Source organism: Anomaloglossus baeobatrachus, chromosome 3 (genome assembly GCF_048569485.1).
Source record: "Anomaloglossus baeobatrachus isolate aAnoBae1 chromosome 3, aAnoBae1.hap1, whole genome shotgun sequence".
In the NCBI taxonomy this organism is placed as follows: domain Eukaryota; kingdom Metazoa; phylum Chordata; class Amphibia; order Anura; family Aromobatidae; genus Anomaloglossus; species Anomaloglossus baeobatrachus.
The window spans coordinates 570,913,234-571,041,668 of record NC_134355.1 but is presented as its reverse complement, the minus strand read 5'-3'; the positions used below and the strand labels follow the sequence as shown (position 1 = coordinate 571,041,668).

Genomic DNA, 128,435 nt, shown 5'->3' with positions numbered 1-128,435 from the left:
TGGTGGTACAAATAACGATAAATGCAATAAAATCCTCAGTTTCCCATGTAATAGATTACAGCAGGTGGTTACAGAGGTTTGGCCGAGCTTTTCCTATTCCCAATTCTCGTCATATGACATTATATCACATTTCAATAGTGAAAAGTATATTGGTGCTGGAATCACCTCGCTTATTTTGTGGCTCCAATGGTAATGTAGATGGTGCCGCTTCTCTGCTGGACGGCAACGAACATCAGACAAAAGGGTAAAATAAAGCTGGCACATCCATGAGTACATTGAAAATTAAGTCTCCTTTATTGATTCCTCCGTTATAAAGTCACTTGTGTTCCTTCATAATGAAGCTTCTTACACGTTTCCAGTGCTAGCCCGGCCCTTGTTCATACAGATGGTCACATATAATATTATCCTGATCCAATCACATGTGACCCCACAAAAACATGGAGGACATCAAAATTGTTGTATTTCAGAAGGTTTCTATTATCTTTTTAGATTACACATTTAATATATATATAAATAGTATTGTTCCTAAAATTCTTTCCATTTGGTTAAGTATTTTTCACTGAGATCCAATACATTTCTCTGAATATAAGTTTATTGCCAGTTTCTCCTCTCTCAGGACGGCTTAGCTTCTCAATTGAGCAGCAAATGTAATTCTCAGTATTATTTTATATATAGATACAAAATGTTTTGTTGCCCTGAATATATTATTACCCTTATTTATATTACACAGATGTTCTGAGATGCCTTTTATTAATTTTCTTGTTGTACAACCTACCGTATATAACATAAATCACAGCTGGTGCTTTCTATACAGTAAAGGACTCGATTCATGTCCCAATTGATAAATGTATTGATGTTACGTTCTTTCTTTCATGATATTGTGATTTGTTTTTTTTCTTTTCAATAAAATGACATATACTGTATTACATTTGTATTTTTCCACATTTATAAAAGCCTTTTTGAGGCAACCAAATCTTGTTATCGGTTTTGTGTCCCTGTATAGCAGGGGTGGGAACCTTTTTTCTGCCGGGGGCCACTTGGAAATTTCTACCATTATTTGGGGGCCGCACAAAATGATCAACTTGAAAATTACCTGCTATGTTTGGTCAAACAATTAACTCACTGTGGGGGCTGGAGCTTCTTCTCATGGCTGGGATATTAGGCGATATTGATCTTGTTGCTTCTCACAACTTTTTTTCCAGGTTTGTGTCGGCTGGGACTATTGTATACACATCACATAAGAGATGCTGAGGGCAAATACATACACTGGGTTCATATACATCACAGGAGGGGCTGGGGGCATATACATCAGGAGATGCAGGGGGCATATACATCATAGGAGATGCTGGGGGCATATACATTATAGGAGACACTGGGGCATATACATCACGGGAGCGCTGGGAGGAATATACATCACAGGAGAGGCTGTGGGCATATATACATCACAAGGGAAGGCTGGGAGCAATATACATTACAGAGGAGGGCTGGGAAGAATATACATCACAGGGGAGGGCTGGGAGGAACATATATCACAGGGGAGGGTTGGGAGGAATATATATCACAGGAGAGGCTGTGGGCATATACACATCGCACGGGAGGGTTGGGAGGCATATACATTACAGAGGAGGGCTGGGAAGAATATACATCACAGGGGAGGGCTGGGAGGAACATACATCACAGGGGAGGGCTGGGAGGAATATACAACACTGGGGATGGGTGGGAAGAATATACATACTAGTTGAGGGCTGGAGGAATATACATCACTAGGGAGTCTGGGGGGCATAGGCAACACAGGAGACACTGAGGGCATATACATCACTAGGAAAGGCTGGGAGGAATATACACCATAGGAGAGGGCTGGGAGAAATGTATATCACTGGGGAGGGCTGGAAGGAATATACATCACTAGGGAAATTGTGGGGCATAGACATCACTGGGGGTTACATACATAACTGAAGGCATAAACATAACTGGGGGCACAGACATTGCCAGGGGTATATACACATCACTGAGGGGGTATATACATACCTGGGGGGCAAAGACGGCCAGGGGGCACAGATAACCAGGGGGGCACAGACAGCCAGAGGCGCACTGGGGGGTGCACAGAGTTGCAGAAACAACTTTTTTTCCAGGTTTGTGTCAGCTGGGACTGTTGTATACACATCACATAGGAGAAGCTGAGAGCATTAACATACACTGGGTGCATATACTGTACATCACAGGGGGGGCTGGGGGCATATACATCACAGGAGGGGCTGGGAAAAAATCCCAAAAATTCCAAGGAACCGAGAAGCTCCTCTCTGTTTATAAACCTTTATTTGTTCCAGCATACAGAAGGAAAAAGTGCAAAAAAACGTTTCGGCCGACAGAGGGCCTTTTTCAAGCCATAAAAATGTATGGCTTGAAAATGGCCCTTTGTCAGTTGAAACTTTGTGTTTTTGCACTTTGTCCTTCTGTATGCTGGAACAAATAAAGATTTATAAATAAAGAGGAGCTTCTTGGTGCTTTGGAATTTTTTAGATTCTTTAAAAGTTGCAGCTGGTGGAAAGTTGCACCAAGCAGCATGAGTGGTAGAGTGGTGCATGGGATACTGTTGATTCAAAATAGGAGATGCTGGGGGCATACACATCATAGGAGACACTGGGGGCATATACATCATGGGAGGGCTGGGAGGAATATACATTACAGGAGAGGCTGTGAGCATATATACATCACAAGAGAGGGTTGGGAAAAATATACATCACAGGGGAGGGTTGGGAGAAATATATATCACAGTGGAGGGCTGAGAGGAACTTACATCACAGGAGAGAGCTGGGAAGAATATACACAGATATGATTCTACTGTTCCTATTAAATTAGATACCTACCCTACACCGTCCTCATCCTCCTTTGTCCTGACCTCCTATGGTAAGACATAATCCCATTGCATTACTTCATGCACTCTTGGTCCGGTTTTCTGGACTATAGCTCCACTGTCCCCCATACAGTATACTTTAATCCCATGCAGTACTACTAAGCACAACACTCCCTCTGCAGCACATCACTACACATACATGTGCGCAGACACACACCGCCACCTATAACTATCCAGCACACAGTCATCCTTGCCATAGCGCTGCAAACGTGAGTGTGCATGCTCACATCGCCTTCCACCTACTATGCTTCCCTACACAACTGACACGGCTGGTAGGCATCTTGCGCATGTGTGTCTGACGTCACTTCCGGGCACCATTCACAGCACAGTGTTTAAAGCACCACTCTCTTCCCCAGCATACTACACAAAGGAAGCCAAGGCATGGGAATGTCGGTGTTTGGTCTCCTCAAGATAAAGTCCCTCACCTCACTATACCACCTACAGGCCTCGTCAAGACATCCCGCTAACATTCTACTTGTCCCACAGGGTTTTGCAAGGGTGAAGTCTACCTACCTTTCATACAACATCGAACCACCAATGACAGGTACTACCTTCTATGCCTCATTTCAGTCACCACCCCTACCCCTCATACCTTACCTCCTCCTTCCCATTGATCTGCATAAGTACAGTGGGGAAAAAAAGTATTTCATCAACCACCAATTGTGCAAGTTCTCCCACTTAGAAAGATGATAGAGACATCATAGGTAGACCACAACTTTGAGAGACAAAATGAGAAAACAAATGCAGAAAATCGCCGCTTCTGATTTGGCAAGATTTTTTTAAAAATTTATGGTAGAAAAACAGTATTTGGTCAATAACAAAAGTTCATATTTTGTTACATATCCTTTGTTGGCAATGACAGAGGTCAAATATTTAATGCAAGGTTGGCACACACTGTTGGTGGTATGTTGGCGCATTCCTCCATGCAGATCTCCTCTAAAGCAGTGATGTTTTGGGCCTGTCGCTGGGCAGCACGGACTTTCAACTCCCTCCAACGGTTTTCTATGGGGTTGAGATCTGGAGACTGGCTAAGCCACTCCAGGACCTTCATGTGCTTTTTACAAAGCCACTCCTTCATTGTCCTGGCAGTGTGCTTGTGATCATTATCATGCTGAAAAACCCAGCCACATTTCATCTTCAATGCCCTTGCTGATGAAATGAGGTTTGCACTCAAAATCTCATGATACATGGCCCCATTCATTCTTTCATGTACACGGATCAGGTCATTCACTAGGTCCCCCCGTGTGGTTCTGGGATTTTTGCTCACCGTTCTTGTGATCATTTTGACCCCATGGGGTGAGATCTTGTGTGGAGCCGCAGATCGAGGGAGGTTATGAGTAATTTTGTATGTGTTCCATTGTCTTATGATTGCTCTCACAGTTGATCACACCAACCTGTTTGGCTATTGCAGATTCAATCTTCTCAGCCTGGTGCAGGGCTACAAATTTGTTTCTGGTGTCCTTCGACACCTCTTTGGTCTTCACCATAGTGGATTGTGACTGTCTGAGGTTGTGGACAGGTGTCTTTTATACTGATAACAAGTTCAAACAGGTGCCATTACTACAGGTAATGAGTGGAGGACAGAGGAGCCTCTTAAAGAAGAAGTTACAGGTCTGTGAGAGCCAGAAATCTTGCATGTTTTTAGGTGACTAAAGACTAAAGGCTGCTTTACACGGTACGACCGATTGTGCAATTTCACAATCGATCGTACCCGCCCCCGTCCTTTTTGCGTCACGGGCAAATCGCTGCCCGTGGCGCACAAAGTCAGTAACCCCCGTCACACGTACTTACCTCTCGTGCGACCTCACTGTGGGCAGCGAACGTCCATTTCCTGGAGTGGGAGGGACGTTCGGCATCACAGCGACGTCACACGGCCACCAGCCAATGGAAGCGGAGGGGCGGAGATGAACGGGACGTAAACATCCCGCCCACCTCCTTCCTTCACATAGCCGGCGGCGGCCGCGTGACGCAGGTGAGCTGCTGTTCATCGTTCCCGGGGTGTCACACGGAGCGGCATGTGCTACCCCGGAAATGATGAACAACTAAATTAAACGATATTATGGAACCTAGCGAGCAGTACACGACTCACGATTTGTGAGCGATACTGCGTCGCTAGGAGGTGTCACACAGGCCGGCATAGTCAGTGATGCCGGATGTGCGTCACAAAAACCGTGACCCCGACGATCTATCGCACGATCGATTGTCTGGTGTAAAGCAGCCTTTATTTTCCACCATAATATTAAAAAAAAATCTTGCCAAATCATGCAAGGTGATTTTCTGGATTTGTTTTCTCATTTTGTCTCTCATACTTGTGGTCTACCTATGATGTCAATTACAGGCCTCTCTCATCTTTTTAAGTGGGAGAACTCGCACAATTGGTGGCTGACTAAATAAATACTTTTTTCCCCACTGTATGTTGTATTGTCTACAAGACAGATAAATATTGGCTCTGTTTAACCTGTGTGTCAGTGTATACTGAACTACTCATCTCATATACCATTAATGTTTTTTATAGATCAATATTATTTCACACTGGCTTGTATTGTGCTGCAGATATTGTTCTGTGAATTAGTTATTACTCCGTATTTTATCTTTAGAGCCGATTCCCCTATGGGATTTTCTGCTTGTATTGGATTATCAACAAGAAAAAGGAAACAGAACCAGACGTCCTGATTGCAAGTGAAAGAACATATACTTTATTGATCAACACGGTGAACATACCATGTGAATTAAAATCAATATACACAAAAAGGAGTCCCAAGACATACTGCAATAATAGTATAATATGGCCATATAGGGTGCTATCAATAGGTAAACAGGTGGTAGGTACAAATTACAATAGATGCTTATAAAAATGACAGTACAAAGATCAATGAGATGTCACATTAGTCAGTAGCTGGCTAGTTTCCTGCCAGCGTTGAGAAACATGTGATTGTGTCTCCGTGGCTTTCTTGTTTTGAATATTTCCCAGGGGGCATTGCTCTAGAATCACTGCGTTGAGAAACACGTGATGGTGTCTCCACGGTGTTGCATGTTGATCTCCCTAAGGTCAACCATCCTTGCTTATGTAGTCTTCTACTAGACATTGCTCCCACTAGCCAGTTTCCTACTCCACACTGAAGAGGGGCAAATACCCCGAAACAGCTGTCTGTGGATGGATACCATGTTTAGCATAGGTGGTCTCCTTGACTGGAGACTACCCTTCCCGTGGTTGTTCCTTCCCGGTGAAAGACCTGGCTAGTTTCCTGCCAGCGTTGAGAAACATGTGATGGTGTCTCCGTAGGCTTTCTTGTTTTGAATACTACTCTACTGAACCACATTATTTATTATATGTATACACAGTGTATAGTGTAAATTTATTTGGTTTGCATCATGTAAATATATTTTCTTTTTTTCAGCGACACACCTAAATAAATGGGAGATCTGCATCCTTTGTGGGGAAGTGGTGTCTGTAACATCTCTCACATGCATTAGAAAATTTCCATTTAGGCCCTGAGCGCACTAGAAAATGGAATTTTCTTAAGAAAATTCCGCAGGGTCTGAAATAAAACTGCACCGAAATCCGCATGCGTTTTGTTGCGGTTTTGATGTGGTTTTTCCGCAGGTTGGTACATGTGTTTTAATGCATTCAATGCAATAAAGCACATTGAAGAAAAAAAAAAACAGTTAATTTCCTTCTGATATAGATAGATAGATAAATAGATAGATAGAGGGATAGATAATGGATAGATAGATAGATAGATAGAGAGGGAGAGAGGGAGAGAGGGATAGATAGAGGGATAGATAGATAGAGGGATAGATAGATAGAGGGATAGATAGATAGAGGGATAGATAGATAGATAGAGGGATAGATAATCAATAGATAGAGTCCCTGTGAGGACACACTGCAGTTCTCCCGAGTGGTAATGTGTTCACATTACTGACCGTGAGAAATGACCTGTGGTTACCTCTGCTGTCTTGTTGCGAGGCTGCATTAAGTACAGTGTGTCGGACGCGGCTGCAGCAGTCTGCAAGCGTCGTGGGACCTGTGTGGATTACGCCGGAGCTGTGTGTTGGAAGGGGTTAATAAAGGGGTGAAAGAGGGGCTTTTTTGTGTTTTATTTAAAATAAAGGATTTTTTCGGTGTGTGTGTTTATTCACTTTACTTACGGGTTTATCATGAAAGCTGTCTCATAGACGCTGCCATGATTAAGCCTGGACTTAGTGGCGGCGATCTGCTGTCATTAACTCGTTATTACCCCGAATTGCCACCGCATCACGGCAATTGGGAAGAGCCGGGGACACTCCGGGACTGTCACATAATGGATGCGACAGTCCCGGGGCAGCTGCGGGCTGATATTCTCGGCTGCGGGAGGAGGGGGGGCATTAACCCTGGCCCTCGCCCTCCCCAGACTGAGAATACCGGGCCGCCGCTGTGTGTTTACCTCGGCTGGATGGTAAAAATACGGCGGAGCACACGTTTTTGGTTTTTGTAATATGTACGTTTGATTTCTATGTGTATTCTATATGTCTGTGTCTGAGTGTGAGTGTGATATGTGTGTTTTCTGTGTCTGTGATGTGTGAGTGTTTACTCTCTGCTCCGCTTCCTCTTCCTGTCATAATGACATCACTTACCTGCAAAACGCAGGCAGTGATGGACATTATGTCCCGAAAAACGCGAAATACCGCAGGGAATAACGCAGGAAAACGCAATGAACCGCACAGATTTTGCTACCTGCGTTATTCCCTGCGGCATTTCATGATTACATTATAGTCAATGGAGTGAAATCCCACAGCGACATGTGGATAGAAGTCACAGGCTATTGTTTTTGCTGCGGGATTACCGCAGCAAAACATGCAGCTGTCAAAATCCACCTAGTGCGCACAGCATTTTTTTTTTCCCATAGGATTTGCTGGTGAATCACTGCAGAGATGTTATGAACATTTTCTGTAGCGAAACATGCAGCAAATCCGCGGCAAAAAAACGGCAAGTGCGCACAGGGCCTTATATTTCGAGTCTGCTACACTCCCATGGCCATCTGAAATGATGAACATTTTCAAAAAGAAGTAGACAGAATTTATTTGATCTCCATTTGTGTCATTTCAGCATTTTGTCATCATCTGGTGTCCATTTTAGAGGGGTTCAGACAGAACCCCAAAACACATTGCAGAAACCCTTTAGCCCTAATTCATCAAAGTGTTTACGTAAAAACCTTTGAAAAGTTTTGCCCAAAAATTATAACTTTTTACCCCAGCCGCCAATGTGTGATGACTCATAAGGCTGCGTACACACATCAGTTTTTTGCCATCAGGCACAATCCGTCAGAAACATGAAAAAAACGCATCCGCTGTCTGACGCCGGATGCGTTTTTCCCCATAGACTTCTATTAGCGCCAGATGGCCTTGCGTTCCATCCGGCTTTCGCCGGATCCGGCAAAATTTGCTTGTCCGGCGGTCGGATGGAACGTTGAGGTGAACGTTTTTGTGTCCAGCAAAAAAAAAGAAAGATCGTGCCGGATCTGGCGCAGTACGGCGTGTTTTATAATTGAAGCCTATGGAAGCCGGATACGGCGTCATCCGTCATATGCCGGAAGCCGGCGACGGTTTCCGTTTTTTGTTTCTGGGCATGCCCAGACGGTGTGTAAATAGTCTCTCTCTCTCTCTGTCTCTCTCTCTGTCGGTCTATCTGTCTCTCTCTCCCTGTCGGTCAGTCTCTTCCTCCCTCCTTTATACTCACCGATCACGGGCGCGGCGCTGCACAGCTGTCACACTGCTCTGGCAGCTTCTCTTTTGAAAATGCCAGCCGCTCATTATTCCATCATGTATTCCCTGCTTACCCCGCCCACCTGCGCCTGATTGGTTGCAGTCAGACACGCCCCCACGCTGAGTGACAGCTGTCTCCCTGCAACCAATCAAAGGCGCCAGTGGGCGGGTCTATATAGTTCGGTAAAATAAATAAATAAATAATAAAAAAACGACGTGCGGTCCCCAATTTTGATATAGCCAAGGTAAAGCCACACAGCTGATGGCTGGCATTCTCAGGATGGGGAGCTCCACGTTATGGGGAACCCCCAGCCTAAAAATAGCCAGCAGCCGCCCGGAACTGTCGCATACATTAGATGCGACAGTCCCGGGACTCTACCCGGCTCATCCCGAATTGCCCTGGTGCGGTGACAATTGAGGTAATAAGGAGTTAATGGCAGCAGCCCATAGCTGCCACTAAGTCCTAGGTTAATCATGGCAGGCGTCTATGAGACACCCCCCCATGATTAATCTATAGTGAAAGTAAATAAACACAAACACCGAAAAATCCTTTATTTGAAATAAAAGACAAAAAACACCCTCATTCACCACTTTATTAACACCCAAATACCCCTCCAGGTCCGATGTAATCCACTCGAGGTCCCACGACGCTTTCAGCTCTGCTACATCGGAGGCTGACAGGAGCGGCAGTAATACACCGCCGCTCCAGTGAGCTCCACGCAGCAACTGAAGTGAGTCGCGCTATCAGCGGGGACGTCACTCAGGTAATGCCGGTGTTTGTGCGGTGATGATAGGGGTTGTAGTGCTTGCGTGTGTGCGGTGATAGGGGCAGTAGTGCCTGGATGTGTGCGGTGATGATTGGAGCAGTAGTGCCGGGGTGTGTGCGGTTATGATGGGGGCGGTAGTGCCGGTGTATGTGCGGTGATGATTAGAGAGGTAGTGCCGATGTATGTGCGGTAATGATATTGGGAGAGGTAGTGCCCGTGTGTGTGCCATGATGATGGGGGCGGTAGTGCCGGGATCTGTGCGGGGATGATGACGGCAGTAGGGCCGGTGTGTGTGCAGTGATGATGGGTGCTGTACTGCCTGGGTGTGTGTGGTAATGATGGGTGCAGTAGTGCCGGTGTGCTTGTTGCCAGTCCTTGCAGTGGTATCCTAGCAGCTATTTTATCTTGAAGGCCTGCTGCACAAAGTCTCCTCTTAACAGTTGTTCTAGAGAGGTGTCTGCTGCTAGAACTGTGTATGGCCTTGACCTGGTCTCTAATCTGAGTTGCTGTTAACCTGCGATTTCTGAGGCTGGTCACTCAGATAAACTTATCCTCCACAGCAGAGGTGACTCTTGGTCTTCCTTTCCTGGGGCAGTCCTCATGTGAGCCAGTTTCTTTGTAGCATTTGATGGTTTTTGCCACTGCACTTGGGTACACTTTCAAAGTTTTCCCAATTTTTCGGACTGACTGATCTTCATTTCTTAAAGTAATGATGGCCACTCGCTTTTCTTTACTTAGAATTTGTATTATGGCAAGAAAAAAGCAGCTAACAGTCTATTCAGTAGGACTATCAGCTGTGTATCCACCAGACGTCTGCACAACACAACTGATGGTCCCAACCCCATTTAAAAAGCAAGAAATCCCATTTATTAAACCTGACAGGGCACACCTGTGAAGTGAAAACCATTTTCGGTGACTACCTCTTGAAGCTCATCAAGAGAATGGCAAGAGTGTGCAAAGCAGTAATCAAAGCATAAGGTGGCTACTTTGAAGAACCTAGAATATAAGTCATATTTTCAGTTGTTTCACACTTTTTTGTTAAGTATTTCATTCCACATGTGTTAATTCATAGTTTTGATGCCTTCAATGTGAATCTACAATTTTCAAAGTCATGAAAATAAAGAAAACTCTTTGAATGAGAAGGTGTGTCCAAACGTTTGGTCTGTACTGTATGTTAGGGGCATTAAAAAGTTGGCGTTAAAAAGTTTTTGATGAAGGTTTGCTACTATCACACTAGGTGACTGCAAACTAGTGAATTCTTATATTACGTTCACTGCACACTGTCAGGATTCTCTGGTTGCGGTGAAGAAAGGGGGAAGTCACAAAACCACACCTATGTGACTTACACACAAGTGCATGTCAATAAATTAGAATATCATCAAAAAGTTAATTTATTTCAGTAATTCAATACAGAAAGGGAAACATATATATTATATAGAGTCATTACACACAGAGGGATCTATTTCAAGTGTGTATTTCTGTTACTGTTGATGAGTATGGCTTACAGCCAATGAAAACCCATCAATACGGCGTGACATGGAGGCGATCAGCCTGTGGCACTGCTGAGGTGTTAAGGAAGCCCAGGTTGCTTTTATAGCAGCCTTCAGCTCATCTGCATTGTTGGGTCTGGTGTCTCATCTTCCTCTTGACAATACCCCATAGATTCTCAGGCGAGTTTGCTGGCCAATGAAGCACAGCGATACTCTAGTTATTAAGCCAGGTATTGATACTTTTGGCAGTGTGGACAGGTAACAAGTCTTACTGGAAAATGAAATTTCCATCTCCAAAAAGCTTGTTGGCAGAGGGAAGCATAAAGTGCTCTAAAATTTCCTGGTAGACGGCTGCGCTGACTTTGGTCTTGATAAAACACAGTGGACCTACACCAGCAGATGACATGGTCACCCAAACCATCACTGATTGTGGAAACTTCACACTAGACCTCAAAAAGCTTGGATTGTGGCCTCTCCACTCTTCCTCCAGACTCTGGGACCGCGATTTCCAAATGAAATTCAAAATTTACTTTCATCTGAAAACAACACCTTGGACACTGAGCAACAGTCCAGTTCTTTTTCTCCTTGGCCCAGGTAAGACATTTCTGGTGTTGTCTATTGGTTATGAGTGGTTTTACACAAGGGATGCGACACTTGTAGCCCATGTCCTGGATACATGTGTGTGCGGTGGCTCTTGAAGCACTGACTCCAGCAGCAGTCCACTCCTTGTGAATCTCCCCCCAAATTGTTTAATGACCTTTTCTTAACAATCCTATCAAGGCTGCGGTTATCCCGGTTGCTTGTGCGCCATTTTCTAGAACACTTTTTTCTTCCACTCAACTTTCCATTAATATGCTTGGATACAGCACTCTGTGAACAGCCAGTTTGTTTGTTTTTTAGCAATGACCTTTTGTGGCTTACCCTTCTTGTGGAGTGTGTCAATGACTGTCTTCTGGACATCTGGCAAGTCAGCAATTTTCCTCATGATTGTGTAGCCTACTGAACCAGACTAAGGGACCATTTTAAACTCTTAGGAAGCCTTTGCAGGTATTTTGTGGTAAGTATTCTAATTTTCTGAGATAATGAATTTTGGGTTTTCATTAGCTGTAAGTCATAGTCATCACCATTAAGAGAAATACTTGAAATAGATCCCACGGTTTGTAATGACTATATAATATGTGTTTCACTTTTTGTATTGAATTACTGAAATAAATTAACTTTTGATGATATTCTAATTTATTGAGATACTCTTGTACATGCAGTTATGTGTTAACTACACATGCCTGGTCTCGTGCAATACAAATTAATTGAGTCAGGCTGGACATGTCTAGTCAGCAAGGGGCTGGAACTATGCAAATCGCATTCTTGTACTCACATGACTGTCCACTGTTGCTGGCATGGGAGAATTCAAAAAGTGTGCAGTGCGCGTGCTGTGAGAATTCAGAAGTTTTCAGTAATCTGAAGTGACTTCAGACTTTCATCACAAACCTGGACAGACTCTTTAATTATAAAATTAAGCAGTATAGCCTGCCGAATCTTAACTGCGTATACTCCATCAGGATTCAGCCCTGCTTGCTCACATGGCGCCTGCACTAATATGCGATTTTCGTACTTCCGATCACATGACGTAACATCCTCCGGTTTCAATAAAGCAGGAGCTGTAGTTTTCCCACTTAGAACAGACAGAATTATGAGAAACATCTCTTCGGCACGTAACTGTAAGGCTATGTGCGCACTAGAAAAAGGATTTTTCTCAAGAAATTTATAAAGAAATTTCTTGAGTGAAGGATTAGTGCACCTGCATTAAAAAAAACGCACCGAACAACACATGCATTTTGGGTGCGTTTTTTTGCAGGTTGGTCCCTGCGTTTTTTAATGCTTTAACAGCAATAAATATAGATAATAGATAGATAGATGGACAGATAGACTGATAAATAGATAATGGATAAATAGATGGATAGACACATAATGGATAGATGGCTAGATAGATAGAGAGATAAGAACTAGATAGAGGACAGATCAATCGAGTCCCTGTGAGGAAACACTGCAGTTCTCGCGAGCGGTAATGTGTTCACATCACCGACCGTGAGAAATGACCTGTAGTTACTTCTGCAGTCTCGTTACGAGGCTGCATGGAGTATGTGTCAGACACGGCTGGATGCAAGCATTGTGGGACCTCCGTGGATTACACCGAAGCTGTGTGTTGGGAGGGGTTAATAAAAGGAGTGAAAGAGGTTTTCTTTTTTGTTATTTTATTTAAAATAAAGGATTTTTCGGTGTGTGTGTTTATTCACTTTACTTAAGGGTTAATCATGTAAGCTGTCTCAGACGCTGCCATGTTTAAACTCGGACTTAGTGGCGGCGATCCGCCGCCATTAACTCGTTATTACCCTGATTGCCATCGCATCACGGCAATCGGGAAGAGCCGGGGACACTCTGGGACTGTCGCATAATGGATGCAACAGTCCCGGAGCAGCTGCGGGCTGATATTCTCGGCTGCGGGAGGGGGGGGGGGCATTAACTCTGGCCCCCGCCTTCCCCAGCCTGAGAATACCGGGCCGCCGCTGTTTACCTCGGCTGGATGGTAAAAATACGGTAGAGCCCACGTTTTGTTTTTGGTTTTTAATATGTACATTTGATTTCTATGTGTATTCTATGTCTGTGTGTGTCTGTGATGTGTCTGTGATGTGTCTGTGATGTGTCTGTGATGTGTCTGTGATGTGTCTGTGATGTTTACTCTCTGCTCTGCTTCCTCTTCCTGTCATAATGACATCACTTCCCTGCAAAACGCAGGGCAGAGATTAACATTATGTCCCGAAAAATGCAAAATAATGCGGGAATAATGCAGGAAAACTCAATGAAACACACATAATTTGCTACCTGCGTTATTCCCTGCGGGATTTCATGATTACATTACAGTCAATGGAGTGAATAACGCAGTTAGCTTCAGAAAAGAAGTGACATGCTCATTCTTTTTCTCAAGAAAATCTACTGAAAGAATTTTCTTAAGAAAAAAAAACGCAGTGTGTGCACAGCTAATTTTTTTTTTCCATAGATTTTGCTGGGGAATGTCTGCAGAAAGGTTACAAGAATTTCTCAAGAAATTTCTGCAGCAATAATGTACCAAAAACGCGGGTACAAAAACGCAGTGTGTGAACATGGCCTAAGTGTTCAAATTGCATATGAATGAGTGGTCCGTTAACGACTACTCAAACCACATGTGGGGGGTGAAGCGCCAAACAGAATCCTTGCTTCTGATGCAGGAAAACCTAGATTCGCCTCTGCATAGATATGGTCTTCCGTAGATCAGTTGAGCTGCCTGTCAGACTACGCACACACCTCAGGATACCATGTATCAATTACAGAACAATATGCATGAAAGTCTCCACTGCTTGGCTGCTAGTCAAGACCTTAAAAATCAAAGAATAATGACACAGCCCCTGCCTTACCTGACCTAAACCCTACTGAACTTGTAGGCCCTTGTTTATTTTTACGTCAATATTGCCATATAAGGGCTTATTTTTTGCAGGACGAGTTGTATTTTGAATGAAACTAGTTAGTTTTACCATATAGTGTACTGGAAAACTGGTATATAAAAAAAATTCCAAAATGTGGAGAAATAATGAAAAAAAGTGAAATTTCACAATGGTTTTGTTTTTCTGTTCTTTACCATGTTCACTATATGGTCAACCTGATGTGTTGGTGTGATGCGTCAGGTCAGTAAGAGATCGTAGACACCAAACATTTATACTGTTAGATAAGTAGTAAAAAAAAATAAATCAGAAATTTGTCCCCAAAAAATAGCGCTTTTGTCGCCATTTTCTGAGACCTGTAGTCATTTGTTTGGGATCTGCGACTCAGTGACTGCTTATTTTTTGCGTCTTGAGCTGACATTTTAAAATTATACCATTTTTGTGCAGATGCACAGTTTTCATCGCCTGCTTTTAAGGCTAGGGCCCCACTTTGCGTTTCCACCTGCATTTCATGTGCTTTTTTGGTCCGTTTTGAGAAGCACCTTTTTCCTACCAAAATGCTTGTGTTTCCATTTACCATCAAAATCAATCGCAAATGTGATTTTTCCGATCCCACTTTGCGTTTGAAAACGCATCTGCGAATTTGCATATTTTGATGCAAAAACCATGCGTTCAAAGAAGCAACATGTCAATTGTTTTTGCCATTTTGGGTGCGTTTTGCTAACATTGAATTCTATGAGAAATGGCAAAAACCAACAATCCTTCAAATTCCAGCGTTTTACCTGCTTTTTTGGTGCAGAAATCATGCGTTTTGAACTTTCAAAAACGCATGCTTTTTGGACATCAAAATAATGATTTCATATGTCCCTTTACACACACACATAGTCCGACCAATAAAATATAAAAAAAAATTTGCTATTTTTTCGTTAAATATCGAATTACCGCAATAATTTAATGAAAGAAATCTATTTCCATTATTTTACTTTGAAATATAGATTTGTTTCACTTTTTTCCTTTTTTTCCCCATTCTGTTTGACTGCTTAAACTTTATTTAGCTGTGTGTTGATGTTCAAAACGCATCTGTCAGAACGCAAGTGGAAAAGAATGTAAAAAGCGCTGAAAACACAGCTAAAAAGCGATAAATACGCATGCGTTTTCAGCGCTAAAATTCTGAAAAAGTCAACTTTGGCTAAATCAATTAAGGCAAAAACGTGCGTTCTGAACTGCAAGTAGGAGAACACAAAGTGGGGCCCTAGCCTTAAAGAAATGTTGCGGCGACCAAAAAATGTAATTTTGGCATTTGTATTTTTTTCTCGCCACGCCGTGTACAAATTAGATGAATTGATTTCATATTTTGATAGATCGGGCATTTCTGAATGTAGCAATATTAAATGTTTTTTTTTTTACTTTATTTTTTAAAACTTTTTTTTACATTTTTTTTTTAATTGATTTTACTAGGGGACTTTAGCACTGCACAGTCCAATTGCTTCTCCTGATCAGAGCGATGCTGCAGCAGAAATGCTCCACTCCTATAATTGCTTGCGCTGTCGGCTCACAGGAAGTGAGTCAAAGCAGCGTCAGGAGTCATCAGCTGACCCCGCATTACCATGGCAACACATTGGCGCCCCATGATCACGTCACAGGGCTGCTGATGGCGGTGGGAAACGGCACAATACCTGCCGCGGCCCTTTAATTTGCGCCTGTTTAATTTAACAGGCACGGGTGGATCTCCAATCCACCTGCACCTGTTACCCACATATGTCTGCTGATCAGATCAGCAGACACATGCGGGGAATACCGCAGGAGTGTTAAGGAGTTAAAAGGGACTGTCAGCCCAGAATCACTGTTCAAAGCCAGTACAGGTGCTCAGTGCATCATGGTGCGGCCAAACATTTAAATACACATTCCCACCTGCTTGGTTCCCTCTATGACCTCCCCTCTTCTTTGATTGACAGCTATGGCCTCATAGAGCCAGAGAAGGGTAGAGATAGATGAAAACAAGCAGGTGGGAAGGTGTAATTAAAACATTACCGGAATTTTAATTTAATAAATTGTACACATGAAAATAAGAAACTTTGTAATGTATCTTATCAGACAAATCGGCTTCTTTCTCTGCCAGAACTGATCAGTCATTATCAAAATTCTCAATTCTGAGGTAAATTCTGTATTCAGTGAAGATAGGAGATGGCAACTGTTACTGATGAGATTCTATTATGATGGGAGGAGCTATAGGCGCTAGTAGAGGAGGAGCTAGAGGAAGGAGGAGCTAGAGACAGATCCGCCCCTCTTCTATTTACATTGCATCTCATCAGTAACAACCGCCATCTCCTATCTCAGTAATGGGAAAGTCTTCACTGAATACAGATTTTAGAGATGTATTAGGTAGAATAATGATAATATTGTCAAATACCTACAATTAGAAATGTAGTATAGTTCTCCTCATATAGCCTTGTCTCTTACCTCATGTGCAGGTTATTGCAGCTTAGGTATCCATGGTTACGTCCAGTCTTATAATGATGATTAGTTGCTAGTGGTCGTAACCATGGATACCTAAGCTGCAATGCCCTGCACATGAAGTAAGACATTTCTATATTAGGCGAACTATACTACATTTCTAATTTTTAGTAGAATATGCAGCATACACACTGTGACGCTTTGCACATTGCCCTCTTCTAATTGGATAATGTATAGCTCTGTAATATGGCGATTATATCCTGCTATGTGCTGATACTCTACTTTGCATACATTCTGTATAATTGAGCAAATCCAGAAAAAAAAAAGGGGGGGGGGAGGGGTGGTTCTTTCAGCTCACCTATTCAGCGTCCATATTACTGGCTGTGAGTCCACTTGATACTGGGCGGTGCAGAGGAACAAGACGTCGGGCAGTCCAGGATACTTGTGAGTGGAAGGAGATCCAGCACTCGTCCAGATAAAATCAATTTCCTTTATTTCAAAAATTCATTAAAAACATGGCCCATAATAAAACAAGGTACTGGCACCAATGCACACCGCTTATGCGTTTCAGACCATGAGGTCCTTACTCATAGCCAATGAGTAAGGACCTCACTGTCTGAAACGCGTGTAAGAAAATCGATTTTATCTGGATGAGTGCTAGATCTCCTTCCATTCTGTATAATTGAGGTATTTTCTGTTCTGTAGTAGCAATGCATTGGGAGATAAAGGCTTTGAAATAAAAAAATTGAGACAATCACCACCATTTTAGCTAGGACGGACACAAGAAAGACGCATGCTACTTTGCTCGTAAATAGGTCTGTATTTTAATTTTGTAAATAATACATTTTTTATATGAAAAAAGCGACACATTGACAAATAAAATAGCTTGTTTCGTGGGTAAATTTCTCGGACAAATATGCAAAATGTATCTGAAGTTTCAGCAAACTGGATATGCCACATTCACAGTGCATCCAAAAAGTACCAATTAAACTATTAACATACGTCCTATTAAAGGGCTATCACTTCAGAAAATGCCTATGTACAGAATCTTTACACAAACTGATATTATCAGACCTTCATGTGGAGCCTCTTTACAAAAAACAAACTAAAAACGGTGATCCAACATTGACATTGCAAAACACGATGTTCTTCTGACTTGTTGGACTTTGTATCTAGTGGCGAACGCTAGATACAGACATGCTGTCTACCGCCTGAAGTTCTGCCATACTGTGCCACACATGCATTGCGCTCTATGGTCACTTCATGTATTTGTCACGGTCATGTAAGCTTATTTAACTGAATATGAATAGAAGTGTACCACTGTATAACCTCCTTATGGAACAGGACCCAGGATGGCAATGTCAAGGGCTTCTAGACCAAGTGATGGGATTCCCCAGGTCGTGTTGTGTGTAAAGAAGGTGGACTTGTGGGGTCAAAAAGTTGGCACAATATAATGAAATTAGAAAAAAAACAAAACGGTACAGTCAATCAGAAGCAAAAGATGTACGAAAAGTTGAGAAAAATTAAGGACTTGAAGGTTTTGCAGCAAGATGTAAAGCATGTTATTCTGTCCCCGCCTACTTATCTATGTAAGACACCATAAGGTACCATAGAGGGGCAGCATGGGATCTGTAAAGTGCTTGGTCCTCTACTTGGTCATGTCATGAAGATGTCTGGATAATAAGAAGCTAATGGACTGAAATGTAAACTACAACATATATTTGGCCACTGCACGAACCCCCTGAACCCCAGGATCCTGGGATACACTAACAGGCGGCACAGGGTTAACGCTATTTTGATAAGGTAGATAAGTGGTTGCACATATGGTTTTAAAAATACGATAACATGGTAAAATACAAGAAAAAAAAAAAAAGTACTGTATACAATTTATATGCTGTGTAAATAAAAATATATTTCTGAAATGCTTATAAAGCAACATTTTATTTTCCAACACCTAAAAACGGGACTTGGCTGACTGACATATTCAACATTTTAGTTCACCCAAAATAGTGATCCATATGATCCAGAATGGAAAGTGATCATTTCATTTCCAAGGCAACTGGTACAGTTGTAGGATAGTTCAAATCTTTAAATCCATTAGGCTCCAAAAGGAGAGGGTTAAGGAACGAGTGTTGTCACATTTTTTGGGAAAGCAGCATTGTAACACACACTTCATGAATGCAGCAACAAAGATGCTGCAGAAATCTGCAGGAAGCGGCCCAGCTAATGGTCCATGGTCCCATTCCCAATCCAGACCTCTCACCAGCTGCTGCTGCTCCAGACTGTAGATGCCTTATCCGGGAACAGGACCAAGTGCGTTCAGCCGTCGTCAGATTCAAACCCTTGAGACGTCTCTTCGGAGGAGCCATCTTTGTGGATTCGCCCATCACTTTTCATACTTTGGAAGGTTTTTTTGAAAGCCACCATCATAGCATGTGCCAGCTTTTTGGCCTCTATCTTGCTCTCACACTCTACTGCATGGCAATCCATCTGGAAGGTCAGGTCGTCATTGATTTCCCTGTAGACCCAGGCAAAGATGTTGGGGCTTACGTTATGATCTGCTGTGCAATAGGCAATCCTTGCCACCTGGAAGGTGTCCATACGCACAGTAGCTTCGCCCTTAAGATCTTGGTGGTGTAGCCGTACCTGGAAGGGACGGATTTCGAGGATGGCATTGGAAGGAAACACATCTGCACGAGCCAAAGTGTGTTTTTTCCACAATTCAATCACAGGCTGCTCTGTACATCCTGATGAAAACTGAGCTCCTGTTGCAGATATTTTTCCCAGATACATCACCTGAAACACACAAAGGCAGATATTCTTAATATACAAAAGACCGCTTCAACAGACCAGCAAATACACGAAAGAAAAAGTCCAACTTTATCTCAATGTCACCAGGCATAAAAAGTATCCCCTCATCCTGATGCATGTAATATGCATGACATCGCTATATTCTAGGGAGGATACTGATCAGAAGGCTGGGGTCACACGGGAGTATGTTCTCTCATGCGAGTGAATGGGGCCAATTACGCAAATGACACTTGGCTAAAACCTGAATCAGAGTTTGAGCAGAGTCATTCATTGTTATACGAGTCTCTTGCATGTGAGCATCGGAAAACAGGTGAGGAAAAGAGGATGATATCTGAGTGCAGAAGACTGAAACTCTGAACGCACTCAGACTTCTACGAGTGTGTGCCATATGATATATGCTGCCAATTGTTTCTCATGCTGAATTAGTAGAAGGAAAACAAAAAAGTGCTGGTCAGAATGCCCCATAGCCCAACATTGGATTGAGCGCTATCCGATAAAACATCAGATAGCGCTCGTCTAATGTATACGCTTGTGTGACCATCCTCTTCCAATAATAAAAATAAATTTGAGAATATTTTAGTATTTGATTAATTTATTAGCAACAATGTATCGTAGGTGAACCTGAGCCCCTGTTCACATTATGTTTTCTAATCCATGTTTAGCATATATGCTAAAAAAAGCTCTCAAAGTTAACATTACAGTCTGTGATGAATGCTGAACAGCGACATCTATTACCCAAAGATTAAATTGGCATCTGTTTAGTAGATAAGTCAATAACTTTACATGATAGCCCATGCGCGATGGATGCCCATACAGTGTAGTTCTCCCTGTTGCGGTTTAGGATTCTCCTTCACCAACACCCAACATATACTACTTTCTTTCAGCAAATCTTGTCCAAACTGCCAGCAAATTAAAGCAGCAAAATTTCAGCCGCAAAGAGCTGCCTTTATTAAGCCAAAATAGAAAAAGCCAAATAATTATCTTCGGAGTTAAGTAAACATCATCTGCTTTTGGAACCCCGCCTCTGGTAACTGGGGCCTAGAAGCAGCTCCAATCATTATACCATCAAAGGTACTGATGGAAATAATCTTTAAAATGGAATCGGTCACCAGATTTTCCCACCTAATAGGAGAGCAGCATAATGTAGGGACAGAAATCCTGATTCCAGTGATGTGTCACTTACTGTGCTGCAGTTTTTATAAAATCGCTTGAGAAGATTATCATCATTAGAGGACTACTTAGCCTGCTGCCAGGTAGTCAAGCAATGTTCCCACCACCGATTGGCAGCTTTCTATGTACACTGTACATAGGCAGAAAGATGCCAATCTGTGTGGGCGGGGTTATACAGAGTTCAGCATTAGGAGATCTGCTAGATCTCCAGCAGATAAAACAGTTTTTAATTAAAATTGCAGCAAGGAGTCAATAAGTGACATATCACTGGAATCAGAGTCCCGGCTACCAGATTATGCTCTTCTCAGATGGGGTAACAAAAAACTGGTGACAAAATTCCCTTTGAATAGAGGAAATTTTAACTTCTGGGGGATGGAATAATACACTACTTTATACTTCTATACCTTTTTTTTTTGTTATCATTAACATATGCAATACCAATCAAACATGCTCCCCCCACCCCCACCCAAAAAATCTTTATACTCTTGTCAATGGAGACCTATGACAGCATTATAGGAGTCTGTCGTAGAGCAGAAGTGGTGTTGTGAACAAGACTAAGCAGTACAGTAGACTGAAATCAAAGATTGAGAGATCTTGACCAAGTTTACAATAAATGATCTAAGGAGAATAAGTACTTAAATATAAAATGATTAAAATATTCTGCCAAAGCTCTTGGAAAATCAGAGTAGGGATTTACAGCAAATTTCCAAATCGCATATTCCCTTGTTACAACCAATACACTATTTATGTGGTATTTAATTCACGCTGTGGTCTCTATGGGAGCCAAGGACACAAACTGCAAGGGCCGGCTCTTCAATGTCCTGGGCATGGAGACTGGTGTGACAAAGCCTCGTCTGTTCAGGAGGATCTTTCAGCAGTACCGACAGCGACAGTGACAAAACAGGGATATGTTTACTTCTGCCAGTCCAGACAACACGTTCAGCTGTGAGAGAATTGCACAAACCGGCCTCCATTCAGTGAGCAGCACACAGATTTGGCAGGCCGCATTGTGATGACAATTTACATTCCTTGGATTTCCTCCGGCTAGTAGAATAGCGATGATGCTGAGAAAACCTCCCCTCAGACAACATGGAAGACTGCAGAGGACCAGTCTTCATCAGCTGAAATGCGTGGCCATTTTCATATAGGAGATCATGAAATTTTGTTTTAAGAAATCATCCAAGTTTTATTGAACCCATCGTCTGTTACTACTGTGACCTTCTGAAGGGACCACAGATTCGGGCCTTAGACTAGGTTCACATTTTTGTTGTTTTGCATCAGTCGCAATCCGCCGCTCTGATAAACAACGCAATCCGTTTGGCGGATTCCATTGTTTCCCATAGACTTATATGAGCGGCGGATTGTGACTGATGCCCTTGCATTGCATCCTCCTGTGATACCAATGTGATATGACTGAAGAATGAGTGTGATTAGATAGGAATCCTAATGAAAAGCTAGTGATCACAGGAATTATTGATCCATCCAAAATTCAGTATCAGAGAGATGTCCTCTGGTTGACCCGATTTCACCATGATGAAGAGTATACATGTTAGTAAGTCTTGAACAAACCGCTATGAGGAAGGAACGCTTACAGTTTAACATAATCAGGAAACTCGTGGTTAGCTAAAAACATGTGTAGGAAACTGGTGAAGTAAAATTCATGGCTCATTGCAATAAATGCAGGAAACTAGTGGTCAGCCAGTGGTCAGCTAGCAAAATGTGCAGGAAGCTACTGGTGCCCACAGCAGTGTGTGGTCAGGTTACATGACCATGACTCAGCAATCACATGCTGGTCACAATTGCAATACTCTGTGTATATGACGAACACAATGTATAAAAATACAGGGCTCGCTTAGTGATAGGGACATTTCCAGGACGCTCAAAGTGGATGCACTGCGCCTGTGATGCAGAGGCCGGGTTGTTTTCCTTCTCACTAATTGAGTCCCTCCGATGAGGAAGGAATGCTACAACATAGGGTAATGTTGATGCATATTTCTGTCATTGTATTCTATGACTATAAAGTAGTGTTAATGGCTATGTACCATTGATTGTTCATATGCTATTAAAATAAATAATATCTTGCTATAAAGAATCTTAGTATTCGTGCCTGATTAGGATATCAGTGAGTGCTTCGTAAGTACGGGCTTTCAGCCCCTTTTTAGGAGAATTTAGCAAGACACCTCCGCCCGACTGATCAGTCGTGGAACGACTGATAGTCGGGCGGCAGGAATGCAGAGTGTAACGTTTTTTGAGCAGCGGAATCTTTTAGGATTTCACTGCACATGCTCTCTCTTGGCGGCCGAACAATCAGTTGATCACCCGGCGGCCGGCTTCTGTGAGCGATCAGCTGATCACCCGGCGGCCGGCTTCTGTGAGCGATCAGCTGATCACCCGGCGGCCGGCTTCTGTGAGTGATCAGCTGATCACCCGGCTGCTGTGAGTGATCAGCTGATCACCCGGCTGCTGTGAGTGATCAGCTGATCACCCGGCTGCTGTGAGTGATCAGCTGATCTCCTGGCGGTCGGCTAATGAGAGCGATCAGCTGATCGTTCACATTAGCCGGCCGCCGGGAGATCATCTGATCGTTCTCAAAAGCCGGCGGCCAGGAGATCAGTTGATCACTCAAAAGCCAGCGGCCGGCTATTGTGAACGATCAGCTGATCACTCTCTGGCTCTCGTTTTACAACGGAATCCGCTTTCCAATTACAATTATTGTCATCCGTTGTACAACGCATCAGTCACAAGCGTCAAGCAACGCATGTGACTGATGCAAAACAACGTAAATGTGAACCTAGCCTTATTCACACATTTGACTCAGTTTTGCTGATAACTTTTTATCCATGTGGCGTCCATTTTATTTGGAAGGTTTCCCCTAGTGTCTGTTAAATACAGACGGCAAACAGATTTTTTCACAGGCCCATTCACAAGAATGGAGGAGTTTGGTCCTCAAAATGGGTTAGAGTTGGACGTGTCTGCATTTTTCTCTATTTATGTGGACTAGTGATGTGTATGTGACTAGGCCCATAGAATAGGTGTTCAGTTATTTCCCAACATGGCCATCTTTTACTCTACACCAAGAAACGTATAACACTGATATGTGAATAAGATCTTATGGATTCTTTACCATAATAACTGTGTCACCCCTATGATTAATTCCGCACATGCGACTAAAGCTACATCCACTTTGTCACACGCCGGTCCTTGATCTAGGCTCCTTTCATCCTGGTCTGTTGAACATTCTTGTATTTCACATCGGGCTTTGCAAGTTGCCCGGCGTGCTGCCATGTGCTGGACTGCCTAGGCCCTGTTAAGGTCTTTTAAGACACACACCTGTGCCTTGGAATTGAGACTGACACTAAGGGGTACTTTGCACGCTGCGACATAGCTACTGCGATATCGTCGGGGTCAAATAGAAAGTGACGCACATCCGGCGCCGGTAACGATGTCGCAACGTGTAAAGCCTAGATGCGCCGATAAACGATCACAAAAGCGTTGAAAATCGGTTATATGTGTAGCGTCGGTCATTTTCATAATGTCGCACACAAATAGGAGATACGATGTTTGTCATTCCTGCGGTAGCACACATCGCTGTGTGTGACACCGCAGGAGCGAGGAACATCTCCTTACCTGCCTCCACCGGCTATGCGGAAGGAAGGAGGTGGGCGGGATGTTTACATCCCGCTCATCTCCGCACCTCTGCTTCTATTGGCCGCCTGCCGTGTGACGTCGCTGTGACGCCGCACGACCCACCCCCTTAGGAAGGGGGCGGGTCGCCGGCCAGATCGACGTCACAGGGCAGGTAAGTGCGTTTGAAGCTGCCGTAGCGATAATGTTCGCTACGGCAGCTATCACAAGATATAGCATGTGCGACGGGGGCGGGTACTATCGCGCTCGGCATCGCTAGCCGATGCTAGCGATGTCGCAACGTGCAGAGTACCCCTAAGGCCTCACTCCCACTTGTATATAAAATGGATGAGTGCAACGTGAGAAATACCTGCAGTGTACTCAAATCCATGTTATTCAATGAGTCAGTGCTGCTCTGCGAATTTTTACACAGCTGTTTTCCGCCTGAGGAAAAAAAACCAAAACGTAGCATGCGGTGTATGGCAGTGTATATCGGACGAGACTCGCCAATGAAAGTCTATGGGTGTGGGGGAAAAAAAAACAAAAACAAGTGGCACACGGACCATCCGCATGAAGTCCGTTTTTAACAGAAAAATTACTATTCTGTAGCATAAAACACTTTGCACACTCACATGACATATGGAATACCAAAGGGATTTCACTTGCCCAACTTCTCTGGATGAGAATGAATCTGATTTTTTTATACATAAGTGGGAGCAATCACTAAAGACTTTGAGTTTGTGCCCAGCAATCTAGCTGGGGGCTGCAGGGAGTCTCCGGTGGACCAGCGGTTTCTGATGGCTTTACCTACTTGTCTGCAGCTGGTAGTTACGGTACTCTGGAGTTCTGTCTGCTAGGACCTTTTCTCTATGTCCGCCAGCGGTTTTGAGGATGTCGTCCTAGCACTGTGCAGCCTGCCTTGGGTTTCAGACCTTCCTGTTACGCCAGAGTTTTACCTGCTACTTGCCTCTGGTTTCCATCACTGCACTACCTGCCTGTGGTCTCCTGAACGTATTCCACCTACCTGCGGTCTCCTGAATGTCTGCCACCTGCCTGCGGTCTTCTGAACATCTCCTGAACGTATTCCACCAGCCTGAGGTTTCCTGAACATCTCCTGCCTGCGGTTTCCTGAATGACTCCTGCCTGACTGCGGTCTCCTGAACGTCTCTCCTGCCTGCGGTCTCCTGAACGGACCCCGCCTACCTAAGTTCCTCTGCCCTTCCTACCTATTCTGGTTGCCTGAGTGTAGTTTTCTGGACATCTAACTACCTGCAGTTTCTAGTCCCTCTGCTATTCATATCCCACATGCCTCACTAATCTGCTGCACTAATGCTGGTGGCCCGTGTGCCCATTCAGACTTTGGGCTTAGAGGATCCACCTCACATAATGAGCGCCCTTGTAACACACTTGTGGGGAGCCAAAGGCCACACTATCGTAGAATAAAATCATGTGGCAGTTAGCCATTGTAGAGCTTTCGGTTCCATGCATCCAGGAGTTTCCTGAGGGCTCACCCTAATGCTAAATTTACACAATCATATTTTCAGTCTGAGTGCTGCCCATGCAAAAAAAAAAACCTGACATCTCACAGACAGCACTATGGCCAATGTTATTTAATAGGGCTGTTCAGATGAGGTTTTTTTATTTTTTTTCCACTGACCAAATCTGCTTGAGAGGCGTAGTTCGCATGACCGGAAGTGTGGACAATTTCCGATCATGCGCAGTGAGCCTCTATAAAGACAGGTTGCATACACCCAGCGTCAGAAAAGCTCAATACTGAGGGGTGCACAGCCATGCACACGGCTTTGTATTGCGCTGCCGATGATGCTGGCTGTTATAAAGCAAGTTATCACATCCACAGGGGCGTGGTAACATGCTAAGTGGGCCGACTAGTTGGGCAACCAATGCCCCTGCGACTAGTCACAGGCCTAACTAGCATCTCATAAAAGGTCTTTAGAAATACTGTTTATGTATGGGGAAGGGACCGTTAGGCAGGAATATACATATGCGCATAGAACTACTTGTGGTTCTGGGTGCACAGGGGACCTGACCGGTTCCTTTTAAGGCATTAATATCAGCTGTACAATAAAAGACCTAAAAAAAAAAAATTCCATGACAGCATAAACTGAATAAAATATCACATCCATTAAAGGAAATAAAAGGAAGAGCAGAGAAAAAGGACATAGGACATGCAAGGGAAAGATGGGGAAAGGAGGGAAAACTGTTCATACAAGGGGTTCTATGATTAGAGATTCAGTTTTCCCTATTAAGAGCACGGTATTCAGCAGAAGATCTAAATTCTAACTGGTAGAAACAGGTTTGTAAAACCGGTCATAGGAATTATTCACGGTGTAGGGGAGTTCCTCCATTAAATTTACTTCATTTTGGAATACCAGAGGGAGATTGTCAGAATGGAATCTTTTTACCAAAGCTGAGAGATCTACGCTCAAGCATTTGAGATTAAGTATCTCTATAGAATGCCTGTATATTTTTAGAGGAATTTCACAGTGACACAGAAGGACAAATCCAGGGTTCAGTTCAAATGCAAGAGCTGTGATCTTATGTATCACTTGTTGCACTTTTTCCCAAAAAGTGTCGAGAAGTCTGTAGGACCCAAAAATATGTAAACAGGTCCCCTTCCTCATCTGCGCATTTCCAACACATGGGATTGACATCAGGTAAAATCAAATGTAGGCGAATAGCAATTTATAACTGGAAAATCAATGCTTTTGAAAATACGTCTCTACTGATTTTTCAATAGGGAGAGACCGAAATCACCCTACCACTGGGTTTCAAAATAGGTGGCCGGTTGACTGGAGGATCAATCAATAAGGAGTATGATAAGCATAGAGTATGTCTTAGAGGTACTGTGCCTGAACATGCAACTTTGAAAGTCATCTTAGAGCCGTTTCACACATCCAGCATTTTGCCGGATCTGGCACACTCCAGTACACTGCAATACAGTACAATGGCATCGCGGCAAGCTCCGGTCACATGCTGTCATGTGACCAGAGCATGTGACCGGAGCTTGCCGCGCTGCCACTGTACAGTATTTACACTGTACTGGAGTGTGTCGGATCTGGCGAAATGCCAGATGTGTGAAACGGCCCTTATCCTTGTAAAAAGATCTGGATAGAAGGGATTTAAAAAAATTAGACAGCTTACCCACCCTCCAACTCCAGAAGGGATGGAGACGATAAACCAAGGAGATATGCCTTTGAAAGCCAAGTTTGTCCAGCTTCAAAAGTGGCATATTCCGAAGCATAAACTATTTAGCCAGAAGCGAAAGCACTGTCATTTAGTCCCGAGTGGATTACCCAAAATGGAAAAAGTGGATTACCCAAAATGGGATACATAGGGGCAGACTATATGAACGTACTACAGGAATGGCTCGGCAAGCAAGGGTAGCTCCAATTGTGGGATGTACTTCTAGAGATTTAATCATAAATGAATCCAACCAGAGAGTCAAAATGCGAGAGATATTTGTAAAACTTTGCTCAATCCCGAGCCAAAATTTTCTAAATACCATTCCTACATTATTCCAAGACTATAGATAGGTGGGAAGCTATATAAGATGACCTGAAATCAGCCAAAGCTATACCCCCTGAGGACTTGGAACAATACGATATGGCTCTTCTGATTCGAGGACTTGTTTTGCCAGACCAAATAAACTTGGATTGCACCAATGCAAGACTCCTGAAGAAGGACAGGATCACACCAATCGGGAGAGCTTGTAAAACATATAGGATCCAAGGGAGAATGATACCTGAAGTCTGAGTCAAAAAGCTGCATTTGTCATGCATTAGGTAGGACAAGTTCTCTTACATGTTGATTGGGATGAGCTGAGAAGATGCAAAGGGCCTCATTTTTGTAAACTGTCTACTACTAAAACTGTATATTACCCAAAGCAGCCAATCTCAGGGCAGCTTTCATTTTTCCAAATCAGTTTTAAACAATAAAGCTGAGTTTTCATTGACTATTAACATATGTTCAAGTGATATATTCTTGATAAATAAGGCCAATTATTTTATGGGAAAACATTTTGTATAAGTTGTATCGTATTGATCTAAATCTTTAGTTATGTAAAGATAGAAAATGGGTCAGATTTACCAAGATTGTCAAAAAAAAAAAAAAGTCCCCCTTCAAAAATGAGGATGGAAATGGCATTGCTGACTATAGCAACCAATCACAGCCCACCTCTTATTTTAGCAAAGTAGTTTACAAATTAAAGCTGAGCTCTGATTGCTTGTTGTTATGAATAATAAAAATAGATTTTATTTAAGGGAAACCTGTGAGGTCTGATGACACCATTAACTTGCAGACGTTGTGTTAATCTGCAGTACTGAAAGAGCGGCACCCAAGAGAAAATGAGCTTTACTCCTCCTCCCGGGAGATGCATCAGCAGTGAATCAGTACAAAGCCAGCTGTCAGTCCGTGCTAACAACCGCTGCTTTCAGTTCCATGAGCAGTGATTGTCACTGATCTGAGCACGCCTGTATGACTCAAAGCTGGCAGCTCCTGGGAAAAAATAAAGTTCATTTTCTCCTGCGTGCCGCACTTTCAGTTCAGTGGCCAGGTATCTTCCTAACGCTATTAACCTGCAGATTAACCCTACATCTGCTGTTTAATAACGTTGTGCAACCGATAGGTTTCCTTTAAAGCCGCGTTCACACATTCTTGTGCCACAGTGCAGTTCAAGAACTAGACGTGGGTCTCCTAACCTGAACTGCCTCATATGGACGTGGGATTGTGGCCTAAGGCATTTTTTTATAAATAAGACCCATGAATATAGTAGGTAGAGGTGCTTACCAATTACTTTTGCATGCACACTCAGACAATGATGGCCATTGCCTACTTTAGTTAGATCACCCACTAGACTCATTAGCTCAGAAGACGCAGAGATTTACACAAAGTACATGTTGTCAATTATTGATAGGATGGGGGATTTATTGATCACTTGAAATGTGACCCAACTACTCCCAAAAATAGGGCTCAGCAAAGCTTTGTCTGAATGGAATGGAGATCGAGCATGAGCACCTCTGCTACATTCATGCTCTACGTGATTACTAGAAATTGTGAAATGTACCTAGCTATCTCTGGTAGTCTCATAAATACAGAATGGAGCAGAGGTGCACATCCTCGAATTGCATTCCATCCAGACAGAGCTACATTCTTGGGATCGCTTGGGTCAGTCTTCCAGTGATCAATAAATTATCCCATATCATATCAATAAGGTTTAACTGATTCAATTTGTACTAAGGATAATTTGGTTATTAGTCTAGGTCTGACCCAACCGATCTCGAGAATAGCGCTCTGTAAAGCTCCGTCTGAATGGCATATGGATTGAACATGCGCACCTGTAGTGCATTTTCTGTGGAACTTCTGGAAATTGCGAAGCTCAGTATTATCTCCGGTAGTCACAAAGAAAGAATGGATCAGACGTGCCCCTGCTAGACCTCCACTACATTCAGACTGGGCTCGGCAGACCGCTATTCTAGGAATCGGTGGGGATTCCAGGAGTCCGAACACCAGCAATCAATAAATGACTCTTTAGACTTTACCTATATACTGTAGTAGGTATAACCCTTTCAACTGTAGGTCTACCATATTGTGGAATTGGGAAAATAGTTTTTAATAAAAACTGTAATATAATTATTATTCATAATACTGAGTTGTCCCCTTAAATGAGGCCAAGTGGTGGACGCTGTGGAGTAAAGGGGGCTTTACATGCTACGATATCGTTAATGTTTTATCATCGGGGTCACGTTGTTAGTGACGCACATCCAGCGTCATTAACAATATCGCAGCGTGTAACACTTACCAGCGACCTTAAGCGACCTCAAAAATGGTGAAAATCGTTCACCATGGAGAGGTCGTCCCAAAACCAAAAATCGGTAATGGTTGATTATCGATGTGGTTCGTCGCTCCTGCGGCAGCACATATCGCTGTGTGTGACACCGCAGGAGCGAGGAACGTCTCCTTACCTGCCGCAATGCGAAAGGAAGGAGGTGGGCGGGATGTTACGTCCCGCTCATCTCCGCCCCTCCGCTTTGATTGGCCGGCCGCTTAGTGACGTCGCGGTGACGTCGCTTTGATGCCGAACGTCCCTCCCCCTTGAGGGAGGGATTGTTCGGCAGTCACAGCGACGACGACGACCAGGTAAGTGCGTGTGACGCTGCCGTAGTGATAATGTTCGCTACGGCAGCGAACACACGATATCGCACACATGACGGGGGTAGGTGTTTACACGCTCGATATCGCTAGCAATGTCGTAGTGTGTAAAGCCCGCCTAACACTAGAGCAGAGTATTAGGCATTGATTCACATCAATATATGCAGATGTAATATGTCCAATGCATTTGGAAATGACTATTCTAAATATATTAACTCTTAGTGATCCAGTGCTCATAGAGGAATACATACCTCCCGCATGCTGTAACAGCATGATGATGTGAAGTATTTTTGTAGTAACACTCAGACATTAGGTCAGTTTCCGACACTCATCTCTTTCCCCGTTAATAAATACAAAACTGGCGACAAAAATCTTAACCCTGCAGCCCACCTAACTGGAGAGACCCCAAGGAGTATTTTGAGATTGGAAGAGAAACGGTTAAAAGCTGCTTTGCTGAGCTACAACCACAGTTCACTACATGTCAAAAACCCCAAACATCTGGTTGAAGCTCCTGTGGAGCCTAAATATTGGATCCAGCCCCACATTCCAAAATCAGACGTACTCAATTGCCCCTTAATATTAACCCACGCTGTACCGCAGAATCACAGTATTAACTCATACTAACAGCACATTTATTCTAGCAGTAAATAAATGGTTACTCCACAAAGAAGTAAAGCAAATTAAGTTATCAAATGGATTCCTATTCCATCCAGCAGATGAAATCGGAATATATGCAAGAAGTGTATAGCTTTGAACTGCTGCCAGTTCCAGCTAAATCGCCAAGAAAATAAATAGGACCCAGCTAAACTCCAGTGCGGCTGAAACTCTGCTAACCACCATGGTGGATTGTATAAAATCGTGCAGCCATTACCCCGTCACAGAAAGGCAGAGCTTTGGTCGCACGGTCACCGGACAGTCTGACAACTACCGGTATTAGGGCTCATTCACACGAGCATACAACATGGCTGAGTGTTATCTGACGTTTTATCAGATACTACTCGGACCAGTGTTTTACTACGGGGCGGTGCAGATCTGCGATTTTGTGTTCTCTTGCAGATTCAGCTTGAATCAACAATAACTGGATGTGGCGAATGCAGAAAAAATATGAAGCTTAAAAAATTGCAAATCATAGAATATAAAAGTTTTATTAATAATACTTTAAAATAATTTAAAAATTCAGCAACGATGCCAACCAGAGAGGGGCATGAGACCAAACCAGCACCATAGAACATAAATGGCACTATGTATGTGATAGATATTTGGAAAAGTTTAAATCAATATATTGAAAATAAATACACAAAATTCACTGAAAATAAAGGTCTATATCTGGCTACAGCACGGCGAATGGAATCTTATATTTAGGTTTTTTTTCAAAATATTTATTGAATGTTTATATTTCCTGTAAATATTCATCATGTCCATAGTGCCATTTATGTTCTATGGTGCTGGTTTGGTCTGTTGTGGTAAGGAGAAAGCCATTTTTTAAAGTAAGTCATAAGACTTAAGAGCTCCGTTTGCAGTTAGCAAAAATTCATGTAGAGGACATAGCTAGCATGTGGAAGAAAGTGATCCTGTCAGATGTGACCAAAGTATAGAACTATTTGGACTAAATAGAAAACGCTATGTGTGGTAGAAAACTAAGACTGAACATCACCCTGAAAACACCATTCCTACCGTCAAACATGGTGGTGGCAGCATCATGCTGTGGGGAGGCTTTTCTTTAGTAGGGACAGGGAAGCTGGTCAGAATTGATAGTATAATGGACTGAGCTAAATACAGGACAATCTTGGAGAAAAACATGTTAGGGGATGTAAAAGGCTTGAGACTGGGGTGTAGGTTCACTTTCCAGCTGGACAACAACCCTAAAGATACTGCCAGAGCTACAATGGATTGTTTAGACCAAAGCAGATTCATGTGTGTGAATAGCCCAGTCACAGTCTAGACCTAAATAGAATTGAGAATCTGAGACAAGACTTGAAAACTCCTGTTCACAGACGCCTCCATCCAATCTCACTGAGCTAGAGATATTTGCAAAGAAGAATTGGCAAACATTTCAGCCACTAGTTGTGGAAAAAAAAAAAAAAAAAACCTGTTAAAAGGCATCCTCCAAAATATTCAGCACTAATTACAGTGAAAGGTGGTCCTACGAATTATTGAGTCAGGGGGTATAACACATAAAATGTCAATAAAATATATCTAAGTTTGTGGGTGTAACATAAAAACAATGTGGAAAAGTTCATGGGGTATGATGAATACTTTTTCAAGGCACCTTTAAACTTCCCAAAAGACCCCTATCAGCTAAAATCTTGCCCCAATTGTCATGCGTAGCTCATTACTTTTTATTTTTTACAGCCGTCTGAAGAGAACAGATTTATTGATTCTGCCACAGAAGGTTTTCCAAATGAGGAAAACATAACAGTACCTTTTGTCTATTCAAAGGATATAAAATGTGTAAAACAGAGCAGCAGGTTATGGCCGGGTCCCTACTATAATTCAAGTGTCCGTAATGACATCAGCATATGCCGTCTAATAGGGATGTTTGTGGTTGGAGGCGTCAATAAGTCACGGTGCAAACGACCAGCAAGATTATCTCCATCTGCAGAGTCCATGCGTTTTCCATTATCAGCGTCCCCTCACTGATTTTTTTTTTTTTTTAATGATTTGGACAGGAACAATGCCAGGAACGCAGATGAATTCCTTGCTGGAAGGCGGACACAGTAAGCAGGAGGGTCTACTCTCAGCCACTCACATATACGGCAGCGAAAACAACGGACGTACCCAAAACCTCCCTTCCTTATGGCATTTGCCCAGAAAGCAGAAAAGGCTGAGCTTTATCTACTGTATAAATCAACTATTTCATATAAACAACTCACATAAGTAACAACGGATTTATGGGTCATTAGTATGTCCTCCGCATATAGCCGAGAGCTGCTCCCCATCTGGACTCAGATTTGTCCCCTTATCGGCCAGATTACATGGTTCCGAATTATCATGACTAATAAACAGAGAGGGAAATGGATCATTTGCGTTTTCTTTAAACCGCCATCAGAGTGCATTTCTGTTTCCATTGGTGATCTGCGCCAAACCTACAATATGTTGCAGGTGATGTATTTTTGCAGTTAGAAGACACTCGTGACAAATAACTATGGCTAGGTTCACATTTCCCCGTTGTTTTGAATCAGTCACATGCGTTGCTTGACGCATATGACTGATGTGTTGTACAACGGATGACAAAGAACAAAATTCATTGTCAGACTTCGTTGTGTGCGGGGGCGGAGTGCGAGGGGGGTGGAGCCGAGCGGGGCCGTGGCGCTGAGGACGTCAGTGCCGCAGTCTGCATGGCTGGGGGCAGGTGTGCGCGTGTGTGTGTGTGTGTTTATACATGCGGAGTGCGGGAGGGGGCGGAGCTGAGCGGGGAAGTGTCGGGCTCCTTGCACACGTAACCAGGGTAAATATCGGGCAACTAGGCAAAGCGCAGTGCTTGGTAACCCGATGTGTATCCTGGTCACGTGTGAAGGGAGCCAGAGAGAGCATGCGCAGCGAAATCCTACGGATTGCGCTGCTCAAAAAAACGTTACAAGCTGCCTTCCTTCCGCCCCGCGGTCAGTTGTTCCACGACTGATCAGTCGGGCGGAGGATGCAACGCAGCATCACCAGTCACAATCCACCGCTCATACATGTCTATGGGAACAACGGAATCCGCCAAACGGATTGCGTGGTTTACCAGAGCAGCGGATTGTGACTGATACAATTTAACGGAAATGTGAACCTAGCCTAAATTCAGAAGTCCTGATGCTGTATCAGATTTCACTCCACTCATTTGGTTAAGTGGTTTTGTGTAAATGTTTTAAAAGTCACATTTAATAAATTAGCGCAACCCACTTAATCCATCTGAACCAAAGATGAAATGTTAAAATGGCATACATGGCGCAGAAGCATTAAAATGTGGAACAAAAGCACTATATCTATGCTGCACATTAAAGAGAACCTGTCAGGTCCCAAATGCGTTCTAACCTTCCACCAGGAGCATGTGTGGCCTAATAACCCCTTCTTACCCATCCCTGTATTGTAATATTGTGCAATATGAAAATAATAAAAAACGTTTCATTACTTACATATTCCCTATGTATACAACATAGGGTCTAGTCCCCTGGGCGTCGCATCGCTCCATGGGCATTTGCATGCTTTCCATGGTATTACGGCCCTGTAGGCGTGATGCCATGGATTTACATGAGCAACGTCCCGTCTGCTCCTTCAGAATCCCATGCATGGTTACCATACCCGCAGCCTTCTTATCCAGATGTTTGCTTGTCGGCTTCAGACGCGCACTGCGCGTGACCAGAGTCTTCTGAATCCGACAAGCAAACATCCGGTTAACAAGGCTGCGGGAATGGTAAGCGCGCGCGCACACATACGTGGGATTCTGAAGCAGCAGACGGGACATCACTCACGTAAATCCATGGTATCACGCCCACAGGGGCGTGATATAATGGAAAGCAGGCGAACGCCCATGGGGCGATGCGACGCCCTGGGGACTAGTCCCTATGCCATTTATATAGGAAATGTGTATGTAATAAAACACTGGTGGAAGGTTAGAACGCATTTGGGACCTGACCGGTTCCCTTTAAAAAGAGTGCCAGGAAAAAAAAAAAAAAAAAAAAAGTCACAAAATACTGACATAAGAGGAATGATCAATTCCTTCCACAGTTAGATTCCCTTTACTTCAGTTGTTCCTATAGAACCCTTGTTGTCCAGCAAAAACCATTATGACGCCATCCGCCTATTCCCTTCTCATAATGATACAGCAGCATGTAAAAGTTTTGGCACCCCTGGTCAAAATTACTGTTAGGCGGGCTTTGCACACTACGACATCGCAGGTGCGATGTCGGTGGGGTCAAATTGAAAGTGACGCACATCCGGCGTCGTTGTCGACATCGTAGTGTGTAAATCCTTTATGATACGATTAACGAGCGCAAAAGCGTCATAATCGTATCATCGTTGTAGTGTCGGTCATTTCCATGAATTGGGAAAGACCGATGTTACGATGTTGTTCCTCGTTCCTGCGGTAGCACACATCGCTGTGTGAGAAGCCGCAGAAGCGAGGAACATCTCCTACCTGCGTCACCGCGGCTCACGCTGGCTTTGCGGAAGGAAGGAGGTGGGCGGGATGTTTACGTCCCGCTCATCTCCGCCCCTCCGCTTCTATTGGCCCCCTGCCATGTGACGTCGCTATGACGCCACACGACCCGCCCCCTTAATAAGGAGGCGGTGCGCCGGCCAGAGCGACGTCGCAGGGCAGGTGAGTGCATGTGAAGCTGCCGTAGCAATAATGTTCGGTACGGCAGCTATCACCATGATATCGCAGCTGCGACGGGGACGATCACGCACGGCATCGCAGCATCGGCTTGCGATGTCGTAGTGTGCAAAGGGCCCCTTAGTGTGAGCAGTTAAGCAAGTTGAAGATTAAATGATTTCTAAAAAGGCATACAGTTAAAGATGACACAGTTCACTTGTACTTTAGGCAAAAAAAAATACAAAATTACTACATTACAATATATATCTATATACATATTATTATTAATTATTATAGCGCCATCAATTCCATGGCGCTTTATATGTGAAAGGGGTATACATATTAGGGACAAGTACAATAATCAAACAATACAAGATACAGACAGGTACAGGAGGAGAGAGGTCCCTACCCGCGAAGGCTCAGTCTACATACACACACACACACACACACACACACACACAATAAATACACATGCATACTGTATATATATTATTTTGTCACCTTTTACATTTTTAAACTAACAAAAAAGGACAATGGTCCAATGCAAATGTTTGGGCACCCTGCATGGTTAGTGCCTAGTAGCATCCCCTTTGGCAAGCATCACCACTTGTAAACGCTTTTTGCAGCCAGGAAGAGTCTTTCAGTTCTTGTTTGAGGGATTTTCATCCATTCTTCCTTGGAAAAGTCTTCCAGTTCTGTGAGATTCCTGAGTCGTCTTGCATGCACTTCTCTTTTGAGGTCTAGCCACAGATTTTCAATGATGTTCAGATCAGGGGACTGTGAGGGCCATTGTATAACTCCTTCAGCTTGCACTTTTTGAGATCATCTATTGTGGACTTTGACGTGTGTTTAGGATCATTTCATTATCCATTTCTAAAAGCCATCCTATTTTCAAATTTAGCTTTTTTACAGATGGTGTAATGTTTGCATCACCTTTAATAATTGTGTCGAGAGTTCTATTTTAAACTCATCAGTCCACAGGACTAGTTTAGAAAATGCATCAGCTTGTTTCGAAATTGTTTTCAACACTTCTGATTCTGAATTGTTTTGGTGAGTACAGAGGAGTTTTTTTTATTTACGACTCTTCCATGAAGGTAATATTTGCAACTGTTATTTCTTAATGACATTTCCAACTGACAAAAGAGCAACTTGAAAACTCTTTGCTATCTTCTATCTGCTACAGTATCTTCTTATAGCTCTCTCCTGCTTTGTGGGGCTGCACTAATTTCAGAGTGCTAGGCAGCTGCTTAGAATAATCCATGGCTGCTGTTTTTTTGCACAAGGTTAGAGGAGGCTGGGTTTTCATAAAGCTGTGAAATTTGCATAACCAGGCCCTTCCTAACATTGATATGTGAACAAGCCATAACCCTAACAAGCTAATTAAGGTCTGAAACTATCTGAGCTCACAAATCTCCAAGGGTGGCCAAACGTTTGCATTGACCATTTTACTTTTTGTAATTTTTAAAATTTAAAAGATGAAATATATATGTATTTTATGAGGAAACAAAAATATAAAAGGAAAATGTATCATTTTTAACTTTGTGACTTTTAGCCATTTAATCTTAAACCTAACTGTTCACAATAACAGTCATTTTCACCTGGGTGCCAAATGTTTGCATGCCACTGTATATTATTTAGGCCTCATGCACGGACAGGTTACTGCTCTGTACAACTATAAAGAACTCAGATGCTCTACTGGCATCAGAGTTGAAAGCAGCTGCAGTGCGCATGCTTGACTGCTGCTCCAGTCACTCCCTAAGGAGCTGCTGTGCACTGCACCCCATAGAGAATGAATGAAGCAGCGCCCGGGCATGTGTATTGCTGCTCCTTTTTAGCCCTCTTTCACATGTCCGTGAAAATCACGCACGTTTTTCACGGATGTGTCAAAGGTGCGTATTGCCCTCAGTGTGCCATGTTTATGGCACACGTGTGTTCTCAGTGTGCTATCCGTGATAACACATGGAGAACGGGAACCTTCTGCTCACCTGTCCCTGGCGTTGCGGTCTGTGGTTCTGATCTACGGTCTCCAGTCCTGCACACTCCCCGCTGCTGCTGTTTCTGGCCTGCAGTGGAGTGAATATGCAATGAGCATAATGAGCGGGGGTCAGAAGAAAGTGACAGCAGCGGCAGAGACAACAGTGTTGGAGAAGGGGAGTATAGAAATTATTTTTATTTCACAGGCACATGTGCGTGTCACACGGATCACACCTGTGCGGTCCGTGTGACACCAGTGATGTTGGAGAAAAACGGACATGTCTACATGTGGAGCACACGGGCACACGTATGCTCCACATGGACACACGGTCCATGGCAAAACACGCAGTTGAGCGCAGACCCATTGATTTTAATGGGTCTACGTGTGCCCATGTTTCCGGCACGTGAGGACACGGATCAAACATGTACCGGAGACACGGACGTGTGAAGGGGGCCTTAAGGAGCATAAAATGTTCCCCGTAAGGGAAAGAAATTTCCCATTCAGACAATAACTTTAAAGGGAACCTGTCAGGGGTAATATACACCCAGAACCATGAGCAGTTCTTGGTGCATACTGCTAATCCCTGCCTAACTGTCCCTGTATACACTAGCATAGATCTTTAGGCCTAAGACACACGGCGAGAAAAACGCTGCAAGTGGAGTGCGATAAAACATCGCATTCCACTCGGACCAATATAGGCCTGTGTCAGCACACATGAGCGATTATTTTATCAGCCCTAATCGAACCGAGAAAACAATTGCAGCATGCTGCGATTATAATGCGCTCATTGTTTCTCTCGCACCCATTCAAGTCAATGGGGCAAGAGAAAAATCGCACTGCACTTTAGTTCACCGGTGTACCGCGAGTGCAGTGCGAGAATGGCAATAGCCAGCAACGGAGGAGAGAGGGAGATAAATCCCTCCCCTCCGCAGCGCCGGCCCTCCCCTCCTCGGTGCCGGCTCGTCCCCCGCAGCTGAGGTCCGCTCGCACAGTCGGACCTCAGTCGCAGGGACGCTCGCATGACATTCGGCTCTGCTGTACTGCCAGCGTGAGCAGAGTGTCATGCAAGGGGATTGCAGTAATCCCAGTGTGGTCCCAGCCTTAGAAAAAGTATTTCTAAAGATCTTTTATCTTCAGCTAATGAGCACGGGAACTAGCCTCAAGGGCGTTATTTCCCCAGCCTAGTCCACCCTCTTAGCATGTTAACATGCGCACAGGTGCAGAATAACATGATATTCAATGCAGCGTCATGCACAGGTCAAGACAAACCTTGACCTGTGCATGACTAAAGAGAATATTTAATCAACATTGTATCCTGGTGACAGCGAGGCACAAAAACCCGATTCCTTCTTTTTTTTAGCTCTACAGGGAACTTAGATTGTGAGCCCCAATGGGGACAGTGATAATAATCTCTGTAAAACGCTGTGGAATAGGATGGTGCTATATAAGCAATGCTGAATAAATAAATTGGCACAGTCGTGTGAATTAAGTCTCAGTAAAAATAGTGATGACGGTCAAGCACGCTGAAGAGGTGTAATACAGTAGGCAACTTTTAGTTCTATAACCACAACTTCAAAATGAAGCAGCAAGCAATACATGACCTTATGAAGATATCCTTACATTTTTCCATCAGCATTAATATTCCACCTCTGAGTCTTTTACTTTGATGTATTTATTGTCTTATGTTATTTGATAACTGCTCAAAATAACATGCCAGAGTCATTGTCAGCAAACCGCAGAAGTGCGATTACGCAGCAGGGGGAAATGAAGGAAGGAAATAAGGAAGTTGTAGTGGTCATGTAAAAGCAATTCATAGTTATTCACAGATGGTCATGGAGACCACCCAAGGAAAAAGGAGAACAAGGGACATGGCCCTCCGAAGACATTTACCCCACTTACAAAATGCATTACAAAAGCCTTCAGTTCTACTTCTCACATCACTTTTCACTTCTATTTTTGGGCAAAAACCTGTAAGAAAACAGTGCACGAAGATTGAGCCTGGTCATACACTGCAAAACTAGATACTCCATCATCGAGTACTTCGCTCTCTTGACATGTCTGTTTTACTAAATAACACGTTCCCAAAAAAGGGTTGTCCACCCTCTGAAAATCCACAGCATATGAAGCCCCGTGCACACATTGAGTTTTTTACCTCAGTATTTGTAGCCAAAACCAGGAGTGGGTAAAAACTTCAGAAGTTGGTGACGTGTTTCTATTATACTTTTCCTTTGATTGTCGCACTCCTGGTGCACGTGGCCTTACAAATATTGAGGTAAAACTCACAAAATACTCACAGATACTGAGGAGAAAATCTCACCAAATACTCAACGTGTGCAATTGGCCTTAAGGGTACTTTACATGCTGCGACATCGCTACCGATATATCGTCGGGGTCACGTCGTTAGTGTGAGACCAAGGAGCGACGATCAACGATCGCAAAATCGTTCAAAAACGGTGATCGTTGACACGTCGCTCCTTTCCTTAATATCGCTGCTGCCACAGGTACGATGTTGTTCAGCCTTCCTGCGGCATGACACATCGCTATGTGTGAGACACTGCAGGAACGACGAACATCTCCTTACCTGCGTCCACCGGCAATGCGGAAGGAAGGAGGTGGGCGGGAGGTTACGTCCGGCTCATCTCCGCTCCTATTGGACGGCCGCTTAGTGACGCCGCTATGACGCCGAACGCACCTTCACCTTCAGGGAGGGATTGTTCGGCGGTCACAGCGATGTTGCTGACAAGGTATGTTCGTGTGACCCTGCCGTAGCGATAATGTTCGCTACGGCAGCGAGCACCAAATGTCGCACAAACGACGGGGGCGGGTGCTATCGCATTCGACATCGCTAGCAATCGCTAGCGATGTCGCAGCGTGTAAAGCACCCTTTACTCTTTGCTCATCAGTACTGGGAATCAATGGTGGAGTAACAAGGCAGCCATAAGGGCCTACAGCAGCCAAGCTGCCATCATAACCCATTGTCACCCACAAGCATATCATGGTGGATGGGTGCCAGTGGACAAACAGAACAGTGGCCAAGACATTTAAATGGTGCTCTCCGCGACTCAGGAGATCTCGGGGGTGGCGGTGCCCAGACGACCCGAGGCCGTTCTATATATGTTCTCGCTGCCAAAACAAATATATAAACAATCGCTACTCAGGCACCTCCTTCAGGCCGCCAAGACTGTTATACCTCGCCACTGGAAGACCACCGAGTCGCCTTCTGTGGAGGAATGGATAAGTGAGGTGGACTTAATCTACCGGATGGAACGAATTCTGGCCCAATCTCGTAATGATGTAGAAACCACCGTTACAAAGTGGTCCCATTGGGAATCTTTCCTGACTAGTCCTGGTTTCTGTAACGCGAGGTAAATTATGACATGCACTCGTGTGAACGAAGTGAGACCTTCCTGAGTGCTATTTAATTATGGGTCTTGGTCCGGACGGGCGGGGGTGTTCGTGGCATACCTCTCTTTTCTATTTCTCTCCCCTCCTTCTTCACTCTTTCCTTCTCTCCTCTGTTTCTTTTTTAAGTGATTCCTGCCTCTGATGCAAAGGAATATAGAGTGTTGTTATTGAGTGCACCTTGATGCTACTCTCTCTACTTTGTATGTCAATGATCAATGATTGGGATTGCTTATGTTATGAAAATCAATACAAATGTTAAATTTAAATGGTGCTCTCCGTGGTTAAGGCTATGTACGCACACTGAATATTTGGTTGCAGATGTTTCTGCACCAAATCTGCATCTCCTGGCAGAAAAAAAAAAAAGAAATAGCATTTTGGCTGTGTTTAAGGCTATGTGCGCATGTCTGCGTTCTGCCGTGACAATTTTTCCGCAGCATTTTGACACCGTATGTGCGTTCCAAAACGCAGCCGAAAAGCTGCATTTTGGATTGCAGAATTCATGCGTTCTGGATGCTTGTTCTGCCACAGACAGAGTGGGAAAAGCAATCAAAACGCACAAAAAAAGTGACATGTTGCTTTTAAGAATGCAGCGTTTTGGCAAAACAATTCAGCATGCATATCGCTGCATTTTAAAACGCAACGTGCGCTTGGGTTTTGCAAAATTCTCAGTCTTTGCTGGGGATGCAGAACGCATGAGTTTCCGCAGCAGTTTAAGGCTGTGTGCACAAGCGTTTTTTCATGCGTTTCCGCAGCGTTTTGAACTGCAGTGTTTTAATGCAAAAATGCATGCATTTTGATTTTCAAGCAAAGTCTATGGGAAATAAGGATTTCTTGTGCGCACAATGCTTGTGACAACGCAGTGTTTTAGGTGCAGAAAATGTGTCAATCTCTGCGTTTAAAGAAGCAACATGTCAATTGTTTTTGCCATTTTGGCAGAGTTTTGCTAACAGAGTCAATAAGATCTTTCCAAACGCACACACAATCAAAATCCTAGCGTTTTACATGCTTTTTTGGTGCAGAATGCATGCTTTTTTTACCAAATAAACGCATGCGTTTTTGTCATTAAATTGAGATAATGATATGTCCCTTTACACACACATATAGTCCGACAATTAAATTAATGAAAAACAATATTTTTACGTTATTTTAGACATACAGTTGTATGAAAAAGTTTGGGCACCCCTATTAATGTTAACCTTTTTTCTTTATAACAATTTGGGTTTTTGCAACAGCTATTTCAGTTTCATATATCTAATAACTGATGGACTGAGTAATATTTCTGGACTGAAATGAGTTTTTTTGTACTAACAGAAAATGTACAATCCGCATTTAAACAAAATTTGACCGGTGCAAAAGTATGGGCACCCTTATCAATTTCTTCATTTGAACACTCCTAACTGCTTTTTACTGACTAACTAAAGCACTAAATTGGTTTTGTAACCTCATTGAGCTTTGAATTTCATAGGCAGGTGTATCCAATCATGAGAAAAGGTATTTAAGGTGGCCACTTGCAAGTTGTTCTCCTATTTGAATCTCCTATGAAGAGTGGCATCAAGGGCTCCTCAAAACAACTCTCAAATGATTTGAAAACAAAGATTATTCAACATAGTTGTTCAGGGGAAGGATACAAAAAGTTCTCTCAGAGATTTAAACTGTCAGTTTCCACTGTGAGGAACATAGTAAGGAAATGGAAGAACACAGGTACAGTTCTTGTTAAGCCCAGAAGTGGCAGGCCAAGAAAAATATCAGAAACGCAGAGAAGAAGAATGGTGAGAACAGTCAAGGACAATCCACAGACCACCTCCAAAGACCTGCAGCATCATCTTGCTGCAGATTGTGTCAATGTGCATCGGTCAACAATACAGCGCACGTTGCACAAGGAGAAGCTGTATGGGAGAGTGATGCGAAAGAAGCAGTTTCTGCAAGCACGCCACAAACAGTCGCCTGGGGTATGCAAAAGCACATTTGGACAAGCCAGTTACATTTTGGAAGAAGGTCCTGTGGACTGATGAAACAAAGATTGAGTTGTTTGGTCATACAAAAAGGTGTTATGCATGGAGGCAAAAAAAAAAAACGGCATTCCAAGAAAAGCACTTGCTACCCACAGTAAAATTTGGTGGAGGTTCCATCTTGCTTTGGGGCTGTGTGGCCATTGCCGGCACCGGGAATCTTGTTAAAGTGGAGGGTCGCATGGATTCAACTCAGTATCAGCAGATTCTTGACAATAATGTGCAACAATCAGTGACGAAGTTGAAGTTACGCAGGGGATGGATATTTCAGCAAGACAATGATCCAAAACACTGCTCCAAATCTACTCAGGCATTCATGCAGAGGAACAATTACAATGTTCTGGAATGGCCATCCCAGTCCCCAGACCTGAATATCATTGAACATCTGTGGGATGATTTGAAGTGTGCTGTCCATGCTCGGCGACCATCAAACTTAACTGAACTGGAATTGTTTTGTAAACAGGAATGGTCAAATATACCTTCATCCAGGATCCAGGAACTCATTAAAAGCTGCAGGAAGCGACTAGAGGCTGTTATTTTTGCAAAAGGAGGATCTACAAAATATTAATATCACTTTTATGTTGAGGTGCCCATACTTGTGCAATCCGCATTTAAACAAAATTTGACCGGTGCAAATTTTCTGTTAGTACAATAAACCTCATTTCAATCCAGAAATATTACTCAGTCCATCAGTTATTAGATATATGAAACTGAAATAGCTGTTGCAAAAACCCAAATTGTTATAAAGAAAAAAGGTTAACATTAATAGGGGTGCCCAAACTTTTTCATATGACTGTAAATATTAGATCACAGTTCTTATTCTAATAAAATTAGCTATTTTGGTTAAGATTTTAATCATGATATTTTTTCCCATTATTTTACATTTTTTTCATAGTGTTTGAATGTTAAAAATTTATTTAGTTGTGTATTTGTAATGAAAATGCATCTGACTTTAAGCAATGAAAAAGCATGTAAAACGCGGTAAAAACGCATGCGTATTTTTAGAGTTTGTGGTCCAAACCAATTTGACAAAGGCAATTTCTGCCAGAGGATGCGTTTACAACTGCAAGTAACTCGACGCAAAGTGCTCACACAGCCTACAACGCTGCGGAAATGCATGAAAAATGCACACGTGTGCACACAGCCTAAGGCCCCCTTCACACGTCCGTGATACACGTGCGTGTTTGGTCCGTTTCCGTATATACCGGAGACACGGCCAAACGTGCACCAATGTTAATCTATGATTGTGGTCACACGTGCGTTATTTCATTATGTCCGTGTGTGCGTGTCCGTGATCCGTATGTGTTTGCGTTTTGCACGGATGCATGTCCGTAATCTGCACGGAGCACGCACACGTGGACACAATGAAAGTCTATGGGTATGTGCACACACGTTAGTAAACACGTATGCATCTACCTATAGTCCGTGTCCGTTTGGTGTTTTTCTTTCTAGTGATGTCGGCTATTCTTTCTATTTCTATGTATGTCGGTCAATCTCCCTGATTCCGGTCGGTCTCTCTGTCGGTCTCTCTGTCTGTCTGTCCCTCTCTCACAGTCTGTCGGTCAGTTTCCCCCCCTCTCTCATACTTACCGTTCCCCGATCACCGGCGCGGCGCTGCACGGCATTCACACTGCTGCGGCGGCTTTTACGATTTTGAAAAAGCCGGCCGCTCATTAAACAATCTCCTATTCCCTGCTTTCCCCGCCCACCGGTGCCTATGATTGGTTACAGTGAGACACGCCCCCACACCGAGTGACAGGTGCCTCACTGCACCCAATCACAGCAGCCGGTGGGCGTGTCTATACTGTGCAGTAAAATAAATAAATAAATAAATAACTAAAAAAAAACGGCGTGCGGTCCCCCCCAATTTTAATGCGAGCCAGATAAAGCCATACGGCTGAAGGCTGGTATTCTCAGGATGGGGAGCTCCACGTTATGGGGAGCCCCCCACCCTAACAATATCAGTCAGCAGCCGCCCAGAATTGCCGCATACATTATATGCGACAGTTCTGGGGCTGTACCCGGCTCTTCCCGATTTGCCCTGGTGCTTTGGCAAATCGGGGTAATAAGGAGTTAATGGCAGCCCATAACTGCCACTAAATCCTAGATTAATCATGTCAGGCGTCTCACCAAGATACCCTCCATGATTAATCTGTAAATTACAGTAAATAAACACACACACCAGAAAAAATCCTTTATTAGAAATAAAAAACATACACAAATACCCTGGTTCACCACTTTAATCAGCCCGAAAAAGCCCTCCATGTCTGGCGTCATCCAGGATGGTCCAGCGTCGCATCCAGCTCTGCTGCATGGAGGTGACCGGAGGTGCAGCAGACACAGCCGCTCCTGTCACCTCCACGCAGCTAATGAAGACAGCCACGCGATCAGCTGAGCTGTCACTGAGGTTACCCGCTGTTACTGGATCCAGTGACAGCGGGTAACCTCAGTGACAGCTCAGCTGATCGCGCTACTCACCTCATTTGCTGCGTGGAAGTGACCGGAGCGGCGGTGTCTTCTGCAGCTCCGGTCACCTCCATGCAGCAGCGCTGGAAGAGACGCTGGAGCATCCTGGATTCCGGCGGACATGGAGGGCTTTTTGGGGCTGATTAAAGTGGTGAACCAGGGTATATGTGTGTGTTTTTTATTTCTAATAAAGGATTTTTTTCGTGTGTGTGTGTGTTTATTTACTGTAATTTACAGATTAATCATGGAGGGTGTCTCATAGACGCCTGACATGATTAATCTAGGATTTAGTGGCAGCTATGGGCTGCCATTAACTCCTTATTACCCCGATTTGCCAAAGCACCAGGGCCAATTGGGAAGAGCCGGGTACAGCCCCAGAACTGTCGCATATAATGTATGCGGCAATTCTGGGCGGCTGCTGACTGATATCGTTAGGGTGGGGGGCTCCCCATAACGTGGAGCTCCCCATCCTGAGAATACCAGCCTTCAGCCGTATGGCTTTATCTGGCTGGCATTAAAATTGGGGGGGACCGCACGCAGTTTTTTTTTAATTATTTATTTATTTATTTTACTGCACAGTATAGACACGCCCACCGGCTGCTGTGATTGGGTGCAGTGAGGCACCTGTCACTCAGTGTGGGGGCGTGTCTCACTGCAACCAATCATAGGCGCCGGTGGGCGGGGAAAGCAGGGAATAGGAGATTGTTTAATGAGCGGCCGGCTTTTTCAAAATAGTAAAAGCCGCCGCAGCAGTGTGAATGCCGTGCAGCGCCGCGCCGGGGATCGAGGAACGGTGAGTATGAGAGAGGGGGGGAAACTTCAGTCACTCGGGGGATTAGCGGTCACCGGTGAATCCTTCACAGGTGACTGCTAATCAGTACTCGACACAGACAGAGCCGCGGTATGAGGATAAAGTCGGGTGAAGTTCACCCGAGTTCATTCTCATCACGCAACTCTGTCTGCTGTCAGCCGACATTTATAAACGACATTGTGCATCACACACACGGACATTCCACACGGACATTCCACGTACACATACACGTTAATTCCACACGCACACACGGACGTTCTACACACAAACACGGCTAGCATACGCAATTCACACAGGTGCCACACAGACCATAAAAACGGACACAAAAACGGGACACGGACCCGAAAAACGGTCCGTAACACACGTGCGTGTTTTTCACGGACGTCTGAAGGGGGCCTTAATGAGTTTTTTCCCAGACATTTGAGTTGGGAAAACGATGAAAATTGACATGCTGCAGATTATTTTCTGCTGCAAAGTGAACAAAAGCAAAGTGCACAAAACTTCAGGATTCTCATTGGACTTTGCTGGGATAAGGATTTTCATGCGGTTTTGTGACAAAACTGCACTCAAAAAGACATAAAAAATAAAACTAGATAAAAATGCACTGTGTGCACATACCCTAATAGTGACATTTAAATGGCTAAAACAGCAGTGATCAGAACTCCAGTCGCTGATGATACAGACAGATCCCGGGTCTGTGGGCGAAAAAACCCTGACATGTTTGTGCGTTTTGCATGGACATACAATCCATGTAAAAATATGGACATATGAAGAACACCATAGGTTATAATGCGTATGTTAACACCATGAACAAAAAAAAAATAAATGATACCACATGTATTGGAAACACGGACGTGTGAAGAAGGCCTTCGAAAAGATGCTTCAAATTATATTTTCTTGGTTTTATTTCATGGGAACGGACACGGAAATAAACCCAACTACAAGAAAGTAAACGTTCTAAAATGATACCTACTGCAATAGAAAAAGTTGCACTTCCGATAAAACAACTCTTCTATAGACCTCTGAAAAATGATGGTTTTGTCCATTTCCCCGTCTGGCACTGTATAACCTCAGAAATGTCATGTGCACATGAGTCAGTAAGTCGGCACACAAAGCCTGTATGGTTCCATAAACATTGAGTGTGCCGCTATGTGGTCCTTCCGTGAGAAGGAATAATCCTTCAGTAATGGTTAACCTGTAGTTAAGATTTTCATCATTTCTCCTATTCGGAGCGAAACCATAAAAGCAACAGAGAAAGATAAAATAACTAAAATATACCAATACAAACAAGCCCCGAGCTATAAATCTTCAATGTTTAGAATAGTGACGTGACGTAACACTCATTACAGATAGCTAAATATGTAAACTCCTCCATTGTCACACGTGAAATATTCCATGTTTACCAATTCAGAAGGTCAGACAATTACATGCTGTCAACCATTGGCGTAAAACGTCAGATAGTTAAAGCGCACCGATCACCAGGATTTTCCTATATAGCCTAAAGCCAGTGCTATACTGGCACTATCAGGCTGATTCTATACATACCTTTAGTTGTCAGCTAGGATGTATAGGTTTTGAAACACAAGCAAGTAAAGTTTGTAAAATGAGCAGCTTTTTGAATGACAGCAGCTGCCGATCAGCTGACAGCTGGGCTGGGTATTCATAGTGATTCCCGCCCCCTGCATGTACATCCTCCGCCTGTTTTCTATGCTAATTCTATTATGGTATTGTTTTACTTAGTCACTAGAAGGACCTGTGCTGATGTTATACCCACGTGACCAGTAGTGGTGCTGGGTGTCACCCAGTACAACTGTTTTTGGTCCCAGCGGCGGCAGCAGGCAGCCAGGAATGCTCAGTTCCGGAGCTGCTCTGTCTTCTTATGGTGGTAGTGACCAGGTACTGCACATCTGACTCCTATTCAGATCAATAGAAGACAGAGCAGCTCCGGAACGGAGCATTTCCGGCTGCTTGCTGCCGGGACATAGAACAGCTGATCACTGGGGGTGCGGCGTGTCGGACCCCAGTGATCAGACATTGATGACCAATCCTACGGATAGGCCATCAATTTAAAAGTACAGGACAACCCCTTTAATCTTCTTTATGTACTAGAAATCAAAGAACCCTTAAAAGGAAACCAATCACCAGGATTTCCGAATATAACCTAAAGTCAGTGCTATACTGGCACTATCAGGCTGATTCTATACATACCTGTAGTGGTCAGCTCGGATGTTTAGGTTTTGAAATCCAAGAAAGTAAAGTTTATAAAGTCATCAGCTTCTTGAGTGACAGCAGCTGAGGGTCAGATAATAGCTGGAAGGGTATTCATAGTTATCCCCTCCCCCTGTTAGAATTTGCTTAAGTATTATATAATAGATTTCCTTTTTGACTTGCAGGACCTGTGCGGAGGGCATAACCATGGGACCAGAAGGGGCGGGGCCTCAACCAACAAAGCTGATACCAGAAAGAAATATTTTTCTGTTGGCTGAGGCCCCGCCTCTTCTGGTCACATGGGTATGCCCTCCGCACAGGTCCTGCAAGTCAAATATTAAATATATTGTATAATACTTATGCTAATTCTAACAGGGGGAGGGGATAACTATGAATATCCCCCAGATATTATCTGATCCTCAGCTGCTGTCACTCAAGATGCTGATTATTTTATCAAATCTTTACTTTCTTGGATTTCAAAACCTACACATCTGAGCTGACCACTACATGTATGTATAGAATCAGCCTGATAGTGCCAGTATAGCACTGGCTTTAGGTTATATACGAAAATCCTGGTGATTGGTTCTCTTTAAAGGAAATGTGTCAGTAGGATCGACCTCCTAAGCCATCTTTGTGGGCATTTAGGTCATAGGAAGCTGAATAAAATAATACCTTGATATCTGAGATCCAATGTCTTGTTCCAGAGAAATCCATGTTTTTCTTAAATGTAAATGAGCTGTTCCAGGCTATCAGCCGGTCACTGATCTGCATGAGAATTTGCATCCAGGGATTATTTTAAACAGAAGGGGGTGTTACTCGTGTGATGGCCACTCTCTGCTCTCTTGATCTCACTGCAGAGCTTTGTGTGATTATAAATGACACATCTGCAGGTTCCTCTCAGCTTCAGCCTCCATCTCACAGGCAGCCAGTATTGTATTATTGTAATACAGCGGAGCTGTGAGAGCTGCAGCTGCTAACATGTTTGTAAGGAGAAAAAGTTCAGTTCTACTTTTGTTAGTTAGGCTGCTTTCACACATCCGGTTTTTGCTGAGCGGCACAATACGGCGCTTTTCAGAAAAAACGCAACCGTTTTTTTTTTTTTTTTTGGTCCAGTTGCGTTTTTTTCCCATAGACTTGCATTAGCGCCGTATTGTGCTGCATGGCCTTGCGTTGCATCCGTTTTTTGCCGGATGCGGCATATTTAGCCCATGCGGCGGTCGGATGGAACGTTGCCTGGCACGTTTTTTGTGCGGCGAAAAAAAACCGCATTGCACCAGATCTGGTGCGATGCGGCGCGATTTACAATGCAAGCCTATGGCGTCCTGCGTCAAAAACCGCATCCGGCCGCCGGATGCATTTTTTTGCACTGCGTATGCTCAGTATCAAACCGCATCCGTCAAAAAACGGACGGGCCGCATGGAAAAAACGATGCAACGGATCAGTTTTTTTCGCTGCATCCGTTGCATAGGTTTTTGAGCCGGATTGAGCCGCACTGCAAAAACCGGATGTGTGAAAGCAGCCTTACATGTCTCACACTGGTAATGTCCCTTTTATTAAAAATAAGTTCTGGAGGCGGAATCTTATGCAGATCTATGTCCGGCCCATAGCCTGGAACAGATAATTTACATATAAGAAAAACGTGGATTTCTCTAGAATAAGACATCGGATTGAGGATATCAAGGTATCATTTTAGTCAGCTTCCTATGACCTACATCCCATATAGACAGCTTGGGAGGTTGATCTTACTGACAGATTAATTAAAAGGGATAAAGGCTGTATTGTGCAAAAGAGCATGAGCAGGGTGGAGGAAGTGGTAAGACATTTCTCTCGCTTCCTCTTCAGGTTTCTGCTAAGGTCAATAAAATATAAGTTTTGCACAATAAGCACAAATGTGCTGATTCTGCTGGAGCTGCGGCATGACTTTCCAAGTGTTGTGTAATAAGCAGACATGCTGAATTCTTATGTATGTCGAAAACAACATTTCTGCAGACCACACTGCAAGAATAAAAATCCCAAAACAACGGTTTTCTAGGAAATCCAGACTGCAGAGTGTGAAATCCTCAGTCTACGTTACAGTAGCTGGTTTACCTCTGGAACATAGGTCAGGCTTTCTGCCATGACCACAACGGCGTGTCAGCAGATGAAGCATCTATCAGAAACATCTAGCAGTTTAAAAAGCAAATTAAAATATACTATGGCCCCTATTCATTAAAGGGATTGTCCAGGCTTTGAGTACAAGTCTGCAGTCACTCTCCTTACACCGTGCTGACTTCGTGCGGTGACTATTCTGACGCCAGGAGCAGTGGGCACGTGACCACAAGTATTTGCGGTTTGAATACATGCAGTCATATGCCGCCTAGACGTAAGCGGTCTTCCTCAATGCATATGGATTGAGCGAGGCTGGATACATCATGAAGGTGCCAGAAGTATACAAATCACACAGGTGTGGTCAAATGACTGCTGACTCAGTGCCGGAGAATCCTGACAGTGCGGAGTGCGCACGTTGTGAGGATTCACAAGTCTTTAAAGACTGATGTTTCTTACATCAGGCTTAGGCCCGTTTCACACGTCAGTGAAAAACACTGACGTTTTTCACTGGCGTGTAAAACACGCACATGTCCCTCCGTGTGCCGTGAATCACGGCACACGTGGGTTGTCTAAGTGCAATCCGGGCTCCGTTCTCCGTGGCCCGTGATTGCACTTAGAGATTAACTCACCTGTGCGCGCTCCCGCTCTCCATGGTGCTGATCGCTCCCGCGATGCAGCATCCGGCCGGCGCTGACCCCCGCAGAAGCTTCTTCCAGGTCGGCTGTGTCGTGCATCATGAATATGCGCGACAGTAATGAGCCAGCTCAGAAGCAGCAGGGAGAACGGGCTGCAGAGGACATCACTGGACCCGGGTGAGTAAAAATGATTTTTATTTTAAAAGCACGTTTTTTTCTGGCACGTGGTCCGTGGGACATCCGTGATGCCAGAAAAAAATGGACATGTCTCCGTGCGGCAATCACGGACACGCGTGAACGCTGCACGGAGACACGTGCAGTGAAAAATCACTGACGTGTGAGCAGACACATTCATTATAATGGGTCTGCGTATGTCAGTGATTCTGGTACATATAAAAAAAAAAGCACAAACGTACCAGAATCACTAACGTGTGAAAGGGGCCTCAATGAGGGGAGCGCTGGAATAAGACAGGACAAATTCATTAAGAGATGCAACTACAGTCCAATAATGGTCTGGCTCACTATTGTGGTGGTGCTCAGGAGAAAATTGTAGTAATAATAATAAGAAAAACTCCGGCACACAATTGTGGTGAAAAAATTTTTTTTAAGTTGTTTATTGTTGTAATTTCAGTATTATTAACGTTTCGGCTAATGCCTTTTTCGAAACTAAATGCTGAAACAAGATTTATTCTCTAGGAAGAAGCATCAAAAACATTGATGTACTCAATATCTTATGTGATAATGTGAAAAAAACAACAGGTATATCCAAGAGTGGAACGATAACCGCTATAATGGTAGCTGTGCAGCCAGTGGTCACCGCTGACCACTGGCTGCACAGCTACCATTATAGCGGTTATCGTTCCACTCTTGGATATACCTGTTTTTTTCACATTATCACATAAGATATTGAGTACATCAATGTTTTTGATGCTTCTTCCTAGAGAATAAATCTTGTTTCAGCATTTAGTTTCGAAAAAGGCATTAGCCGAAACGTTAATAATACTGAAATTACAACAATAAACAACTTAAAAAAAAAAATTTTTCACCACAATTGTGTGCCGGAGTTTTTCTTCTTATTAAGAGATTCAACTAGACTTGTTCTTCAGTTTAATTCAGGACAGGATGTTTATGGATCATGCTCGGCCCGATGTGTCAACCGCGATCCATTGTTTAACCCATTTGTAGTATGCATGTTCTTTGGCTCAAATTTCCAGGATGGCCAACATCACAGGTCTCTAACTGGAACATACTGTAGGCTAATAATAAGACGAGTACATTGCATATTAAATACCCTGTTTTCTTCAAACCCCCTTCCCTAAATGGGAGGTGTCTAGCATTGCCACAAAGGAACATCAACTCAAGGTTTGAAGCTCTGGCTCCCCAGGTAGAGTTGTCAAGAATAAGGCTAGGTTAACATTTCCGTCAATTTGTATCAGTCACAATCCGCGGCTCTGGTAAACAACAGAATCGGTTTGGCGGATTCCGTTGTTCCCATAGACTTGTATGAACGGCGGATTGTGACTGTTGACGCTGCGTTGCATCCTCCACCTGACTGATCAGTTGTGGAACAACTGACCGTAGAGCGGCAGGAACGCAGAGTGTAACGTTTTTTGAGCAGCACAATCCGAAGGCTTTTGCTGTGCATGCTCTCTCTGGCTCCCTGCACACGTAACCAGGGTACACATCGGGTTACTAAGCAAGGCACTTTGCTTAGTAACCCGATATTTACCCTGGCTACGAGTGCAAGGAGCCAGCGCTAAGTGGTGTACGCTGGTAACCAAGGTAACTATCAGGTAACCAAGCAAAGTGCTTAGTTTAGTTACCCAATATTTACCCTGGCTACGTGTGCAGGGAGCCCAACACTTCCCCGCTCGGCTCCGCAACCTCTTCCACTCCGCATGTACAAACGCATGCGCGCGCACACACACACACACACACACACACACGTCCCCAGCCATCGCTGGCACTGACGTCCTCAGCGCCATGGCCCCGCTCGGCTCCACCCACCCCGTACTCCGACTCCCGCACACATTCTCGGCGGCCAAACGATCAGCTGATCACCCGGCAGCTGTGAGCAATCAGCTGATCGCTCTCATAAGCCGGTCGACGGGAGATCTGTTCGCTCTCAAAAGCCGGCTATTGTGAACGATCAGCTGATCGTTCTCTCTTTTACAACGGAGTCCGACAATTAATTCTATTCTTGTCATCAGTCACAAGCGTCAAGCAATGCAGGTGACTGATGCAAAACAACGGGAATGTGAACCTAGCCTTACTCTCTGTAGTCCCAGTGATAACCTCCTTGGATCGGAGTTCCTGTTGGCCTCGTGACCTGTAATAACAGCTCATCAATTTTATGGCCTTTTGTGTAGTCTTAATGGCAGACTTAATCTAAGGTTATAGTACTGATGTTATAATTTCTCTTACAATGATCATCATTTTCATATGTACAAGTGCATCTCAATAAATTAGAATATCATCAAAAAGTTAATCTCAGTAATTCAATACAAAAATAATACATATTATAGAGTCATTACACCCAGAGTGATCTATTTCAAGTGTTTACTTCTGTTAATGTTGATGATTATGGTTTACAGCCAATGAAAACCCAAAAAGTCATTATCTCAGAAAATTAGAATATTATATAAGACCAACTGAAAAAATGATTTTAAACTCAGAAATATTGGCGCTTACTGAAAAGTCTGTACAGTAAATGCCTCAATACTTGGCCAGGGTTCCTTCTGCATGAATTACTGCATCAATGTGGCGTGGCATAGAGGCGATCAGCCTGTGGCACTGCTGAGGTGTTATGGAAGCCCAGGTCGCTTTGATAGCAGTCTTCAGCTCGTCTGCATTGTTGGGTCTGGTGTCTCTCTTCCTCTTGACAATACCCCATAGATTCTCTATGGGGTTTAGGTCATGCGAGTTTGCTGGCCAATCAAGCACAGTGATCCTGTGGTTATTAAACCAGGTATTGATACTTTTGGCAGTGTGGACAGGGGCCAAGTCCTGCTGGAAAATGAAATTTCCATCTCCAAAAAGCTTGTTGGCAGAGGGAAGCATAAAGTGCTCTAAAATTTCCTGGTAGACGGCTGCGCTGACTTTGGTCTTGATAAAACACAGTGGGCCTACACCAGCAGATGACATGGCTCCCCAAACCATCACTGATTGTGGAAACTTCACACTAGACCTCAAGCAGCTTGGATTGTGGCCTCTCTGCTCTTCCTCCAGACTCTGGGACCGCGATTTCCAAATGAAATGCAAAATTTACTTTCATCTGAAAACAACACCTTGGACCACTGAGCGACAGTCCAGTTCTTTTTCTCCTTGGCCCAGGTAAGACACTTCTGGCGTTGTCTATTGGTCATGAGTGGCTTGACACAAGGAATGTGACAGTTGTAGCCTATGTCCTGGATACGTCTGTGTGTGGTGGCTCTTGAAGCACTGACTCCAGCAGCAGTCCACTCCTTGTGAATCTCCCCCAAATTTTTGAATGGCCTTTTCTTAACAATCCTATCAAGGCCGAGGTTATCCCAGTTGTTTGTGCACCTTTTTCTACCACACATTTTCCTTCCCCTCAATTTTCCATTAATATGCTTGGATATAACACTCTGAACAGCGATCATTTTTGGCAATGACCTTTTGTGGCTTACCCTCCTTGTGGAGTGTGTCAATGAACTGCCTTCTGGACATCTGCCACGTCAGCAGTCTTCCCCATGATTGTGTAGCCTACTGAACATGACTAAGGGTCCATTTTAAACGCTTAGGAAGCCTTTGTAGGTCTTTTGTGGTAATTATTCAAATTCCTGAGATAATGACTTTTGGGTTTTCATTGGCTGTAAGCCATAATCAACATTAACAGAAATAAACACTTGAAATATTTCACTCTGTGTGTAATGACTCTATAATATGCGTTTCCTTTTTTGTATTGAATTACTGAAATACATTAAGTTTTTGATGATATTCTAATTTATTGAGATGCAATTGTAGGTTGAAACACAGTTATTAGCTGAAAAATAAACAGCTGTGTAAAAGGCTTAAAACTGGGTGATGAACAGGTAATCTCTGCTACAAAGGTGAGGTTGTGGAAGATAGTTTCACACGTCATACACCATGGCAAGACAAAGCATAGCAATAGAACTTCTAATACTTAAAAATTAGTAAACACCACATAGTCTTGTCCCCAACACAACTGTTAAAATAAGGATGAAGTTGCCAACTAATGTAAACCATTAGTAAGCTACATCTTGTATCATGTTGGGGAGTTTCCAGCAATATACAGTGTTTCCACCCATATCCTGTCCACCACCATTAACTTGAGATTAGCGGCAGCTATAGGCATAAAAGTGGTGTCTAGGTATAGTAAAGTAGCCATGCGCTACGCAATGAAACCACCTATAGCACCACCTGGTGGAAAACAACTGAGTTAGCATTTTTATCTTGAAAACAGAACGAGATAGAGAAAAAAGTGAATTATAAAGTTGCAGGGCATCATCAATTCAATACGAATCAACACCTTGCATACAGAAATGCTATGATATGAAACCCATGACCCCCCAAAACAATGAATGCTGGTCACGCATATGGCGCTCATTTAACTTTGATGCTCAAAGTGGCCACCCTCAGCTGCAATGCACATCTGGACTCTGGACAGCATACTGTGTCTTGCTGCACGTTGTGCAATATGGTAGGTGACATGTTTGCACAAGCATCTGTGATACGTCGTTGTAGGTCCTGCAATGTTGGTGGAGGGGTAGCATACACCTGCTGTTTGATGTGACCTCACAGAAAAAAGTCCAATGGGGTCAGGTCAGGTAAGCGTGGAGGCCACTCCACGCAGCCACCATACCCAATGACTTGTAGGAAGGTCTCCATGAGGTATCGCTTCACGTCCGCAGCCTTGTGAGTTTTACACGTTCTAATCATAGCATTTCTGTATCCAAGGTATCGATTCGTATTGAAGTGATGATGCCCTACAACTTTGTAATTCACTTTTTTCTCTATCTCGTTCAGTTTTCGAAATAAAAAGTCTAACTCCGTTGTTTTCCACCAAGTGGCGCTATAGGTGGTTTCATTGCGTAGTGCATGGCTACTTTACTATGTAAAAGAATCCAGCTCACCCACGTCTGACCTCACCGCATCTCAGACTCTGATCCGGCCCTGCCCCGGCCGCAGCAATGAAAATGAAGAAAAACGATCCAGCTGAGTGACCAGGTGATTTATTCAGTGCAAGAACAGTTCAGACAAGGCATAGTCTTGGTTAACGCGTTTCTGGCTTAACGCCCTTAATCATAACCATTACATGGTTATGAATTCACCTGGTCACTCAGCTGGATCGTTTTTCTTCATTTTCGCTACTTTACTATACCTAGACACCACTTCTATGCCTATAGCTGCCGTCGTTCTAAAGCTAATGGCTGTGGACAGGATATGGGTGGACACACTGTATACAGTACAGTTAATATGAAAGGCTGCTAATTTTACACAAATACGAACAAAAATTTGACTTCTCCTAGAATAGTGACTCAGGGGTGTTATTGTAGGACATAGTTTACCTTGGTTTCCAGCAGACTTCAATAACTTCTGGCACAGACGGCATGACTTACTGATTCAGCACTAGTAAAATGTCAGTAAGGAAATTGCTGTTGTTTTTGGGTATGGGACATTGTTGAATTGCAACACCAGAAGGAAAACTCATCTGAAGCCAAATAAAACAAAATTCAGCCTTAAAGTAAATCTGCACAATTTCCAATAGAAGTCCGGGCACTGAGACCCCCATCGTTCACTAGAATAAAGCAGCTGTCAGTGATCATCCACACTGCGGCCATAGCATTTTTATCTAAAGATCACTGATGCCCAACAATTTCTGCTGTACTAATTCTATGACACATCAAAAATATAAAAACTACACCGTGTGCAGAATTATTAGGCAAATGAGCCAACTACCAATTAAGTAAATCAGGTGATGTGCATCTCTGTAATGAGGAGGGGTGCGGTGTAATGACATCAACACCCTATATAAGGTGTGCTTAACTATTAGGCAACTTCCTTTCCTTTGGCAAAATGGGTCAGAAGAGAGATTTGACAGGCTCTGAAAAGTCTAAAATTGTGAGATGTCTTGCAGAGGGATGCAGCAGTCTTGAAATTGCCAAACTTTTGAAGCGTGATCACCTAACAATCAAGCGTCTCATGGCAAATAGCCAACAGGGTCGCAAGAAGCGTTTTGGGCAAAAGAGGCGCAAAATAACTGCCCATGAATTGAGGAAATTCAAGCGTGAAGCTGCCAAGATGCCATTTCCACCAGTTTGGCCATATTTCAGAGCTGCAACGTTACTGGAGTATCAAAAAGCACAAGGTGTGCCATACTCGGGGACATGGCCAAGGTAAGGAAGGCTGGAAAACGACCACCTTTGAACAAGAAACATAAGATAAAACATCAAGACTGGGCCAAGAAATATCTTCAGACTGATTTTTCAAAGGTTTTATGGACTGATGAAATGAGAGTGACTCTTGATGGGCCAGATGGATGGGCCAGAGACTGGATCAGTAAAGGGCAGAGAGCTCCACTCCGACTCAGATGCCAGCAAGGTGGAGGTTGGGTACTGGTATGGGCTGGGATCATCAAAGATGAACTTGTGTGACCTTTTCGGGTTGAGGATGGAGTGAAGCTCAATTCCCAGATCTACTGCCAGTTTCTGGAAGACAACTTCTTCAAGCAGTGGTACAGGAAGAAGTCGGTATCGTTCAAGAAAAGCATGATTTTCATGCAGGACAATGCTCCATCACGTGCATCCAACTACTCCACAGCATGGCTGGCCAGTAAAGGTCTAAAAGATGAAAGAAAAAAAAAAAAAAAATAATGACATCGCCCCCTTGTTTAACTGATCTGAACCCCATAGAGAACCTGTGGTCCCTCATAAAATGTGAGATCTACAGAGAGGGAAAACAGTACACCTCTCGGAACAGTGTCTGGGAGGCTGTGGTGGCTGCTGCACGCAATGTTGATCGGAAACAGATCAAGCAACTGACAGAATCTATGGATGGTAGGCTGCTGAGTGTCATCATAAAGAAAGATGGCTATATTGGTCACTAATTTTTTGGGGTTTTGTTTTTGCATGTCCGAAATGTTTATTTCTAAATTTTGTGCAGTTATATTGGTTTACCTTGCGAGGATAATTTGCATATTCCCAGTGCCTTCTGGGATAAGTGAAGAGTCACCGCGAGCTCAAGGAGAACTGGGTTTTGGCCGTTACAGCCAGAAGGAAGACTTCTGAAAGCCAGGGAAGGAGTCTTGCAAGGATAATTTGCATATTCCCAGTGCCTTCTGGGATAAGTGAAGAGTCACCGCGAGCTCAAGGAGAACCGGGTTTTGGCCGTTACAGCCGGAAGGAAGACTTCTGAAAACCGCGCGCCGCGCGACAGAATTTTAGCCTGTCTTCTTCATTGTGAGCGTGAGTGAGCAAAGTGTGAGCAAAAGTAAGTGTGAGTAGAATTGTTTGTATTTAGTTGTTTAATTACTTAACATTTGTTTAGTGCTATCCCCATTAGAAAATGTGCTCCACTATTGCTAATGCGATCCAGTGTACATCTTGTCTCATGTATGCAGTCCTTGAAAAGCCGTTCGAGGGTGCATACTGTTGTTCGAGATGTGAGCAAGTTGCACATTTGGAAGCCCAGATACTAGATCTAAATGAGCAGCTGGCAACTCTGAGATGCATTAGCAATATGGAAAGGAGTGTGCTGCTCACTGAGCAGCAGCTTGCTGGGTCAGATGTGGGGGAGGATCGTAGTAGGGAGCGGCAGGACGGTGAGGTAGGTAGCTGGGTGACAGTTAGAAAGGGGGGTAAAGGGAAAAGTGCTAGGAAGGCTAGTCCTGAACTGACACACCCCAATAGGTTTGCAAACTTGGCAGATGAGGGGGATGTCATTACAGGGGTAGCATTGCTGCAGCAAGGCATGACCTCTGAACGCCAGAGGAGTGTCTGCTCCAGTAAGGGGGGGAATAGGAGTGCAGGGCAGGTAAGACAGGTACTGGTAGTGGGGGACTCAATTATTAGGGGGACAGATAGGGCAATCTGTCACAAAGACAGGGATCGCCGAACAGTGTGTTGTCTTCCTGGCGCTAGAGTTCGGCACATCGCTGATCGGGTTGACAGATTACTGGGAGGGGCTGGGGAGGACCCAGCGGTCATTGTACACATTGGCACAAATGACAAAGTTAGAGGTAGGTGGAAGGTCCTTAAAGACGATTTCAGGGAATTAGGTTGTAAGCTTAAAGCATGGACCTCAAAAGGTGGTATTTTCGGAAATACTACCTGTGCCACGAGCCACACCAGAGAGGCAAAGAGAGATCAGGGAGGTTAACAGGTGGCACAGGAATTGGTGTAGGAAAGAGGGTTTTGGGTTCCTGGAGAATTGGGCCGACTTTTCAGTTGGCTACAGATTCTATGCTAGGGATGGGCTGCATCTTAATGGGGAAGGTGCAGCTCTGCTGGGGCAGAAAATGGCTAGAAGGTTGGAGGAGTGTTTAAACTAGGAATGGGGGGCGAGGGTATTCACTTTATAGAAGGGGAATGTAGTGCAGATAGTGACCAGGGCACAAGTAATGAAATTGGGGGTGGTACGGGGGGAAGGGTTAGGACAGTCAATACAGTAAGCAGGAATACAGGTACAGAGTCATACGTAACGTGCATGTACACTAATGCCCGAAGCCTCACAAATAAGGTGGAGGAATTAGAATTAATATTGTTGGAAGAAAATTATGATATAGTGGTGATATCAGAGACATGGCTGGATGAGAGCTATGACTGGGCTGTTAATTTACAGGGTTATAGCCTATTCAGGAATGACCGTACAAATAAGCGAGGGGGAGGTGTGTGTCTATATGTAAAATCATCCTTAAAACCCATCCTGCGTGACGACATATGTGAGGGTACTGAGAATGTAGAGTCCCTATGGGTGGAGATAAGGGGGGGGAGAATGAATAATAAAATACTGATAGGGGTGTGTTATAAGACGCCGAATATTATGGAAGAGGTAGAGAATCTCCTCATAAAGCAAATTGATAAAGCAGCGAGTCTGAGAGGTAATTATTATGGGGGACTTTAACTATCCTGATATAAATTGGGGAACAGAAACTTGCAGTTCCAGCAAAGGAAATAGATTTTTGATAACAATGAAAAATAATTACCTTTCACAAATGGTACAGGACCCCACAAGAGGGGGAGCACTACTAGACCTTGTACTAACCAATAGGCCAGACCGCATATCAAATATACAAGTTGGGGGTTACTTGGGGAATAGTGATCACAAAATAATAACTTTTCATGTATTCTTTAGTAAGATGTCTAGTAGAGGGGCTGCAAGGACACTAAACTTCAGGAAAGCAAATTTTAAACGGTTGAGAGATGATCTTAGTGCAATAAACTGGGATGATGTACTAAGTAATAAAAGTACACAAAGCAAATGGGAGACTTTTATGAGCATCCTGAATAGGGCTTGTGCAGAAAATATACCCTATGGGAACAAACATGCTAGAAATAGGAGGAAACCCCTATGGCTAAATAGAGCTGTAAGGGAAGCAATAAAAGAAAAACAGAAAGCCTTAAAAGAATTAAAGAGGGTAGGTAGTGATGAGGCATTATATAATTATAGAAAATTAAATAAAATATGTAAAAAGCAAATTAAGTTAGCCAAGTTTGAGACAGAGAGACTCATTGCGAGAGAAAGTAAAAATAATCCTAAAATATTCTTTAACTACATAAACAGTAAAAAACTGAAAAGCGATAGTGTTGGCCCCCTTACAAATAGTCTTGGTGAAATGGTGGAAGGGGATGAGGGTAAAGCCAACCTGCTGAATGACTTTTTTTCTACGGTTTTTATACAAGAAAATGCCATGGCAGATGACATGACCAGTGATACCATAAATTCACCCTTGAATATTACCTGCTTAACCCAGCAGGAAGTACGCCGCCGCCTCGAAATCACTAAGGTTGACAAATCTCCGGGCCCGGATGGCATACACCTCAGAGTACTACAGGAATTGAGTTCTGTGATAGATAGACCATTATTTTTAATCTTCTCAGATTCCTTAATGACAGGGTCGGTACCGCAGGACTGGCGCATAGCAAATGTGGTGCCAATATTCAAAAAGGGGACAAAAACTGAGCCGGGAAATTATAGGCCGGTAAGTTTAACCTCTACGGTTGGTAAAATCCTTGAGGGTTTCTTGAGAGATGCTATACTGGAGTATCTCAAGAAAAATAACCTTATGACAGAGTATCAACATGGGTTTATGAGGGATCGATCCTGTCAAACTAATTTGATCAGCTTCTATGAAGAGGTAAGTTCAAGTCTGGACCAGGGAAATGCAGTGGATGTTGTGTATATGGACTTTTCAAAAGCTTTTGATACGGTGCCACGCAAAAGGTTGGTACATAAAATGAGAATAATGGGGATAGGGGAAAATATGTGTAACTGGGTTAAAAACTGGCTCAGTGATAGGAAACAAAGGGTGGTTATTAATGGTACGTACTCGGACTGGGTCTCAGTTCATAGTGGGGTACCACAGGGGTCAGTATTGGGCCCGCTTCTTTTCAACATATTTATAAATGACCTTGTTGGGGGCATGCGGAGTAGAATTTCAATATTTGCAGATGATACTAAACTCTGCAGGGTAATCAATACAGAGGAGGATAATTTTATATCACAGGGAGATTTATGTAAATTGGAGAATTGGGCTGAAAAGTGGCAATTGAAGTTTAATGTAGATAAATGTAAGGTCATGCACTTGGGTAGAGGAAATAACATTTATGATTATGTACTTAATTGTAGAACACTGGGTAAAACAGACACAAAAAAAGACTTGGGTGTATGGGTGGATGGTAAACTTCACTTTAGTGGACAGTGTCAGGCAGCTGCTGCCAGGGCTAATAAAATAATGGGATGTATTAAAAGAGGTATAAGTGTTCATGAAAAAAAATATAGTTCTACCTCTGTACAAGTCACTAGTGCGACCGCACTTAGAATACTGTGTACAATTCTGGTCACCGATATATAAGAAGGACATAGCTGAACTGGAGAGGGTGCAGAGAAGAGCCACCAAGATTATTAGAGGAATGGGTGGGCTGCAATACCAAGACAGGTTATTAAACTTGGGGTTATTTAGTTTGGAAAAACGAAGGCTTAGGGGGGATGTAATCACAATGTATAAATATATGAGGGGACAGTACAGAGACCTTTCCAAAGATCTTTTTAAACCTAGACCTGCGACTGGAACACGGGGGCATCCGCTACGTCTTGAGGAAAGAAGGTTTAATCATAATCACAGACGAGGATTCTTTACTGTACGAGCAGTGAGACTATGGAACTCTCTGCCGCATGATGTTGTAATGAGTGATTCACTACTAACATTTAAGCAGAGCCTGGATGCCTTTCTTGAAAAATGTAATATTACCAGTTATGTATATTAGATTTTATGACAGGGTATTGATCCAGGGAACTAGTCTGATTGCCGGATGTGGAGTCAGGAAGGAAATTTTTTCCCCATTGGAACTTGTTTGCCACATTGGGGTTTTTTTTTGCCTTCCTCTGGATCAACATGTTAGGCTACGGGTTGAACTAGATGGACTTGAAGTCTCCCTTCAACCTTAAAAACTATGATACTATGATACCTGGTGAAAATAAACAAGTGACATGGGAATATATTTGGTTTTTATTAAGTTACCTAATAATTCTGCACAGTAATAGTTACCTGCACAAACAGATATCCTCCTAAGATAGCCAAATCTAAAAAAAACCCCACTCCAACTTCCAAAAATATTAAGCTTTGATATTTATGAGTCTTTTGGGTTGATTGAGAACATAGTTGGTCATCAATACTAAAAAAAAAATCCTCTAAAATACAACTTGCCTAATAATTCTGCACACAGTGTATATCTATACAGAATCTAGTATCCAGCGTGGGAGGAGAAGGATCGGAGTACAGCACCTTCTTTCCATCACTGAAATCATTATCTGGATGCAAATAGGCTTAAAGGCAAATCAATAGATCCGTGACCTGAGTCTTCTACAAGCTGCAGAGTAAATTAACGGTTCCAGATCCAACAACACAGAGGGACCTAGCCGAGAGGATACACCGCCACGTACTGCATGTAAAATAACATTACCGAATGTGAGGGGTTCACTGGCAATATGCAATATTTAGACACTAAGCATTGCTCTAAGGCTATGTGCGCACGTTGCGTACAAGCCCTGCAGAAATTTCTGCAGCGATCTGAAGAGCACATGTGCGCTTTAGATCGCTGCAGAAATGTCCGTAGTGAGCGCCGATTCCATGCGCTCTGCCTGCAGCTCCTGCCATAGACAGAGCAGGAGCTGCCGGCAAAGCGCAGGAAAGAAGTGACATGTCACTTCTTTTTGCGCAGCGCTTCGGCAGTAGCCGAAGCGCTGCGCTCTTAGACGCCACGTGCGCACGGCCCCTGCACAATCTCCATAGACTGTGCAGGGGCCGCAGGACGCATGCAGTTACGCTGCGCTACAAAGCGCAGCGTAACTGCATGTTTTTACGCAACGTGCGCACATAGCCTAATTGTGGCTGGGGGGGTGTTTAGGGAGGTGGCTGTTAAACAGTTTTATGTTCTTGTCCATAGATTTGGGAAACAAGGTACCTTTCATTAACCTTGAGTTGTCTAGTTGTGGACAACCAATTTAAAGGGGGTTTTCCCAAAACCAAAGTTAATTTTCATCCATAGATCTTGGAATAATAATAAGTTCCACAACTGGATGGGTTTAAAATAAATAAATATTATTATTATTATTAATAATAATTTTCGTGTGGTGAGATAATCTTATATATGTGCCCCTGCTATGTACTGTGTAATGGCAGTGTCTGACCGTACAGAGACATGGTCTGATCATACCACAGCTCCTGGGAGAGGGGGGGGGAAGCAAAAAAGGATAAGAAAACATTACAGCAGAGACGGAATTCCAAATAATTCTTTCTTTGAGGCAAAACATTTTTTCAAAAGGAAGGGAAAGGCTTCCTACTAAAAAAATGCATAGACAATTTTCATAGTGCTTAAAGGGAGTCGGTCAGCAGGTGTTTGCGATGTAATCTAAGGACAGTATGTTGTAGGGGTTAAAACACAGAATTCAGAGATGAGTTGCTTATCAAGTTCATCTGATCACTTATCAAGTGTTGCTGACTTGCAATGAATGTTTTAGCACCCGGACCTCATCATTGCTCGGACTATATCAGCGCTGAGCACTGATCAGACATGCTCCCTTCTGTGATAACCAGCTCACTGTCCATAGACATTGTACATGCAGAACCTGGGGTGAGCGGGGCAGGTTTCTCAGCTCTGCTCCATTGCCAAATCTAAACACTGTCAGAACGGCTGCACCCAGTAATCTAAGTGATAGATCGTTGGATTCAAGATCTCTTTTCCTACATTATACTGCCCTGGATGAGGTAGCAAAAACCTGGTCGCTTTAAAAACTGGAGAAGTCAATTGCTGAAACTTGGAGCATACAAGTATGTACTTTGACAATACATACAAAATGTAAAAAAAATAAAAAAGTTGAAGTGACAGGATAAAAAAGTATTTGTATTTACTCATAATATGTGATTTCTGTATCGGTAAGGAGAAATACCGGAAATGGTGAGGCATAATTAATCTAGGCAGTGATTAACTATGCAGATAACGATGTAGATAACAAATATTACATTATGCAAATGTAATATTTGTTATACTAGTTGTACTGTTTTCTTGTGGAAACTTTCTGAAATTAGGATATGTCAAAGAAAATAAAAATCTTCAAGACATAATGTAACGGTTAGCACAAGAGATCAGGAGGGGTCAAAGCTTAATGTTGTCTGATCACAAGGACTCATGAATCAAAGCCATGACATCGCACCTACTGGTAGGAAAGAATCAATTACTCCATGGAGAGAAGGAATGTGACTTTCGGAGCTGCGGTTAGAGAGCGGCTTGGAGGAAAGCACCAATTGTTTTTCCATAGACGAGCAACATTCCAGATTTCCATTTATTTCTTTAGTCTCCACATCAGAGATTCCCAATCACACCATTATCACTGCGCTGCTAAACTTTCCAAAGCTGAACACTAATTATACCCAAAAAATTGTATATTTTGTTGTTTAACGTTCTGCTAAAGGAAACAATGCAGGATAATTGTGTCATAGAGAAGAGTAATAAGAGAGGATATTCCACCATTACCAACATTTCCAGAATCAGTTCACCTCTTGAATTATGTGCGGACTTCTCCTTACATTGAAAAAAAAAAAAAAAAATTAGCATTGACGTCTGCGGCAGAGCTTTCGAATCCGAAGCAATCGGCAATTTCCACTGCGGATTTTCTCAGCAAAATATTGAAGCGATTTGACAAAATCTCGTCCATAACACTAGTACTGTACCATGCAGCAGATTTTCTTTCTGGGCCGTGTGTGCATACCCTAAGTAGTCAAACACGTCTCACTGATTTTGTGTGTATGGCTTTTTTTTGTAGAAAATCTGCTCCTGACCGAGGCTTTCGGTGCTCCACAGAGACATTCCCTTGTTTAAATAAGCAGGACTAGACTGGATTAGAGAAATACATGCAAAGTCGTATACACACATGGCCAGAGGTGGTGATGGTCAATCAGGTCATTAACAACTCTAACTCTAAAAATACACCCACATAAACAAAAGAAAATACATTGTCTACATTGATGGACGGAATCGACTAATCAGCAGACACAGGAAACACTATTCAAAATCGGCTCTTCAGGGAAAAAGGAGACGAATTCTAGTGCCACCTATTGGAAGTAGAAATTCTAAAAGTCAAAAGTGACCCTTTACTGAGTCTTTTTATGTGACTTAAAGGGAACCTGTCATCAGGAATTTGGCTTTCAACCTAAACGTTTCCCCCTCTGCAGCTCGTGGGCTGCATTCTAGGAAGGTTTTTGTACTTTTTGTGCCCCTTTTTAAACCAAAATAAACACTTTATAAACTTGTACCTTTCTGTTTGAAAATCTTGTTAATTTTCCATGTGGGCGGGCCGTGTGGCGTCCGTTGCTGTAGCTTACGCCGTCCCCCATGCTCCAAATCATGCCTCATAACACCGCCCACTGCGCCGAGGTCCCGTGCACGCCGGGACACCTAGTGACGTGATCGCATGCACGAGAGTATGGGCGGCGCTGTGATTGCATCGCAAGTGCGCGCCCATACTCTCGTGTGCGCGCTCTCCCCTCTGTACGTCGCTCAGATCCTCTGCTTCTCCTGTGCTCCGCTCCTCCCATCTATTTCCTGCTGCAGGGTACGATGGGAAGGAGGTGACGTCGGGCCGGCGCAGAACGCTGGAGGCAGAGGGGAAAGGGCGGGCACGAGAGTATGGGCGCGCACTTGCGATGCAATCACAGCGCCGCCCATACTCTCGTGCATGCGATCACGTCACTAGGTGTCCCGGCGTGCACGGGACCTCGGCGCAGTGGGCGGTGTTATGAGGCATGATTTGGAGCATGGGGGACGGCGTAAGCTACAGCAACGGACGCCACACGGCCCGCCCACATGGAAAATTAACAAGATTTTCAAACAGAAAGGTACAAGTTTATAAAGTGTTTATTTTGGTTTAAAAAGGGGCACAAAAAGTACAGAAACCTTCCTAGAATGCAGCCCACGAGCTGCAGAGGGGGAAACGTTTAGGTTGAAAGCCAAATTCCTGATGACAGGTTCCCTTTAAGCGGGCTTTACACACAGCGACATCGCTAGCGATATCGCTGGTGAAAGCACCCGCCCCCCCATCGGTTGTGCGTCACGGGCAAATCGCTGCCCGTGGCGCACAACATCGCTTACACCTGTCACACTACTTACCTGCCTAGCGACGACGCTGTGGCCGGCGAACCGCCTCCTTTCTTCGGTGTCACAGTGGCGTCACTAAGTGGGCGCCCAATAGAAGCGGAGGGGCGGAGATGAGCGGGCCGAACATCCTGCCCACCTCCTTCCTTGCTCATTGTGGGCGGCCGCAGGTAAGGTGTTGTTCCTCGTTCCTGCGGTGTCACACAGAGATGCGTGCTGCCACAGGAACGACGAACAACCTGCGTCCTGCAACAGCAACGATATTTGGGAAAGGAACGACGTGTCAACGATCAACAATTAGGTAAGTAATTTTGATCGTTAATGGTCGTTCCTGCATTTCACACACAACGTCACTAACGAGGCCGTATGTGCGTCACGAATTCCGTTACCCCAACGACATCTCGTTAGCGATGTCGTTGCGTGTAAAGCCCGCTTTCGAATTTATGCCAGATCTGAACCTCAATTTGCAGACACATTTTTTTGTTCGGGGTGATTGCCCCTTGTCAGTGCAAAGTATGAGATCTGATCTGGCTGTATGAGAAGCTATAGTGGGATCTAAGGGGAAAACTTTTCTCCTTGCGGAGACTGACAAACCAATCTATCTGCCAGTGAGGAGCATTGCAGAAATAAGAGAAATAAGGCTCCTCACTGGCAGCCAGATTGGTTTGTCAGTCTCTGCAAACAGGAAACACTAGAAACTAAGAAAACCCTTGATTATAGCCCAACCAAAAGACAGACAGGAAAGAAAATGAGACACCACTAGTGCCTACACCTTTCTGGTCATATAAAGAAGCCCCAATCAATTTTCAAAGAAATTCAAACTGTTCTGCAAGTTCCATCGACATTTTAATTCACTTAAATGCTATGGCAGTATACCCAGGAGGACCCCACTGCTGACCGAGACATAAAAGCTAGACTGCAGTTTACCAAAATGTACATGAGCAAGCCAAAATCCTTCTGGGAAAGCGTCTTGTGAAACTAAAGGCCCTGTCACACACAGAGATAAATCTGCGGCAGATCTGTGGTTGCAGTGAAATTGTGGACAGGCCCCTTTACATACTGCAACATCGCAAACGACATTGCTGTAACGTCACCGGTTTTGTGACGTAATAGCGACCTCCCCAGCGACATTGCAGTGTGTGACACGCATCAGCGACCTGGCCCCCGCTGTGAGGTCACTGATCACTACACATCTCTCAGGACCATTCTTTGGTCCTTTGTTTCTCCGCTGTGCAGCATGATCGCTAGAAAGTCTTCGTGTGTAAAGGGGCCTTTACAGCGACTTCGTTAGCGACTTCCCTTTCAAAAAAGCTGCTTTACAACGTCCCCAATGACTAGCTAGGTCGTTCTGCAGGTCCAGATCGCTGTTGCGTCGTTTTCCAGGTATGCCTGTTTGACAGCTCACCAGCGACTCACCAGAGACTTTGTAGTGATCCCGGCCAGGTTGGGATCGCTGGTGGGATCGCTAGAAAGTCTCAGTGTGTAAAGGGGCCTAATCAGGTTTGTGGCTGTGTACAAATGGAACAATATGTCTATGATTTCACTGCAACCACAGATCTGCCAAAGATTTATCTCTGTGTGTGACGGGGCCTTAAGATAGAGGTTTTTGATAAAGCACATCATTATACTGTTTAGTGGAAATGGAATGATACCTACAAAGAAATGAACACAGTACCTACAGTCAAATATGGTGTAGATTCAGAGATGTTTTGGGGAGGTTTTTCTGCCTCTGGTACTGGGTGCCTTGACTTTGGCAAAGCATCATGAAATCTGAAGATTACCAAAGGATTTTGGGGTTACAATGTAGTACCCATTGTCAGAAAGCTGGTTTAGCATGCCCAGTAATGGGTCTTCCAGCAGGACAATGACTCCAAACTCCCTTCAAGAAGCTACCACAAATGGATGGAAAAGCGCTGGAGAGTTCTGCAGTGGCTACTGCTGATTAGCAAAATGTTCAGTTCTCGGGTGCTCTTAACGAGCATTTTGATGCTCGGTACTCATTTACTGAGCATAATGGAAGTCAATGGGAAACATGAGCATTTTTCCAGTTGAGCTTTTGGTCAGTTTTTTATGTTGCAGAATTTCCACACCATTTCTGCACCTTTTATTTAAAATTAGGTTACTTGTTATTTTGAGTGCGTTTTTTTTTTTTCACATGCGGTTGTCTTTGATGCCCTAAATTAAAGCTAAAAATAAAGTTTTTAATACTTCCTGGTATTTGGCTTTGAGAAAACTTCATTGATATAGCGTTATTGATGTGTTTTCGCTACAGAAACGCATTAAAAATGTATGTGCGTTTTTTACATCTAATGCAAGTCTATGGGGAAAATCTGCACAGAAAACTCTGCGTACCCACGGACAAATTAACATGCTGCTGATTTAAAACACGCACCGCTGGTCAGTTTGCGTAGCATAAAAAAAAAAAAAAAAAAAAAAAAAAAAGAAGAGGAACAGTGGGCTGGAGATTTCTATAAATCCCAGCCACTTTGCTAGAACTGTAAGATACCTCATTTTTACGCTGGTAAAATACATGGCGTCAAAAACTTGCCAAAAGCTCATAGCCTAAAAAATTATATAGCCATTCTGATATGGATTGCATAAAGTAAGTACACTAGCCTCATCAGGTCTAAGATATACTTACTAATGTATTCCTTTTCTATTAAAGGCCATAGTGGTGGAGGGCTGCAGTGATAGTTGACTTTGTGCAACTTTCTTCCATCTCCCTACTGCATCTCTGGAGCTCAGCCACAGTGATCTCGGGGTTCTTCTTTACCTCTCTCACCAAGGCTCTTCTCCCACGATTGCTCAGTTTGGCTGAACGGCCAGGTCTAGGAAGAGTTCTGGTGGTCCCAAACTTCTTCCATTTAAGGATTATGGAGGCCAGTGTGCTCTTAGGACCCTTGAGTACTGCAGAATTTTTTTGTAACCTTTGCCAGATCTGTGCCTTGCCACAATTCTGTCTGAGCTCGTTGGGCAGTTCCTTTGACCTCATGATTCTAATTTTTCTGACAAGCCCTGTGAGCTGTGAGGTCTTATATAGGCAGGTGTTTGCCTTTCCAAATCATGTTGTATCAGTTTAAATTAAACAAAGCTGGACTCCAATGAAGGAGTCGAACCATCTCAAGGAAAATCACAAGGAAATGGACAGCATGTGACTTAATATGTAGGGTATCCATACTTATGACCATGTGATATTTTAGTTTTTCTTGTTTAATAAGTTGGCAAAAATTTCTACATTTTTTTTTTCTGTCATTGGGCGCAGAATGTACATTAATGAGAAAAAAAAAAAGAACTTTTTTTTTAACTTTACCAAATGGCTGCAACTAAACAGAGTGAAACATTTAAAAGGGTCGGAATACTTTCCATAACCAATATCATATATATATATATATATATATATATATATATATATATATATATATATATATATATATATATATATATATATATATATATATATATATATATATATATATATATATATATATATATATATATATATATATATATATATATATATATATATATATATATATATATAATATATATATAGTGGCAAGAATTGTGGCAAGGCACAGATCTGGCCAAGGTTACAAAAACAATTCTGCAGTACTCAAGGTTCTTAAGAGCACAGTGGCCTCCATAATCCTTAAATGGAAGAAGTTTGGGACCACCAGAACTCTTCCTAGACCTGGCCGTCCAGCCAAACTGAGCGATCGTGGGAGAAAAGCCTTGGTGAGAGAGGTAAAGAAGATGTGTATGTGTGTGTGTGTGTGTATATATTATATGTGTGTATGTATGTATGTATGTATGTATGTATGTATGTATGTATGTATGTATGTATGTATGTATGTATGTATGTATGTATGTATGTATATATATAATATATACACGCACGTACATATATACACACACATATACATACATTTTCTATATAATATATATATATATATATATATATATATATATATATATATATATATATATATATATATATATATATATATATATATATATATATATATAAATTATATACAGACACACACACACACACACACACACACACACACACACACGTCTTGTAAAGAGAAGCTGTTGGACTTAGCTTTATGTCACCTTCTTGGCACTGGCTGTCACCTAGTGGCATTGGCTGCTTTCTATATATAAAAAAGGTATTGTAAATCACAAAAAAAAAAAAAAATGTGAATAGACTGTTCTTATAGTTGGAGACACCCAGAAAAATCTAGAAAGAACCCAAAGACACGCACGTTAACGATTTGTCAGTACAGGGCAAAAACGTTTGCGTGTTAATGGCTTGATACCTTGCATCCTGCTTGCGGCCGGGGCTTCATGAGTGGAGTCGTGGTACAAAGTTCAATCGCTTCTGGCTCATGGAAGATTACTGCTGGGAGAGGTTCTTTACGAAGGGTTAACACGTTCAGCTTTGACTTTATCATGGTCTGGAAGTGCTATGAAGAGAATGAGAAGTATTTAACACAAGGCACAGATTAGGGGCAAACAACTGAGAAAAGGAAGTCCTGAAAAATCTTCTTAAGTAAACAATAGACCCCTTCAAACAGTCTTATTACCACTTACCATGATGTGATAATCAATGCACTGAGCAAATAAACAGCAACATGTGGCTTTTCTTATGCAAGCAAAGGGATCTATTCATAGGGAGCCTTAGGAATGACATTTGGTATACTGCACAAAAACAATTCCGGTAATGCCAAACTACAGACTATTACAATGTAACCATTTATTCCTGAGCCAACAGTGCTCAGAAATCCTGGGGTTTTTTGTTTACTGATCATTTAGGAACGTGACTCAACTTTAGGATTGAGCAATTTACCTCTGAAATCCTAGAGACCCTTCTTTTATAATGTCCTGGCTCAGTATTTTGCACAACAGATGTAAAAATCTATAAAAAATTGCTTATAACAGCATGTACCTTACCCCGATAATGTAGGAACGTAATAGTAAACCCGTCATCTGTTCCTAATACATTAAGTAGCATGCAACAGGATAGCCAAGGTGCAAGCCATTACTCTAACAACGGCTTTCTGTTTGATCTCCTCCATTAAAAGCTTCTGGTTTCAAGACAGAACGAGGAAATATTATTTTGCATTTTTATACGGTGGAGATAAAAGGTTTGATCTGCTTTGGAAACCCATTTTCAGATACCCCTTTAAGACATTTTTTGGCACCTCCATGAAGTAGCAGAAGCTACAAAGTTGCCATCTCTGGAGGATCTGGCTTGCCTGTGCATTATATGGACGGCCCAGTGATTCAGATTTTTACAGTACAAATACTTAAAAGGAGTTTTCCAGTGAAGGAGAAAAAAAAAAAAAAAAAAAAAAAAAAAAAAAGTTATTTAATCAAAAGATCTTGGAATAATAATAATTTCCACAATTGGATGTGTTCAAAAAAAATGTTACTGTGCCGAGATAATGTTATATGTGTCCCTGCTATATACTGTGTAATGGCTGTGTCTGTCCGTACAGGGACATGGTCTGATCATACCACAGCTCCTGGGCAAGGGAAGAAAAAAAAAAAAAAAAAAAAGTATAAAAACATTACAGCATGGGATCACAAAATTCTTTCTTTGAGGTGAAACACGTTTTAAAAACAGGAAGGGAAATGTTTTACGTCACAAAAAGAATCAGCTGTGATCCTATGCTGTCCTGTCTTTATACTATATTTTGCGTCCTCCCCTGCCCAGGAGAAGTGGCGTGATCAGACCATGTCCCTGTACGGTCAGACACAGCCATTACACAGTATAGCAGGGGCACATATATAAAAGATTATCTCAGTACAGGAACATTTTTTTAAATACATCCAACTGTGTAAATTATTATTATTCCAAGATTTGTTGATCTTGAGATATCAGCAGCAACACTGCAATAAAATCAAATTTCCCGCTCCTACCTGATCAGCAGGATGCAGACTCTTCATTGCGGACTGTGATTGTAAAAGAGTCCTATATGCTGCTTCTAAGAATTGCTTCCGGTTGCACAGTATATAAATGTACATTATAGGATTGCTCTGTAAATTACAACTACATAATGTGCAAAATAGGATCACGCCACAATTATGATTTCAACGATGAAGCGGAAATAACTACTTTTAGGCTATGTGCCCACGGGAGCTTGCTTCTGCGGATTTTGCCGTGGAAAACCTGCGGATTTATCTGGATTTTCCAGATAAATCCGCAGGTTTCAGCATGTACAGACACTCCCCATGTTATCCTAAAGGGACATGGGGAGTGTGTGTCCATGCTGCAGAATGTGCGGCTGCGGAATATGCTGTGGATGTCCCGTAGCCGCATATAACTGCATGTCAATTATTCCTGCGGATTTACCTGCGGAAATCCCGGCACTCCACTATGGAGATATGGGACCAAGGCAGGTAAGCCTCTACTTACCTGCCGTGATAGACACCAGAGTCAGGATGGCAGTGGAGCTAGGAGCAGGAAGGAGGAGGTGGGCGGGGCCTGCACAAGCTCCGGTCATGTGACAGCCAGAGCTAGTGCAGGCCCGCCCACCTTCTCCTGCACAGTGTAGACACGGCCGGAGAGTGAAGTGCTGCATGATGGAGGAAAGTATGAACGCCCCGATCACTCAGCACTTGTTCTGCATTGAGGGTGCAGTGCCGACGCCATGGTACTGTATCCTCAATTCAGAATGCCCGCACCATATCTGCAGGACATTCCGCAATAAAACTGCAGCATGGAAACAGACAAAACTGTGCTGCGGTTTTCTGGGAGCTCCTGCAGAATGTCCTGCAGATATAACCGCAGGACACTTTCCCCGTGGGCACATAGCCTTACATATGTTAATACCATTAGTTAAAAGACTGACTGGTTTCAGCCTGCAATATTCATTCTGAAAATGTTGCGGTCCTCTCGGAGTTTCACACTTCTTATATGGCATATCCCTCATTCTAATCATGCAGGACCTGGCTTCCTTCACTAGATCTCATGTACCCTGCACAGCTTCATTACTGGACCGAGTTTTCCTTCTAAAATCCAGTTGTTGAGCCAAGTACAATTTCCCCCCTCACACTCCCTGTAGTCTACCTCTATCTACACGTGTGATTCCCAAAATTGGCTAAAAGCATTTTCTTTTGGGCAATAATGCATACATGTCTTTACCTAATCATGTATGCAAATTGCCTTTTCAGAGATGATGAGGACATGAACTCTACTGCCATTTAGTGAAGGTAGCAATAAGAGCTAAGTGAACCCAAACTTTAAAGTTCAGTGATCGTACTGAACACAGACTTTACAAAAGAAAAAGAAAAAAAAAAATCAGTGTTCGAGTTCAGGGCTGTAACACCGGCCTGGAACCACAGTCTCAGAATGGTTGTCACGGACAGGCTAGAGCAGGGTTCCCCAACTCCAGTCCTCGAGGGCCGCCAACAGTGCATGTTTTCAGGATTTCCTTAGCATTGCATGGGTGTTGGAATCATCAACTGTGCAGGTAATTAAATTATCACCTGTGCAATACTAAGGAAATCCTGAAAACATGAACTGTTGGCGGCCCTTGAGGACTGGAATTGGGGACCCATGGGCTAGAAGCTAGCCACCCACTACAGGATCCCGAGAACCCCGAAACCCTTTAATCCCTATACAGGGATTTAGAATTACTACAGGGCCCCGGAGATTGCTACTTATGGAAGGCTGCAGTCCAGAGGAGAGTAGTCATCAGGTAAGGTCAAACCAGGAGATACTGAAAAGGGACAAAAATCAGCACACAAAAGCATGGTCAGGAAATCAAACTGGAGATGGCAGCGAGGTACAAAAATGTCAGGCAGGAGAATAGTCAGAGCAGGCGTGGATCAAAACACAGGGATCAATATACAGAGCAGAGCGAGAACCAGAACAAGCAGAACTGCAAAACTATTTCTGGCAGCGACCAGCAGACAAGAGGGGGAATTAGAAGGGTGTGGCACATTCCCATTGGCTGTAGCAGAAAGGTGGTAAATTTAGCTGGAAGACCCACGCCACCACAGTCAGCCAATGGTATTGCAATTCCCAGAGAAACCCAGCCTAGTGGATGGGCAGATCCTGGACCCACCAGAGCCATTGACACTAACTCCTCCCCTATGACCAGCACTGTCCGCAGCAAGAATACGGCAGCGCCTGGTGACCGAAGCAAAAGCTGCAGGAGCGGACTCTGGTGGGGACTTGACAGTGGCTTTACGTATGCAAGCCACTTGCGCGAGCATCGCTGTGCTCGGATATCCTCAGCCCAGTGTGACCCGCTTGCAGTGATTGAATGCCTCACACTGGGAGTAAAATCAAAGTTATGGAATGTAGTGTGTAAAAAAAAAAAAAAAACCTGCCTCCAGCAGTGTTCTGTTTATGGCTGGCTGCATGTCGGCAGAGAGCCAAACAACCCAATTAGTGACTTCCAATTAGGTTCAGGTCAAGTCCAGGTCCCAAACAGAACTTTAGCTAAAGTCCAGCTGAATCAGCAGACCCCAAACTTCCACGGGTCCGCTCATCTGTAGTTAATATCCTAAAAAAGTCAATATCGACCCTTCAACGAGCCAAGCCATTTGACTTCGGATAAAAGCCAAACCAGAATCTCAATTTGCAGATATGGTGTTTTTGAGTATTGTCCCTAGTCAGTGCAAAAGTAAGATTTGATTTTACTAGGTGAGATTTGGTTAGGTGAGAGGCTAAGACTGGTATGTAGGGGACAGGTTTCTCCTTGTGCAGAGTCACCTAGCCAAATCAGATCTAGTGAGGGGCAGACTCCGATAACCAGGATCGGCAGGTCTAACAGAGTTAAAAAAAAAATAAATAAATAAAAAAAAATAATAGCGGTTCTGGCCCGGGAGTGGTCCTGGTTATCTGGCTGGACGCAGGTCCCCATATAAGTTTATGGGGATCAGAATCTGGCGATTAAAATGGTAGTTGAAGGGATAGGGGGATAGGTGCAAGCGGGCTGTACTTACTGAGGTTCAGGTGCGGCTGTTACCTTCTCTTCTCACTTCCGGGGCTGCTCATTACCCTCATTGCATATGCACTGCTTTCCCTGCCAACCAGTTTGCTTTACTATTTTTTTTTTTTTTTGTAAAACCTGAGTGCCGGATCTAGATCAATACCTAAACCTTCCTGAGAATTCTGGGTCCGGGACTGCCACTCTGGTACCTTTGAACCAGAGCAGGTCCGGACTTTCACAGTCCAGGTTCACGCATCACTAATCAGATCTCATACTATGTAGTGACAAAGGGCAATACCCTGAAACACCATATCTGCAAATTGAGATTCTGGTTTGGCTTTTATCCGAAGTCCTATGGCAAGGCTCGATATTGACTTTTAAGATTGCTACTTCCAATAGGTGGTGATAGAGTTCAGTCCTCTTCCTCTCTGAAGAGACAATTCGCATATTTAGTTTCCCTGAGGAGCATAGTAACACATTTTAGGCTACTTTCACACATCCGGTTTTTGCTCTGCGGCACAATACGGCGTTCTGCAGAAAAACCGCAACAGTTTTTTTTTTTATGCCGGTTGTGGGTTTTTTTGCATAGACTTACATTAGTGCCGTATTGTGCCGCAGGGGCTTGCGTTCGGTCCGGTTTTTGCCGCATGCGGCAGATTTAGCCGATGCCGCGGCCGGATAGAACGTTCCCTGCAACGTTTTTTGCTCCGGCAAAAAAAACGCATCGCGCCGCATCCAGCGCATTTTTCAATGCATGCCTATGGACGCCGGATGCGTCGCGATGCGGAAAAAACGCATCCGGCCACCACATGCGTTTTTTTCCACTGCGCATGCTCAGTAGCATGCCGCAACCGGAAAAAAACGGACGGGCCGCATGTAAAAACGTATGCAAATGATGCGGTGTTTTCGCCGCATCCGTTGCATACGTTTCACAGCCGGATTGAGCCGCAGTGCTCAAACCGGATGTGTGAAAGTAGCCTCAGTCTCCTCATCACTACATGGACATTAAGAAGAGTATTCCAGTTAAGATGAAAATCAATGAAATTACCAATGGCAATTTGTTCATATGACAGGTCACATTCAGAAATGTATATTGTAGCCAGATATAGAGCCGGTTACATCACTAAGATGACATTTTTTAACATGGGCAAAACATTACTAACTTACCGTCATACACGGATACATAGCTTATGTGATTCTTCCACTCCTCTACTAGGAGTGTACTAAGAAATCATGGGGCCCAATAGCAAAAGTCCTAATGGACACTCCTCCCCCGAAAAAAAAATAAAAAAAATATATTTGGCATAGTCAAGGGAGATCATTTCCCACAACTTTGCAGCCCTATTGAAGCCTCTTAGTTTGATTCTATTCAAGCCTCCATGGCCACTTTGAAGTATGATGTCACAGCCTTCGAAACAGTATAATGGTCCCACATAGCCCACCAAACAGTATAATGGCCCCCATATAGCGCACCAAACAGTATAATTGCCCACACATATACTGTTTGGTGGGCTAAGGCCACCACAAAGCCCTCCATATAGTATAATGGCCCACCACATAGCCCTCCAGAGCGACCACATAGTGCTCCAAACATATAATGGTCCACGCATGGCATGATCAACCCAATGATTACAATGTACTAATGAAAGTGGCCACATGGTCTAACGCGATTAGCAGTCTGGCTTCAGTGATCTGCCTCTTGGACATCTCCTTCCTCTCCATACTGATCAGTCCTTCCCGCCTCACTGTCATCTCCAATGTATGATTCAGACAACAGGTTTTTATTTGGTGCGTGTGCGGTCTATGTACTTTAGAGACCTCACACTACATTAGTCTGCTTTTACAGACTAAAATTGTGCATGTAATGACAGGAACTCTAGCATCCATGCACAATCCCAATAAATATACGAAGCTGCAGACATGCCTTGCCCGATTATTAAAATACTGCCTAAACCTGAAAGCAGGGGGGGGATAAACAGAATTTTCCAAGCAATTGCAGAAGCAATGTGTTGTCAAAGCTATGCTGCAAGCTGCAGCACAGACGGCTATGTACAGGAGTTACACAGACTCTGCAGCAATATGCTAAGACATTGTTAAAGAAGGCGATTTACAAAGTTGTAGAGTATAATTTCGGGTTTGTTTTTGCATCTAAATGCAAAATTTGGCAGAGGTCTCTACTTTCAACTAAAAACAGAGCACCTATTCCCTTATTTTTGGCCAATTTTAGTGCTTAAAAAGCTAACTGCTAATGACTTCATAATAAAAGTTTATTTAAGGAGGGTCATCTCCAGACTGAACGCGGCCCACAAAATGTTGCAGCAACATCAGCCACAGAAAGAATAAAAAGAAAAAAAATCAAATACCACATAAAATATTTGGTCTTCAATAGGCAGCAACAAGCAAAAGCAGTACAATGTGTACATTACGCGGCTCATATATGAAATGGATGGAGATTAAGGTTATTATCACATTATAACTGCGCCTCAGAAAAGGTGACTCAGGGCTTTAGCAGGTATGGAAAGCTCATTATGGATATTATTATGTCTGGATAGTAAAAAGGATTACAGGAGCACAAAAGTAAAATGTCAGGAGCTCCCTGGACTGTGGACAAGATTCCACAACGATCACCGGCCAACGCAAAAAGGAAGAAAACACGAACAGCCTTACATAGCTATTATGTGACTGGTTTGTGCACTTACCCTCCAAGAAAAAAGGAAAAGTGTGGAAATCCGGATAGATTAACACTCACTTTCTAACCGTTAACAGGCTCGCAGCACAATATAACACATACGACTAATAGACGGACAGAAAACACAAGCTCCACCAGGAATAAGACGCACCAAGGTAAACGCACCCAAGACGATTTTTTCTTGTAGCAGATCCACCTGGTTTAGGTGCGATCTACCAAAAATATTACGGCTGGGGTGACTGGAAAACTATCCATATGCTGGGGGAAACAGCAATCCGGCTGGTACGATTTTGACATCATGGTCTCATCCTACTTCTCTTAGGCCTCCTTCGCACATCCATGTCTCCGATACATGCAATGTCCGTTTTCACATGTACCGGAGACACAAACACATGTAGACACATTAAAATCAATGGGTCTGCTCACATGTTTGTTTTTTGACACGGACCGGATCTCTGTGTGGAGTACACAGCAACATGTCAGTTTCTGCCAGTACCATGGATGCCACACGGACCACACCAGAGGGAACACACGTTACTGAGAAATAAATGCATTTTTATCCTTACCTGTCTCCGGCACTGTTGTCACACTTGCTTCCAGGCCCGCTCATTATGCTCATGAATATTCACTGAACTGCAGACCTGGAAGTAACAGCAGTGCTGGAGACAGGCAAGGCTATGTGTGCGTGCTGCATCCTTGTGGGGACGCAGCCTAGAGCTAAAAAAAAAAAACAAACAAAAAAACAAAAAAAAAAACCCGCATCCAAAAAATGCATGCGTTTTTTGACAATGTAGTGGTTTTTTTATTCAATAGGTGAAAAATAGTGATGGACGGACCTGGACTGTAAAGTCCGACTCCCATGGGTTCAAAAGTACCCGAGTGCTGGGCCCGGCACTCAGAAAATAAAAAAAAAAAAATAATAAAGCGAGCACGCTATACGTCGCTATAACTGCTCCCATGGCCTCTTACTCACTTCCAGGGCCGCTCATTAACCTCATACATATTCACTGCTTCCCCCGCCCACCTTTGTCTGTGATTGGTTGCAGCTAGACATGCCCTTACGCTGAGTGACAGCATGTCTGATGCTTCTAATCACAGACCTTGTCTGCGGGTCTATATCGTACAGTAAAAAAAAAAAAAAAATTTACATAGGTTCCCTCCATATTATGCCATCAGCACAGATAGAGCATATGGCTACAGGCTGCAGCCCCCAGTTGTGCGCCTATCTTGGCTGTTTATTAAAATAAGAGGAACAGCATGCGGCAAAAAAAGTCGTGCTGTGCCAATTGGGGTAATATGGGGTTAATGGCAGCTCACATCTGCCACTAAGCCCTAGATTAGTAATGGCAGGCATCTATGAGACCCCCTATTACTAATCTGTAAGTGAAAGTAAATAGACAAAGATGCAGACTGTGCTGGGGAAGGAAATGCATGCAGTTTGGTGACCAAAACTGTACTGGAAAAATGCAGTATGTGCATGAGGCCTAAGTATAGAAGTTCTTGCTGTCCGTATACTATCCGGATGTCACACGGATAGCACACGAACATTACACAAACACGGACGGACAAACGTACGTACACCACGGATCGTGCAAACTGTTAATTTTTTTGCACAGATGTAAAGGGGGCCTAAAGTAAAGTCAGGTTTGAGGGTCTCCTACGTTAGAACTATAGGAATAGCATGCATCTCTAGCGCCCCTGAACAGGTAGGTTTGTGGGGGATATGTAGCAGCTTGGTTCTCATTTGGTAACCTACTGTATAGTTGCTTTGGTTTTCTAAGCTATGCCTTGTTGCCACCCTTCATTTTCCCAAATATCAGGACCACAAAAAGGAGTAAATGCAGAATGCATGCACTTGTGTATTTAGTGTATTTTCCAGATTACAAAATTCACTTTTTAGAAGGAAATATTGGGGAGGAAAAGAAAGTGTGTATAAATGAAGAGGAGCCTGCAATGGTCTGGATGTCAAGGAGAATTTATTGTAAGAGATATGTGCTCACATTCAGGAATTGCAGCAGATAGTTCTGCTGCAAATACTGAGGATTTACCGTGTATGGGAAGCTGAGACCCAGGCTATTTATGCGTATGATATGGATTGGCAATAGGTGTGGTTGGGGAGGGTTCACAAACGAAAAACTACTAACAATAAGGAATAACGTTTGGAACTCCATTCTAAGTCCGAACTGGGTGCAAAAACCTAAAAAAACATCACTATGGGGAGATAAGGTATGCACACCAGTGACTATGTAAGGGGAATACATGAAATAGCAGAAACTGCTGTGTGAATACTGACTTGAAAAATCCAATAGCTATATGTAAGAGTGAAAATGTGAAAAATGGAATCTGCATTACTGCCATGAACATATGAATCAAGAGAAATTTAGCTACTGAATTGATCAATGCAATAGAGCCCCAACACTACGCCAAAGTATTACACTACGCCAAAGTATTTCTCTACGTTGGGGTCCCTAGCTTGTGTGTGTCCTCTCATGCAGTTAAAAAACTTACCGTGTATGGGAAGCTGAGACCCAGGCTATATATGCGTATGATATGGATTGGCAATAGGTGTGGTTGGGGAGCGTTCACAAACGAAAAACTACTAACAATAAGGAATAACTGCTATTTCATGTATTCCCCTTCCATAGTCACTGGTGTGCATACCTTATCTCCCCATAGTGATGTTTTTTTAGGTTTTTTGCACCCAGTTCAGACTTAGAATGGTGTTCCAAACGTTATTCCTTATTGTTAGTAGTTTTTCGTTTGTGAACCCTCCCCAACCACACCTATTGCCAATCCATATCATACGCATAAATAGCCTGGGTCTCAGCTTCCCATACACGGTAAGTTTTTTAACTGCATGAGAGGACACACACAAGCTAGGGACCCCAACGTAGAGAAATACTTTGGCGTAGTGTTGGGGCTCTATTGCATTGATCAATTCAGTAGCTAAATTTCTCGATTCATATGTTCATGGCAGTAATGCAGATTCCATTTTTCACATTTTCACTCTTACATATAGCTATTGGATTTTTCAAGTCAGTATTCACACGGCAGTTTCTGCTATTTCATGTATTCCCCTTACATAGTCACTGGTGTGCATACCTTATCTCCCCATAGTAATACTGAGGATTTGGCAGAAATAAAAAATATAGTAAAACATTCCTTTTTTTTTTACATGCATTTTTGTTGTGGCTTTTTTCCTCCTCACTCGTTCACATGGGTGAAATCTGTAGCAACAAACTTACATACTGCAGGGTTCAAATCTGCAAGTAAAAAAGAAGCAGCGTGTGTATGAACAATCATTTATTTTGCAGATATGAGGAAATCATCGGGTTTTGTGACTAAACAGAGAGGGAACATCGTGACAAAAATGCAACGTATGTGCAGACCCCAGTAGTCATAGCAGCTAAGATCCAAGGGCACGGGGGCAATGGCCTCATCCTACACAGCAGAGATCAGCGGGCACAGGGACAGTGGCCTCATCCTACACAGCAGAGATCAGCGGGCACAGGGACAGTGGCCTCATCCTACACAGCAGAGATCAGCGTGCACAGGGGCAATGGCCTCATCCTACACAGCAGAGATCAGCGGGCACAGGGACAGTGGCCTCATCCTACACAGCAGAGATCAGCGGGCACAGGGACAGTGGCCTCATCCTACACAGCAGAGATCAGCGGGCACAGGGGCAATGGCCTCATCCTACACAGCAGAGATCAGCGTGCACAGGGACAGAGGGCTCATCCTACACAGCAGAGATCAGCAGGCACAGGGACAGTGGCCTCATCCTACACAGCAGAGATCAGCGGGCACAGGGACAGTGGCCTCATCCTACACAGCAGAGATCAGCGGGCACAGGGGCAATGGCCTCATCCTACACAGCAGAGATCAGCGTGCACAGGGACAGAGGGCTCATCCTACACAGCAGAGATCAGCAGGCACAGGGACAGAGGGCTCATCCTACACAGCAGAGATCAGCGGGCACAGGGACAGAGGGCTCATCCTACACAGCAGAGATCCGAGGGCACAGGGGCAATGGCCTCATCCTACACAGCAGAGATCAGCGGGCACAGGGACAGTGGCCTCATCCTACACAGCAGAGATCAGCAGGCACAGGGGCAATGGCCTCATCCTACACAGCAGAGATCAGCGTGCACAGGGACAGAGGGCTCATCCTACACAGCAGAGATCAGCAGGCACAGGGACAGAGGGCTCATCCTACACAGCAGAGATCAGCGGGCACAGGGACAGAGGGCTCATCCTACACAGCAGAGATCCGAGGGCACAGGGGCAATGGCCTCATCCTACACAGCAGAGATCAGCGGGCACAGGGACAGGCCTTAGGCCGGTTTCACATTTGCGTTGTGAGGCATCCGTCACAGTGCGTTGTGTGACGCATGTGACGGATGCGTTGCAAATAATGTGCTAATAAAGATAACGGATTCCTTTAAAAGAACATTTTTGTTTTAGTCTTTAATGTTTCGCCGGGAAAGGAGATTTGCGGTCGGGAGGAGAGAGGGAGAGGTGACCGCAAATCCCCTGAGTGACTACAGTGAGCTGCGCGATTAGCTGTGCCGTCACTCAGGTGACCCGCGGCCACGGCTGCAGTCCTCCACCCGAGAGCGGTGTCCGCGGGTCACCTGAATGAGGGCGCGGCTCACTTCAGTTGCTGCGTGGAGCTGATAGAGAGCGGTTGTGTTCTACTGCCGCTCCTGTCAGCTTGATGTAGCAGAGCTGAAAACGTCGCGGGACCTAGTGTGGATTACGCCGGACCTGGAGGGGTATTTGGAGATTAATAAAGTGGTGAAAGAGGGTGGGTTTTTTTGTCTTTTATTCCAAATAAAGGATTTTTTCGGGTGTGTGTGTTTATTTACTTTCACTTACAGGTTAATCATGGAAGGTATCTCGGGGAGACGCCTGCCATGATTAACCTAGGACTTAGTGGCAGCTATAAGCTGCCATTTAACTCCTTATTACCCCGATTGCCACGGCACCAGGGCAATTCGGGATGAGCCGGGTAGAGTCCCGGGACTGTCGCATCTAATGGATGCAGCAATTCCGGGTGGCTGCTGGCTGACATTTTTAGGCTGGGGGGCTCCCCATAACGTGGGTCTCCCCACCTTGAGAATATCAGCCTTCAGCCGTGTGGCTTTATCATGTCTGGTATCAAAATTGGGGGGGACCGCACACTTAATTATTTATTTATTCTACTGCACAATATAGACCCGCCCACCGGTGGCTGTGATTGGTTGCAGTGAGACAGCTGTCACTCAGTGTGGGAGCAGGTCTGACTGCAACCAATCATGGGCGCCGGTGGCAGGGAAAGCAGTGAATACGAGATGGATTAATGAGCGGCCGGCATTTTCAAAGGGGAAAAGCCGCCGGAGCTTTGTGACAGCCGTGCAGCGCTGCGCCAGTGATCGGTGAGTATGAGAGAGAGGGGGGAGAGGGGGGAGAGAGACCAGGAGTAATTTTAAACTATTTAGATTGTTCTGCTGGACATACTGAGCATGCTCAGTAGAAAATGAAGGGAACCGTCAGCGGATTCCGCCACTTAGCACATTGCAGCGGAATCCGCCGCCATAGACAATCATTACACACCTTGGCGGATACTAACGGAATCCGTCAAGGTGTGATATTTTAACAACACAAAAAACGCTACATGCAGCTTTCCTTCCGCCCGACGCAGCATCAAAATAACGACGCTGCGTCGTGCAGCGGATGCAATGCAGACACTTGCATTACAGTACGTCGTCCATACAAGTCTATGGAGAATAGCGCAGTGCGTTAACGGACTGCGCTATTCTCCATAGCGGCGGATTGCGCTGAACGCAGGTGTGAAACCGTCCTTAGCAGAGATCAGCGGGCACAGAGACAATGGCCTCATCTTGGAAGCAGAGATCAGCGGGCAGAAGGGACAATGGCCTCATCCTAATCAGCAGAGATCAGTGGGCACAGGGGCAATGGCTTCATCGTAGCAGCAGAGATCAGCGGGCAGAAGGGACAATGGCCTCATTCTAATCAGCAGAGATCAGCGGCCAGAAGGGACAATGGCCTCATCTTCATAGGCAGTCCTCACACAGGAGCTGGGAGCACAGAATTGCCCCACGCCTGCTGCGCTTTACATGGCCCCTGTCATACACTCAGGCTGCACCAAAATGTTCGTATTCTCCAGTTATGAATATCTGGCTTTAATTCTCATCCATGTGAATTCCTGTGGAGTTCTGTAGGGCATTTATTACATTTCTTTGTAATTGCACACAGGAAACGATTGCAGGATACAGATAATTAGAGAATGGGGATGACTATATATATCCATATGTATTTTTTTATCTATATGGCATGAGTATTATGCGGTAATGCTGAGGCTTTTCATTAGAGAATCAATTGAATAAAGATATTGTAGACATATATGCGTCATCCAAATGATCATCCAGTCATAATCTTGGCCAAATGGCCATGGTATACCTATGGAGGGAAAGCCAGACACTTATGAGCCCCGTTGTAACCAACAGACAATGCTCAGCTTTCCCCATAGAGATGAGTTCAGGGATAGACGAGATCTTCCCAGGGACCGAAGGTCATTTTCACAAAATAACTATTCTCACTGTTCTTTCACTAGACGCCTAACAGAGCTGTATCTGTATGGCTCCTATTCATCATATATGCACACACCTCGCCACTCCCTCACTTACAACGTGTGATCGCTTGTGTCCAAACCACCGGCTTACAGTGAAAACTGCTTTTACGCAAGTAGAGAGGCGTGAAAATCGGAGCGTCTTTATAACACATCCAGTAGACAAGAAATCGCCCTGTTCATAATGGGAATACAGCCAGCCATGTCCAGCATTAATGCAGGCCGCGTAACCCCTTATGAATAGGTTTTACGGCATAGGCATGAGTTTAGGTAAAATGGGAGGGAGGGAGGTCTTCAACATATTTTAACTAAGGCTCAAAGAGAGAATTTCTTAAGTATAAATGGGATGGATTTTTCTTGGAACCACACAAAACACTGAGGTTTGGCTCTAAATTGTGACTAAGGATGATGGATAGAGTTGGAGGAGAAACGCTATATGAGCGGAGCATGATACATAAGGTACATACATATACACTCAACAAAAATACAAACACAACACTTTTGGTTTTGCTCCTATTTTTCATAAACTGAACTGAATGATCAGAGAATTTGGCAGTATATCCAACCAGCCTTACAATCGCAGACCTCGTGTAACCACACCAGCCCAGAACCTCCACATCCAGCATCTTCACCCCCAAGATCATCTGAGACCTACCACCCAGACAGTGGGCAAATGAGGAATCAACATTCCCCAGGCCACAATCAACAATCTGATCAACTCCATGAGGAGGAGGCGTGTTGCACTGAATGAGGCAAATGGTGGTCACACATGATACTGACAGGTTTCTTCACCCCCCCCCCCCCCTCCCCCCGGACTCCAATACATTGAAACTGCACAATTTAGGCAATTTAGGCCATGTGTACACGTTGCGTTTTTTCATGCGTTTCTGCAGTGTTTTGAACTGCAGCGTTTTAATGCAAAAATGCATGCGTTTTGATTTTCATGCAAAGTCTATGGGAAATAGGGCTTTCTTGTGCGCACGATGCATAAAAAACGCTGCGTTTTTGGTATCAAAAATTTGGCAAAATCTCTGCGTTTGAAGAAGCAGCATGTCAATTGTTTTTGCCATTTTGGTTGCGTTTTGCTAACATTGAAGTCAATTAAAATGATCAAAACGCATCCAAAATCAAAATCCTAGCGTTTTATATGCATTTCTGATGCAAAACGCATGCTTTGACAAAATCAAAACATGCATTTTTGGCATGATCGTGAGGTCAAGAGGTTTTGTTTTTTTTTTTTTTTAAATCAGATACTTTTTTATTAAAACAGAATACATACAACAGAATAACAAATCGGCATTCAAATTAAGTTTATCACATCTATTACCCCTTTAACGCCCCCTCCCCCACCCCGGCAGCAACACTTCTCCCAGATACTACATCCCATTTAGTACACACTTAGAATACCCTCCAACTGCAGTATAGCAACCATCCCGATCACCCCGATGTGCAGGAGGAACTACTAGTAACACAAATAAAACAAAACACACACACACATCAGAGGTCTCCGACGGCTATCCCGGTCCCAAATCAGTTTACTGGTCCATCACTCGTCCTATCCGCATTGCAGCCAAGGAGACCATAGCTTCTCAAACATTTTAACATTCCCCCTTCTTTCATACACTCCCTGTTCCAGCTGGAGAATACATTTCACCCTTTTAATGTACTCTCCCCTGGTGGTGGGGGGGGGGGGTCTTTTTTAATCCAGGACCTGGCGATCAGCTTTCTTGCCGCATACAGCAGCCTAGTAATGGCAATTTTCATAGTATGTTCCACCCCAAGCTCCTCAACATATCCCAATAAGCATAGCAATGGTTCCCTGGGGAGGACACGCCCATATGTTCTTCTTATCTTGTGGATAATCTTAGTCCAAAAGGAGACCAGTCTCGGACAAGACCACATCATGTGAAAGATACCTGCATCAGATCCCTGACACCTTGGACACTCAGAATTCCTTTTCAACCCCATTTTAAACATCAGTAAGGGAGACCTATATACCCGGTGAATCACGTATAGGTGAGATAGTCTGGCCGGTTCGCTCATGGAAAGTTTAGGGACATACTCTAAGATACTCTCCCACACCTCCTCCGTTATCGGCCCAACTTCCTCCTCCCATTTAGATTTAGTTTTAATTGGGTAGTCTAAAAGAAAGGTATGCAATATATCTTTATACGTGTCAGAAATGATCCCTTTAAGTGCTTCCTCCGCCCTTACACACATACTCCAGTACCAGGTCAGTCTGTATGGCCACACTTTGTTTAGCCGCTTGGGCTGCAATCGCATGTTTTAATTGTCTGTAGTGGAGCCAGCCGGACGCCGGTAACTGAAACTCACTCTAACTGTGGGAACGATTTCAGAATTCCCCCGTCCAATATCTGATGCATGTATATTACACCCCTACGTCACCACTCCTCAATATTCCCCATTTTCTGAATCTCCAGGAGATTACTGTTATCCCAGATAGGTGTAAACGTAGTTAACCGGGTCACCCCTCTCACCCTTTTCAGCCTATCCCAGGACTGGTTAATAAGTGCCATTGTAGGAGACGTTCCACCCAGGATCCCCACCGCACCATCCTCTAGTCCCATTACCAATGGACTTCTACCCACTATGTATTCCAGTACTTCTTTAATGCCCCCATCTTTCTCTCGATCACACCAGCCCCTGAGGTGTCGACATTGCACCGCCATATAATACAATTCCGGATTTGGGATTGCTAGACCCCCCTCATCGATCTTTCGTCCTTTGTAAAGTCTCTAATCGCACCCTAGGCTGCTTTTACCCCACACCAGGTCCCTAAAGAGCGAGTTTATCCCTTTAAATCTTTTCTTTGAAATACAAACAGGGGCATTGTGCAATATGTATAGGAGTTTAGGCATTACTACCATCTTTAGTAAATTAACCCTTCCAACAACTGACAAATGTAGCTTGTTCCACTTCCAGGCAACCACTTTGGCTCTCAATTTTTTAAGAAGCGGCCATAAGTTCACCTGTATGTATTTTTCTACTGGCAGAGATATCTGGATACCTAGATATTTAAATTCGTCCACACTCTTCAATTTGTTAGCCCCAGTATCATCATTTGTCCAGGTTACTTCCCCATCCACTTTAAAGAGGCTCAATTTAGATCAATTAATGGTCAGTCCTGAAACTTCTCCAAATTTCTCTATTATCTGCATGGCATGATCCAATGAGGCTGACTGATCCCCCAAGAAAAGTAATAAATCATCAGCATAAAGAGCTATTTTCTCCTCTAAATGCCCATACCTAAAGCCATGGATCCCCTTCGATTTCCTAATGGCCGCCGCCAGAGGCTCTATTGCAATAGCAAATAGGAGCGGCGATAGTGGGCAGCCCTGTCTCGTTCCCCGGTGCAACTCAAACGCTGAGGAGGTCATACCGTTAACTCTAACTTTAGCAGTAGGCCTATTATACAACATCTGCACCCACTTTAAAAACCGTGGGCCAAAACCCATATGTTGCAACACTTTCCACAGATACCCCCACTCAACACTATCGAATTCTTTCTGGGCATCTAGCGAAGCGATCACCCTCCGGCCAGGGTTGTCAGGCGGCAACTGTAGATTAAGATATAATCTCCTGATATTAGCAGCTGTCGACCTATTGGCCATGAACCCTGATTGGTCCATATGTATTAGGTTAGATATAACTCCAGTCAGCCGGTTTGACAACACCTTAGCCAGAAGCTTCACGTCCGCTGTTAATAACGAGATTGGTCTATATGAGTCTGAAAGCCTCGGATTTTTATCCTCTTTAGGAATTACTACTATTATTGCTTCTCTCATAGATTCAGGCAATACACCTTCCCCCTCCGCCACCTCAAAGACTTTCAATAGTTTGGGTAATAGGATTTCTTCTGTTTATAAATTTCAACTGGTAGCCCGTCTGCTCCCGGTGCCTTGTCATTGCTCATGCCATGCAGAGCGCCCTCCAGTTCATCAATAGTAATAGGTGACTCCAGTTTATCTCTATCCGCCAGACAACACCGGAAGCTCACCTCGCTCAAGAAATGAGTCCACCTCTTCCACCCTCATCTCTCCGCTAAAAGAATATAGCGTGCGATAGAAATCTTTAAAGACCCCAAGGATCTCCTCAACCTCAGTGACCTGTGTCCCCTCCACCGTGTCCATACCATGCACAAATGAACATCCAGCCAGACTTTAAAAAAAAAAAAAAAAAAAAAGTCCAACAATAAAATAATTATATTTTATTAATAAATAGGAAATCTCAATCTTTTTCTTAAAATTAACTTTTTTGTGTTGATTTATAGCAGGTTTTTTTTTCTAAGGTTTGAATGGGCAAACTTTATTTCTAAGTGTCCTTGTATTGAAAACGCATCTGATTTTAAGCACTGAAGAAGCATGTAAAACGCGGCAAAAAACGCACAAAAAACGCATGCGTATTTCCTGCGTTTTTGTAGCCAAAACCAAATTTGACAATGACAAATTCTGCCAGAGGATGCGTTCATTTCTGCAAGGTACTGGATGCAACGTGCGCACATGGCCTTAGGGTGCGACCGCACTTTGCTTTTTACCTGCTTTTTTGCTGCTTTTTCAACTGCAGCGTTTAATGCCAAAATGGATGTGTTCTGCTTTTCAAGCAAAGTCTATGGGAATTTGGTTTTCTAGACCGCACTATGCTGTTCAAACTGCAGCCTTTTTGTTGCAGAACTTTGGTCAAAAACTCAGCTTTGCAGTGCAAAACCCAAATGGCAAAAATAATTGCCATTCCCAACCCCAAAAACTGTAGCCCAAATAGAAATATGTTTATGTCCTTTAAATAATGTAAGTGGAAGGATATAAATATAATGTTCTGTTATCACCTTAATGACCGTGGGCAGTGAAATTACATCTTAAGCTGCTGCCAGCAGCCGGCGGGGATCCACACACGTCAGCTGATTTGAACAGCTGACGTGTGCCTCGCAGGCACAAGTAGATCTGCATTCCACCCATGCCTGTTAACCCCTTAAATGACGCTGTCAAAATAGGACAGAGCTATTTAAATCCCCACCATGGTAAATCTTCACTGACCTGGCTCCATCGCCGTTGCAGTGATGTGATCACTGTGAGCCGATGGTTGCCATGGTAGCACAGGGTCATATGAGGACTCCTGTAGCTAGCATGAGTCACTTCCTGTTTCACTCGCTTGGCTGCTGCCAGTGACAAGAGGTGAGTGTTTCTGGTGATCACAGCTGTGTAGCTGTGATCATCAGAAATAAATTAGCTTCAGACTGCTGATCCTTATAGTCCCCTATGGGGACTAGTAAAAGTGAACAGAAAAAAAAAAAATTAAATAAATAAAACCTAAAAAGGTCAAATCACCCCTTTTCGCCCCATTGAAAATTAAGGGGTTAAAAAAAAATATACATACACATATTTGTTATTGCCGCGTTCAGAAATACCAGATCAAAATATAAAAATTAATCTGATCAGTAAACAGCATAGATGGGAAAAAAAAAAAAAAAAAAAAAAAAAAAAAAAAAAAAAAAAAAAATCAGCCGGGAGTGAAGGTGTTAAGACTTTTACATTAAACCCAATTATGTTCCTCTTAATAAGTGCACACATCACAGTCTGCTAGGGATATGGCTCTCAGGCGAGGTTATATCTGGATCCTTCATCCCATCACAACAACATTAAAGTTATGTGCAAACCCAGCACATCAAAGCTTCTCAGATCAGATCCTTTTGGAGCACGATCCACTTTGCACTTGTTACTTTCATAAGAAAAAGACCTTCAAAGAGCATCTCGCCTGAAAGAGGAATATGAAATCTGGCTATGGCAAAGCGTGCTGAGCATATGGAGGGGCTGCTCTATAGGGAAAACTGGAAACAAAAGCCCACACACAATATCTGAAACAATGGATCTACTTTTATAAGACCGTCATGGGTGTGATGTTCAAGCGACTGGCAGAATGTGAGAAACTCTTAAGTATACATTATTCTTCTAAAAGGGAACTTCACCCAAAGGGAATCCTACTGTCCATAAGTTACAATTTCCGCTCTACATTCGGTGCATGTTCCTTGTAGATTTTAGAGCCATCCATTTTGAAGAAGGAAACATTTGTAACATAATGGCAGGGTTTCAAAATGACTAATAGAGAAAATTAAAAGTTGGAAACTATTAAAGCACTACTCCATCAAGGGGTTTTTTTTCAGCGCTGGAGTGGTGCTTTAAATACAAGTCCCTTTGTCCCCTGTCATATACTCACCTTCCGGCATCTTCTCCGTTTGCTAATGCTGCTCCGGTCACGTGGCACCATCTTGTGCCTGAAGTCAGACATTAAGGGGCACTTTGCACGTTGCGACATCGCTACTGCGATATCACCGGGGTCAAATCGAAGGTGACGTATATCCGGCGCCGGTAACGACGTCGCAACGTGTAAAGCCTAGGAAAGAAGATGAACGAGCGTGAAACAGTAAAAAAAAAAAAAAAAAAAAAAAAAAAAAAAAAAAAAAAAAAAAAAAAAAAAAAAAAAAAAATCGGTGATCTGTGTCACGTCATTCATTTTCATAATGTCGGTGCGTCCGCAGGTACGATGTTGTTTGTCGTTCCTGCAGCTTCACACATCGCTGTGTGTGAAGCCGCAGGAGCGACAAACATCTACTTACCTGCGCCCGCCGTCCACCGGCAATGCGGAAGGGAGAAGGTGGGCGGGATGTTTACCTCCCGCTCATCTCCGCCCCTCCGCTTCTATTGGCCGGCTGATTAGTGACGTCGCGGTGACACCAAACGCACCGCCTCCTTGAAGGAGGGTTTCTTCGGCGGTCACAGCGACATTGTCGACCAGGTAAGTGCATGTGAAGCTGCCGTAGTGATAATGTTCACTACGGCAGCTATCACAAGATATTGCATGTGCGACGGGGGCGGGGACTATCGCGCTCGGCATCGCTATCATCAGCTAGCGATGTCGCAGAGTGCAAAGTACTCCTAAGTCACAAGCTCCCAATACAAGTCTATGAGAGCCAAAATAATGCCCTCATAGACTTGTATTGATTTATGATCTCCGATGCACTACATGAAACAAGGGAGAGATCCGACAGGTCAGAAATCACCAGAGATCAAGGGGAGCGAAGCTGGAAAAATATGAAGATAGCGTCAGGCGAGTATAACACAGGGGGCAAGGGACTTACATTTAAAGGGTTATTCCCATTTTCAAGATCCTGTCCTAATATGTAGTAGGAATAATAAATAATAATAATAATAGCAAATCACATCCAATTAGAAATGTAGTGTATTTATTCTAATTCACTATGTCACTTACCTCATGTTCAGGGCATAGCAGGACCTTAGATATCCATGGTTATGACCACTAAAAACTACCTGACTATATGCATGGCTGTAACCATGGATATCCAAGGTCCTCCAATGCCCTGAACATGAGGTAAGAGACATAGTGACAGGTGCATGTTTTAATAAATACCAGTATTCCCAATATGTAACATTATCGCACATATCATTCTTCGCACGGTGCGACCAGCTGGGGTGTATTCCTGTACTGTGACATGTGCAATCAGTGTTGACTGTAATAGGCCTCATTCAGATATAGGTTGATCATGTACCAGTACTATAGTATAACTGGTTTTAACGGCTAGCACTCCTAACTATCATAGGTAGCCATCATCCAGGATTGGAACAAACCACTGGCCGCAGCCATAAAGAGTCCATGGGCTCTGACGGGGATTTGAACCCACAACCTCTCGCATGCCAAGCGACAAAGCCTACCACTAGACCAACTTGCCCTAACTATCATAGTCTATAGAACGGTTCACGTGTTCATGTATTTTTGCGGATAGAGTGGTCTGCACAAAATTAAGAAGATGTCCAATTTTGATCCAAGTCGTGGAACAAACTGGCTAATGCAAGCCTATTAGTCTCTTGAAATATGCCATTTGAAAACATATGCTTTTTTTAGTGCATTTCTGCAGTGCAAACACAGCAAAAACACATGTAATCCACACCTAAGAATGTGAAAAACAAAAAGCGCAAAAAAATGCACATACTTAAAGAGGACCAACCAGCAGGATTTTGCTATATGAGGTAAAGGCAGTGCCATACAGGCAGTAAGATGCTGATTGCAGGCATACCTGTAATAATAAAATCCGATGCTTAGTTGATTAAATAATTTTAATCAAAGTTGCAGAACTGCACTGCACTTTAATTGACATGTGCGGGTCTTTGTGGGTTGGGGGTCTCGCGTTTACTCCTCCTCCGGTGTCCTCCTGGCTTGCCCTCTTTTCTTTATTTGAATATTGCGCCGCCATTGCTGTTGTTGGCTGTGTGTGCGCGCATTACCACAGTAGTCAGGCCTTCATTTAAATGGCATGCACGTACTGCGGCCTCTGGCTCCATTTTTTTAAACACACTGCGGTGAAGTCTATGAGAAGCATAGGCATGTGAGCAGATTTTTTTTTTTAATTTTACGCACCGATCTCTCTCAGTCTTCACCACAATGTGTTCAATAAAATAAAGCTGGAGATCGTGGTATGCGCATGCGCGGAGTCCGGCAACAACAACAATGATGGCACGGCGCAATATCCAAATAAAGACAAGGGGCTAGCCAGGAGGATGCCTGAGGAGGAGGAATAAAAGCGAGGACCTGTACCACAAAGACACGCCCATGTTGCACACATCAATCAAAATGTAGTGCTTTTCTGCAACTTTGATTAAAGATATTTCATCGACCAAGCATCCCATCTTTCTACAACAGCTCTGCCTGGATTCAGCAACTTACTGCCTGTATGGCACTGCCTGTAGTTCATATCACAAAATCCTGCTGGATGATCCTCTTTAATTTACCTAATAGGTGCAGAAATGTAGAAATTTTGCAACATCAAAAATCTCACCAAAAGTTCATCATGGGAGCACATCCTAAATGTAAAAATCGATGGAGGTCCCACCAATGTGTCCTTCACAATCCCTATAATAATGGTGCTGAGCCCCCATTCCTGGGAACCTTGAATATTACAGTGGTTACATGTGCCCTGATGCCCTAGTCAAGGTCTACGATATTGACAGAGATAGCAGAGGGTTGTATCTCCAGGACAGCCTTTAATTCCAAAGACAGGACTGTTGAAGACATGGAGGCCCTGCTTCATTTGTAATATTTTTATTGTCTTGCAGTACCGGTTGCATTTTTTTGGCATAAAATTCTTCAAAACGGTGTACATGGTTTGCATTTTGCACCATGTCAAATATGTTCTACCTAATCTTTAAAGCACACCAATCCCCAGGATTTTGGTATATAACCTAAAGCCAGTGCTGTACTGGCACTATCAGGCGGATTCTATACATACATTTAGTGGTCGGCTCGGATGTATAGGTTTTGAAACACAAGCAAGTTAAGGCTATGTTCACACACTGCGTTTTTTACCTGCGTTTTGGGTCCGTTTTTGCTGCAGAAATTTCTTGAGAAATTCTTGTAACCTTTCTGCAGACATTCCCCAGCAAAACCTATGGCAAAAAAAATGAGCTGTGCACACACTGCGTTTTTTTCTTAAGAAAATTCTTTCAGTAGATTTTCTTAAGAAAAAGAATGAGCATGTCACTTCTTTTCTGCAGCTAACTGCGTTTTTTGCTATAGATAATTGGCACAATAACACAGGGAGCAACCAGCGGTAAAAACGCACCAAAAACGGACCGAAAACGCACCAAAAACGCACCAAAAACGCAGGTGCGTTTTTGGTGCGTTTTTAACACAGGTGCACTCTTAAGAAATTTCTTAAGAAATTTCTTAAGAAAAATCATTTTTCTAGTGTGAACATAGCCTAAGTTTGTAAAATGAGCAGCTTTTTGACTGGCAGCAGCTGCCGATCAGCTGACAGCTGGGGTGGGTATTCATTGTGATTCCTGTCCCCCTGCCTGTTTATGCTAATTCTATTAAAGAATCGTTTTACTAACCGACTAGAAGGACCTGTGCTTATGTCATACCCATGTGACCAGAAGGGATGGGACCAGAGCCAACATAGCTGATACCAGGAAGCAACATTATTTTTCTGTTGCCTGAGGCCCCGCCCCTTCTGGTCACATGGGTATGACATCAGCACAGTACCTTCTATTCTAGTCAGTTAGTAAAACAATTCTATAATATAATTAGCATAAATAACAGGGGGAGGATGGACAGGCAGGGGGCGGGAATCACTATGAATACCCACCCCAGCTGTCAGCTGACCGGCAGCTGCTGTCATTCAAAAAGCTGCTCATTTTACAAATTTAAATTGCTAGTGTTTCAAACCCTATACATCTGAGACTAAAAGGTATGTATATAGAATCAGCCTGATAAAGCCAGCGCTATACTGCCACTACGTTATATAGGAAAATCCTGGTAATTGGTGCGCTTTAACCTTTTTGCCACTTTTTAGGAGCAAGAATTCACTCACTTTCGCAAAATGTAACAAGATAATTCTGCCATTTATAAAACCAAAGCAGGGGGAGTAGAAAAAAGTCGGAAAGGATGAAAAAGCTGTAAATATCTGGAAATCCCCAGATCCATAACTAAATAAATAAAATAAAAAAAACGTACACTTATAAAGAGACTTTCAAAAAGGCAAACAATTAACAGAAGCTGTAGGCCAGTGTTTCCCAAACTCCAGTCCTCATGGCCCCCAACAAGTCATGTTTTCAGGATTTCCTTACTATTGAACAGGTGATGGAATCATTATCAAGGCATCACCTGTGCTATATTAAGGAAATCCTGAAAACATGACCTGTTGGGGGTCGTGAGCACTGGAGTTTGGGATCCTCTGCTTTAGGCGCTGATGGGGGGAAAAAAAAAAAAAAACACGGATAGAAATATCAGACTATAACAAAACAAAAAAAAAGAAAGAAGGCTCTGAAAAGTTAGTCTGACTATCCTCCTACCCTTTAAAAAATAAAATATTTGGCAGTGCTGGTTGTGTTGGGCTTAAAAATGACTAAAGTTTCAAGACTTTTTCATTTAACTCAAGGAGGAGTAAAAGTAAAAATGTTGCAGCTTTTTAAAGATGCCAGAATTCTGAAATCGGGGATTCACATATATTTCATTTTGAAAGATCCAAGTCATAAAGAATGAATATTTCCACTCGCCGACAGCAAACAGGAATCTTGGAGACTGGGAGGAATATCCAAAGAAGAAGATTATAAAATTGCACAATTCCCTAAACAATAATTACAGTTTAATTGATAAAACAAATGCAAAAAAAAGCTAAAAACACCGAAACACGTGAGCTTCATCTGAAAGTGATGCTGCACCGGAGCGTCTATCGATGGCGGCCACTAGTCACATCCTGTAATGCGGCTCCGAATAGGAAACGTCATAAAAATTACATGGGGATTTTTTTTTTTTAAACCAAAATACATGGGAAACTATGTGATGAGGCCACAAGTTAATATTTAGTAATGGGTGACCAAATCATGGGTCCTCTATGAAAGGATGCAAAGTCCCAAAGGAAATCAAGCCAAACAAATTGTGGCCTTCACCACAGCTACAGATAGTAATTCCGGCTCATTCCCATAATATTTCAGCAAGCCAGCGCCTTTTCCATTAAGCATTTGAAGCAGAACATCTGCGCTGGGGATGACAGGAACAAGCCGGAGACCGGGGAGAAGGGTCACATCTGGAGAACACAGGAACGACATGGTCACATATCTGTTCAAAGGCATTTCCAAACTATTTACTGGACTGGAGCTCGCAGGAGTTACACTGTATAGAGAAAGAAGATGGAGATACGTGGGTACTGCGCGGGATCATTTTAGGATGGCCCTCATGTAGCCTCAGTGCCATGATAGTAGTGCAACAGTTTAGCAGGTTGGCGGCCTGCAGATGCCACCATTGTACCAAAAACAATGGATGGGTTAAGTTTAATATTTATGGGCATTGTAGGCAGGATGGATAGCTTCTTACTTTACAGGCACATGTGTAACAGCTGTATCTTGTTAAAAGACAAACCAAAGCAATCATGACATTGGAATGGAAACCATTTCCACAGCCACAGAGCAAACCCAGGGAGCAGCAATATTCCTCCCCATGTTTCGCTCATCTATAAGGATCACACGACGAATGACGAATGTCCAGATATGTAAACGTCTGACATCATATTGTTGGGCACAGGGCTGTGGAGTCAGAGCTCATTTTGGTATAAAATGCACAGACTCAGACTCCTAAAATATATAATAAATTGGGTACAGTAGTTCAATGCATAATGTGCTGCATATTTTTTCATAGGAAATTGGGAAAGTTATGAAATGTCCTATAAATGGCTGTTCTATTCCTGATCTAAGGCTACATTCACACACAGCGTTTCTGCTGCGTTTTTTGAGGATACGTTTGTCAGCTGCAAAAGCAGATCAGCTTTTTAAAAAACCTTTGAGCTCATAAATAATGCTTTCAATAGCAAAAGCAGATTAGAAAACCGCCACAAACTGACTGCTCATTTTTTGTGACGATCCTCACAAAACGCTGTCTGAATGTCCAATTTTTTCACGCATTGCCTTTGCTGGGTGCCAGAGTCACTGCATTTCACTGAATTATTTTGCCATCAATGTTCAATATGTTTGTGACAAGAAAGAAATTGTTAGTAAGACCCGCAACACACATCCGTGTAATTTGTACGTGTGCGGTACGTATTTGCACGTAGCGGAGACACGTACACACGGAGACCCATGTTAATCAATGGTAGATAGCACACACACGTAAAATCACACGGAACGTGTGTCCGTGAGGTAAGTACGTGTGTGCGCTTTTCTACACGGACATGTCAGTTTTTGGCTGGCAGCACGCAGGCACGGACCCGCTTTAGTCTATGGGTCCGTGCCTGCACGTACCGCACACGGAGTATGTCCGTGTTCAGCACGTTTCATGCGTGTGCATTTTTACACTAGCGATCTTATTTTTATTTATTTTTTTTTTAAATTAAATTCAGTATACTTACCTTTTTTTCTGCTGTTCTCAGTCATACTTACATTGGCGCTCGTTTTTTTTCTTCCCCCGGCTCATACCGCTCCCCGATCACCAGCGCGGCGAGGAACAGCTGTGCAGAGAATACGCGGCAACAATTACTTTGAAAATGCCGGCCACTCATTAATCAATCTCGTATTCCCTGCTTTCCCCACCCACAGGCGCCTGTGATTAGTTGCAGTCAGACACGCCCCCCACGCTGAGTGACAGCTGTCTCACTGCACCCAATCACAGCAGCCGGTGGGCGTGTCTATACTGTGCAGTAAAATAAATAAATAAATTTTAAAAAAACGGCGTTCGGTCCCCCCTCCATTTTAATACCAGCCAGATAAACCCATACGGCTGAAGGCTGGTATTCTCAGGATGGGGAGCCCCACGTTATGGACAATGCTTCACACATGATAAGTTCAATTAAACTGGTGAATGAGAGTAATGAACAACAGCTAGAAGAAAATTTAGGATTTAGTATGTTCGAGATGGAGCCACAGTGCTGCTCATGTAACTGAGGAACAAACAGATATTACAACAGAAGAACAGAAAATGATACTTTAGGATTAGAGGATCTTGTTGAAGCTGCTTTTCGCCGGTTTGGCGGATGCGTTGCACTCCAGTACAGTGTATACAGTACAGTGGCAGCGCGACAAACGACGATCACATGCTGTCATGTGACCAGAGCATGTGACCCGGAAGTTGCGGCGCTGCCACTGTACTGGCGTGCGTCACATCCGCCAAACCGGCGAAAAGCCGGATGTGTGAAACTGGGCGGACATGCTGGAAATTAATTGAAAAAGTGAGGAAGTTGGTTATTGCCGCCAGAACCCCTAAAATTGATTCCATCTTGAAGAGACGTGCTGGGAAAGGGGAAATTGTTGATCAAGCTACTCGGTGAGGCAGCACTTATTTAATGACTGAGCAATTGCTTGAACTAAAATCGTTTCTTATAGATATGGTGAACCCTCAAGTAACATTAAATGAAGGTCAATGGACACAGGTGGCTGAATTGAAGGAATTGCTTAAATCACCCATTTACTGTGACTAAAAAATTACAAGCTGAGGATTTAACTCCTGGCATTTTCATAAGGGAGTGGAAGAACTTGCTATTTTGCCTGTCCCAAAGAGGTTTAAACACAGATGGCAATTCTGCTTCAATGAAACAGAGAGAGACACAGCTATTGGAAAATAAAATTCTTCTGGCAGCTGTTTATGTGGACCCAAGTCATCATATACTGCTTGATGATCAACAGCTTACTAAAGAAAAAGAAGCTTTGAGTGAGGTAGCAGTTAGGATGAGCGGCTACAGGACTGCCAGGCGCAAGAGGACTTGGAGCCTGACAGTGCTACTGCTGCCATATCTTCATCCTCATCAGATGAGGAGTTTAACTTTGACAAGTATTTGGATGACATGGAGCAGGCAAAGCGTTGTCTCAAGGACAAAGATTTCACTCCGTCTCCTATAGCAAGCAGATTGACCAGATTTCAGCAAAAGTTTTCACTTGCTCTCAAATAGAAAAATTCAACCGTTCATCAAAACTGACTGTGCATGAGGCAATTCCTGCTACCCAGAAATTGTTAGAGATGTTGCCCATGTGGTTACGGCTTTGCCTCCAACCCAAGTTACTGTAGAGAGGTTGTTCTCTAGCCTTAAAATTATTAGGTCAGATTTGAGGTCATCTGCGAAGGAGGATCTGATGGAGGCAGTTCTATTTCTTACAACAAATTCATAGACTGCACAAATGTTATTTAATATGGTTCTATTGAAAACTGTCTTTTTCCACTTACATAGTGTATTACATAGTGTTATATACACTGTAATAGATATATCTATTACAGTGTATATAACACTATTACAGTGTGTATATAACACTATGTAATACACTATGTAAGTGGAAAAAAACAGTTTTCAATAGAACCATACTAAATAACATTTGTGCAGTCTATATATACATGGTATATCTATCACTATGTAATACACTATGTAAGTGGCAAAAAACAGTTTTCAATAAAAACATACTAAATAATAAATATAAGCAATATACTAAATGTTAAGTGAAAAATGTATTGTAGTACAATGTGAACATCAGACATTTAATAATTTTTATGATACAATAATAAAGATATTTAGATAAAATATATTTATTGGAATACAACTTTAGAACACAAAAAACTGCAATAAATTGTAAATATGTAATACGCTATGCATTATACAGTAGATTACATATATCGTGTGTATATATGTATAGACGCTTCTGTTTTTAATTTCTGAGTCCGAAATGCGTAAAGTTTCACCTGTGTTATTTTTGTACAATGTGTTCCCAGACATGACTATTTTAATAAGATACCAATAAAGCCCCTTTTTATATATTTTATCATATTGGTGCTGAGCCCACTCCTCCTTCTCAATTTTCTGATACACGCAACGGTATGGACTGACCGGCGGGACTCGTGCACCTTGGAGGATAGCATGGACTTCAATGACAGGTGAGCTGGATAGCCCTCTTCTTTTGCCGTACACTCACAGGGGCGTTTACATCAGACAAGTCCTATGGAATGTTTCATTGGATAGCACACGGGTTAATGTTATTCTATGGGCCAGTGGCGATCAGCACTTATTACTCATGCAGATTTAGCTTGAAAAGAAAAATTTCCAGCATGCTGCGATTGGAAGCATAAATTGGATGGTGCGCGCTCATTCAAGTCTATGGGTGCATGGAATTCATTGGATTGCACTTGGATGCGTCAAAATAGAAAAATGTTGTTGTCCTGACCGTGTGCTCCGATTTTCACGTGCGAGAAAAGTGTGTCAGTGTCATTAGCATAAATCAGCCTCATTCTCTCGCATGAGAGACTATGACCATATGACGGCAACACTAACAAACAAATGGAGATATACAGTGGCATGCAAAAGTATTCAACCCCTTGGCATTTCTTGAGTTTTGGTACTTCACGATCTGGAATATCGAGATTTTTATGAGAATTTGCATCAGTTCATGTAAAGAACATGCCTACAACCGTGACTATTTGGTTTTCTTTTTATTGTAAAGCAAAGAACAAACTTCAGTGTGCATAACTATTAACCCCCCTAAAGTCAGTGCTTTCTAGAGCCTCCTTTTGCAGTAACTACAGCTGCAAGTCACTTTGGATAAGTCTCTATGAGCTTTCCACCTTTTGCCACTGGGATTTGTGTCCATTCCTCAAGGCAAAACTTCAGCTCCTTCAAAGTTAAATGGTTTCCTCAGGAGAACAGGAATCTTTAAGTCCTACCACAGATTTTCAATTGGATTAAGGTCTGGGCTGTGACTAGGCCACTCCAATACATTTACACGTTTCTCCTTAAAATCACTCAAGTGTTGCTTTAGCAGTATGTTTTTGGTCATTGTCTTGTTTGGAAGATGAAACGCTGTCCTAGTCTCAAATCACTGACAGACTGAAAACAGATTTTGCTCAAGAATATCCCATCATCCAGATTTCCCTTGATGTGGACCATTTTCCATATCCCTGCTGTCAAAAATTCCGTGATGCGGCCACCATGTTTCACTGTGGGGATGGTGTTCTTGGGGGTGATGAGCTGTGTTGGTTTGGCACCAGACATAGCGTTCACCTTGGTGGTCAAGTTCCATTTTGGTCTCATCTGACCACAGCACCTTCCGCTGTACATTTGGACAAAGTCAAAACAAACCTTACAATTTTCTGGCCACTAATCCATAAAGGCGAGCTCTATACAGTGTACACCTTATTGTTGTCGTATGGACTCCAGTCTTTTCTTCAGAACTCTGCCGATGCTTCAGTGTTACTTTTGGTCTCTGCTGCCTCTCTGATAAATGCCCTACTTGCCCTGGCTGAGAGATTTAGTTTGCGGCCCTCTCTTGGCAGGTTTGTTGTGGTACCATGTGCTGTCCATTTGATGATAATTGATTTGATGGCTCTCCGGGGGATCATCAGAGATTGGGATACTTTTATTTTTTTAATAACCCAACCATGACTTATAATTCTCAAAAACTTTGTCTCTGACTTCTTTGGAGATCTCCTTAGTCTTCTTGGAGTTTTTTTGGTTAGTGGTGCCTCATGCTTAAAGGGAATCTGTCAGCAGGTTTTTGCTATGTGAGCTGAAGCCAGCATGCTGTAAGGGTTAATACATAACGTTCAGGCATGCCAGTCTTGTCACAATCTGATCTTTTGTTTATTTGCTATGTTTGTTTAAGCAGCAAGACCCTTATCATTACAGGACTAGAAACTCATGGGCAGGGCAGTCCAACAAGCTCCCTGCTGTGACTGACATCTCACAGTCAATGTACAATCCCTATAGAGAGCCCGGTGTGGGCGGAACAGCTCTCTGGACTAAAGCTAAACATTCTGGATGTGTCAGAATGGCTGCAGCCAGTAATCTAAGTGATACATTGCTGGATTCAGAGTCTTTTTGGCAACATGCTGCTCTCAGATAAAAACCTGCTGACAGATTCCCTTTAATGGTGTTACAACCTCTGTGGCCTTTTAGAAAAAGTGTATATATCGACAGACTGTGTGACACTTAGGATTGCACACAGGTGGACTTCCTTTCACTCACCATTTACCTTCTGAAGGTAATTGATTGCATCAGAAATATTTAGGGGCTTCATAGTAAAGAAAAGAAAAAAAAGTGAATACATATACACATAGTAACCTTTAGTTATTTAATCTCATAAATTTAATTTTCGCCTAGATTTTTGTCACTTCACCAACGTAGACTACTTAGTGCTGATGCATTACACAAATTGGATTATAAAAATATTTAAAAACGCAGGCTGTAATGTGGCAAAACAGGTAAAACTCCAAAAGGGGTGAATACTTTTGCAAGGAACTGTATTGGGAGCTTTTCTGGGTGTACACAGTTATGGCCAAAAGGTTTTGAAACTGACACAAATTTGGGTTTCCACAGTTTTGATGCTTCAGTATTTTTCGATCTTTTAAAAAGTCAGATGTTTCTATGGTTAGTAAAGTAGAATTGTGAGCAATTAATACGTTTTTACGCTTTTATTGATAAATACATCAAGTTTATGCGAAAACTTAATACACAGTTTCCCTTCATTTTTCAAGATTACTGCAAATCGCCCTGGCAGCTGGATATCAGCTTCTAGGCCAAATCCGGACAAGTGGCAACCCATTTTTGTCTAATCAGGGCATGGAGTTTATCACAATTCCTGGGTTTTTAGGAATTCACCATGCGGAGTGCAGTGCGGGAGGGGGCGGAGCCAAGCGGGGAAGTGTCGGGCTCCCTGTACACGTAGCGAGGGTAAATATCGGCAAAGCAAATTGCTTGGTTACCCGATTGTTACCTTGGTTACGGGTGCAGGGAGCCAGAGAGAGCATGCGCAGTGAAATCCAACGGATTGCGCTGCTCAAAAAATCGTTACATGCTGCGTTCCTCCCACCCGGTGCAGCGTCAAAATAACGACGCTGCGTCGTCCAGCGGATGCAATGCTGACACTTGCGTTACAGTGCGTCGTCCATACAAGTCTATGGAGAAGAGCGTTAACGGACTGCGCTATTCTCCATAGTGACGGACTCCGCTGAACGCAAGTGTGAAAAAGTACCCTGATTGTCCTGTGTGATGCCAACAGTAGAGCATCCTGAAACCATTCATGTGTGGGGGCTTATCCATCAAATCACTCTCTCATAATTTTGTCTAAGATCACTGCCACGAATAAAGAATGAGAGCTAAAACATCCTCCAAGAGCAACTTCTCCAAACGATCCAGATGAGGTTTGGCGAGGAGCAATGCTTTTACTAACATGATGGAGGCCACGTCACAAGGCAAAAGTAATAACTAAAATCGGCTCAACAACAAAATATTGAAATTTTGGGTCCATGGCCAGGAAACTACTAATCCCATTGAGAACTTGTGGTTAATCCTCAAAGAGCTGTGGACAAACAAAAACAAAAAACTTTTGAGAACCTCCAAGCACGGATTAGACAAGAATGAATGGTCATGAGTCAGGATGTGGCCCAGAAGGTGATATCCAAAATGCCAGGGTGAATTGCAGAGGTCTTGAATATTCCATAAACTTATAAGATTAATAAAAGTTAAAAAAAAAAATAAAAAATACATTTATAAAAATGCTCATACTTGTACATCAGTAAAAATGCAACCTCTGTGTAAGGCCGGGGCCACACTGGCATCTACTGCGATCCTCGCATGACACTCGAATCACGCTGGCAGCACAGCAGGAGCAGAGTGTCATGCGAGTGTCACTGCGACTGAGGTCTGATCATACGATCGGACCTCAGTAGCGGGGGGCGGCCAGCGCTGAGGAGGGGCGGACCGGCACGGAGGAGAGGGAGGGATTTATCTCCCTCTCTCCTCCGTTGCCCTTCTATTGCCATTCTCGCCCTACACCGGTGTACTGCGAGTGATGTGCGATTATTTTTTCTCGCCCCATAGACTTGAATGGGTGCGAGAGAAACAAGACTCGCATTATAATCGCAGCATGCTGCAATTGTTTTCTCGGTCCGATTAGGGCTGAGAAAATAATTGCTCATGGGTTTTCGGACATAGGCTAATATTGGTTCAAGTGGAATGCGATAAAAGATCGTATTCCACTCGTTCCGATTTTCATGCCGTGTGGGTTAGGCCTAAGATCTAAAAACACTGAAGAAGCAAACTTTGTGAAATCCAAAATTTGTGTCAGTCTCAAAACTTTGGATCATAACTTTACATCTTACGGAGTGTATTAAGCTAGGTTCACATACTACACTGCAAACAAAAATTAGGGAATATTTCAAAATGAATGAAGTGATTAAAAAAAAAAAAAAAGAAACATTTGATGTTTTTGGATTAAACAAGAACATCAGAACTGCAAAACGATAAGTCAAAAAAAGTTATTGTATTACGCAAATGAGATGGAAAACCAACTTTTATTTCATTGGTGAAAATGCACAACACAAAAGGCTGAAATTATTGGAGGATCTTGAAAGCGCACATCCTGCAATTTCTTAGCCCTTACAGCTCCTGCAACACAATTTACCCAGATGTGAAGCGTACAGAGCCATAGGACAGATTGAAGCTGGTCAAACATAGGCAAAAATGGCAACGGCACTTGGAGCATCCCAAATCATGATTAGCAGAATATGGAATTGCTTTAAAGAGAGTTGCACAGTCCGGAAAAAGAAGGCTCACCCATCTACAACAACACAAGAGACAACCACTACACCTTATTGGCAAGAAGGTACAGCAATGCAACGGAGCCGCGGGGACAGTTTCTTGCTGCCACTAGATGATGGCTATGCACCCATACCATACAAAATCGACTCCATTGTGTTGGACTGCATTCCTGGCGACCAATGGTGTGCATCCCGGTATTGGCTGAACGCCGTAGAACCCATTGAGGGTGATCTGACTAGCATGGTCATTGGACCCGTGATGAGTGGTCAATTGTCCTCTTCTTTGAGGAGTCACAGGTCAGTCTGATGATTTACTTTGACATATCCCCTACATTTTGTAAGCAGTGTATTTTGAAGAACCCATGTGTGTCTTCTATCGTACAGTGTGAACTTGTCTATCCTAGCCGTAAATGCCTGAAGAATAGAGATTCTTTGACCCATTTCGTGTTTTTGAAAGTGTGAAGATTAGGAGACTCTCAAAAGCCTGAAAATATAAACTGCAAGTTGTTTTTCCATAGGAATTAATAGGAAGATTTTCTTAAGGTTTTGTGAGCTCTTTTTCTCAAAAATAGACCCACTCAAACCCCCCCAAAACAAAAAAAAACACACCACACAAAAAAGACAAAAAACAAACCACACGAGAGAACTAAAAAGCCTTACTCCAGTTTCCCATCTCCACAGAAATCTCATATTAGAGAATCATAGACATCCCCTTACCATTACCATTACCCTAACCAGTATATAAAGATGGAGTCACGGATGCTCCCTATGATTAGCGCAGCACATGGCTCGGCTGCTGTGAGCGGGTAATCCGAGGCAGCCTGTGGGAAACCTGTCTCCCAGGGTGATGCTGGAAGACATCAAAGCACTTCTACATGCACTGACATTCCTTCCACATAACAGAAGTGAGGCAGAGATAATAAATACAGCCATGTACTAGTCATAAAACACATGACCAAATCCAGTTACAAAACAGGTCATAAATCGAGGATAAGGAAACTTTAAGCAAATAAGGTGTTTTATACTCTAAGAATATTTAACTCGAAATGTAAAAAAAATATATATAGAATATAAATAAAATAAAAAAAATCCTAGAAACAAATCCCTCAGGTGACCATCTGGGTATGTGTAGGCAGCGTCTTTTTCAGGGATCTAAAATTTTTCTTTTTTTTTTTTTTAAAAAGGGGTAGAAAGAAAGTCTCCTGTTCTCTAAAGTGTTTTTCTTTAGCATTTTTTTGGTAATTTCCTGAGTACTTTTTCAACATTATAGATCGTCAGCAGATATTCTGAGTGTTTTTCAGACATGTTTTGTGCATTTTACGGACACATCCCCCCCCCAATCTTAAACAATGAAACCAAATCAGTAGCGGTTTTTGAAACAAAAGCGCTGACAAAACCCGGTGTCTTCAGACGGTATAGAGCGTCTTCAGAGTTGAAGATGCCAGAAGAATGGTCCGCTGAGGTCATTTATGCCCAGTCTTTGGAAACCTGAGGCTGTTAAAAGATGCTCAAAAGATCTGAACAGCAAGTCGTTCTGACAAAATTGCTTATGCTCATTCTTTTCAGTGTGTTGTTAGCACATTTTTAGGCAGATTTCAGAACAGACCCACTCCAAGCCCACCTGAAAAAAATGTTGCGTCATGTCTATGGTCATGTTGGGTAGGCAAAACCAATTTTTTTTTTATCTGCAAGATGGTCTGATTTTCACCCGCTTGTGTTCAATGTGTCTGTTTTTACCACTCCTGTGTTATATACTTTCCTATTAGCCCCAAAAGACCATGGGCCAGAAAAATAAAAATAAATAAAATATACACATGTATGTACAGTGGGGAATAAAAACAGTATTTGATACACTACTGATTTTGGAAGTTTTCCCACCTACAACGAATGGAGATTTCTGTAACAGACAGAATTTAAATAAAAAAAAAACAAAAAAAAAAACAAAAACAGAAAAATCACATTGTATGATAATTAATTTGCATTTTATTGCATGAAATAAGCATTTGATATAATAGAAAAACAGAACTTAATACTTGGTATAGAAACGTTTGTTAGCAATTACAGAGGTCAGACGTTTCCTGTGGTTCTTGACCCAGTTTGCACACACTGCAGCAGGGGTTTTGGCCCACTCCTCCATACAGATCTTCTCCAGATCTTTCAGGTTTTGTGGGTGTCACTGGGTAACATTGAGTTTCAAATTTTTTTTTTATTTCAGGTCTGAAGACTGGCTAGGCCACTCCACAACCTTGAAATGCTTCTTACAGAGCCACTCCTTAGTTGCCTTGGATGTGTGTTTCGGGTTATTGTCATGCTGGAAGACCCAGCCACAACCCACTTTCAATGATCTTACTGAGGGAAGGTGGTTGCTGGTGACAATCTTGAGATACATGACCCCATCCTTGCCTCCTTTGTAGAAAGGCACCCCGAAAGTATGATGTTCCACCCCCATGTGTCACAGTTGGGACGGTGTTCTTCAGGTTGTACCCATCCTTCTTCCTTTAAACACGGAGAGTAGAGTTGATACCAAAAAGTTCTATTTTGATCTCATCTGACCACATGATCTTCTCCCATGCCTCCTCTAGATCATCCAAATTGTCATTGGCGAACGTCAAACTAGCCTGGAGATATCCTGGCATCAGCAGGGGGACCTTGTGTGCCCTGAAAAATTTTAATCCATGATGGTGCTGTGTGTTTGAGACTGTGGTCCCAGCTGTCTTCAGGTCATTGACCAGGTCTTGCCATGTAGTTGTGGGCCTATTCCTGATCTTCCCAGAATCACCCTGAGCCCACGAAGCAAGATTTTGCATGGAGTTCCAAATCGAGTAAGATTGGCAGTCATCTTGTGTTTCTTCTATTTTCAAATAATTGTGCCAACAGTTGTTGCCTTCTCACCGAGCTGCTTGCCTTTTGTCCTGTAGCCCATCCCAGTTTTGTGCAGGTCTACAGTTTTGTCCCTAGCGTCCTTAGACAGCTCTTTTGTCTTGGCCATGGTGGAGAGGTTGGAGTGTGATTGATTGAGTGTGAGGACATGAGTCTTTTATACAGGTAGTGGGTTCAAATAGGTGCAACTAATACAGGTAATGAGCGCAGAGTAGGAGCTTCTAAAAGAAAAAAAAAAAAAAAGGTCCGTGAGGTAGAATTCTTGCTGGTTGGTAGATGACTAATTTATATTTTATTACATGAAATATTATTTAATTATTTAAAAATCACAGTGTGATATTCTGGATTTTCTTTATTCTGTCTGTCACAGTTGAAGTGTACCTACGATAAAAATTACAGACCTCGCCATTCTTTGAAGGTGGGAAAACTCGCAAAATCAGCAGTGTATCAAATACTTATTTTCCCCTCTGTAGCGTCATAGAATGTAATGTACATATAACAGCTGATCAATGGAGATGCCAGGAGTCAGATCCCATAAATCTATGTAGGTCACAGAAAACTTTAACCCCTTAACGACCTTTGACGTACTGGGTACGTCATGGTGACATGGTGCTAAACAACCCATGACGTACCCAGTACGTCATGGCTAAATCGGGGTCCCGGAGCCCCGGGGAGTGAAATTTGTTTAATTAAACGGTAGATTCGGGAAGGAGGGGACCTCTGCCTGACCTCAGGAGGGGTGGTGCCTCCTCCCCGAACCTACAGAGGCTGTGATTGGCTGACGAACGCCGCTCAGCCAATTACAGTCACTGTAATGTTCCAGCTGTTGAAAATGGCTGGAACATTGAAATCCAGCCCTGATCAGTGCTGCTGTAGCACTGGCCATTGGCTGGAGCTGGGTGATCGATGCTTCACCCGCCCCCAGCTCTGATTGGAGAGACCGGTCTTGTGACCGCTCTCTCCAATCAATGTGGATCTGCGGCCTGTGACCGTCCCTGGAAGCCGAGGAGAGCGGTAAGTTGCTGCCCCCGCCGCCCGCCCCGCCGCTGCTCCCCGGCGCCACGCTCCCGATCCACCGCTGCTCCCCGGTGCCACGCTCCCGATCCACCGCTGCTCCCCGGCGCCACGCTCCCGATCCACCGCTGCTCCCCGGCGCCACGCTCCCGATCCACCGCTGCTCCCCGGCGCCACGCTCCCGATCCACCGCTGCTCCCCGGCGCCACGCTCCCGATCCACCGCTGCTCCCCGGCGCCACGCTCCCGATCCACCGCTGCTCCCCGGCGCCACGCTCCCGATCCACCGCTGCTCCCCGGCGCCACGCTCCCGATCCACCGCTGTCCCCGGCGCCACGCTCCCGATCCACCGCTGTCTTCGCCGCCACGCTCGGCACTGTCCCCGCCACCACGCTCCCGATCCACCGCTGTCCCCGCCACCACGCTCGCCACTGTCCCCGCCGCCGTCGCACCCACCTTTTTCAGCCGCTGCTGCCCCCGAATCGGCCCCCACTGTTCCCGATCGGCGGCCGCCGCCTCCTCCTTCATCGGCTGCCCCTTCTCCATCGCCACACCTCCTATCCCTCCATGTGCTGCAAGCCACCCTCCCCCCACATGTGCTGCAAGCCACCCTCCCCCCGGGGCCCCCCCTCCTCCATGTGCCATCTCTCTCTCATCACTCTGCCCTCCTCCCCGATCTGCTGCCTGCTCTCTCCCATTTTCCATCTACTGCCCCCTCTCACCCTCCTCAATCTGTTGCCTCCTTCATCTGCTGCCTCTTCTGTCTGCTGTGATCCTGCTGCCTATATCCATCCTGTAAGGTAGGTATCCCCATCTCACCCCCCCCCCATCCTCTGCCGCTCCTCCATCCGCTGCGCCATTTCCCATCCATCCGCTGTGCCATTTCCCATCATCCATCCGCTGCGCCCTTTCCCATCCTCTGCCGCTCCTCCATCCGCTGCGCCCTTTCCCATCTTCCATCCGCTGCCGCCCCGCCCTCTCGCATCGCATTATCCAGGGCAGTTGCTCATTTCCAGACTGCAGTGGATGATGCGATACGAGACTCGTGCATTGCTCTCACGTTTGGCACTGGTCTTAGTGGCAGGCGCTCATTTTTTTTTTTTTTTTTTTACTGATGTCTGTATTTTTTATTTCGCCAAACTAATTTTTTTTGTATGGGGGGGGGGTCTAGTTTCCAAAATGGGATCACATGTGGGGGAGCTCCATTGTTTAGGCACCTCAGGGGGTCTCCAAATGAAACATGGCGTCTGCTAATAATTCCAATCAATTTTACTGTGAGATGGCGCTCCTTCTCTTCTGAGCCCCGCCGTACGCCCAAACAATTGATTTCCACCACATATGAGGTATCGTCGTACTCAGGAGAAATTGCACAATACATTTTATGGTCCATTTTTTCCCTGATACCGTTGTGGAAAAAAAAGCTACCTGTTTGAAAAAACAATTTTGTGGTAAAAAAAAAAATAAATATTTTCACGGCTGAACATTACAAACGTTTGTGAAGCCTCCAGGGGTTCAAAGTGCTCACTAAACAGCTAGATAAATACCATGAGGGGTCTAGTTTCCAAAATGGGGTCAATTGTGGGGGCGCTCCATTGTTTAGGCACTTCAAAGGGGGGGGGGGGGGGGGGGGGTCTCCAAACGCAACATGGCGTCCGCTAATAATCCCAACCAATTTTGCTGTGAAATGGCGCTCCTTGCCTTCCGAGTCCTGCCGTGCACCCAAACATTTGATTTCCACCACATATGGGGTATCTGCGTACTCAGGAGAAAATGCACAATACATTTTATGGTGCACTTTTTCCTGATACCCTTGTGATAAAAAAAAAAAGCTACCTGGTTGAAGCAACAATAAAGAAATAAACTTCTTGGATGTGGTTTTGAGCAGAGTGAGGGGTGCAGATTTTAGAATTGGGTCACTTTTGGGTATTTTCTGTCGCCTAGGTTTCTCAAATCACTCCAAATGTGATGTGGGACCTAAAAAAATTTTTTTTTGTAAATTTTGTTGGAAAAATGAGAAATTGGTGATGAACTTTGAACCCTTCTAACTTCCTAACGGAAATTTTTTTTTTTTTTTCAAAAATTGCGCTGGTGTAAAGTAGACATGTGGGAAATGTTATTTAGTAACTAGTTTGTGTGACATATCTCTCAGATTTATGGGCATAATTTTTCAAATTTTGAAAATTGCAAAATTTTCAAAATTGTCGCCAAATTTCCGAAATTTTCACAAATAAACGCAAAACATATCGGCCTAAATTTACCACTGACATGAAGTACAATATGTCACGAAAAAACAATCTCAGAATCGCCAGGATCCGTTGAAGTGTTCCAGAGTTATAACCTGTCAAAGTGACACTGGTCAAAATTGCAAAAAATGGCCGGGTCTTTAAGGTGAAAACAGGCTGGGGGCTGAAGGGGTTAAGGCCTAATTGACATGTCCGTGTTTAACAAAAAAAAAAATGGATGTGAGAAAATGGTACCGCAGTCATCAGAATTTTGCATCAGTGTGTCATCAGTGTTTTTCACGGATGGATAAAGAAATAAATTACAAAGCTTCATTGCAAGATTAAATACATACAGCACACAGATGTGAGGACCCATGGACTTGTATTGGTCCTTTCATCCGTGATATTGGAAAGAATACGGACAAGTCTCTGTGTGTTTTGCACAGAACATGTTCCGCAAAAAAACAGACATATAAATAACACCTTAGATTATAATGGATAGGTGTTGTATCCGTGAAAAAAAAAAAAAAAAATGGATACAAATCGTACATGCAATATACGGATAAGTGAATGAGGCCTAAGATGGCTTTAATACATGAGGCCAAATTTATCAATACCTTCTAAAAGAAAAGCTGTCTGCTGTCTATGTTGTCCTTAGCAACCAATCAGAACTCAGCTTTCATTTATTAACCGGCCCTGAAAAAAGGAAGCTGTAATTTGATTGGTTGCTTAGGACAACAATGTTGTGATATATCTGCGGGTTATGGTCAAATGGTCTCCAAGTACTACAAAGAGCCTCCATGTGTTCAGAACTACATTTTTCCCCCAGAAGCATAGCACTTATGGCAGCTGAGAAATCACAATATTAGTTTTGTCCTTGCTTCATATTTCTGATCCTTATAGAAAACCATTTCTGACTTTGGCTGAAAAAAAACTGCACCAAAGTGTGACTTTTTTTCAAGCAGATACTGGCGTCAAATCTACCGCTGCAAAAACATCACTCACTGGCATTTTTCCTAAAGTGTCTTGTACAAAAACTTTGTCTTACTATCTATTCACGCCCCTGTGTGCTTGCCTAGCCGTCTTCCCCATGTTGCAGTCATAGACGTTAATTCCGGCACAGAAAGACAAACAGGGGCAGGAACACATAGCAAAACCCAACCAACATATTCCCTTCCTGTTGCTCCTGTCAATCAAATAGCAGTGCATTGCTGGAACTTTACTTGCACATATTTCTGAAATAAAACAGCCAATCTCAGAACAAAAGGTATGATTACATTCAGCATCCTAGCACCAGTATAGCACTGGCTTTACTTTATATATGAAAATCTTGCTGGTTGGTTCCCTTTAACAGGTAAAATATGAATGAATGAATGAATGAATGAATGAATGGATGAATGAATGAATGAATGAATGAATGAATGAATGAATGAATTCAAAAATTTTAGGAGGAGGATTTTGGAGTGGATCCTATTAAACAAATTGCCAAATAAACAACACACAGACCAAGCCCTTAGCATCATATGGATAGTCCACAATAGCAAATGTCTCATACCAATTCCTGACCAGAAATGGCAGATATGGACCATGTCCTCCGTACTGATCATACACCCACCACATAAAGGAAATCTTTTTGCTCCATAGTTATTCTGGTCAATAAATGTGCCTCCGATGTCTCGAATTCCATACAGAATGCCCAGGGAAATAATGTACACAGCACAGTAGCAGCGTCTGTCCAGCAAAAGAGTCTCTGTGATGCTTTAAAAATCTCCAGCGCCATTACTCGACCTGGGCCTCGTAAGATGTTTTATTTCAGCTCTCCAGAGTTTAGTAAGAGATTTAAAGCTGCCGGGGATCTGCCAAATAAACTCTGTCTGTGGGATTGTGTAAATTCATCTGGCAGCACGTCCGGCCCGCCATCTGGAGAAGATTTTCCAGTGAGGGAGAATGAAGCAGGGGCTCCAATCGAACAGGACAAGCAGCCCTTGGTCCCCCGGGGACCTTCCTAATACGTGTCACTCAGGACAGCCTCCTGCAAAACGAGGAGAACATCCAAGTTTCCAGATTGCACAAGCAGCCACCTGAGTGCAATGAACTAATGTATTCATCATGGGAGACAGGCATGAGACACCCTTCATGGGCGAGATTACCTTCAATGATGCCAAGAAGAGCATACCACAAAATAACTCGTGTTTCTGTCAGCATCCGAAACGTGTGAGAGAAGAGACAGCTCAAATCCACAATTTGGATCAGGAAAAAAAAAAAAAAAAAAAAAAGGTCTTCGGTAAATTTCCAAATGTCCTAAAGGTTGCGTCTACATTTTATATGCTTCCCGGTTAGATTTGTTCTTCGGTAAGCGATCATTGTGTCTCTGATAGAGGTCGTCACCCTGTATGTGGTGTAATCTCAGGGGTTATACTGCTGTGCAGGAGATGTATCCGTATAAACAGATTGTGGTCCTCCAAATCCAGGGTCGGCAAAAGTTGACTGTCCATCTTTATAGAAGTTGCCATGGCGCCACGTTTGCCGTCAGTTTACCCAAGAATAGATGTATTCTATCTACAAACTTTGGGCCCTCTTCATTGTCTTTTGCTCTTGTTTTTTGTCTAGTTTATGTTTTTTTCTTTTGTGTCTTCTTTTCATTTGTGCCTTTTATAAAAATGTATTTTTGTTTCTTTTCTTTGTTAGATATTGAGGACAAAGTTGGAGGGTACCAAATGTTTTCATCTCATTCATGAATTCAAATTTTTTTTCGCAAATGTACTCCAGTCTTTCCCTAGCCAACAATTTGCGACATTTTGCATAGAAAAAAAGTTAAAGAAAAAACAACAACTTTTTACTTTGTGCAAAAATTGCAAATTCTCAAACTGCGCAAAATGTGAATTTTTCACCCGCAATTATAACGTTTGATGCCACCGGTATCTCTTATCAGTTTCTGACTCATGGATTATACTAAGCAGAATGCATCTAAAAAGCCCCCATTCATATTAGATAGGTGTGGAACAAACAATCGTTCAACCGACAGCCATTATCCCATACAAAAGGAACACCCTTGTGCGGTCGGAGGTATCCACTGCCACAATCCTCTGGCAGTGGCTTAATTTAGAGAACAAAAGGATTGTGCTGGAATTCCAACAGGCCGGATCCTCCTCTCTCCTAACATGATCTGCTGGGGAAGAGAGAAGAGGACGCCATATACATCAGACTGTCTGACAATACTGATGAGATTGGAGGGCTCAAACTTTAGTCTAATGCGTATTGGGGCATAAAGCCTCTGCAACGCAAAAATACAACGATGTGACAATCACAAATCATCGTAGGCCTGTGTAATAGACTCTCCATAAATTCTCCTCAAGGCTTCTTTCCAACCAATCATTTTTCATCCTTCCTTGCATTGGCTGAAAATTGCACACAGCAAAACGCATGCTGCTGCACAGGGAACGGTCTGCTGCAACTCCTGTGCCTTAAGGCTGCTTTACACGCAGCGACATTGCGAGCGATGTCGCTGGTGAAAGCACCCGCCCCCATCGGGTGTGTGTCATGGGCAAATCGCTACCTGTGGCGCACAACATCGCTAAAGGCCCTGTCACACACAGAGATAAATCTTTGGCAGATCTGTGGTTGCAGTGAAATCATGGACATATTGTTCCATTTGTACACAGCCACAAACCTGGCACTGATTGTCCACAATTTCACTGCAACCACAGATCTGCCGCAGATTTATCTCTGTGTGTGACAGGGCCTTAACACCCGTCACACATACTTACCTTCCTAGCGACGTCGCTGTGGCCGGCAAGCTGCCTCCTTTCTAAGGGGGCGGTTCGTGCAGCGTCACAGCGGCGTCTCTAAGCGGCTGCCCAATAGAAGCGGAGGGGCGGAGATGAGCGGCCGTAACATCCCGCCCACCTCCTTCCTTCCGCAGTGCCGGCGGCCGCAGGTACGATGTTGTTCCTCATTCCTGCGGTAGCGATGTGTGCTGCCGCAGGGACTACGAACAACCTGCATCCTGCAACAGCAACGATATTTGGGATTAGAACGACGTATCAACGATATGGTGAGTAATTTTGATCGCTAGCAGTCGTTCGTACGGTTCACATGCAACGACGACGCTAACGAGGCCGGATGTGCGTCACAAATTCCGTGACCCCAACGACATCTCGTTAGCGATGTCGTTGTGTGTAAAGCCCCCTTTAGACCTGGGGATCTCCAGCTTCTTGCTGACAATAACCTACTTGATAACTTTTTGTTCTCAATGTAATATGGCAAGATTTTCCATGTGATGCATCCTGGGACATGTAGTTATTAGATTTACTGGCTGTAGACAGAACATGACATTATTTGCTTCTAAAGAGAAAGTTAGAGGTTTAGTTGTGAAAAATACTGAACTAATCATTTTAGCGTTTTGGTGGTCTTGTATATAACTTTATGGATGGTCTACAGTAGTGGTCCCCAAACCTTATGGACCTTGATAGCCACATTCAGCTCTTAGAGAGGGTTCCAAGCTACCGTACATCCAGCTCTCATCTCCTCAATAGTAGTGACACCCAGAGTCCGCCATTACCCATATAGTGACATCCAAAACTTTCCCACAAAAATCACAGAGGCAGTATACCAAGATCCAGGGGTCCCTCCCTTATCCCATTCAGATCTGATCTTCTGTGGGGGGGGGGGAATACTCATAAAATTCATCATCTGGAGATCTGCTCTGCATAGCCATTTGCTAGACCTGGTGCTCATGTACCAACGTGGATGACAACCACAAGCCACACATTACGGGCCCCACGAACCACAAACTACAGGTTGGTGTCCCCTGGTCTAGAGTATCTCTGTAAAGTAAGAAAAAAATGCTACAATAGCTCACAAACCAGATGTATTTACCCAAAGTTATTCGTGTTCACTACGGATTGAGCTTCCAAATGTGAATACTCTACAAACCAATGCCGATCACTACAAAAAGTTTTGTGTTCTTTACCAAGTACTGGGACACGTTAATCCAGAGCACGGCAAGTCACCACAGACTGTGGACCTCCCAGATGTCACTTTCAGGCTTGGTGTTTAGACACTACATAAAAGGAGGAATGTAATAGAATTTGAGAATTATTCAAACGGAAATACAAAATATCTGACTAATAACGGAGTTTCCATCTAGAAGTTATTATCTTATTATCCTGGCAAATACCATTCTGCACTCACATCTACAGCTCATGCACATGTCATCCTTCTATCCCAGGGACAGATGAACATCTGGAGTCATGATCCTGTTCCAGAAAGAATCGGGTTTCTACAGGCTGGTTGTACAAAATATGGCTGGGTTCACGTCTGCGCTCCTATTTCCGGTTTTCTGTTCCTTTATAAGAACAGTGCACTGAAAATGACAGCAGTGCAGGGTCTGACCATCATTTTGCCAGAAATAAAAAATACATTCTGTGATTTCTTTTTTTCAATAAAATCTCCAATGGAGGCTCCTGATGGATATGAAGCAATCTAAATGCAGTTTGCTGGGAATAAACCTGTGATCATCTGCACACCAAACTTAGCCATGTTTCCATTCCTCACCATGTTCAAGATAAAGACTGTTTAAGAATCTTCTTGTATGGCCATGGACATTCAGACATTCTCCGGCTGTAAGGTGGACACGGTTGTAGCCAATTTAAGGCTAAAGGCCGCTTTACACGCTGAGACATTGCTCAAGCGATCTCGTTGGGGGTCACGGAATTTGTGACGCACATCCGGTCGCTTTAGCGATGTTTTTGCATGTGACACCTATGAGCGATTTTGAATTGTCGCAAAAACGGTCAAAATCGCTCATCGGTGACATGCCCTCCTATTCTCGAATATCGCTGCTGCTCGGTGTACGAAGTAGTTCGTCGCTCCTGCGGCAGCACACATCGTTATGTGTGACACCGCAGGAACGGGGAACCTCACCTTACCGGCGGCCGCCCAGAAAGAGGAAGGAAGTAGGTGGGCGGGATGTTACGTCCAGCTCATCTCCGCCCTTCCGCTTCTATTGGGCGGCGGTTCGGTGACGCTGAACGAACCGCTCCCTTAGAAAGGAGGTGGTTCGCCGGTCACAGCGACGTCGCTAGGCAGGTAAGTAGTGTGACGGGTCAGCGCGATGTTGTGCGCCACGGGCAGCGATTTGCCCGTGTCGCACAACCGATGGGGGCGGGTACGCACGCTAGCGATATCGGTCACGATATCGCAGCGTGTAAAGCGGCCTTAAGTTCACATTTGTTGTCATAATGTGACTATAGGTGTCATGCCAGGTACAAGTGGTTTACCAGCGAATGGCAGAACACAGCGTGAACACCTGGGTATTGTTATGCAGGGGAGAGGGAAGACCCCCGGACAAGCAACACGACGGGAGCACAATACAATGGAAGGATTTGGCACTAGGGAGAGGGGAATGGGGTCACCTCCTAACACTCACCTGAGGATGATCCCTGCACTCCCTACCATCCCTAGACAAGTCCTAGTCACCCTGACTAGTGAAGGTCAGCGAGACGCTAGTCTCGCCACTGCAAATAAGACGACATGAGGTAAGTAAGACAAACAGGTGGGGAAAGACAAAGCAAAAAGCATTCCAAGAGTTCAAGTTTTTCAACAGGAACTTTGCAGCTGCAACAGTAAAAACCCCCACAGCTCTGCAGAGAAGTTCCTTCAACATGTTCAGCATAGGTATGAGCTATAGCCGGCATAGGGAGGAGTGAGGAACAGATATATATAGAAGGGAGTGGCTTCAGGACAGAAATTAAACCCTTCAGTACCTGATTGACGTAAATATGCTCCAACTCCACGTAAATGAAAAGCTGGCACTAAAGAGGATCTGTGATCTACATTAGGCTGTCACCTTCCGATCCCGGATTCCCCTGAGATTACACCAGGCCGCGACACACTCTTGACATTTGTCTGCTCCATTCAGGCAAACAAAAATTATGTGAACAAACGGATCTGTGGCATAGCTGATGCAGAAGCAAGCAGAGGGACTCCACTTGCTAGTTTTAGAAAGGAAGAAAAAGTAACAGCAGGGAATACTATAAAATATGTGGACTCCCCACTACTCCATCACTGGCCTCCGTTCTCTAGCCTCAATCATCTTATGTTGTACATACCTCTATTACCACCAAGACCCATGACTGCCTGCAGCGGTTACTGCAGCAAAAAAAAAAACCAAAGGGAGCACTGATGCGGCATTGTGATTAACAGCGGAGTAACGGCTATTATTAAATGTTGCTGCATTCCTTTCAATAAAAACATATTTTTTTTAAATTATAGACAAACTCTTTAAAAGTTCATTCTAGCTAATAACTACTTCTCTATGGGAAAAGAGAGGGATTTTAGATCAATGCGAGTCCAACCACAGGAACTCCCACCGAGGATCGGTGATGAATGCTGACAGCTAAAACCCCCTTTAAATAACACTGCGTCTCCAATCCCGGAACGTCAGTCCAATATTGTCCTGTCCACCGTAGATAAACTTCTCGTGCGGCCGGAACAAAAAGGTTATCCATTAAAACAAAAAAAACAAAACCCCACAAAAACTGTTCAATGTCTGGATTTCCATAGAAACAGGGATGACAAGCCAGCTCGCCCCGCCGAGCCGGTGATATGCATTGCCTATGAAAATTAGTTTAGAATTTGCTCTAGAATTAGGAGGAAATAAAACAACAGAAAACCAGAGGAGCATCTGATCTATAGAGTTCCTCCAGGCTGGCATCAATGCACAACTTCAATTTTACCTACAATATGTACAAATCATTACAAGCCATTAGCATTTCCAAATGAAGCCTTTCCAGAATATTCTGTGGTTGATTTATGGACTGAAAAAGTGGGGTCACAACGGCTCCCAAGTGTAGTAGGGTGGGGGGGTGGGGGGCTCGCCCTGCCCCTTCTATTAAGAGTAGGAAGGTTACAGCCAATTCTCTCCAGCAAGGTATATTTGTAAACTTCCAAACCGTGTGTATGGGTATGTTCACATGGAGCTTTTTTTCATCTGAATTTCAGCACAAATTATAAACCAAAAGCTGACAAACTTTTTCCTTTTCACCAATTTCCCTTTTAAGGGCTTCATTTTCAGTTGTCTCAGAGTTGGTGGGTGGAGACAAGCTGCTGTGATACCTCCCATATACTGTACACGGAGGGATCCCTGATCTCCGGTCTCTATATAATACAATTTATTGTGGGACAATCTTTCCCTTAAAAGAGTTATCCAAATAGTTATTACAGTCCTGTGTACAAAATAATAAAAAAAAAAAAAAAAACACGCCTATACCGATCTCCAACTCCGGCACCAATTTAGCGATGTTGGTCTCATTGGCTCACGTGATTGAGATGTACTGAGCCCTGCAGGTCGTCTGCAGCCGCTTCCCGCTCACTTCCTTCAGACGCAACTGACACTCAGCAGCGCTCACTTCTTCCAGGTATCAGTTTCAGGCGAAGAAAGCGAGAGGAAAGCGAGCGCAGATTGGCTGCAGCGCTCAGGTGGCATAAGAATGTCGTGACCCAATGCCATCATCGCTGGAACGCCACCAACGCCAGAATTGAGTAAACGCTTGGGGAAATATAGCAATTAAGAAGTGTTTGTCCAAATAGTGGACAACCCCTTTCAGGTCCATATACACTGCACAATTATTGTCAATGACCATACCTATGAATGATCATTTTACTAAAATCGTCTAAAAAGGCCACCCATCATTTGACGATGAGTAATATGCTCATTCGTTGGGTAAAATGATCTTGTGGTCTGCACAGAAGATCGTCGTTCTAACCAGCGCATTGTCCAATGTAAACAAGACCTACTGCCGAGAGCAATGGCAGACGATGTGCACTGTGTGGTCTATTACAGATCTCTCAGAGCACCTGTGTAAAACAGGCTACTTAAAGGGATCCAACCACCAGGTTTTTGCCCTATAAACTGGAGGCAGGGCCATAATGGTGATAGGATGCTGATTAAAGTGATCCCTTTAATTGAGAAATCCGAGGCTTCATTATAGAATAATCCTTGTTCAAACCTTCGGGGAGGGACTCTGTGGGTCGGGTCCTCTTATCATTCCTCCTGCCTTGCCTCCTTTTCTTCTTTTAAATTTTGTGCCGCCACCACCATTACCGTTGTTGGTGGCGCGTGTGCACTGCTATCATGACAATGTATTCAATAAAATGGTGCAAGCATCAGCGCATACTGCGATCTCCAGCACCATTTTATTGAAGATACTGTGGGGATGAATATTTTTCATCAGCGCATGTGCCTCTGCCACTCAGTCATCTCCACAGTGTCCTCAGTAAAATGGTGCCAGAGATCGCAGTACGTGCAAGAACTGATTCCATTTTATTGAAGCCAACACAATAGCAATCTGTAACGGTAATGGCGGATGCGGTGCAAAAAATTTAAATGAAGAAAAGGAAGCAAGGCAGGAGGAGGAATCATTACGGAGGATCTGACCCACAAAGTCCTGCCATGATGCTCAAGCCACTGCATCAATAACGTAATTTCTGAAGGTTTGAAGTTAAGGATTACTCTGACATCAATCCTCGGATCTCTAAACTAGAGGTAAAATTTGAATCAGCATCCTAGCGCCATTATGGCACTGCCGCCAGTTTACATGGCAAAAACCTGGTGGTTGATTCCCTTTAAATAACAGCAGAATGGAAAACATGTCATTAGTCGGTGGATGTTTAGGGCTGAACAGAAAGCCCTGTGAATGACCCCTTACAGTAATTCCAGTGTCTGGTGTTCTGGAGTTTATAAGTCTCTGAAAGATACAATAACAGTGTCCCACAGCCCATTCACCAGTTCCCAAAGACAACAGCACAAAAGATTTATTGTAGCCATGGATAGTTAAGATGGCTACAACACTTTAAGAATGATAGTCATCATGCTAAGGTGAACAGAGTCTTAGTTTATGGGAAAGGAGGGCACCAGGGGTACCGGGCACAGGGAAAGAAGGAGGGCACCGGGGGTACCAGGCACAGGGAAAGAAGGAGAGCACCGGGGGTACCGGGCACAGGGGGTACTAGGCACAGGGAAAGAAGGAGGGCACCGGGCACAGAGAAAGAAGGAGAGCACTGGGGGTACCGAGCACAGAGAAAGAAGAAGGAGGACACAGGGTATTGGGTACAATGAAAGAAGGAGAGCACCGGTGGTACTGGGCACAGGGAAAGAAGCAGGGTACCGGGGGGTTACCAGGCACAAAGAAAGAAGCAGGGTATCGGGGGTTACTGGGCACAAAGGAAGAAGGAGAGCACGAGGTATTGGATATAAGGAAGCAAGTGTAAAGTTGGTGTTATTTTCGGTTTTGGACACCGGCCACTTCTGTATAGTGCCCCTCAGACCTCTCCTCACTGTATGAAGCTGTACAGTATCCAGAGAGTGCCGTAAAACACTAACAGCTCTATACAGTTCGGAATTAATACAGCCAAACAGGAGCCAATTACTACTGCCATACACTGCGGATATAATTCATGGCTCAATATTGCAGTCCACGCATATCTCACTAGAGCATTGAGAGTGCATGTGTTACCTTGTGTGGAGGCAACACTTCATAGTACAGCAAGAGTTTTAGTAGATAAGATACCAGAACTGAATACGGTTTTCATAACCACGATCAAGGACACGTACTGACAATTACCCCTTAAAGGGAACCTTTCATGTAAAAAAGGCAAATGCTATTAACCTGCAATTTAGGGTTAATCTGCAGGGTAGTAGCGTTCTGACGCCGTGCTGCCACTGCACTATGAGCCCAGCTGCCGGGAAGAAATGAACTCTATTCCTCCTGGCAGCCTCTGGCTTTCAATGATAGGAATGAGTGGGGACCATTCCACTCTTTTGCAAAGTGAGTGGCGGCTGTAACCGCGCCCCGCCACTGAGCGACAGCCAGGTCAGCAGTACATCTGTACAGAGCAGTGTCTGAAACTGAGCTGGCTGCGCTCCTAAAACTGAAAGCTGGAGGCTGTGGGGAGGAATAAAGTCCATTTCTTCCAGGCAGCGGGGCTCTAAATGCGGAGGAAGCACAGCGTCAGAACACTATTAATCATCAGATTAACCTCATAGCTGCAAGTTTCTATGGTAGCATTTTATTTTTTTTTTTACATGACAGCCGAATCTGCCAGGAGGATTTCACACCCTAAACTTTTTTCTGTTTGCAACTGGCTCTTTCAAAGTCAGCAACACCATTACATGGTCAGCCCGTTCCTCAATTATTGAGAAATCAGCGTTTGAATTGATATGAGGCTGAAGGACTATTTGTAATTCTGAAGCCTCTGTCACTCCAGCTCTATTCTGTGCCCAGAGCCACCTGGCAGAGGTTTCATCTCTACATATTTCTCTTTAACCTCATTTGCCTATCATCAGTTAAAACGCCGATTTATCGGCAACTGAGGAACAGACTGATCATGTAAAGAGATTATTGGACTTGTCTTTGAGAGAGCCACATGTGCATATAAATACTTTGGGGGTGGACTTGCAGATAGTTTCCCTTTACAGAGGTGTTGGCAAGTTTCAAAGTTCTCATATCCAAATGATAGGGGATAACTTTCTGACCACAATAGTCCCCACCGATCCCAAAAATCGGAACGGAGGTCAATCAAGTGCACTGTATTCATTCTTATAGGAACGCTGAAAATCAGCTCAACGCTTGGCCATCTCCGGCACTCCCACTAAGAAGGGATGGAGCAGCAGTCCGCTTGATCCACTTTTGCTCCGTTCAGCTCGGGATCTTCAGACCCACAGTTCTCTGCATTCTTGGGGGCCACAATGGTCGGATCCCCAGCGATCGGGAAGTTATCCAGTAGATCGGGGATGATGTTTAAACTTGAGAGCGCCACTTTAAGGATCAGGGGGTCATGAGCAGGACAAGTTTTTATCATCTGCTAGATTCAATCAGACAGATGTATGGAAAAGTATCTTGATGTTCTCTCAGTATGGACCTCTCCCGGCCTGAGAAGCTTTATGTACATGGCTATAGCTTCACTTCAGTATTTGCTTGAAAGGAAATCAACCTATGGAGCTGGCAGCTATGAAATTCCAGCAATGTAGCCCACTCAGGTCATGAAGGTCTCCTGGTCATGCCAAGTTGCTTATAACACTATAAAAGCAGAAGGCAAACATACGTGTGACCTGCACTAGACGCCAGGGATCACACAATCCAATGGCTCCCAGCACGACTTTTCTGTACAAAGTATTGATAAATCCACCGCGGTGTCCCCCTTGTTTGTTGTAATAACTTCATAATAATCCAATAAATTGGCTAAATCACTGCAGGGTGTGTATGGAGACGACTACAGATGTCCCAGACAAGCAGCTAAGCCCAGTACGAGTCAGACCGAGGACCGCCAGAAAGCAGTTAACAAGCTGGCAATAACACAGCCTGTAAACTTGCACAATTGCCGATGAACTCCCACCACATGTTGTTTTGCTGAAAAATATCAAAGTCCTCTCTGAATTCTCCCCACATTCTTTAACTTTACCTCAATATTAGAGCCCCGAATGTCTATGTTATAACTCGGGATCCCAGGTCCTCGGAGCAGGCAGATCTACACACATCACATGAAAACAATTGGGGGATACATGTGTACACGAGACCACCATGTACAGACATCACTTGTGTTGTAAGATGCACTGCACCAAACACATAGCTCAGCTCCAAACTCCACAGAGTCCATGATTTACAGGAGACAAGATGAAGGCTCCTTCAAGACGTGCTGCACAACTTCTGTATATTCAGATGTGAACATATATCTGCCCTATAATATTGATTAGATTATATATTATGTGCCTTGCCCCAGATAACAAACCAAGCTCCAAAATGTGCTGTGTTCCCGCTCCTGTAGTCAGGTCCAAGCGGACAGTAACGCCCAACAGTGTCCCCCACCCACTCCACCCAACAGTAACCTGTCCCCCGCCCCCAACAGTAACCTGTCCCCCACCCACTGCACCCAACAGTAAGCAGTCCCCCACCGACTACACCCAACAGTAAGCTGTCCCCCACACACTGCACCCAACAGTAACCTGTCCCCCACCCACTGCACACAACAGTAACCTGTCCCCCACCCACTGCACCCAACAGTAAGCAGTCCCCCACCCACTGCACCCAACAGTAAGCAGTCCCCCACCGACTACACCCAACAGTAAGCAGTCCCCCACACACTGCACCCAACAGTAGCCTGTCCCCCACCCACTGCACCCAACAGTAACCTGTCCCCCACCCCCGCACCCAACAGTAACCTGTCCCCCACCCACTGCACCCAACAGTAACCTGTCCCCCACCCACTGCACCCAACAGTAACCTGTCCCCCACCCACTGCACCCAACAGTAACCTGTCCCCCACCCACTGCACCCAACAGTAAGTGGTCCCCCACCCACTGCACCCAACAGTAAGCTGTCCACGGCTTATACTGCCCCTATAAACTCCATGGACGGCAGTCAGCTCACCCATCCCACCACCAGGGGAAATAATCCTAGAACTCCTCTCACCATACCCTTCCTCAATATTTATGTTTAGCACGTCTAGTGCCCTCCTTTCTTCCATCCCTGTGCCCAGTACCCCTGGTGCCTTCCTTTCTTCCATCCCTATGCCCAGTACCCCTGGTGCCCTCCTTTCTTCCATCCCTGTGCCCAGTACCCCAGGTGCCCTCCTTTCTTCCATCCCTGTGCCCAGTACCCCTGGTGCCCTCCTTTCTTCCATCCCTAGGCACAGTACCCCTGGTGCCTTCCTTTCTTCCATCTCTAGGCACAGTACCCCTGGTGCCCTCCTTTCTTCCATCCCTAGGCACAGTACCCCTGGTGCCTTCCATCCCAAGGCACAGTACCCCTGGTGCCTTCCTTTCTTCCATCCCTAGGCACAGTACCCCTGGTGCCTTCCTTTCTTCCATCCGTAGGCACAGTACCCCTGGTGCCTTCCTTTCTTCCATCCGTAGGCACAGTACCCCTGGTGCCTTCCTTTCTTCCATCCGTAGGCACAGTACCCCTGGTGCCTTCCTTTCTTCCATCCGTAGGCACAGTACCCCTGGTGCCTTCCTTTCTTCCATCCGTAGGCACAGTACCCCTGGTGCCTTCCTTTCTTCCATCCCTAGGCACAGTACCCCTGGTGCCTTCCTTTCTTCCATCCCTAGGCACAGTACCCCTGGTGCCTTCCCTTCTTCCATCCCTAGGCACAGTACCCCTGGTGCCTTCCTTTCTTCCATCCCTAGGCACAGTACCCCTGGTGCCTTCCTTTCTTCCATCCCTAGGCACAGTACCCCTGGTGCCTTCCTTTCTTCCATCCCTAGGCACAGTACCCCTGGTGCCTTCCTTTCTTCCATCCCTAGGCACAGTACCCCTGGTGCCTTCCTTTCTTCCATCCCTAGGCACAGTACCCCTGGTGCCTTCCTTTCTTCCATCCCTAGGCACAGTACCCCTGGTGCCTTCCTTTCTTCCATCCCTAGGCACAGTACCCCTGGTGCCTTCCTTTCTTCCATCCCTAGGCACTGTACCCCTGGTGCCTTCCTTTCTTCCATCCCTAGGCACTGTACCCCTGGTGCCTTCCTTTCTTCCATCCCTAGGCACAGTACCCCTGGTGCCTTCCTTTCTTCCATCCCTAGGCACAGTACCCCTGGTGCCTTCCTTTCTTCCATCCCTATGCACAGTACCCCTGGTGCCTTCCTTTCTTCCATCCCTAGGCACAGTACCCCTGGTGCCTTCCTTTCTTCCATCCCTAGGCACAGTACCCCTGGTGCCTTCCTTTCTTCCATCCCTAGGCACAGTACCCCTGGTGCCTTCCTTTCTTCCATCCCTAGGCACAGTACCCCTGGTGCCTTCCTTTCTTCCATCCCTAGGCACAGTACCCCTGGTGCCTTCCTTTCTTCCATCCCTATGCACAGTACCCCTAGTGCTCTCCTTTCTTCCATCTATATGCACAGTACCCCTAGTGCTCTCCTTTCTTCCATCTATATGCACAGTACCCCTAGTGCTCTCCTTTCTTCCATCTATATGCACAGTACCCCTAGTGCTCTCCTTTCTTCCATCCATATGCACAGTACCCCTGGTGCCCTCCTTTCTTCCATCCCTATGCACAGTACCCCTGGTGCCCTCCTTTCTTCCATCCCTATGCACAGTACCCCTAGTGCTCTCCTTTCTTCCATCTATATGCACAGTACCCCTAGTGCTCTCCTTTCTTCCATCTATATGCACAGTACCCCTACTGCTCTCCTTTCTTCCATCTATATGCACAGTACCCCTAGTGCTCTCCTTTCTTCCATCTATAGGCACAGTACCCCTAGTGCTCTCCTTTCTTCCATCTATATGCACAGTACCCCTAGTGCTCTCCTTTCTTCCATCCCTATGCACAGTAGCCCTGTTGCCTTCCTTTCTTCCATCCCTATGCACAGTACCCCTGGTGCCCTCCTTTCTTCCATCCCTATGCACAGTACCCCTGGTGCCTTCCTTTCTTCCATCCCTATGCACAGTACCCCTGGTGCCCTCCTTTCTTCCATCCCTATGCACAGTACCCCTGGTGCGCTTCTTTCTTCCATCTATATGCACAGTACCCCTGGTGCCTTCCTTTCTTCCATCTATATGCACAGTACCCCTGGTGCCTTCCTTTCTTCCATCTATATGCACAGTATCCCTGGTGCCCTCCTTTCTTCCATCCCTATGCACAGTACCCCTGGTGCCTTCCTTTCTTCCATCTATATGCACAGTACCCCTGGTGCCCTCCTTTCTTCCATCCCTATGCACAGTACCCCTGGTGCGCTTCTTTCTTCCATCTATATGCACAGTACCCCTGGTGCCTTCCTTTCTTCCATCTATATGCACAGTATCCCTGGTGCCTTCCTTTCTTCCATCCCTATGCCCAGTACCCCTGGTGCCCTCCTTTCTTCCATCCCTATGCCCAGTACCCCTGGTGCCCTCCTTTCTTCCATCCCTGTGCCTGGCAGTTGGAGCATCCCTGGCTTCGGCGCCCTTTGCTCTGCCCTGCAGTGATACGGCCACATTCCTGCACTCGGCTCCCCGTGCAGTCGCTGATCAGTGCCAGCTGCCCCTCTGCCCCGGCCCCTCTCTGGCCGCACGGTGCCCCTGTACCGGACCCTCCGCCCGTGTGTCGGGGCACGGCTCACCTGCAGTCTCTCGCTCGCCGGCTGCCACATGTCCCCTCTTGTCCTGGCTCCTGCTCCTCTGACCGTCTGCACACTGCGCACCCCAAGGCCGGAGCTCCCCACAGTGCAGCGCTCCTCCCGTTATCCCGGATGGCTCCTCCCATCTCCACACCCCGCTCCCTAAACACGCCCACCGCTCCAGCATCTTGTAGGCCACGCCTATCCATGGCTGCGTCATCACACCGCCCACTTTATCAGGACGTCGCCACCACCCGGCCGCGGACGGTTTGTTTCATGACTGTCGCTGTCACAAGCGCTCATTGTTCACTGCGAACCTTGACAGCGCAATTAATTACTTCAGTTCCAGCAGAACCGTTATTATAGCCACGGAGCAACATGTCCGCTCTAGTCACAGGAAACCTGCAGGTAGAGCATAGTAAATGGAGAGGGAGCCCTCAGGTAATGGCAACCAATCAGGTCACTGCCTTTATTTTTCCAACACATGGAGCTATGAGTGCCAAACTTTGATTGGTTGCTG

The 128,435-nt window shown here is 44.0% G+C and overlaps 1 protein-coding gene across 1 annotated transcript; it reads right to left on the bottom strand.

Moving 5' to 3' along the window:
• Positions 1 to 17,640: 17,640 nt before the first annotated feature.
• Positions 17,641 to 128,060, bottom strand: PID1 (phosphotyrosine interaction domain containing 1). Its single transcript, XM_075338681.1, has 3 exons — positions 127,919 to 128,060; positions 71,677 to 71,823; positions 17,641 to 19,636 (listed from the first exon to the last, which is right to left on the bottom strand). The coding sequence occupies exons 1-3, from the start codon at positions 127,946 to 127,948 to the stop codon at positions 19,160 to 19,162; spliced, it is 654 nt and encodes a 217-aa protein (XP_075194796.1). The 5' UTR covers positions 127,949 to 128,060; the 3' UTR covers positions 17,641 to 19,159.
• Between the last annotated feature and the right edge of the window lie 375 nt (positions 128,061 to 128,435).

What these genes read in the sequence shown, in the direction of transcription:
- PID1 (XM_075338681.1), bottom strand. Translation starts at nt 127,948, where the DNA reads ATGTGGCAGCCGGCGAGCGAGAGACTGCAG. An exon ending in CGGCGAGCGAGAGACTGCAG is followed by an intron (nt 71,824 to 127,918) that starts GTGAGCCGTGCC and finishes TTCTCTTCATAG; the next exon opens with CACTTCCAGACCATGATAAA. An exon ending in GGCCGCAAGCAGGATGCAAG is followed by an intron (nt 19,637 to 71,676) that starts GTATCAAGCCAT and finishes TGTGTGTTTCAG; the next exon opens with GTGATGTATCTGGGAAAAAT.